Consider the following 121,896-nt stretch of genomic DNA (forward strand, 5'->3'; position numbering starts at 1 on the left):
ACTATCAGATAATTATTTTCTAGAGCTAGAAAAAATAATATCAAAATTCATCTGGAAGAACAAAAGGTCCAGAATACCAAAGGAATTAATGAAAAGAAATGCTAGGGAAGGTGACCTAGCCCTACCAGATCTCAAATTGTATTATAAAGCAACAATGCTCAAAACCACTTGGTATTGGCTAAGAAATAGAGGGCTAGACCAGTGGAATAGGTTAGGTAATCAAAACACAGTAGTCAATGAATATAGCAATCAACTGTTTGATAAACCCAAGGATCCCAGCTTCTGGAATAAAAACTGACTGTTTTGCTGGGAAAACTGAATAACAGTGTGACAGAAACTGGGCACAGACCAATGTCTGATACCATACACAAGAGGGAAGCAGAAAACTGGGAAAGAATTTTTGCAACTAGTGTCTGTGATAAAGGACTCATTTCTAAAATATAGAGAGAACTGAGTCAAATGTACAAGAATACAAGTCATTCCCCAATGGATAAATGGTCAAAAGATATGAACAGGCAGTTTTCAGAGGAAGAAATTAAAGCTATCTATAGTCATATGAAAAAATGTTCTAAATCACTTTTGGTTACAGAGATGTAAATCAAAACAACTCTGAGGTACCACATCACACTTATTAGATTGACTAAAATGACAAAACAGGATGATAATAGATGTTGGAGATGATGAGGGAGAGTTGAAACACTAGTTCATTGTTGGTGGAGCTGTGAGCTGATCCAATTATTCTGGAGAGCAATTTGGAACTGTGCTCAAAGGGCTACAAAAATGTGCATACCCTTTGACCCAGCAACATCACTTCTGGGACTGTATCCCAAAGAGATCATAGAAATGGGAAAGGGTCTCACATGTACAAAAATATTTAGAGCAGCTCTCCTTGTGGTGTCCAAAAACTGGAAATCAAGGGGATGCCCATCAATTGGGGAATGGCTGAATAAATTATGGTATATGAATGTAATGGAATACTATTGTGCTATAAGAAATGATGAACAGGAGAACTTCAGAGAGGCCTGGAAGGACTTATATGAACTGATGTTGAGTGAAAGGAGCAGAACCATGAGAACTTTGTACATAGCAAGAACCACAGTGTGCGAGGAATTTTTATGGTAGACTTTTAGTCTTTCACAGCAATTCAAGGACCTAAAAAATTTCCAGTGGACTCCTGAGGCAAAAAGCCTTCCACATCCAGAGAAAGAACTATGGAATTGGATCACAGAATGAAGCAGACCATTTTATCTTGTGTTATATTTTGTCTTATTCTATGGTTTCTTCCATTCATTTTAATTCTTCTATGCAACATGACTAAGGTAAAAATGTATATAATAAGAATGTATGTATAACATTACATGCCATCTCAGGGAGGGAGTGGGAGGGAGGAGGGAAGGAGGAAGAGGAAGGGAAAAAATCTAAGATATATGGAAATGATTGTAGAAAACTGAAAACAAATAATTTTTTAAAAAAAGAAAGTAGACAAAATTGTTTTATGCTGATAGCAAAAATCCAAAATGTTTTTATGATACCCTGAAGGCTATTTATGGACCAAAGACCTATGGTACATTTCACCTACACAGTACTGATGGAGCCACATTGATTAGTGATAAGGACATGATCCTAAAGAGATGGGCTGAACATTCCATAGCGTTCTTTACAGACTATCATCAATCAGTGCTGAAGCCAGTGACTATACACCTCAGGTTGAAGTCAATTCCTCTCTAGCCAAAACTTGAACTGAATTAGAGGTTTTAAATGCCATCAGGCCCCTCTCATGTGGCAAAGCACCTGGTGTTGATTCTATTCCAGCTGAAGTTTACAAGGCTCATACAAAAGCTGACGGAAATTTTCTGAATTATATGGGAAGAGAAAATTATCCCCTAGGAGTTCAAAGATGCCTTCACTGTCCATCTCTAAAAAAGGTAAAGGAGGGGGCGGAGCCAAGATGGCGGAGTAGAAAGACGCACATACACATAGCTCCGAACCCACAACCCACAGAACGGCTAGAGGGGACCAACTCACGGTGAATTCTGCACCCAGAGGCCACAGAACATTGGAGCGAGGGAGATTTCTGTTCTGGAGAGACCTGCAAACCTCTCGCGGGGGGTCCTTCGTGCTGCGGACTGGGCGCCGGGACTGGGAGCTGAGTACAGCCCTGCAGCGGCCGCGACACCGTGAGGAAAAGATCCGAGCGGGCTTCAGGGACAGGATCTCCAGCGGCCACGTGGGTCCCTCCACCCACAGAGGGACCTGCGAACCTCTCGCAGAAGGTCCGTCGCGCTGCGGACGCGGAGCCCAGCCCAGACCTGCGGCGGCCGCGGCTCCAAGAGGTACAGATCCGAGAGGCTTCAGGGACGGGATCTCCAGCGGCTGCGCGGTCCCCTCCACCCACAGGTGACGGGGGTCAGTGGGGGAGTCTCTTTGGCGGGTCGAGAGGGGAGTGGGGTGCCCCCATGGCTCGGGCCCCCCCGGGAGATAGAAGCTGAGAGGCGGCTGCAGACAGGGGCTCCCCAAGGGGGCAGGAGCCTGGATCCATTGTGGAAGGTCTGTACATAAACCCCCTGAGGGAACTGAGCCTGAGAGGTGGCCCTGCCCCAACCTGACCACCTGAACTTAATTCTCACACTGAATAGCAGCCCTGCCCCTGCCAAAAGCCCTGAGGCGGGAAGCAGCATTTGAATCTCAGTCCCCAAATGCTGGCTGGGAGGACCAGGAGGTGAGGTGGGTGTGAGGAGAATATTCAGAGGTCAAGTCACTGGCTGGGGAGAATGCCCAGAAAAGGGAAAAGAAATAAAACTATTGAAGGCTACTTTCTTGGAGAACAGACATTTCCTCCCTTCCTTTCTGATGAGGAAGAACAAAGCTTACCATTAGGCAAAGACACAGAAATCAAGGATTCTGTGTCCCAGCCCACCCAATGGGCTCAGGCCATGGAAGAGCTCAAAAAGAATTTTGAAAATCAAGTTAGAGAGGTGGAGGAAAAACTGGGAAGAGAAATGAGAGGGATGAAAGAGAAGCATGAAAAGCAGATCAGCTCCCTGCTAAAGGAGAACCAAAAAAATGTTGAAGAAATTAACACCTTGAAAACTAGCCTAACTCAATTGGCAAAAGAGGTTCAAAAAGCCAATGAGGAGAAGAATGCTTTCAAAAGCAGTATTAGCCAAATGGAAAAGGAGATTCAAAAGCTCACTGAAGAAAATAGTTCTTTCAAAATTAGAATGGCACAGATGGACGCTAAGGACTTTATGAGAAAGACAGATATCACAGAACATAGCGAGAAGATTGGAAAAATGGAAGATAATGTGAAATATCTTATTGGAAAAACAACTGACCTGGAAAATAGATCTGGGAGAGACAATTTAAAAATTATGGGACTACCTGAAAACCATGATCAAAAGAAGAGCCTAGACATCATCTTTCATGAAATTATCAAGGAAAACTGCCCTGAGATTCTAGAACCAGAGGGCAAAATAAATATTCAAGGAATCCACAGAACACCACATGAAAGAGATCCAAAAAGAGAAACTCCTAGGAACATTGTGGCCAAATTCCAGAATTCCCAGGTGAAAGAGAAAATATTGCAAGCAGCTAGAAAGAAACAATTCAAGTATTGTGGAAATACAATCAGGATAACACAAGATCTAGCACCCTCTACATTAAGGGATCGAAGGGAATGGAATAGGATATTCCAGAAGTCAAAAGAACTAGGACTAAAACCAAGAATCACCTACCCAGCAAAACTGAGTATAATACTTCAGGAGAAAAAATGGTCTTTCAATGAAATAGAGGATTTTCAAATTTTCCTGATGAAAAGACCAGAGCTGAAAAGAAAATTTGACTTTCAAACACAAGAATGAAGAGAACCATGAAAAGCTGAACAGCAAAGAGAAGTCATAAGGGACTTACTAAAGTTGAACTGTTTACATTCCTACATGGAAAGACAATATTTGTAATTCTTGAAACATTTCAGTATCTGGGTACTGGGTGGGAGTACACACACACACATGCACACATGCACACATACATAGAGACAGAGTGCACAGAGTGAATTGAAGAGGATGGGATCATATCTTAAAAAAAAAAATGAAATCAAGCAGTGAGAGAGAAATATTGGGAGGAGAAAGGGAGAAATGGAATGGGGCAAATTATCTCTCATAAAAGAGGCAAGCAAAAGACTTATTAGTGGAGGGATAAAGAGGGGAGGCAAGAGAAAAACATGAGGTCTACTCTCATCACATTCCACTAAAGGAAAGAATAAAATGCACACTCATTTTGATAGGAAAACCTATCTCACAATACAGGAGAGTGGGGGACAAGGGCACAAGCAGGGTGGGGGGGAGGATAGAGAGGAGGGCATGGGGAGGTGAATGCAATCCGAGGTCGACACTCATGGGGAGGGTAAGGATCATAAGAGAATAGAAGTAATGGGGGACAGGATAGGATGGAGGGAAATATAGCTAGTCCTGTACAACACAACTAGTATGGAAATCATTTGCAAAACTACACAGATTTGGCCTATATTGAATTGCTTGTCTTCCAAAGGGAAGGGGTGGAGAGGGAGGGAGCTAAAGAAGTTGGAACTCAAAGTGTTAGGATCAACTGTAATGTTCTTACCATTAGGAAATAAGAAATACAGGTTAAGGGGTAAAGAAAGCTATCTGGCCCTACAGGACAAAAGAGAAGACAGAGACAAGGGCAGAGAGGGAGGATAGAAGAGAGAGCAGATTGGTCACAAGGGTAATTAGAATGCTTGGGTTTGGGGGGGGGGGGATAAAAGGGGAGAAAATTTGTAACCCAAAATTTTGTGAAAATAAATGTTAAAAGTTAAATTAAAAAAAAAAAAGGTAAAGGAAATAGATTGTCCCATGGACAATCACAGGGGGCTCTTTCAGTCATTGCTAGCAAGATTCTTGCCAGAGTCTTCCTTAATAGAGTCATCCTTCACCTGGAAGATCATGATCTACCAGAGAGCCTGCGTGGCTTCAGAAAGGGCCAAGGAATGGTCAATATGGTATTTGCTGATAACATCTCCAGAAGAAATGCCAGGAGCAGGGATCTGTACGCAATATTTGAAGATCTGACCAAGGCCTTTGATACTGTCAGTCATGAAGGCTTGTGGAAAATTATGTCAAAATTTGCCCAGAGGAGTTCATGAGTATTGTACATCAATTTCATGACAGCATGCTTGCATAGGTTCCGCATAATGGATAATGCTCTTGCACTTTCCTAATTACCAATAGAATGAAGCAGCAATATGTGTTTGCTCCCACACTTCTTAGCATGACGTTCTCAGTGATGTCAGACACCTTCAGTAAGAATGAAAACAACATCAAGGTCAGTTATTGCTCTGTCGGTAAATTAACTTAAAAAGGCTACAAGCCAAGATTAAAGTGGATGGAGAGTTGGTGGATGATTTCTTTGTTCATAAATGATTATGCTGGGTTGCAACAAAATATAGCTCAATTCTCTGCTGCTTGTGCTGATTTTGGCCTAACAATCAACACCAAGAAAACACAAGTTCTTTATCAGACAGCACCACATCATCCATAAGTGAAGCCATCTGTTACAGCAAATGGAGAAATCTTGAATACTGTGGATAACTTCACATACCTTGGCAGTATATTTTCTAAGGATGTACACATAGGTAATTAGGTTGATGCATGCATTGCCAGAGCTAGCTCAATATTTGGGAGACTCCAAAGAAAAGTGTGGGAGAGAAGTAGTAAGCTACCTACTAAACTGAAGGTCTACAGAGCCTTTATGCTGACTTCATTATTTTATGCCTGTGAAACCTGGACAGTCTACCAGCACCATGCCAGGAAAATGAATCAATTCCTTTTGAATTGTCTTAGGAAGATTCTGAAGATCACCTAGCAAGATAAGGTACCAAATACTGGGATCCTGTCTTGAGTTGAACTGACAAGCGCTCAAAATCTACTGAAGAGAATGCAACTCTGATGGGCTAGCCATGTAGTTCAAATGCCAAACCTATGTTTACCTAAAAGACTATTTTGTGGAAAACTCACACAAGGCAGGTAATCATGGTGGTCAGAAGAAGTAATACAAAGATACTCTCCAGGTCTCTCTAAAGAAATTTGGAATCTATTGTGTGACATAGGATGCACTAGCAAAGGACCACCTAGCATGGGGTGCTCATATCAAAGAAGGCCCTGTGCTCCATGAGCAAAGCAGAATTACAGTAGCTTAAAAGAAATGTGAGATGAGCAAATTTAGAGCCATCTCCACTCCAAACATTCATATGGACTATTTGTACCCAACTTTGGTAGAACTTTCCAAGCTTATATTGACTGATCAGCCAACACTGTTCCTTGACTCCAACATAGTAATGTCATTTTAGTCCTCTTTCAGAATGAAAGGCAACACTCAACAATCAAGTCTTAAGCAAAATAAACTCAGAGGATGTTCAATTTCAAAAAGGATCTTAAAAGAAAAGACAGAAAAGATAAGAACCTATTATCAGGCACTAGTTAAGGGAAAGCTAAGAAGAGCAGAGGAACAGAAGCAGGTCACACCAAACCTAGAACATTAGTGAAAGCATATGCTGTATCTCTCCCCTTCCCATCCCCACCTTTCTTCTTCATAAATAGAGGGCAGGAAACAAAGAAAAGAAAAGGTATAAGAGAATAGGATGGAGAGAAACATAAAATTAATAATATGTTTGAATGTGAATAGGATTAACTCACTCATAAAATGGAAGATAGCAGACTGTGTTGAAGACCAGAATCCAACGATATGTTGCTTATAAAAAATACACTTGAAGCAGAAAGATGTACACAGAGTTAAAATAAGGATATGAAGCAAAATCCATCATTCTTCAAGTGAAGTACAAAAAGGTAGGGATAGCAACTAGAACTAATTAAAAGAGATAAACAGGAAAATTACATTTTGCTGAAAGATATCAAAGACAATATCAATACTTAACATATATGTACTAAATAGCATAGCATCTACTTAAAGAAAAAGTTAAATGAGTTACAGGGAGAAATACTAAAAACTATAAATAGCAGAGAATCTTAATTTGTCCCTTCTAAAAAATAAACAACAAAGAAATGAGGACCTAATAGACTTCAGAAAAAAGTTAGATATGCTAGACCTCATGGGAAAAGAAAAGGAATGTGTGCATGTGTATATGCGTGTATGTGTGTATACATATACATACGTACACATACACACACATATATAAATGCAAATAATTTTTCTCATCTCCACATGTCACCTTCACAAAAATTGACCATAAGCATAAAAATCTCATAAATAATTGCAGAAAGACAGAAACATTAAACACATCTTTTATGGGCCACAATGGAATAAAAATTATATTCAATAAAGGGTAATTGAAGGAACAATTAAATCTAATTGGATATTAAATAATTCAGTCCTAAAATTGCTTGTTGTTGTTTGTTTTTTGTTCTCAAAGAGGACCATGGCATCAGGAAGTTGATGCCATGACTTGCAAGTGAATTGGATTTGAGTCCAGTAGTAAGATACAGATCAGAACAACTAGCGATGGCCCCCAATCCTAAAAAATGGGTGGGTCAAAGAATAAGTCATAGAAACAATAAATAACTAGAGATTATTACAACAATGAAACAATAAAACAAAATTTTAGGATGCATCCAAAATAGTTCTCAGGGGAAATTTTATATCTCTAACCCCTTTCATCAATAAAAGAGATAAAGAAAAGGCAAGCAAATTGGACATGTAATTTAAAAACCTAGAAAACCAACAAAATAAAAAGCCCCAATTAAACATCAAAATAGAAATCCTGAAAGTCAAAGAAAAGATTAACAAAATCAAAATTACCATTGAATTAATAAATTAGTATCTAACTTCTGAAAATAAACTATTAGCCAACTTGATTTTTTAGGGAAAGAAGAAAATCAAAATACCAGTATGAAAATGAAAAAAAGATGACTTCATAGCCAATGAGGAAGAAATAAAAGAAATTATTAAGAACTCTTTTACCCACTTATCATGCAATAAAGCAATAAAAAATTATAATGCAATAACCTAAATGAAATAGATGAATATAAAATATAAGGTACCCAAATTAATAAAACAAAAAATAGATGACTTAAATAGCTTAACCTTAAAAAAAGAATTTGAATAAACTACAACCTCCCTCAGTCAAATTCCCAAAGAAAAGACTCCAGGACCAGATGGTTTTACGAATAAATTCTATCAATCATTTAAAGAACAATTAATTCCAATATTACATAAAATGAAAAAAATAGTAAAAGAAGTCCAAAGGAGTGCTGCTGAATGGGAAATTAAGAGATAGCTGTCCCAGGCACCCTCCTTCATTGAAAGTTTTGGGAGGAGCTTTCTTCTTCACCCTTCAATCAGAGAGGCCCCAGGGTCGGAGGGGACTGATGAGAAGCAACCAATCGATAGATAAGTAAACTGGAAGGGATGGGACCTGGAGGTACCAGATCTCAAGCTATAATGCAGACCAATCATTGAAACAATTTGGTACTGGTTGAAATATAGAGAAGTTGATCAGTGAAACATGAAATACACAATGCACAAAAGTAAATAAGCATGGTAGCCTAGTGTTTGATAAACCCAAAGATCCCAGCTTTTAGGGCAAGAACTCACTACTTGATAAAAACTGGTGGGAAAAAACTGGAAAGTAGTCTGACAGAAACTCAGTTGTGACCAAGATCTCCACCATACAACCAGCTACAAATGGGTACATATCTTAGACATAAAGGATAATATAAAATTAGAAGAGCAAAGAAGAAATGACCCTTCAGATGTATAGTGAGGGGAAATGTTCATGACCAAACAAGGGATAACCAAATAATTACCATGTGCCATGCACTATGCTAAGTTCTGGGGATACAAAGACTGAAGACAGTCTCTGCCCTCAAGGAGCTCAAGAACATGCAAATAATTATGTATCAGCTATATACAGGATAAATTTGAAATAACCAACAGAAGGAAAGTACTGGAACAGGAAAAGCTTCCTGTAGAGGGTAGGATTTTAGCTGGGAGTTAAGGGAAGCCAGAGGATTACAAAGATGGAGATGAAGGAGAGCTTTCTGCTAATGAAAAAGCTCCAAGTCAAGAGGAGTGTCTTGTGTGGGGAACAACTAGGATCACAAAGGATCACTGGATCACAGAGAACACATGAGGTTGGAGAGGGGAGGCAAAGTGTAAAAGAGTTATACTTTATGGTAATAACAGAACGAGGGTGGGCAGCTTATGAAGAGCTTTTAATTCAAACAGAGGATTTTTATATTTGATCCTCAAGGTAATAGGGATCCACTAGATTTTACTGAGTGGGGTGGGGGGAAGGAAGTGACAATCAAGATTTGTGCTTTAGGAAGATCACTTTGATAGCTGAGTAGATCAACTACAGGCTATTGCAATAATCTAGCCATGAGATGATGAGGGCCAGGGTGCACCAGGGCTGTGTCAAAAAGGAGAAGGGAGCATATGGAAAAGATGTTATGTAGGTAGAAATGGTAGGACTTGACAAAATATTGTGAAGGTAGATATGATAAGACAGTTTGGATATGGAAATAGAAGGGGAAATGAGTTCAGGTAAGGAGTTGAGAATGACACCAAAGTTAAACTGAGATTGCAAGCTGGGTAATGGGGAGGATTAAATCAATGGTAAAAATGATGTGAAGAGGGGAAGGTTTTAGAGGGAAAGGTTCGTTCTATTTTGTATATAATGAATTTGATATATGAAACATCCACTGTGAGATGTCCAAGAAGTTGATGTTGAGACCGTGCTGGAGAAAATAGGAATGAATATGAAGATTTGTAAAGATTATAATTGAATTCATGGAGGTTGAGAGTTTTTAACTTTTTTTATGTCATGGATTCCTTCTCAGAATATACAATACATAGGATCATCAAGAAAACCAATTATATTGAAATGATAACAAAAAAAAATTTTTAAATAAAGAACAAGTTAATAGACTCTAGGTTAAGGACTCCTGGTATAAATGGAAAAGAGGCCACAGGACAGTCAGAGATGATTCACAATTGGTGCAACAGCATCAGGCAGGAGAAACTGGAGAGATCAATATCCTGGAAACCTAGAGTATCCAAGAGATGCTCAACAATGTCCAGTACTGCCAAGATGTCAAGAAGGATGAGTGAAAAAAGGTCATTAGATCTGGCAATTGATTATTGACAGCTTTTGAGAGAGTTGGATGAAGCTAGAAAACACTGTTTAGAAGGAAGAGAAAGTGGAAGTACCAAGTATAGATGGCTTTTTCAAGTTTAGCCAAGAAGAGGAGAGGAACAGGATTTAGGATAGTAGGTTCAAATATGGGGATTTTTTAAGGATGGAGACAAGGATGTGAAGAATTTAGAGGTAAAATTTGAATCCTATTCTTACAAGTTGAATATATGGAGTTTGAAATGTCAGTTACACATAAGGTGCAAATGTGGGCTGGAGTTTAGGGGAAGAGATGAGGTTTGTATGTATACTTGAATCTGCATACAGATGAAACCCTGGGTGCTAATGAGGTTACTGAATGTAGAGATCCAAGGTAGGGCCCATGAGTACAGTACACTCACATGTTAAAGTCGACATATCTCATTCACCTAGGTTGGACAGGTGGGCAAACAACGGAGTGTCCTAATAATCAGGAGAGGTTGAGACATTTCAAAAGTTGCAGAAATCAGAAGGGGTTGAGGAAAGTTAACTGGATTTAACAGTGAAGAACACTAACGCAGGTAAATCAAGTGGTTGTGGGGGGATAACCTCATTACAAGGTGTTGAGAAATGAACAAGCAGAAGCAACGCAAAGAAAGCGTTTCCTGTTTGGCCATGAAAGGGTTGTGTGATTAAGATGCAGAGCAATAGCTTGTGAACAATTAACGGTTTCAGGATGGCAGAAGTCTGTTATATTTCTCAACACCTAGAAGTTCATTAGAAAAATTAACATCAGGGAGAGAGGAGGGTAATGCAGCAGCCAAGAGAATGGCCTACATGTTTATCAGGTGGGCACTGGTGGTGGTTAAGGAAACCTTAACCCACACAGGCTTAAACAGGAATAAATCTTGCAATTTGTGGGTGTTGGAGAATATCAGAAATGGTTTCCTTTCCCCCCAACAGCACTAACTAGCGATACTTTGAGGCTGAGCTATACTTGTTTTTAGAAGAGCACACTTCCTACACCTCTTACTCATTATGCAGCAAAAGATGGTTAAAATCATGCCCTCAAATTTCACAGAAATACCTTTCCCAACACCTTGGAATCCAATTTTACCCCCTGCCCTCACCCAAACTCCCTTAAAACAAACAAGAAAGATTCCAATTGAACAAATTCCTATCTTATTTCAAAGAATAGGCAGTACAACAAAAATCTGGGGAAAAAAAACAGCTTTAAACTGGCTGACAAACTGAGGGTTGATATTATCTCCATACTAGAGAAACCCTCAAAATAAAAAAAAAAAATTAGTACAAAATAATATTTGACACGAGGGGAAATGTTCAAACCACCAAGGCAAAGTTCTTCTAGTTGTAATCATTTTTATTCTGATTTGAGAGCAATAGAAGGGTAGATTAATATCTATCTTTCAAAGTTAAAAGAGACCTACCATTTTGTTTTCTAGGCCTAGGATACTACTTTATTTCAAATAAACTTCTTTTGAATGTGTAAGGATAGTCTTAATCATCTTAAACCAGCAATAAAAAAGTAAAATATAAATTTTTATTTAGAATTAAAGCAAATACTTCAGTATCACAAACACAATATTAAACTTCAAGAAATATACTGCTAATTTGGAGTGAGCATTTATTTGCACAATCACAACATGCGGACAAATCCAGAAAAGATGATAAAGTCTGAAATTTTCAACATCCCACCACTAGAGCAGTTGGTCACAATATTTCGTACAAAGCACAACATTAAATGCACTGTAATTGATGTTGACAAAATTTCCACAGACTCATCTTTACAGACAACAAGAAAGCTCTAAAGATGCAAAACAATGCAATCTAGTCTTCTTCCGAAGAGTCTCTCTCAAATGTGTAGGCCATGAAGCAAGCATCTGGTCTCTTGGGGACAAGGGGATGCCCTGGTCTCACAATCTCAAAGCCCAAAAAGCTGAAAGTACGGAGCAATGCAGCTGTGAACGTAGGAACAGAAACAAAGTTAATAATTTCAAGAATATGTTTCCTTAAAAACACAACAGTATTACATAGTAGCTCAGTAGTCAGGAAACTGGTTTCTAAGCCTGGCACAGTGACCTTCAAGTTCTCTTGTCTATGAAATACCCAAGGTATAATAGTTTACCCAACATTATTATCAATATCAGCACTTTTCAAAGGAAAAGAGCTGTGGCACAGTAGCCCAAGAAACGGAGAGGCGGCCACCAGATCTGCTTTCTAGTCTCAGTTCTATCACCAACTGGCTATACAGCAGCGGGCAAGTCACTTCTCTCTGGGTAGGGACTTCACACAAACTCATAACTGGAAGATATCTTAGGTCTTCTTGTCCAAACCATACCCGAAAAAGAATCCCTTCTACAAAATACTGACAAGTAGTTACCAAAGCTCAAAGTCTCTAACTGGTAAGGAAGGACTCACTACTTCTAGAGTCAAACCATTCCATTTTCTATCATTCTGATTGTCAGCACATTCTTCTTGACAGCAAGGCTAAAGGTCCCTCTTTGCAACATCTATCCCCTCCAGTAGTACCCTGAAGTTCAAAGACAAAGTCTAATCCCACTCACATGACAGCCCATTTTAAGACTTTAAGACAACCATCATGTCCTTCTTGAATTACCTATTATCCAGAAATATCTCCAGTGTAGTCACTGTAAAGTTAAAATGGGTTTTACTTGCACCTACCTCTATCATCTCTATTCTTGTGGAAGCAGATAAAGACGTGATCAACGTGAAGCTGTTCTTCCGCAAACTCAAGAAGAACTGCAAAACTAAAATAACAAGGTGTTAAAGCAAAATTTACTTCTTCTTGACACTAACCATCTATTTTTTACCAAAATATTGCTACTTATTTATTGCCTGCACGCACGCGCATGTGCGTGTGTATAGTCTACTCATTTCACTTGCGTGGACTCTTTGTGACCCCATGTGGGGTTTTCTTGGCAAGGATACCAGAGTTGTTTTCCATTTCCTTTTCCAGTTCTTTTTACAAATGAGGAAACTGAGGCAAATAAGGTGAAGTGACTTGCCCAGAGTCACACACTAGTGTCTTGAGGCCAGATTTGAACTCTGGAAGATAAGTCTTTCTGATTTCAAGCCCAGGACTCTATCCACTGCAACTCCCAGCTGCCCCATGTATGTATACACCTATATTTTTTATTTAGCAGCTACAGATGTTGGTACATGGGAAGATAAACAGAGAAACGTGTATACGGGAATAAAACTGTTGTACAAATATACAAGAGTTTACAGGAAACTTTATTGTCAAAAATCAGTAAGCTCATGAATAATTTGCTTTGTCCAGAACTTTAATTTCTTATTAAAGGGACCAGTCCTGATTTAATTATCAAAGAATGTTTAATTTTTAAAAAATTATGATATGGGAAAAGGAATGAATTTGGAAGTTAAAAGGCTTTCAACATACAAAAACAAACTAATGCTGAAGTGAACATTGGACATCCAACCTTCCCCCAAGTCCTCGAGTTCAAAGTAGAAAATAGCTTGGACAATAAGTACCTATCTTTGCTCCCTTCAGGTAGAGCACCACCTGGAATTTCGATGTAGAGGCTGTTGTTGTTCAGCACTGCTCTCCAATTAACGTGTTTGGCATCTGTAAGCCTGGACTGGACATTTAGAATTCTTGTCCTGTTATTAGACGTTAGTTCCTCTGTTACAGTCAGCCGATTATCCTGTTGACAGAGTAGTATTAGGAAGTTTCCCCTCCCCCTACCATGTCATCAGAAATATTATTTTTACTTTCTAGTAACTGATCAGCACAGAAAAACATTCCCTGACTACTAAACAGAGTGGGAAATCAAGATACACATTTTATACTAAATGGAAATGCCTCAGCAAAATTGTTGGTTCAGTCAATGTCCAACTCTTCATGATCTCATTTAGGTTTTTCTTGGCAAAGCTACTGGAGTGGTTTGCCATTACTTTCTCCAGCACATTTTACAGATGATGAAACCAAGGCTAACAGGATTAAAGCAACTTGCCCATGGTCACACAGCTAGTTAATGTCTGCAGCCAGACTTGAACTCAGGAAAATAAGTCTTTCTTACTCTGGCCCAACACTCTATCCACCAACTATTTACAGAAACAAAAGAGGCCTTTTCTCAAGGAATTTCCATCATCTGGGGCAATAAAAACAAATATATGCGTAATATGAGGAGGCAGAGAGCATTAATAAATGAGGGAAGGAAAGGTTCTAGAGGAAACACCTAAGCAGGGCCTTAAGGAAAAAAAGATTGTAAGTGGAACAGTAAGGCGAATTCCAGACATAAGAAGAGGTCATGAGAAAAGATAGAGCTGGGAGATGAAATATTGAGTGCAGGGAAAAAACTACTGGAGTACATGAAGGGGAATTATGAGAGTCAGGTTAAGGAGATTATATTTGATCTTATTAGAGAGGTAATAAAGAAACACATAAGGTTGGTTTGTTTAAATCAAGAACAGAGACATGATCAGAGCTGTGCCTTAGGTGTATTATTTTGGTGATTATTGGAGGATGCATTGGAAAGGAAAGATCACAGAAACCAATTAAGAAGTCACACAAATACTTCAAGAAATATGTGATAACAGCCTGAATTAGGAGTAGGACCCAAGAGTAGAGAGAAGAGAACAAGATCCAAGAGATGTTAGAGAGGCAGAAGTGACAAGACAGGATGACTCATTAAATATGGGGAAGTGAAAAGGTAAAAACAGATATTCATACTTACAGAATAAAATAAATTAGCTGAAAGATTGTGATCCCTCTGACTATTCCCTCGCCCACCTGGGATCTTCAGGGGTGGGTGAGGGACATCAGGAGCACCACTGAGGCCCTGGACCCAGGTTACTACAGCAATTGAAGGAGACCCTGGAACTGAGGAAAAACCCAACAGTTAATAAAGTTTTTACAGGTAAGTAAGCAAGACATAAAATGTATCTCATCTCTTACATCTCTAGAATTACTTCAAGATTTTAAAAAAAACAAAAAACTGTACCTGAAATTCACCTAGTAAGCAAAAGCTGTATGTACTCTTTGTTCAAGCAATCAATCATAGTTGCTTTGTTGTTAAGACACTCTATCAACCAAGGAATCTTCACCGATTGTTCCCCCATAGCTGGAATGCTCTTTTTCCTCCTGCCTTCCTTCAAAACCCAGCTAAAGTTCTACCTTCTCCAGGAAGTCTTTCCTAATTTCTCTCAATTCTCATACTTTCCTTCTGTTGATTATTTCCTATTTATCTTGCATAATTTGTTTATACATAGTCCTTTATTCGCTCTCCCATTAGACTGTAAGCTCCTTGAGGACAGGGTCATTTACCTTCTTTGTATCCCTTCACAGCATCTAATATAGTGAGTGCTTAATAAATATCTGAAGTCAAATGATGAGTTTGAATCCTGACTGCTACATGGGCAAGTCACAACTCTGGAACTGAGTTTCCTCTCATCTGGAAGGTCCAATACTACTCTAACTCCTATGAAAAGCCTAGCTTCTGCTCATAAAGCTCCTTCAGGACATGCTGATTTAAAAGCCTAGGTTATGAAATACATGAAATTTCACTGAAAGAACAGGACCTCTTCCTTCAAAGATCTGAGGGAGTATTTTCTTTTGGCTTTACGATTTCATCATAATATCAAAGCACCAGGGTTATCGAGGCCTTTTTCATGAATAAGATCCATGGTAAAGTTTCTCTCACCTTTGTGTGAATCACACTACACTCTGAGCTATGCCTGAGATTAGATGTGTTTAAATGGGATTGCAAAATCAACATCTACTTCCAAGCAAGAAAACAGCTCTGACCTGCCAAAATTATCTCCTGTAATTAAATTAAACAGTTATCTCATTTTATGACTTGACAGGCAATGCTTAGTCATAAGTCAAAACAGCTTCATCATAATTTTGACTCAGTTTGTGGCTGTATTTCCAGTGAATTCAGGCTTTTAAAATAAAGTTAACAAGCTCCCCACCAGGCTGTTCAATTCCCATTTCTAATTTCAGTCCCTTAATTTCCCCTTTTCAAGGGTTTTAAATTCAACATTAATATGCAGTACCATTTTTTTCCCATGTCCAATCCTGAGGTTTTTTCTAAGTAACTAGTCAGCAATGACTGAGAAGCTCTTGGATCCAACACCAAAGACACCATAATTCTAATTCTAATAATAAATATCCTGTAGACAAATTCCTAAATTATTTTTCCCTCCATCCCCCCACCCTCCAAGTATAAAATCTTATCAGAGATTTCAAATTAACATTTTGGATGTGGAGCATTTGGCATAAGCTTCTCCCCCAGGTTTCTCTAAGATAAACAGTTTCAGATCATACTGAGAAGCGAAGAACGGGCAACCTAGCCCCTCCCTATGCACCATCTTTCACCCTGCAAGGATCACTCTTTGGTTGCGTCATCTCGGCAGATGCAGCAATCGAGGCCCGTAGGGAAATTTTCACAATTGCGTCTATGAGTGCCAGCAGCCATTTGCAAATCAGTATAAATATGTACTAAATAACCCACCATTTTGCACTGCACACAATTGGGGGATGGGGGGAAAACAGGGGACAAAGTCCTCTCCTGAAAAAAACAAGGAATTTTAATCTAAATATTAAGTCAATGGCTTTTTCATAGCTCTAATACAGCTCCAAGCTTTTTTAGAATTACCAAAATGATCATTAAGTAGGACCACTTGAGAATTTAAATCTTTAACAAATTATTTTAAGCCTAGTCTATTTGTTACAGAGGAAATCCAAAATGAAAATCTCACATTATGTAAAAATTTCTTTTCCTGGAATTCAATTTTGGTGGCAGGATAAATCTTGTTCCATTAGTTCTCGGATTTGTTTTTTATTCTACTCAATCTCGATTTGGTTTCTTACTTTAATTGAGGAGTATCAGTATTAGGCTCCCAGGCTGCATTCCATGGGTTGAGCGCCTTCCTTTCATAACCCTAATTGGCTGTGTAACATCAAGAAAACTGCAGATTCATAGGACTGGACTGGCTCACAGGCCTTCCCAACAGACTCAAGTCAAGATTCTGGATTTCCAAGTGTAGAATTCGAAGGATGGCCTAGATGACCTCTAGGGTGTCCCTGGCAGCTCTAGTGTTTTCTGATCTAAGAACGTAACCGCAGCTTCAATTTAGCTGGGCCCCCTAAGGATATTAATGACCACTCTCTTTAAAGTCGATCGCCCCAAAGTATGGAGAAGTCAAAAGAATTCTCCAAAAGGCCTGGCTATTATTACATCAACAAAAGAGAAAAGGAGGAAGGGGAGGTCGGTGTTACTTCGGCCTTGAAGCGCTTTATTTTCCAAAGCCCTTCCGATAATTCATGTAAAAAATAGGACTTCATCGCCCCAAGTTAAAAACAACCAAACTCGCGGCGGTTCCGCTCGTCTCTGCATTTCCAGGAGGTTCCCAGGCCCGTATAGGGGCAGGGACTTGCCCAAGGTCACACGGCCGGCACACGGCCTCCCCGGCCTTTGCCCTGGTGTCCGTCCTCCCACACAACAGGACCCGGTTCCCCTGGTTCCCCTTTCCCACTGTCCTCCTCGGGGCCCCGGGTGCCTTCCCGGGAGAGGACGGGCCGCTATCAGTTCTCGGCTCAGTCCCACCAAGGGCAGCCAGGCTAGGAATGGGGGGTGGAGGGGAGGAGGCCTCCAGTGCGCACGCGCGGCGAAGCCTCCCTCGAGACTTTATTTACGCCGGGGCACCTCGGGCGTGAGATTGATTACTTTTAGGGGAAGGGCCGCCGCCCCCACGGGGGCGGGGGCTGGACGGAGGCGACCTAACCGCGGCCGGCCCCCTCGTCCGCCCCCGGGCCCGGGCCCCGCCCCCCGCGGGGGCCGTCAACAGCCGGGGCTCAGCCCGCTCCCCCCTCCCTCTCCTCCGCGGGCCCAGGGCCTCAGGCCTGGCTGGCCGAGGGCGGAGACAAAGCGCGGCCGGGCCCCGAGGCCCCGGCGCCGCTTCTGGAAGCTTCTCTCGGGGCGCAGGGCGGCTGTGCGGGGGCTCCCTCCCTGCCTTCTCCGCGCTTACCTCTCGCTGCTGCGGCTGCCGCTGCTGTGGAGGCTGAGGACTGGCATGGCGCGGCTGACGTGGACGGTGGTGCTGGGTTTATCCCCCTCTTTCTCTCGGGCGAAGCAGTGGCTGTTGAGGATCCGCTGCAGGGAGGATTTCACCATCCGGCCGCTGGGGGTCCGAAACCAGGAAACCTCCGCTGCACCTCTCCGGGCCGCCGCTGCTGCTCGCCGTTCGCAAAATGGCGCCGCCGCCGCCGCCCGCCTTTTATAGGCTCTCGGAGCGCCTGGGGGGCCACGCCCACGCCGCGGGGAACGGGGAGGGGAGGGGGAGGGGAAGGGAGGGGGCGGGGGCCGGGGCGCGCGCCTCCGACTGGATAGTGCGCCGAGACGGCGTGGGGGGGGGGGGGGAGGCAGGAGGGGGAGGGAAGGTAAACACGTAACTGTCCTCCGCACCCTATTGGCGGAAGGCGAAGCGAGAAGGGGGCGGGGAGAGCCGGGGTGGCGATTGGTTGGGCCCCGTCTCTTCTTTGCCCCTCCCAGCCCCGCCTTCTACTCCGCGCGAGCTGGCGCGCACCCTGCGGGGAGGAGAGTCTGAGAACCGGCAAGGAGGGCGGGCCAGGCCGTTGAGGACGCGTCGCGCGCTCTCGAGCTCGAGCCTCCTTTCGCCCCTCCTCCCGCTCCCTTGAGGGAGGCTGGTGAGTGCGCGCGCCGCCGCGGGCCCCGGCGGTTACGCGGGTGGGGGGAGGGGAAGAGACAGGCCCTCGGATGGCCTCCAGGCCTCCTGCGGCACTTTCGGGGATTCCCCGCAAGGCCTCTCTCCGAGCCTCAGTTTCCCCCTCTGCATCTGGCTGTCACCCAGGGCAATAGTGGGAAAAAGCGCTTTGAAAAGTTAAAGCGCCGCAGAAACGGGCGTTGGGGTTAATAGCCCAAGGGACCAGCACCCCTTTTATTGTACAGATGGGGAAACTGAGGCCTCGTGCAGGGAAAATTACTTGCCTTAGACCTCTCACCGCGGCTCGTGGTGGAATGAATGTAAGCTCCCCGAGGGCAGGGCCGGGCTTCCTGCTTTGTCTCCCCAATACCAACCCTTAGCGCCCCTTGGGCAGGCTGGGGGAGGGGCCCTTTTAGGTGCCCACATCGACCATCGCTCTCCCAGTGTGTTTCTGCCTTGCACCGTGGCGTGCGGGCCGCCCTTGCGCAGCTTGGGGGGCAGCGCTCGAACCCGGGGCTTTGCTGTCGGGGAGGCCGGGGCCTCTGGTGTAGCCGAGGACGGGGCGGGCGAGACTCCCCCTCCTCCCCCGCCACTTGTGGGAGCCCGTCAGCGCCTGGGGCCTGAACCCCGGCTTTGCTGACTTGGGGCGCTCCGGGGGACCGCCAGAGGTGCGGGGGTGTAATGCATATATATGTGTGTGTGTGTGTGTATGTGTGTGTATATGTGTATATAGGTGTGTGTATGTATATATGTGTATATATGTGTGTGTATATGTGTGTATATATGTATATGTGTGTATGGATGTGTATATGTGTGTATGTATATGTGTGTATGTATATATGTGTATATGTGTGTGTATACACATATACATATATACACACACTTATGCATATATATGTATGTATATGTGGCTTTATAATTGAGTTTGAACTTGAGTTTGAATCCTCCCCTCTGATATTTAGCCAAGAACTTTGCCACTCTGAAACTCAGTTTCCACAGCTGTAAAATGGTGCTACTGTGTCAGGGCTGAGGCTCCAAAGAAGGTATATCAAACCCTCCTCAAATGTAAAGCACGATTATTGCTGAAAAGGAGATCATTCTTCAGGTGGAATTCTTTCTGGAGAATTTCTGGAAAGGCCACCGGGTGAGCAAAGCCCCAGGGAGGAGGGGTTGGGATGATACATGCATAAGCCCCAAGGTATCCAAACAGCTCTGAGAACTGGAGGTCCCTGTTAGTGTTTTCCTAGTCATAAAGAGGCACTAAGGTCTAAAATCAAGAGCCCTAAAGTTGACCTTAAAGGGTTTGAAAGTTGGCATGAGAAAACTGATAGCTGGCATTTATAGCACTTTATATATATATGGTCTCATTTGATCCTCACAACAGCCCTGTGAGTGAAGGTGCTATTATCATTTCCATTTTACAGATGAATTAATTGAGGCAGACAGAGGGTCACACAAGCAAATGTCCAAGACTTGATTTGAACTCAGACCCTCCTGAACCCAGATCCAACACTATACTATGTCCACTGTGCCATCCAGTTGCCTAAGTATTTGTTTTTTATGTGACTTTGGGCAACCTACTTAATCCCTCCTGGACTTCAGGTCTGTCATGTGTAAAAGGAGGAAGGAAGGTGGTGCTGGGTATGGACCAGTGCTTTCTAAGGGTGTTTCTAGTTCAGAGTCCTATGAAAAATATGTCAAGTTGCTCACTGACTACTGAGTCTAGTTCTGAGTCTTCAGCTTGATACTAGTTTCCGCTATAGGTCCCAATCCATTTTTACACCCCAGCCAAACAGGCTCCTTGCTGGTCTCTAACCAAATTTTAGATTTTCCTTTGCTGGCAGTAATGACCACACCCTCAGAGGAAGAAGGCCCAGTGATGAGAAGGCACAGGCCATTACCTTAAGCAGCCTACAGACTGGAGCCTTCTGATCCTTCTCTAGGGTGCACTCAAACTGACCTTTCTCTTTGCCTCATCCATAACACTTATATTTCCTGCCTTTTCACAGAATAGGCCAAGGACCATATGCCTGGAATGTTGTCTTCCTCACCTTTATCTCTTAGCATCAATTGTTTCCTTCTGAGCTCACCCAGCTACTACTGCATGGAGCAGAGGCTTAATAAACAAAAGCAAAGACTGTTTTCTCATTCTTTGTATACTCTGGGATGAACATTTTGTTTACAGTAGGTGCTAATAAATGCTACTTCCAATAATGGCCCAGCCTGTCAACATGAAAGGGGAAAAGAGGCCTTTTCCTGAAAGGAACTGACCTCTCAAAGCAAGATCAGAATTCACTGCTATTGAGTAATGGTATTTATAGAGAATTTTATGACAATAGTCTTGGGAAAGTAGTTAGTACAAGTAGTTTGCAGATGAGGAAACTGAGCCTCAGGTTAATCGCCTTGCTGGGTGTGACAGAAATTAGAAGTCAAGCCCAGATTCTCAGTCTCCAAATCCCATGTGCATTCCCTCCACTACAGCTGTCTCCCTAAATATACCAAAGCTTTTGTTACAACAAACTCTTTCATCTCAAAAGCACTTACATAAGAATAAATCAAAATACTCTTTTGATGCAGCTCTCTTGCTTCCCAGGGGCAAGCATTGCTCTCTGATAGCTAGCTCTGCGATTATATGTTCAGGGCAACGGGGCTATACAGTGTAGATAGAAAACAGGCCTTCAATCAGGAAGACATGAGTTCAAATGCAGCCTCAGACGCTTACTAGCTGTGTGAGCCTGGGCAAGTCACTTCACCCTGTTTGTCTCAGTTTCCTCATCTGTAAATAAACCTCTCCAGTATCTTTGCTAAGAAAATTCCAAATGGGGTCAAGATGAGTCAGATACAACTGAAATGAAGAAGATATATTTAGAATTGAAAAGGGGTCCTGAGAAGTCATCTAGTCCAGTCCCTTCATTTTTACCTTCAAGGAAACTGAGGCCCAGAGAGGGGAGGTATCTTGCCTACAATCATAGAGAGAGCACCAGCAAAGCCAGGATTTGAACATACATAGGCCCTCTCTGCTGCCTGGGCCTCAGATTTTGTTGTCGTTCAGTCGTTTCTGTCTATAACTGTCTTGGGAAGTTTCTAACTTCCTAACTCCAGGCCCTGCTCAAAAATGAGGAGGCTGAATTGGGTGATCTAAAGGATCCTCCTAGTGCTAAACCTGTCATCGGAGCTGGGAAGGTGTCATTCTTTTTTGGGTGAGCTATGTCCAGAAGTTAGTAATATAGTCTTTGATTCTAAGTAATTGTAAGAGAAAAAAAATCAAGTAGCTACTTGGTGAAAAACAGTGATGCTAGGACAGCTTTCAGAGAGTCTGGGGCTGGCTCTATATGGAGAAACTCCAGGTGGTGTGCCATGAGGTAATCAGGAAAATTCTGTGCAGGGAGCCCAAGAGTGGTTCCTGGTCCTTTGAAGAGCACTCAACCCAAAAAATCAGACATTAAAGGAAAAGGTTCCTTGTACCTTGGTGGAAAGAAATTCCTAAAGAGACTTGAGTGGTGGCTCTGACCTCCCCTGTGCTGCTTTCTCTTTTCAAATGTACTCCCTCTCACAGTATTTCTGTTTTCCCCCGCTGAAGAAACAAAAAAAAAACAAAACCCAAGGATGGAAATACTTGTTTGCTGGGCTTGCTCTTTGAGATCACTGGATAAAAGATGCCTTGAGAATTTTGCTTTTCCTGTCTAGTATTCTCCTTGAAGCACAGTCCATGCTGTCGTCTCTTATTTTGAAACGGATGATCCTCCAAGCCCCCAGGACAACTCAAACTTAGATTGCAACCTGATTTCTAGTCTGGAGTGCTAGGAGTTTGCCTGCAGCCTTGGAATATCTTTTTAATGTGGGATCTAGATTTTTGAGGATGTCATAATTTGTTTTGGAGAAAAAAAATTAGAGCAAAACAATCTATTAAGTCTTAAATCTCCCAGATCTATAAATGGGATCTCTCTTGCTCTCTGATTCTCTGTCTCCATCAATCTATCTTTTACACACACACACACACACACACACACACACACACACACACACACACACACACACACACACACACACACACACCCTATACACACCACATTAGAGAATTGCCAAATCTCTAGTTATTTGTGCTGTGTAGGCATAGTTTCTATTGAAAGTAAATTGGTATGGTTTACATTAGAAACATCTTTTAAATATCAGTCCAGTTTAGATGAATGAGCATTGATTAAAAGACAGGAAAAAAGCTGAAAGATTCAGATTTCTGACTTTATTTTCATTAAACAGACGGGGAGTGGGGAGCGGGGTTCGGCCGCCCGCAATAGAAAAAATAAACAACAAGAAGTAACAGTGCTAGTCCCTTGTCCAAGAATTTTTGTGGAAGGTTTTTTTTTTAAGCTATTTCTACACCGTGATACATTTATATTTACAAAACACAAATCATTCTAATGCTGGAGACGTGAATGGAGGTTTTGTTGTAGAAGAGATGGGAAAATGGAGCCACCACGGTTAAGTGACTTACCCAAGGCCATAGAGTCGTCACAGAATAGACTAACAGGATTTCCTGTCCTGTGCTCAAGTTAATTAAGTTAAACTTTCTTGTCTCAACAACCAACCCACTTTCTCTGGCTTTCTTCTGCAGAAAATTGACAGTAATGCAGTGTTTCTCACAGAGGCTGCTACCATGGAAATGGTTGTGATGTTAGAGGCTCAGCATTATGGCTTCACTATAGGATCAACCAGAAAGAAAAGATTTCAAGGGAGTCCTGGGGGAAGGGAAGGTGGAGAAATGCTTGTTTAAACACAGATGTACTGTTTTATCTTACTGAAGAGTGTTAAAACAGCCACAGAAAAGCCAAATTAATTTTCCTTCAACTAGGATATATATCTGTAATATACTATTTGCATGTTAAATTTTGGAGACAATGAAGATTTTCAAGTACAAGAATCATCATCTGAACTTACCCAAAGGCTAAGGGGTCAGAAAATCATTGTAACTCGACCTCCGTAAATTACCAGTTCTGCTTTTTGCTTTGTGGCAGATCTCTGTCTCTCTGTCTCTGTCTCTGTCTCTATCTCTGTCTCTTTCTCTGTCTCTCTGTCTCTCTCTGTCTCTGTCTCTCTGTGTCTCTCTGTCTCTCTCTCTCTCTCTGTCTGTCTCTGTCTCTGTCTCTCTCTCTGTCTCTCTGTCTCTCTCTCTGTGTCTCTGTCTCTCTGTCTCTCTCTCTGTCTCTGTCTCTCTCTCTCTCTCTCTCTCTGTCTGTCTGTGTCTCTGTCTCTGTCTCTCTCTCTCTTAAATGGATAGGCTCTGGCCCCTTCCAGCTTATCCTAATCACCTGACTCACATTCGTTTCACCAAGGATATACTCCTTTTTCAAATTTAATCAGTTGAACATATATATCAGTGATGTGTACATTTCAACTGCTTGTTTTCTGATGATTTTGTTTGCATTTAATCCATGAAATAGCCAGTTCTCTGACTGCTGAATGTTACTGTGCAAATACAGTAGAATTGTATTGAGGAAACTGGGGTCAAGAGACTAGGATGACACCTTTATTTGTGGATGGGCCTTGTGTGTGAGGAAAAGGCATCTTTGTGTAGGACTTTGTATGTGTATGGGGAGCATGATTTGATCTTTAGTGGGTCTAAGCAGGTCTGTAGTATGTAGTCAGGCATGTTGCAGAGGTGTTATAATATATGCAAAAAGAAAAACAGTCTAGAAAGATTGCAACATGACTGTTGACGACCAGGAGGCATGCTCCAGGACCTGTAACAAAAGATAAGAAATAATTCTTCACCAGCTCTGCTGGTCCTGCTTACAAGAAAGACTCCTTTGTTCTGTGTTTCTCTACCTTAGAAATAGGGATGGAGACATTTACTTGTTTGTCAAGAACGAGAGCCATGAGACATTTGTCATACAGAGCGACTGCAAGAACTTGTTAGAAATTCTGGGATTAGGGAAGGCTCCAGCAAAATAAAGATGTGACTAGCTTTCACCTTGTCTCAGTCTGATTTTTAAACTAAGGCTGATATAGAATATTCACTCATCCTTTCTCCTGCCAGAAGAAAATTTAAGATTCACTCTGTGGAAGCCACATGCCAGTAGGAAGTCAGAGAAGAGAGAAAGGGCTTACATATTTTCTATAAGGAAGTAAAGGTCTTCTCTTTGAGAGGAGGAGTAATAGGGGGAGTCTTGAACTTGGAGTCCTAAGGCCATGTTTATATACCCCTCCCTCCTTCTAGTTGGTGCTTGGGTAACCCTAGGGGCAAATCATCTCAGCTCTTTGCATCTCAGTTTCTCCGTTCATCAAAAATAAAAATATAACACTCTGCCGTTTTCCCAAAGATTGTGTGTGTGTGTGTGTGTGTGTGTGTGTGTGTGTGTGTGTGTGTGTGTGTAAAGCACTTTATCAAAGCTCTGTAACAAGCAATCCAATTCACTAAACATTTATAAAACCTTCAGTCTGGCAGCACTTTCAGACTATAAGGTGCAGAGAAGGGTCAGACCTATGTTGGCAATAGGAGTTTCTGCACCTGGGAGTTCCCTCTATGTGCCAATGAAATTGTAGCTCTATCTGCCATCCCCATCCTACTCTGTTAAAGGCAGGAGGCAGCTCGATGACGTAGTGTGTAGAGTGCATAGGTTGTAGTCAGGAGAGACCTGAGTTCAAACGCAGCCTTAAACACTTACTGGCTATGTGATCCTAGGCAAGCCCCTTACCTTCTTTATACCTTAGTTTCCTCAAGTGTCAAATGAGGCCACAGAGGAAAGACTTGATCTCTACAGCTCTTGCGGGCAGGCAGAGGATGGCAATGGCAGATTTAAGATGTATTAAAAAGATTAGCAGTTAGAATTGTCCAAAATGAAACAAATTGCCTTGGGAAGGGATGGGTTCTCCCTCACCAGAGGCTGAATGACCACTGTAGGCTGCATATCAATTTGGAAAACCACAAATGAACATTACCTATGTTGGGTTATATTTTCATTTATTTTGTTAAAGGTTTCCCAATTACATTTTAATCTCATTTTGTTGTCTGGAGTTTTGCTGGCAGTGAGTATGACCTCTCTGACGGACAAGGAATTTTTCTTATTGAAAATTTAGTATTGAATATCAATATATCCAGCTCAACTTGCTTAGTAATGATTTACATATGATTCCTTTAAATGCATAGAATACAGAGCATCCCAAAAGTCTTAGTGCAGGTTGTTAACATTTAAAACTACACTATGCCTATGGGACATCCAGTTAGAAATATTCAAGAAGCAATTGGAGATGTGTGACTACAGCTCAGCAGAGAAACTAGGGAGGTGTGTGTGTGTGTGTGTGTGTGTGTGTGTGTGTGTGTGTGTGCAGATATATATATGCACACATTTATGGAATAATCTTATATATTAATTTTTTCTTTCACTCCCTAAATCCCAATTAAGAATCTTGGGTTTTTACTCTCATTCAGCTGCTTCTCTATAACTTATTAGCAATGTATTTTGTTGCTTTTCATTATTTTTACTTTACTATACTATTTTTACTTATTTTAATTATTTTTACTTTAATTATTTTTGAGATGATACCTCAAAGTTGGTTTCATATTGTGAGGGACTACCTCAAAGTTGGTTTAATTTGTATCTCTTGGTCAGGTTGAACATTTTTTCAGGTGAATACTAATAATTTCTGTTTCAATCATCTATTCACATTCTTTGACCACTTATCCACTGAGTACTTGGGAATTATCACTGACTTTTGATAGTTTAATAACTCCTTAATTTAACTAATTTAATAGTTCCTTATTTTTTTAATGTGTTAAGCTGTCATGTTGTAAATATTTTTCCCTAATAGGCTGTTTTCCTTTTAATTATATGGTTTTTGCTATACCAAAATGTTTTATTTTAATGTAAACATGTTTATTTTTGTCTATAATAATTTTATCTCTTTGGTAAATCAAGGAAAATCTATCCTTCCTGCACAACTGAGACAAATACTTCATTATATTTTCAACCTTTTCATAGTTCCTTTTTTTATATTTTAATTCTTTTGTCTAGCTGGAATTCATTCCTGTATGTAAGAAATGGGTCTAAATCCCTTTCCCACCAAATTGCCAACCAGTCTTCCCAAGTATATTTATTAAATAACAAATCATTTCTTTAATTTTTATTTTTATATGGTTATCCAGCACTCTCCACTGAGCTGTGAGGGTGATCTTCCTAAAGAACAGGTGTAACTATGTCACCCCCAATTTCCCAGTCAATAAACTCCATTGACTATGTCACCTCCAGAATCAGAAATAAAATCCTCTCTTTGACCTTCAGAGCCCTTCATAACAGGATTTGGCAATGGATTGTATATGTAGGGTAAGTAAAAGTGAGAATTCATTGATGACGCGAGGTTGTGGCCTGGGTGACTGGGAGGACAGTAGTACCCTCAGAAATTAAAGCTAAGTTGAGAAGAAGACAGGCTTAGGGAGAAAATAATGAAGTCTATTTTGGACATGATGAATTTAAGATGCCTATGGGACATCCAATTTGAAATGTTCAAGAAGCAATTGAAGATGTGTGACTATAGCTCAGCAGAGAAACTAGGGACGGGTGTGTGTATACATGTGTATGTGTGTGTAGACATATACATACTTATAATATATGGGATTTTCAGGAGGACTAGCACTTCCCATGTGAGGGCTGCGGAGCCCTTTCCAGGGCTGCTCATCCACCTTAAGGTTGTTTACACTTAAAGCTACCCTATGCCTATGGGACATCCAGTTTGAAATGTTCAAGAAGCAGTTGGAGATGTATGACTACAGCTCAGCAGAGAAACTAGGGAGGTGTGTGTGTGTGTGAGACCTGGTACCTATAGCTCCAAGTTGCTGCAGCATGTGTAGCAGCCATATTCTGGTCTTGGCAGGACTAAACCAGTTGAGGGAAACTAACAGGCCCCAAACTCGTCGGTGAGTTAGGGAGGTGTCTACCCCAATCACGTAAAGACGTCTTCCAGCAGAATGAGGGGGTAAAAGCAGTTTGTTCTAATGGGTGTGAAGGAGGCTGAAGCAGGTGCTATGGAGCACTTAGAGTTTGGTCGGACATTGAAGACACCAAGATCATCCACTGCATTCTAGCCATCTCCATCCACCTTGACTTTCATCCCTCTGTTGGACTTCTAATGCTCTGGAAGAGAGAGTGAGGCTGACAACTTTGTGCAAATCTACCTCACTTAAATCCAATTCACCCATAAGTCAAGACATCACCACACACACCTATATAGACACACACACATATATGTCTATATATATAATATGCATATATGTAATATAGGCGTATATATATGTAAATATGAACATATATGGGAATCATATGCATAGCGATGAACATTGACCCCATGAGAGCTAATGAGATCAAGTAAAATAGTGTGGAGTGGAAAGGGGACAACCTTGGTTAAAGGGCATGACATGGAGAAAGAACCAACAAAGGAGACTAAGAAGGAGCCATTGAACACATAGAAGAAAAACCAGTGTCCCATAACCTAGAGAGGAGAAAGCATTGGGGAGAGAGGACGAGACTGATACAGCGAGATGCAGAAGAGAGGTCGAGGAAGAACAGGACTAAGGAAGGAACTTAAGAGAAGAGATCATTGGTAGCTGCAAAAAGGGAGTTTTATCTGAGTTGCAAAGTTGAAAGACAGAATTGCAAAGAGTTTAGGACAGGGTAGGAGGAGAGGAAATGGAAGTAACAATGGTAAACATCTTTCTCTAGGAGTTTAGGCAGGGAGTGGAGAAGAGATAAAAGATGATAGTAGGGATGGAGAGAACAAGTGAGAAGGGGGTGGGGGGGACATGGCTGCAAGGAAGGAGCCAGGAGATAAGGAGGGGGTGAAGATAAGTGAGAGCGAGGATGATAATGGTAGCAATTTTCAAAAAAAGCCAACAAGGGATGGAATTGATGGTACAAGTAGAGAAGAGTGGTTTGCTTTGGCAAAGAGAAGGGTTACTTCTTTGTCTGAAACTGGAGTAAAAGAGAAGGTAGTGGAAGATTTCTGAGTGAGATGAGATTTGGAGGATGGAGAAGCTCTGAGCAAATGGTCTCAGTGGTTTTAGCGGCCTGGGAAAGCCTGAAGGGTGAAGGACATGGAGGTCACAATGGTGAAGAACAGGATTAGGAGTCATAAGGCATAGGGAAAGACAGAATGATAAAAGCTTATGATGAGTTAAAGGAATTTTAAAGTTCATGACTATTCACTTGTGCCAAGATCGAGCGTGGGACCATTTCTGAGTGTAGCTGAGATGGATTGGAGAAATAGGTCATGGGAATTGAGTAGTTTGAGGAACTAGAATGCTGGGGTATTTGAGGAAAAATCAGTGTGTATGTTCAAGTACCCTATAATGAAGGCAGAAGATGAGGAGAGAAAGATTGGGAACAAAGCACTCAACTCACTGAACAAAGGAGAATGTTTGTGTGGGAGGTTATCTAGAGGTAACAGCCACTAGGATTTGGATTGGGTGATAAATTTGTATAACATGAACCTCAGAGGAGGAGAGTTTGTTTAGTCAAGGTGGGCAGAGGAAGGTCTTGAAGTGGCAGTAGTCCCCCACCATGACTATTGAGCTAGGGGCAAGGATAGCAGGGAGAAGAATGTGAGAGAAGTTGTAACCAGTACTAGAAAGGGTGGTAAGGGAAGCAGTGTTGCTGGGAGGTAGCTATGTCTCACTTAGGGCCAGAACATGAAAGTGAAGAAGAAAGAAGTTTAAGAGGAAATGAAATTTGTTAGTTATGGAGCAGGCATTCCAGGGGGCACAGTGAGAAGGGTGGGGCAGATCTACAATGGGTCATTGAATGGGTAGAGTTGATGTAGATAGACCTGAGGGAGTTTGGGGTTGAAGATGGAAAATAAACGTTATACATTAGCTGCTGGGGGTTCAGGATCACTAGAATGGAATGAGTATAAAGGAGATAGGAATTTGCCAACTATTGAGCAGTGAATCCAGACAAAATATTAGTGGTTAGAGAAAAGTCCATTGAGGGAGGCACAAGATTAGACAATTTTAAGTCTTTCCTTAAGGTTTAGCTTCCTAGAAGATAGAGAAATTGTATCCTATGACACCCAAGAAAGCCCTCCTCAAAAAAGGCAGAAATAGAAGGCAGTATGGGAGCCTAGTCAGGAGGCTAGGGTGCTTTTCTTGATGTTAAAAAAGCCAAAGGCAGCTCCTTCCCCTCTGGCCCTGGCAACCTCCCAGACCTACTTTTGCATCTTAAGTGAGGGTGGGGTATGGGATCACTGCCCACTTCTCACTCTAGTGGGGCCCTGCCCCAGTGCACTCTCCATTGCCAGGCTGTTTTGCAGACAAGATCAATCTCATCTCTTGTTTAGTTGTGTGTGTGTGTGTGTGTGTGTGTGTGTGTGTGTATGTAATATTTTATATACATATGTGTGTATAAAAATATATATTATCTAATCCAATTTTTTACCCAATACAAAAGTCCCCTCTCAAACATCTCTCATAAGTGATCCATTCAATATTGCTTGGCCACTCCAGTTAGAGGAAGATTTCTACTTTGCAAGCATACCTGTTCTGATGTCTACTTAACCCTTTTTTGAACTTTGAGGTTAAGAAGCCTTAAATACTTTGATTTTTAGCCTTTATGATGGCCTTTTGTGATATTCTGGAAGAATATATTAGATTTTTATATGTTAAATAGCATTAAATATAATAATGAAGTACCCTGAAAATAAATAATTTAAAAGAAAATAGTCCAGTTCAAGAGTCTGGCTTTGGTTTGTCTTGAAAATATGATGATGTTTTTAAATCTTTGAAAAATTTTATGATTTGCTATGTAAATAATGATAGTACCAAGGCTTGAAACCTTGGTGTCATCATTGACTCTTCCCATGCTTCGACTCTGACTCCAGTTTCTCCTGCTTTAATTCATTCGGTACACATTCCCAGATAAAGCTTCCTAAAACACTATTTTGTTCACATCCCTCCCCTGTTCAAAAGTTTTCAATGACTCATTGTTGCCAGAATGAGAGATGCAACCTGCATAGCCTGGAGTTCAAGGTCCTTCATTATGTGGCCCCTTGGTTCCTAATCATTTGTCATTGGAGCCAAAATGATCTCCTGGCTTTTTCACCTCTGCACTTTTATTTTGTCCCGTCTCCCTGGAGTGCCTCTTCTACCTCATGCTTCAGTGATTAGCTCCTGAACTTTACCCTGAGCTTTGCAGTTTCCAATCTCTAACTCTGAGGAAATCCTGGTGGCCATGACCATTCCAGCATCCTCTATGAACAACATCTTCTCATTATGGCAAACTGAGAGATAAACTCTTCAGTACTACCAAAAAAAGCTGGTCCAGTAGGAGAAGATCAGTGAGCACCTCAAAGAGTTAAGGGAATAATTTAAAGAGCTTGCCAAGCAATAGGCAAAGTCTAAAAATGATCTGGAGGCTTTACAAAGTGCTGAGCAGATTTCAAGTGAAGTGCTTAAACAATTAGTTTTCACTAATTGTTTTCTTCCAAAATTTTTCTTCCAAAAATTTATTATTAAAGTATCGAATGGATCAAAATATGTTATGTTGTAGATTGTCAACGTCAGCTCAACAAAAATAAGCTGAGGCCAGGAACAAGAGTTGCTCTGGCTGTGACTACGTTATCATGAGATATTTTATCAGGAGAGCTTGATCTTCTGGCTTGCAGCATCTTGTGAGGCCCCTGGGACTGTTTCTTACTCTGAAACTGGAGGTCTGTCTGAACAAATCAGAGAACTGAGAGATAATAGAATTATCCCTTTATAAGCCCTGAGTTACTTCAGTATGTAGAAACAATACCTCCAAAAGATTATTTGCTATATGAACTACTAGGAACATAAAAAATAGTAAGAGGTATCCAGCTAGATTGGAGTTTTTTTTAAAGGTTGTATTTAGTTCTATTGTAAATAAGTGGATTGGTTAAAAGTTTGATCAGAAAAATGTTCCGTTATGTCAGGGATCATCAGTAGTGTATCATTTTCATGAGTGAAATAGATGTTATTGCTGACTTGTTTTTCTGAGGGTACTTCAGTTGTTAAAGACATTCATACAACTTTAGTGGGGTTCCTGAATCAGATAGATGTTTTTAATATTCTACACAGAGTAAAAATGATAATGACTACATACAGACTAGGTGGCCTGGGTCCTGCTTTGTTGATCTAGGAAAATTAAATAGAAAAGTACACGTTGATTTTCCAGACAAATGAACAAGATTATACATACTAAAGATTTTTGCAGGTCTTGTCACAAAACCTGGTGAAACAGATCATAAAGCAGTTGTGAAGCTTTCAGATGGCTCAAATGGAGCAAAACTGAGAAATATCTGCCCTGAAGCAGGTACATTTGCAATTTGTTCTGATCACAGTTTTGTAGCACAAGAAGATTTCATGAAAGCCATCAGAAAAGTAACATTCTAGGAAGCGGTAGTCTAGCGAGACTACAAACCTGTCTAGGGCATGCTACATAAAAGATAATGGCATAATATAAAAATAACGTTGAGGAAAATTTTTAAAAAACCCTCTAACACTGAAATCAGTTCAGCAAGCCTACTGGGTAACTGTGGCTCCAAGAAACTGTAGCACGTCCAGTGGTTTTGTTGTTGTTCAGTCATGTCTGACTCTTCATGACCCCATTTGGGGTTTTCTTGGCAAAAATACTGGAGTGGTTTGCCATTTCCTTCTCCAGCTTGCTTTACAGATGAGGAAACTGAGGTAAAAAGAGTTGTGTCACACATCTAGTAAGTGACTGAGGTCAGATTTGAACTCAGGTCTTCCTGACTCCAGACCCTCTTCTGTCCACTGTACCGCCTAGCTGCCACAGTAGCCACACCCTGGTAAACTGTCTTATCAGATTGACTAAACCAAGTTGACGATAACTGACAGGCTTCAAACCCATCAATGAATTAGGGGTAAGTCTACCCCAAGCATGTGAAGACTTCCTCTAGTACAATAGGCAGATCACAAAATATTTTTCCACTAGACCAGGAAGGAGGCTAAAACAGACATTGTGTTGCACTTAGAGCTTGATCAGATATCTAAGATGCCAAGGTCATCCATTGCATCCTGAACCAACACCATTTGTCTCGACTTTTGTCCTGCCACTGGACTTCAGAAACGCTGGAAGAGAGAGTGAGTCTGGCAACTTTGTGCAACTCAGCTTAAATCCAATTCATGTACAAAGCATCACCCTGTGATGTCATTGGTCCTCTTTGAAAACAAAGGATGAACAACAGATGTACTTGGCACTGAGGATACAAAGACAAAAATAACAAGAGAACCTCCCTTTTACTAGGGGAAACAGTATGTCCATAGATAGCCTCCTACTCAGGCCTCAGTACTTTAATCTGTGATTTTCCCTCGTGTAGAGCCTTTCCTCTACCAGTGCAAATAGCAATCCATACAGGCGTTCTTTGTGATTCTGATCAATGTCTTCCTGTAAACCTCCATGGATGATTCACTCATCATGTGGGAGATCTGCCTTTGATTGATTGGTCATCTCTCTAACCATGTGACTAGCCCATCTCCTTTTCCATTTTTCCTTTGAAGATATTTTCTTGTTTAAAAGTTACCATTAACAATATGTTTCAGCCTGCTTACCCCCACCAGATGCCTTTCCTTTATTACTGGATCACCGATAACTTTGATTCTTCTGAGATTATTGGGTTCCATGTTCCACAGCCATTTAGCATTCCTGGAGGATTATTGGTGTTAGATGGGATTTTGTAAACAGTAAGAAGCTTGGGATCCTTAGAAGAGCTAAGTATTTTCCCAAATATGATCCTGCCTGATTATCTATTCTAGTATGGTCCAAGTTCATTTTCTTCTATCTGCAGTATTTTTCCAAGGGTCTTGTGTGTGTGTGTTTACACATGTACACTAAAGCATTATCTCTATGGGCTGCCTGTGCAGTTATAGGCCATAATCCGAGAAATGTACATTTTAAAATTTCATATTTCGTGTATAACTAACAAGAATGAACCTGGATTTAACTGAGAGCTTGATGCAATTAATTCATTTTCTTCTGTGAATGGGAACACTATAAGAACTTCACCACTAATAGAAAATCTTTCAAAAAATTAATATTACAGGTAGAGTGGAAGTGGGGTGGGGAGAAGGAGGAAGAAGAAGAAGATGACAAGACCACAGTTTCAATGAAAAGGATATGAGGGGGTTAGAGGACTCTTAATTCAATATGAATTAACTGTGTGATCCAGCAACCCAGAAAGTTCATGAGGTCTTGGGCTGTGTTGACAGCCATAAAACTCAAAAGAATGGAGGTGCTAATCATGCTGTATTCTGCTCTCCTTTTACCATGTCTGAAGTATCATGCGCAATCCCAGGTACCACAGTGTTCAAAGAACATTGACACCCAAGATCAATGAAAGAAGATTGAGCAGACTAGTGAGAGAGGATTGACTAAAGTTGTAGACACTCTCATTTATAGTTCCCCAAACCATTTTTCCAGCCCTGTGCCCTTCCTTTACAGTGAGGTTTGCTGAGGATTAAGATGGAAGATGACTGAGGATCTGGTCAGAATTTCTCCATTTGATCTTTAGCACAGATTTTGGCACATAAACTGGAATTATCATTGCAGTAACCTGTTTGTTTATGCAGTGTGTGTGTGTGTGTGTGTGTGTGTGTGTGTGTGTGTGTGTGTATGTGTGTAGGTGTATGTGTAAAACAGAGTATCTTGAATACTATAAATTGAGAAGACAAAGAGTTATGTCAAATAATTTCTTGCCTTTGTTTAGTCTTTGTGATGAAACAAACTTCATCAGCTCCTTTACGTCTGTCTGAGAGAACCTGTGAACCACATTTCCAAATTGCAGAAATGTCTTCAAGTGTTCAAAGGTACTAGTGTAACCTTTGAACTGCCTTTCTTATCCCTCACTCTTACTGATCCTCTCCACATCCAGATATCTTTTATAGCAAGAGCGTCAGTGGCTATAGTGTTTCAGGTCTGTAGGCTTATTAGAAAAAGATGTTTTCATTCATTCATAAAGCACCTACTCTGTCCCGGGCACTGTGCTAGCTGCTGGGAAGATTAAGACAAAAACAAAGTCCTTGCCCTCAGGGATCTTGCATTCTGGCCAAGGGAACAATGCCTGCACAGATAAGTAAATACAAGATATATATTAAGTAAATATAAAGTGATTTCTGGAGGACAAAACCCTAAAAACTGGAGGAAATAGGATAGGATTCTGGTAGGAGGAAGGGATTGAGCTGAGCCTTGAAGGAAGGTAGGGGATTCTATAAGGCAGAGGAATAGGTACATTCAGGATATGGTAGATACTGTGGACAAAGGCACAGAAACAAGATGGGATGTCTTGTACAAGTAAGTAAACCAGTAAACCAGTTTGACTAGAACATGGGGTGAGTGAAGAGGAATCATGTGAAGTCGTCCTGGAAAAGCAGATTGGAGCCAGATCATGGAGGTTTCTAGATGCCCAACAGAAGAGCTTGTATTTTATCCTAGAAGCAAGAGGAGCTGCTGTAGCTTCATGAGCAAAGGGGTGACAGGTCAAATCTGACCTTTAGGAATGTCAGTTTGGTAGCCATATGAAGGATGGATTAGGGAGAAAAGAGACTCGAGGCAGGGAGATCAAATTAGGCTTTTGGGGATACTCCAGGTGATTTTTGAAAAACATTGTTTTGCTTTTCTACCACAATCATTTTTTGATAGACCATGCAGTGCCTCTCTGATCCTTCAGTGAGCAAAAGAAGCCCTATAACAAAAAAAGTTAAGCAAAACCAATGGACCCAGCACATTAGGCACAGTCTACAATATTCCACATCCATAGACCTCTTCCTCTCCAATGGAAGGAGAAAAATAACATATCTTCCTGTCTTCTCTGGGACATTCAGCTTCCTTTTTCTCTTTTTTCAGTATCATAGTTATTACATACACTGTCCACTTTGTATCAGTTCATATGACTCTTCCCATGCTTCTCTGAACTCCTCATGTTTTCTGTTTCTTATAGCATAAAAATATTCCATTACATTCATATACCACTATTTAGCCATATCACAGTTGATGGTTAAATCTCTCCTTTCTTTTTCTTTCTTCTCCTTTCTTTGTGGTACATGTAACTTTTTTTTTTAAATTTTAAAAAGAGAAAATGTTTTTATATGTAGTGGAAATGTTTTTTTATTTTTTTTATTTTTTTTTATTTTTTAATGTTTAACAATCACTGCCATACAATTGTGATTTTATCCCCCCCACACCTACTCCCCACTACCCCCCTCCCTCCCCACGACTGCATACAATTCTGTATAGGTTCTACATATACTTTCCTATTGAGTATATTTTCACTATAGTCATGCTATGTAGTCAGACTAAAATAAATGAAAGAAATCGTATAACAAATCAAAACATGATACACAAACACATACACATACACAAACATGATCTGCTACATTCCGCGAATGACTTCCATATTTCTTTCTCTGAGTGTGGAAGGCATTTTGCCTTGAGAACCACCTTTGGGATTTTTTTTTTTTATAAGAAGTTCTTGCATTATTACGAAATTCCAAGTCTACCAGAAAAAACTCTCACACACTGTGTTCGTTGCTGTGCACAAAGTTCTCCTGGTTCTGCTCCTTTCACTCAGCATCAGGTCATATAAGTCCTTCCAGGCCTCTCTGAAGTCTTCTTGTTCATCATTTCTTGTGGCACAATAGGTATGTGTAACTTTTAAAAAAATACATTTTAATGCCATGCTTTGTTTTTACATCACCATTTACGTTGTTGTAATCATCGTACATGTTACTTTCCTGGTTCTCTTACTTTACATCAGTTCATCCTATGCTTCTCTGTATTCTTCTGTTCTAGTAAAGTCATATACCACAATTTATGAACCTTTCCTAATTGATGGTCATCTGTGTACCATATTTCCAGCACTTTGTGCTGTGTAGCACTTTTTGTAACAGCAAAGACTTGGAAGCAAACCATATGCCCATCAATTGGGGACTGACTGAGCAAATTGTATGTGAGTGTAATGGAATCTTACTGTGTCACAAGAAACAACAAATGGGAACATAGAGAAGCATGAGAAGACTGATACAGAACAAACTCCACTGAACTAGGAAAACAATATACATAATGACTGCAACAATGTAATGAGAACAAAAAACCGTAACAGAAGACTATCACCTTATAATGACCAAGAGAGGGGTGGAGAAACAGCACCTCGTTCCTTTCATTCCAGAGGTGGGAGACATCTGGAGGGGAAATAGCGCATCGGCTGTCTGAAACGGCTGACATATTGGCTTAGTTTTGCTGCACTTCTTTTCTCTTTCTTTTTTATTTGTTATAAGGGATACCTTATTGGGTGGAGGAGGAGTATATGTTCAGAAGTGAAGGTGATATAAAGAACAAAAGATATTAAGACATTTTCAAATAGAAGAAAAGTGCTACTTCAAATATTGTAGGATTTTTCTTTTTGACTTTAATCTCCCTGAGGCATATATGCACCACTCCATAGTTTTATTTCTGGGTTAAAGAGCATGAAAAGTTGAGTCACTTTTCCCCCCACAGTTCTCAATTGTTTTCCAGAATGGTTGGACAAATTCAAGTTCTGTATGAAATATACTCGTGTTTCCTGAGCTCCTTGAGCACTGACTGTTTCCCTCATCTGTCATCTTTGTTCATTTGCTGTGAAGGCAGTGTTTTCATTTACGTTTCTTTTATTGGTGATTTGGAGCCATCTTTCCTGTGATTGTTCATGGTTTGCAATTCTTCCCTTGAAAACGGTTTATATCCTTTGACCATTTATCTCTTGGAGACTGTCAGCTAATGTTCTTAAATGAGAGAGGCTTTGTGTCACCATTGCTGCTGTGGACTTGAGACCACCCTTTATAGTGTAGCCTGAATGCGCAGCGGTCCATAGAAGCCAGTGGGAGGGAGAGGAGGAGTCAGGAGGGCCTTCATGTTTGGGAAACATTTCTCAGTCCAGGATCACCATATGGATGGGTTGTTCTTATGTTTTCCTGGACTTCTACCCCTCCAGGAAGAAAGGAGGAACAGAGCCTACTTTGGGGTCCAATGACTTCTGCTCTTTCCACTTAAACTTTCTGACCTTAGAGGCTTCATCTGTAAAATGGAGATAACAATACAAGAGAAACAACACAGTGCACATAGTGTTAATCATGCTAAGATGCTAGTCAGAAGAAACTTGTGTTCGATACACTTAGAAGGTATCGGAGGCAGCTAAGTGGTACAATGGCTAGAGCCCTGCGCCTAAAGTCAGGAAGGCCTGAGTTCAAATCCAACCTCAGACACTAGCTGTGTGCTGTTGAGGCAAATTATGTAATCTCTTTTTGCCTCAGTTTCCTCAAGTATAAAATGAGGGTAATAGTAGCACCTACTTCCACAGCCGATAGGATAATGTTTGTAAAGTGTCTGACACGTAGTAAGTGATATGTAAATGCTCGCTATTATTATTGAGTCGCTTAAACTCTTGAACCTCAGTTTCCCCATCTGCCAAATGGGGATAGTGCCACTTGGAGAACTCACCTTACATGTTTGTTTTAGGATTCAAATGAGATAGTTTATGTAAAGTGCTTCACAAATCTGCAAGTTTTATCAACATGTAGCTACTACTATCATTATTATTTATAATTCTCTAACTAAAACCGTAAAATGGAGATGATGATACTTCATCACATTGCTGAGAAAGCATTTGGCAAGACTTAACAGCACTGCGTGAAGGTGAATTACAATAGCAGTTACTACATGAGGTCAGAATCAAATATAGGAAATAGGGAGTTAATCCCTTTACTTAACTCCTGCTGGTGGTATAGAGGTGACTCTGCTTCTTGAAAACTGACTCTTCCAGCAGAACACAAGCCCCGACAAGTCCTGTCCAGCTGAGAATGGACCCTGCCATATATAGCCTTGCAAAGTTGGGAAAGACCCATCGTTGGTTTGGCACCAACCACTGTGGTCGTTGTGATCTGCACTGTAGGAGGGGCACCTGCACTTGGTGGAACCCCAAATCCTTTTGTTATTAACATATGGAATCCATCGTAGCAGAGCCAAGAGGCAGGCTTCAGAATGTAGGCATCAAGCAAGACCACCCCCAGAATGACGGTGTTGACCTCTCTAGGCCCTTTGCCTCCTTATAAAGGATGGCCCTGAGCAAGCACAAGACTCTGGAACATGGCCAACGCAGGAACAAGGCACCAGATTGAGTCCAGAGAGTGACTCAGGAACTGAATGGTTCTTACTCCAGAAAAAGAGTCAGTCCTGTAAGAATCAGAGCTGTGTGCCTGCCTCAGGCGGCTGTGGCTATGACTAGTTGTATATTGAATGTTAGAGGAGCATTAGGTTAACTGCTGTTGCCCTCTGAAGAATCAATGGCTCTCAGACTTGGAGGAAATCTCAGTGGCCTTCTAGTCTCTCCCACACCTGAGTCCTGGTACTCTCAGGAGTTTCCCAGTTTCTCAGTTTACTTATTTCCCATGACCTGTGCCTCCACCCAGCTCAACTTAACAGCCATGTGGGGTCTCCTTGAGTGTGCCATCACCCACAAGTGTTCCTCTTCCATGTCTATGAATATTTTATGTGATGGTAAGAGCCTGTCATTCCATTTTCCCTCTCCTTTATAATCCCTAACCCTGCTCTTCCTCCTCACTGTGACCTCCACTCTCTCCTTTCCTAGTTCCCTCCTGCTAGACTCTCTTCCCTTCCTTGTCTTGGACCTTTGGTGAACCAGTTCAACAATATTACTGTCTTCTGCTACCATGTCCCTTGCCTCTTCAGTCCATTGCCCGTCATGCCCTGCCTTGGTTTACCCCTGTTATTTACTACCTTTCTTCCTATTCCCATGCTGCTGAATGACGCTGGAGGAAATCATGAAATGCTACTGACTGGGTGCACCACAGATTTATGTTACATTATTGAATCGCACTGTCATTGAGACAAGGCAGTCCTTTTATACCTCCATGACTGATTCCCCTCACAGCACCTGTTCCAAACCTTTTTATCTCTCAAACCTCCTGTAACTCCCCTTCCCACCACCCTTTCAACTGAGAACCTTGCCTCATATTTCACTGAAAAAAAATTGAGGTCATTTTCTGAGAATGCCCTCTTCTTCCTTCTTTATCCCACGTCCCTTGGATGCCTTTTTCCCCTGTCTCCTCCTCCACCCCTGTCTTACATAAGACATGGATCTAATTTCTGCCAGGGAAAACCCTTCAACGTGCACACATGATCCCTCTCCATCTCACCTTCTCTAGCAGATTTCCCCTGTTAGTAACTGCTGTCACTAATTTCCATTCTTTCCCTCTCTACTTACTGCTTTCCTGCTGCCTACAAATACACCTCTGTTTCCCCCACCCTTTAAAAACCTGTCACTTGGTTCTCCCATTCCTGTTAACTGTGGTCTTGCATCTCTTCCCTTGAGGGAGCGCCTTTCTTCTCATGCCCTTCCTAACTGTTTTCAGTCTGGTTTCCAACCTCATCATTCAGTTGAAACTGTTCTCTCCAAAATTACCAGTGATCTCTTAATTGTCTTGCTGTCAACCGATATTTCATTGAGTAACGTCCTCTGCTTTCAAGCCATTATACTGAGCATTTCAAGTCAAGGGATGATCTAAAGTTCTGTTCAGCCTGATCATTCTCTTTAGTATATGTCAGATAACTTTCAGGCCTAACATTCTGTGTTCTCTTTTCTAAGGTCTCTTCTAACATTGACATTCTTTGAATTATATTCTAAGGTTTCTAGCCCTAAAATTCTGTGACTACATAACTACGTGTCCATTTAAAGGGATGACAAGGATAGCAGAAAATTCACTATTTCTCTATTTCTTGGATTAAGGAAAGGACAAGAATAACTTTAGAGGAAGAGGATCCTATGCAGCCAGCATTTTTGTATTGTGCAATTTGAAATCTTCCTAACAGGGAGTTTCCATTATAATTTCTAGGTTCCTATTTAGTTATTTTTTAGTGATATAATTCCATGTATTTTGTGGGCTAGGGAAGCACCAAGTTGCTCAAAGTAGGGTTTAATGCTGTGATTTAATAAACAGATATTTGTTTGAATGTGTGTCAGGAGAACTCATACCTAGCATAATATTGCTCCAACCAGTGTTATTTTATAATAATTAGCATTTACATAATGCTTTAAGGTCACAAGGTACATTAGGGATATTATCTCATTTGCCAAAACCATGAGGACAACATTACACTTTTGTGGTAGGACACTTCTTGCTGTTGCCATTTGGGCTCTTACCAAGATGTAAATGAGAGTGCCAGTGACAGGGCTAGTACTAGAGGTTGTGGTGCTCATTCCCCATTGGCACTCTTCTTAGAGTTGCCATATTGTTTGCTTTGTGTGCACTGCACTTAGTATCATGTGAAACTAAGTGGTTAATGTTAGGTGGGCCATGTCTACAATTGATGTTTTGTAAATTAGGATAGGGACTGTGCTTTACCTAAACTATGTATCTCCCCTAGTGTCTAGCACAGGGCTCTGTATATAGTAGGTGCTCAATATAACCTTTGTGGGAGATGCAGCTTGGGAGCTGCTCCAGCAGGGACTCCTGCCATTGCTACGGCCTTGTCAGATGGCTCAACATCAGAGATTAGCATGGTTTTATCCATAGACATGGCATTAGAGACGAGGCATCACCGTCTGCTTTGTGAGTGCCCCCAACGACCAGAAGACTTCTCCATCTGGTTTGCAGTGGGGATCTTCCCTGTGTGTTATTGAGCATCTGGAGGTCCGGGATTGTTTGACTTTCTCATCTATATCCCTAGAATGTTGCACCTAATTAACACTTAATCAATGCCTTATTTATTCATTCATTATATTTTTGTTGAATTTTTGATATTCATTGACTTGTAGTGTGATAGAAAACACAATGGATGAGGATTTGGGAGATTAGTCAATCAGTTAACAAGCATTTATTAACCACTTACTGTGTACCAGGACAGTACTAGGCACTAGGGATGCAAGTACAAAGAATGAAACACTCCTTACTCACAAAGAACTTACTTCCTATAAGGGAGACAGCAAGGACACATATAAGTATATAAAAAAAATAAAGAGAATAAATTTAAAGTAGTTAAACACAAGCTGGTGTGTTAACACAGTGAGGTGGCCCAGTGACTAGGGTGCTGGACCTGAAGGCAAGACAACCCGAGTTCAAATTCTGCCTCAGATATTTGCTAGTTATGTGGCTCTGGGCAAGTCACTTACCCTTTGACTACCTTAGTTTCTGGAGATTATAATAATACTTACCTCCCAGGGTTGTTATGAGGATCAAATGAGATAAAATCTGGAAAACACTTTGCAAAACCCTGAAGTTCTCTATAAATGCTAGCTATTATTAGTATATCTTGGGAGGGAAGGTGCTACCTGCCAAGATGAAGAAGAGCTTTGTGATTCTTGGGCTACATCTTGGAGAAAGAAAGGGATTCTAGGAGATGATGTCAGAGGGTGTTCTAGGCCTAGTGGACAGACAAAGGCATGGAGATGGGAGATGACAGCATGTCATGTGTGCAGGACAAGAAAGACCACTTTGGCTGAATTCAGAGTGTGGGAGGAGGATCCATGAGGATGTTGGTGCCAAATTGTGAAGGGTTTAACATTTAAACAGAGGGATATCTATGTTATCTTAGAAGAAATAGGAAGCCAGTGTAGCTGACAGAAGAGAAGAGGGACGTGGTCAGATTTGTGTTTAAGGAAGATCATTTGGGCATCAACGTGGAAGGGGGCCTAGTGGAGGTGGAGACTTGAAGCCAGGAGCCAGGTAGGAAGCTGTTGGAAGAATTCTGGTGAAAAGTGATGAGGTCTAGACTCAGGAAATGGCTAGGGGGGATGGGGGAAGGATATCAAGGTAGAAATGGCAAGATTTAGCACTGGCTGGGTACGTGGGGGACAGTGAGAAGACAAGGACAATGCTGAGATTATGGACCTGGGCAACTAGGAGGATGGCAGTGCCTTGGACAAAAATGCTGTTCAGTTGTGTCTGACTCTGTGACCCCATTTGGGGTTTTCTTGGCAGAGGTACTGGAGGGATTTGCCATTTCCTTCTCCAGGCTCATTTTACAGATGAGGAAATTGAGGCAAGCAGGATTAAGTGACTTGCCCAGGATCACACAGCTAGTAAATGTCTGAGGCCAGATTTGAACTCGCAAAGATGAGTCTTCCTGACTCCAGGCTAGACACTCTAGCCACTGCACCATCTCACTACCTTTTGACAAAAATAGGTACTTCTTAAAGGGGAGAGGGGGAAGAGTTAATAATTATAATCAAATAATGAGTTTTGTGACCATATTTAGTTTGAGGTGCCTGTGGGACATTCAGTTTTTAATATTCAATAAATAATTAATCATGTGGTCCTAATCTCAGAGGAGAGACTGAGGCTGTACATACATAAATCTGGGAGTCACTGGATACGTAGGGATGCCAGTTAAACTCATGGGAGCTGATGAGGTAAATGAGAGAGGGACGAAAGAAGAGGAGAGCCCAAGATAGAATGTTCAGAAATATTCAGAATTAGGGGCTGGGATGGAGATGAGGAGGTAGCAATAGAGACTGAGAAGAAGCAGTTAGACAGGTAGAGAAAGAGCCAGGAGAGGACAAGGTGGTCACCACTGCCCCCCACATAAAGCAAAGAGATCAGGAAGGAAGAGGACTGAGATAAGAGCAGCAGTCTGGAAACTAAGAAGTCATTGGTAACTTCAGAGAGGGCAATTTCAGCCAAGGGATGGCATCAGGAGTCAGATTGCAAAGGGCTGAGGAGCAAGTTATAGGAGAGTAAGTTGAGTAAGCAGTGAGTGTAGTTGAGATATGGAAACAGTAACTTGAAGGGATGGCAGAGTCTAGGGAAAGGTTTTTAAGGACGGGAGAGACTTGAGTGAGCTCGAGAGCAGTGGAAAAGGAACCCTGGACAAGGAAAACAAAGCTGAGAGAGGGGGAAGGGATGACTAAGGTTGCAGTCTGCTGGAGAAGATGGGAGCCAAGGGTCCTATGCATTTGTGCAGGGCTGGCCTCCTCAGAGAGAAGGGAGACAGAGTGGGTGGTGATGGAAAGAGATCTTGACATGAAGAAAATGATAGAGAAGAAGCCTCCAGAAGTGTTGGAATTCCAACTCTGACACTTTAGCTGTGGGACATGGTGTTGCTTCTTGTTCTTTCTGGACCTTATTTTCTGTCTCTACGAAGTAGGACAGTGCCTGCGCACAATAGGTGCTTAGTAAATGTTTATTGATTGATTGATCAGGTTATGTCTGAGGCTTCTTTCAGTTCTCCCAGTACAGGAATCTGTGCATTCCTTTGTGAATATTGGAGATTTTTGTTGCCGTCAAAGATTCTCAAACTACATTATGGATTCTTTGTAGATAAATCTCTCCTGACTTTTCTCATATGAGCCTCTCATTGAAAAATAACTCACTTCTACCCAGAGTAAACATTTTAATTTAACATAGTATTTTAGTGACCTTACTTGAGATGTTTTGTTATCAGTTCCTTTCATAGGTCATATATTTGTACTAGTGAGGTTTTTAGGCTTTTAAAAGCCCTGAGGGTTCAATATTGAGGCCAGAATCACAGCATTTTAAGAGTTGGGAGGGACCCCAGAGACCATCTAGTCTAACCCATCTCCCTAAAAAGAAGCCCTGTTACATTCTTCTGAATTAAACTGTTTCTTTTTCTTTCCTTCGTTTTCCTTCTTTAAGGAGACTTGAGGAAAAATCAACAAAAAAAGGAAGAAAAAGTCTCACCAGACTTGCATCAGCCTTAAATTGTCTCCCAGAGATCTTTGTAAGTTGTCCCCAGGTAAGGAGTTGATTATTGGGGCCCCTGAAACAAGAGAGGCCTGACCACAGCCTCTCTTGAACGATAGAGAACGATAAGTTCTTCTTGAACGAATATAGAGAATGATAAGTGTTCAGTGCTTCGAAGGTCAGTGTCTTAGAACTATAAGGAACCTTGAAACCCAGGCCATAGACTGTTGGAGTGGAGAAGGACCTGAGACCAGAGGAAAATACATTGTTATAGTTGAAGGGGTCCTTTGAGATCAATGGACCATGAGGGGACTGCACTATACAGGGGAAATCTTTCTTCCTTCTCCCTTCCACAGGGAGATTTGTTTTTAACTTGGCACCAAACGGAGGTGCCCTTGATCTCTGAGCTGCTTTTCTCAAGGCCTTAGTGTAAGGTAATGAGTCAGGTACCTGAGGGTGAGATTATTGAGTGATGAGCAGGCTCACAGCTCACACTTACTTTTGCAGTTCTTTAATTTCACTTTAAATGTTATCAAAACCGGATGCCAACAGTCTGTGCCAGGTGGCTTGGGCAAAATCATCTGCAAAGAACATGTTTAGAGTCATTTCTATCTGTTCATTTCTCAGAACAGCTTATTAAAATGTATAGTTATCTTCCCCCAACAGATCAAGCCTGTGATAATGTCATTAATGAGCACCTTTTCCCGTAAACAAAATGAACAAACCTCCCAGGTAGAGGAGACTGTTTAACTTAGGATGCATTGTTCAGGATGAGGGAGAAGTATTCCAAATAGTGTTTATTGATGGACTGCCTATGGCACTGCTTGCCAGCATCTATATAATGCATTAAGATTTGCAAAGCATTTTACATGTGATAACTCTTTTTTATCCTCACAACAGCCCTGGGAGGTAGGGGCTATTATTATCGCCATTTTACAGAGGAGGAAATTGAGGCACATAGCATTGCCATGACTTGCCCATGGTCATACAGCAGATAAATGTCTGAGGCAAAATTCAAACCCTGGTCTTCCTGCCACTAATCCCACCCTCTATCTACTATCATACCTTGCTGGTAGAAGTGATACATTCAGAATTTTTAAGATTGTGTGGCAATGAAGAAGTCACTGGTCATACATTATTGGACCTGGAAGGGAACTTAGCCCAGAGGACATAAAAGATCAGAGTGGAAATGAGCTGAAGCCGTCACCCAGGTTCCATAGCTCCATTTTGCAGATGAGGAAGTGGAGGTCCAGATGCAGGAAAGGAGGGCCCTATAAGCATCCACTGGATTGGTGGCAGAGTCTAAGCTAGAACCAAGGCTGAGTCTGCCAAGATGTCAAGCGTTCAGAGACCCCCAGTCACAGGACCTTTTTCCGCCAAGGTAAGTCAGTGCCCCTCTGTCCCTTCTCATGCTGTGCCCTTCTGGTCCAGGACTTCCCACGAGCTCTCTAGAGGATCTGTCCAAGGCATCAGAGGCCTTCCTTCTAGCTTATTGAATCTCCCATAAATAGTAGTGCAGGTCATCCTACCCTCTGCCTCTAGGATCGGCCCTTTCTCTTTTTCTGATCCTAAGCATCCTTGACAAAGGCATTGATATCTCTGCATCATTGGTAACATGCTACATGCCATTGACCTTTGGGTCACTTGCATTTATGGCTCTTTGAGATGTGACATCCCATGGTTCACACCATATGGCAAATGGAGGGATATTAGTGAGGAGCTTTGGTTCCAGACAGCAGGCTGGGCTCCTTCACAGGCCACGTGTGCACCTTCTTATTTCTACAGCCACACACCCCTCTTTACCCCTCATTGTCCATCTGCAGTGACTATCCTAGGAATATCTGCTGACAAACTCAGTGGGTCATGAGTCCAGGTGCCTGTCATTCTGGGCGAGGCGGAAAGAGCCTGGCAGCCCCAAATCTAGCCTTGGCCTGTCCAGGGCAGGGAGAGGAGTACCAGGCTTGGAGCCAGGCAAGATCAGTTTTGAATCCCATCTTTGACACATTCTACCTAGGTGACCATGAGCAAGTCACCCAGCCTCACTGAGCCTCGGTTTTCTCCTCTGTAAAATGGAGATAATAAAACATAGAATAATTATACTTCACACAGTTGTAAAGATTATATGTGATACTATCTCTAATTTCCTTTTTTGAATTTTAAAGAATTATATAAATGTTCCATGCGTGTGTTTATGTGTGTATGTCTTAGTGTTTCAGCTTTGTAACTTTTGACTTTTTGTGGCAAAATAATTTGTAGATTTCAGTTCAGCTCCCAATAGGCTGATGCTCCTCTCACTAAGTGGCAGCTGCCCTAGGCTAGCTGAGATGCCCATAATTCCACAAGAATTCCAGACTCTGCCAGGACTCAAAGCACTGAAGTATTTGGACTTTATGTTGATAAACTAGAGCACAACATACAGAAATGTGTTGTACTTACAGTGTTTTATTTTCTTGTGAAGAGAGCACATGCTGTTATTTGGTAAATTAGTACTTTCTGGGGAAAATATATTCAACTGTAGCTACCAGCAACTCTAGAAAAAAAGCAATGTTGTTAATCTATCCATTTCCTAAATGATTGCAGATACACGTGAACTTTGATGTCTTCCTCTAGGGAAATATCCATAGATTCAGAGAGCCTCAGCCCTTTAAAGTCATCTAATGCAACCTGCCCATTTCATAAATAGGAAAACTGAGGCCCAGAGAGTCAAAGCATTAAAGAAGCCTCGAAGGGCACTTAGAAATCTTCTAGTCCAGCCTCCTCCCTTTACAGACTGAGATCCTGAGGCTCAGGGGTGTTTAATGATTTGCCCAAGGTCACATCAGGAATTAGTCATTAGTGGAAGGTATTTTTAAGATGCTTTGAAATGAGAACTCTGTGCCCTTTGACACATGGATGGGCAGGTTTGTCTAGTTCCTCTGTGGCTTCTGAAAGAGTCATGGTGTGCTCCCGGGTTCTCTTCTTTTTTTAAACAGTGAAAGCTTTAGTGAACCATCTCTTCCATACATGGCCCTTCTCTCTTCAACAGCTAGCCTTATAGTCAACCAGATCATCAGAAAATGCTGTGACATGTCAGTGGTCTCTCTAAACACTGTCTTCATGTGGGACAGAGAGCACAGTCACCAGAGGGCCAACACTTCCATTGTCTGTGGCTCATCAGACTCCCAAATGCTTCTCCTATTGTTGATGCCTGAAATCCCACCATTAGAACAGCTTTCCTGCGCCAGTGGGCCACAAATAGTTCATCGCTAAACACTATTAAACTGTTCTGAGTCTGATCATGATTGTGGGAATGGAGCTGAGGTCACAAGCTCAAAGGGGTCTCCACCAGCCAGGGACAAAGGTAGGAAGAAGAGGCTGAAGAATAGGGAAACTGAGGTTCTCAAAGATAGAGCAGTTGTTTGGAGGTCCCTCTGGTAAAGTCTGGGCTTCTGTAACTGTGGGGAGGAGGAGGGTGTTTCTTTGAGACAGGAGCATCACTCCCCCCATCTCGCTTGAAAGGAGTGGCATCCGAGTTAGAGTCACAACGGGGTTAGCCTAGAAGGGACTTTCAAAGGGATCCTTTAAGTTATTGTCTGCTCCGGAGACTCCCCATACTCTAAGGGTTCTCCCTGATCCCCAGGCTCAGAATGAACATTCATTCAGTCATGTATTAGATGCTCCCTGTATATAAATCACCATCAGGGAGAGAGCAATGAGTCTGTGAAGACAGTTCCTGTTCTCAAGGAGTTTGCCACCTAGAAATGAGGGGAAACATGCTCAGAGGTAAATTCAATACAGATAAGACTCTGGTAATCTTGTTGGGGGACTATAAAGTACTTTGAAACCACAGGAGGGAGAGATCCCTTCCATCTAAGGACCTGGGGAGGAATCTGGGAAGGCATCATGGAGGTGGTGGGTCTCACACAGACCTTTGCAGGATGCATGGGCTCCGTACCATTGCACAGGGCAGGTTGTTCCAGGGCATAGGCATAGCCTTAGCAAAGATGTGGGGCAGGGAAGAGCTCAGCATGGGAATCCATCTGTCCATCTGCCATATGTTGGCAAAGGTAGCCAGAAGACCGCCTGGTATGCTTCCTAGCCCAGCTCTGTGTCTCCCTTTGCATATGGAGGAGTAAGGCAGGAATCCTGGACTGCTCTGCTTGCAGGGTGCATTCTAGCCAGTCCCCTGCATCTCAGAATTGCCCTTATCCTGCCAGCAGTTTGACTTTATTGTGATGATAGAATTTGTCTCCAGCGTCCAATGTGGCCTAGGAATTTTGATTACTTGTATCTGTCTTCAAACATCATCAGCCAGTGGCCTCCACTGTGGGATCATACGCTTTGAGGATGTCAATACAAGTTGTCAGTTTCAGCCCAATGGGGCTTCTTTTCCCTGTTTTATCTCCCTTGAAGTAAGTTGTAAGCAAACAGTTGTTATGGAGACAGCAGTCTATTTGGAAGGAAAGCTTTAAATCCAAGAGTGAAGGCATGAGATTGTTAGACTTAATTTTGGAATCAATCGGCAAGCAGATATTAACCCAGTGCCATCATCCCCTGTATTCTCTGCCAAGAGGTATGTGATAGTAAACAAAATGTGGCCTCTACCCATAGGGAGCTTGCAGCCTAGTTGAAGAGGTGACATGTGCCCATTAACAGATGAATGGTACCAAGGGTAAGTGCCCAGAAAGCTCAGAGGACAAAAAGATTTCTTCTGCGCAGGCCATAGATCCAGTGGAAGAGCCCTGCCTTAGCAGTCCAAGGAGTTGGTGTGAATGCCAGCTCTAGGACCTACTACTGCATAGCTTTAGGGAAGATCCTGCTCCTCTCGGGGCCTCAGTTTCCTCATTTGTAAACGAGGGGGTTGAATAAGAGGATCTCTAAGGATCCTTCTGGCTATGAGGCCTTTTACAGAGGAGAAAACACCCAGAGAAGGGGGCCTGTGAGGGGCAGGACAGATGACCCTCCGCTCATTTTTAGTAGTAGTTGCCGCCAGCTCTGAACCTCTGGAATGCAATGCTTTGAATGACTTCCATTTAATTCATCGTACATGTATGAACCCCTTCTTGTGTATAGGTCTTCTCCTGAGCCCCCTGCAGTCCTTTGGTGGTCACTGTATCCCAGGCTCTGAGAATTATCAAAGAGCAAGCCCTCTCAAGGAGCCATGAGTCCTAGTCCTGAGATCAAACCCAGGCAAGGTGAGATTCAAGCTGGTTTGGCAAACCCGGAGGGGGAGCACTTTTTTAAGATGCTGTCTTTTTAGCAGGGAAAGCTTGTGCCTTAGAGGAGGAAAGTCACAGCATTCAACTTAATTCAACAAATATTTCCTTAGCATCTGCCTTTGAGGCACTCTGCCAGCTGTTGGGAATAGAAAGACTTATAATGAATGAGTCATCTGCCCTCAGGGGGCTTCCATTCCACTGGGGGATACAAAGAGTACTGAAAGAAGTAAATACAAAGTAATACCAGGTTTCTAGAGGGAGAAAGCTTTGTTAACTGGGGAAATGAGAAAGACCTTGCACCTGAGCTGGGCTTTGAAGGAAGTTAAGGATTGTGCAAGGTAGAGTGAGGAGGGAGTGCCCCAGTAATTAAGATATCTTGGAGCAGTGACTTGCTGGTTAAGACGTGTGACCTTCCAGTTTACCTCGCATTCCTCAAATTCAAAACTTAGAATATCAGAGTTAGTCCCTACCTTAGAAATCAATATTCTCTGGAAGTTGAGGGGATACTCATCAATAGGAGAATGACTGAACAAGTTGTGGTATAAGATTGTGATGGAATCCTATTATACTATAAGAAATGATAAGCAAGCAGATTTCAAAAAAAGCCAGAAAGACTTAAATGAGCTGTTGCTGAGTGAAGTGAGCAGAACTAGGAGAACATTGTACACAGTAGTAACAGCCACATTGTGTGAGGATCAGCTATGAATGACTTAGCTTTTCTCAGTAATACAATGATCCAAGACAATTCCAAAAGATTCATGATGGAAAGTAGTATCCACATCCAGAGAAAGAACTGATAGAGTCTGAGTACAGATCGTAGCATACTATTTTCACTTAAAAAATTTTTTTGTGGCTTTTCCCTTTTGTTCTGTTTCTACTTTAAAAACATGACTAATGTGGAAATATGTTTACATGATTGTACATGTATAACTTATATCAGATTGCTTGGGGGAGGGGAGGGAGTGAGGGAAAAAATGTGACACTTAAAATCTTGTAAAAAATGAATGTTAAAATTATCATTACATGTAATTAGAAAAAAATAAAATACTATTTACAAAAAAAAAGTCAAGAAAAAAGAAATCAATATTCTCATTTTACAGAGAAAGAAACTGAGGCTCAGAGGGATCATGTGATGACTTGCTTACTACAGTCACACAGGACATTGGTGGCAAATCACCAGAATGTGCTCTAACATCCGCTTGGACTCTCTAAACATTGTCTTCTGGTAGGACAGAGAGAGCTGTCACCAAAGGGCCTAGACTGTCATTGTCTCTGAGTCACTACACTCCCAACTACTTCCTCCATTAACTGATTAGTTGATGCCTGAAATTAGAGCAGCTTTTCTACACCAACAGGTCATTAGTAAAATGCAAATCATTCCTCCCTAAGCACTATTAAACTGTTTTGAATCAGATCCATTCTTAAAAGAAAGGCTTGTTAGTGGTAAGGGGGTTGAGATCCTGAGCCCAAAGGGGTCTCTGAGTGAGGGAGGAGGTTAGGAAGAAGACACCAAAGGATAGGGAGGCTGGTCCCCAAAGATCGAACAGTTGTTTGAGGCTCACTCTGGCACTGTCAGTTCCATGTGGTGAGTTCCCAGCTATAACCCTGGCCTCCTGATTTTCAAGCATGTCATGAATGAATACTTGAATTATATGTCAATTATGTGCAATTATAAAAAGTCATGTTGAAAAGTATTCCTTGGTTCCTCCTTCCTCTTGTTTTTTGCCATAGACAATGTTTTCTGTGTGCAGGAAGTTTGTTTCCCTTCCAGGCAAAGGACACCAAAATACATTGCTGGCAGTCTTGCAACTTGTAAGAACTGATCATCTCACCAAGATGGCACAGAGAGCCAGGGGTCAGAGGGTAGGGAGCAAAATTCCCTCCAATGGCCAAGCCTTCCAGAATCAAAGTAAAAGAGAGATCAGGCTGTGATATCCCTCAGTGAAACACATCCTGGGCTGAGGTCCTCTTGCTTCAGGTCTGAGTTCAGGAGAATAACAGGATAAAAATAATACCTCACATTTGGATGGAAGCATTTTCAAACTGCTCTATGTATGCCATCCCTTCTGCTTCTCACAGCTTCAGGCACCTAGGATTTCCTAGACTGCTTACATAGAGCGTTAAGATCTAGAACACATTTTACAAATTATCTCATTTTATCCTCACAACCACCTTAGGAGGTAGATGCTGTTATTATCCCCATTTTTCAGATAAGGAAACTGAGGCAGACAGAGATTTCATGATGTACCAAGCACAGCTAGGAAGTGTCTGAGGGCAGATTTGAACCCAGGTTTTCCTGACCCCAGGCCCCATGCTCTATCTGCTATGACTGACTGCCACCTAGATGTGGGTCCTTCCTCTGTAGATGCCTATGTAACTAGAAAAAGCAGCAAACTTAAAGTCACAGGACATGGATTCAAATTCTGGCTCTTCCACTGACAACCCTCAAGTCACTTTATCTCTTTGAGTTTGTTTCCTCTGATTCCATAACTGCTTCTGAGGATGACAAATCACGCCCCAGCTTATGGACTACTGGAGGCCCTGGAGAGTCATGGAGTCATCATCTCCATAGCAGGATAAAGTATTAAGAAGTAGAGGAAGCTTATAATACCTTAGAATTGGAGGGGACACTGTTGGAGGAGGTCTTGTCCAAGTGCCTTCTTCTACTGATGAGGAAACTGAGGCCAGAGAGACCAGGTGACTTGCCTTGTGGTTACTTACACAAGTACCCCAATCCAACATATTTTGCCCTATATCATCATCCCCTCTCTCTATCCTCAGATAATAGAGTAGCATCTCCTCCTCTTTATCGAGCTCCCCTCGGCTCGGTATTGCAGTAACATCTTAACTGATCTCCTTTCCTCAGGAGTCCTTCCTCTCTGTTCTCTATATAACTGCGAAGCTGGTCCTCCTAAAGCACAGGGCTGACCACATCACTCCCCTGTTCAGTAAACACCAGGGGCTCCCTCTTGCCTCTGGGGTAAAATACAAACTCCCCAGTTGTTCAGTAATTGATCAGTTTGACACTAATGTATTCCAGGCTGATTGTACATCACTCTCCATCTACAGTACAACCCAACTAGACTTCTGTTGTTCTCCATATATGACATTACTGCTCCCATCCCTGTGCCTTGGCACAGGCTAAAATGCACTCTTCTCCCTAATCCCCCAAAATTACTTTGCACATTTTGTATTTACTTGTTTCCTTCCAGTAGAATATAAGCTCTTTGAAGGCAGGGCCTGTTTCCTTTTTGTCTTTGCCCTCCAGAACGTAGCTCACTGCCTGGCACTTATTCTGAATTCTTATTAAAATGAGAAGTAGCTTGTGCAAGATCACACAGCTGGCCAGCAAGTATTGAAACTGGAATTCAAACTCAAGTCTTCTGTCCTAAATATGGTATAATTTTTCATCCGCCTTTGGAAAACAAAGGGAATGTAGATGGTTAGAAACCCCATCCCGTCACTGGATTGTTTTTGTCATTACAGCTCCATTAAGAAAATAGCTTCTTTTTCTTCCTGAAGCAAAGAAAAATATACTCCTGGGCATTTTTGACTCTTTGCCAGAATTGTGTTTTGACTGCAGGAGGGTGTGTGAGTCAGACGTCAGTTTCAGACATACCCTACGTGCAGGACCAGAGGAACTCAGGCCAGGCCCATGTGATGCAATACGGGTGCACTCAATTACCCCACCTCCACCCTAGCCCTGCCCCCCCTTCCTTCCCAACCTGAGCAAAATTAATCCTTAACAAGATTAAACTGGTTTTGGCATGGAGTCTGCTTATGTACATTCTAAATTAACATGAAGCGCTCAAGGGGAATGTTTTAATGATGGGAATCAGGGGCTCAATTACATTTCCATGGAAAATTAGCCATACTGGTACAGTTAGGGGGAAACACTGAATCGTCCCTTGCCTTCTCATGAGTCTTAGCTGCTCTGAAATGTTCTTATGGGGTGGGAATGGGAGGGCTGATAGTCTGAAAATAGGATAGAGGCTCATTTCACTTGGAGAATTAGTTGGTAATAGAAGTGATTCCAGGCCTCCACAAAGCATGCGAGAAAGCTGGGGCTGAGAGAGCCAGGATTCTGGGGAAAGGAACGATGGCAACATGGAGTCATAGCATGTCAAAACTGGAAGGGTCCTTAAGGCATAGAATGTAGAATTTCAGAGTTGGGACGGATTTTAAGATGTCAGACCTGGAAGGGACTTTAGAACATGTCAGAGGGACACAGAGTAGGAGAGTCGGAAGGGATCTTAGAATAAAGAATGTCAGAGCTGGGAAGGCCCTTAAAAATCATCTAGTCCAAGTCCTTAATTTTATAGCATGAGAAGCTGGATCCCAGAGAGCGGACATAATGTGTCCAGGATCCTGTAGTGAGCTAGACTAGAACTCCTGTCTCCTAGCTTCTCATCTTTCTACTACATAACATTGTCTATAGATATTAGATAAACAACATAGGAAAGTAGGGGATGGGAGTGGGCAATCTGATAAAGCTTCATTAACTTGGGATCCACCCATTCCAAATTTGTGGGGATTCATGTAGGGCCTGGGCTGCAGTTTCTCTCTGAACTCCCTGGAGGAATGCCTTCATAGGTGTGGCTTCAGGATTTCAGGAGGAATGTTTAAATTCCTTGAAGGCCAAAGGTGTTTTCTGGAGCTCCTCAATATTTCACATGTACCCATCAGTTGGTTATCAAGTGATCTTCTCGTTACAAGTTTCTCTCACTTAAATCATCAACTTGCTGTCCTTGATGGGGTAACTGCCAGCCCATCTATGACTACTCATGCTGCTTCACACTTGTCTGTGTCCTCCAGACAGAGGCCACACAACAGGCTGGTGGCTTTACTCTTGATCTTTTCAGATTTATTATGTAGGAATTCCTGTAGCATTCAGGCTCTTCATCTATCATCACTTATCCTACCTGTGTGACCAGCGCTCCATTACTGGTTATCTACCATGATATCGCTTTGTGTACACAATTTAAAATTTGTGAGATGCTACTGCTTGTTGACACAGTGGGACTCTTCATTGTCCTTTGGTTCTTTTAATTTCCCAGAGATTATAAAATCTTTTAATATGCAAGTGTATAGTATCACCAAAGGCATATAGACATGAGAGAAAGATGAGATTTTACAAAAGAAAAATTGCAAACTACCAACAGTTTAAGTCAGAAAGTATTTATTATACACCTGCTATGTGCCAGGCACTGTGCTAATTGCTGGGAATATAAAGAAAGGTGAAAAACAGTCCCTGTCCACAGGGAGCTCCCAATCTAACAGGAGATAACATGCCAACAACCTTACACAAACAAGAAAAATACAGGATAACTTGGGGGCAGTCTCAGAGGGAGGGCATTAATATTAAGGCCGATTGGAAAGACTTCTTCTAGAAGCTGAGATTTTAATAGAGCCTAAAAACTAGGAGACAGAGATAAGGAGGGAGAAGATTCTAGGCAGGGGGGCACACTGTGCATAAAAATACACAGTCTCAATAGATAAAAGCTGGTGGTGGTGGTGGTGGTGGTGGCGGTGGTGGTAGTGGTAGTGGTGGTCCTTCGTTCTAGAAAAGGACTATGACATCAAGAAGGTGATACCATGTCTTACAAATGATTTAAGTGAGGGAGGGCTGTGCAAAGTCACCAGCCTCACTTTCTTCTTCTGAGCCATTTAGGTTCAATGACCAGATGATATACGTCAGGATGACTGGAGATGCAGTGGGGGACCTTAACCTTTCTAAGTTCTCACTTTGACCAAAGCAATGCCTATTCAGTGATTAAGACTAGGTAAGAAATGAGCCAAAGAATGGCATCTTTTACCTAATCCAAAAAAAAATCAGTCTAGGAAAGTAAGATCCTTAGGGTTTTTGGCCAAACAGAAACAATTTCTATGTACATTCACTTTAAGCTATCAGGACCCAAACAATGACCACCAAGTGGGACTTGGGATGTGACCTATTATTGGCCAATCAGTGAGAGCCAGTGTGAATTGAGTTTAAGGCATGATCCTTAAGAAATAAACCTAACCCAGAAACCCCAAGATATCTTGGGGTTTCAGCAATCTAAATTTGCATTTATTTGGGCAGAACACCCACAGGTAAGAGTTTAATACCCTATGTGGACAGAAGGAGAGGGAGGAAAGGAAGGGAAGAGGAAGGGAAAAGAAAGGAAAGAAAAGGAAAAAGAAAGAAGCTGCATTGTCCAACTGGAACTGTCCACGTGAGTCCCCAGTGGGGTGGCTTACTACTCACAGGTGGTTGTTTGTTCTTTAAGACAACTGTGACATCAGGAAGGTGATGCCATGACTTGCAAGTGAACTGGATTTAAGTGAGGCAGCGCTGTACAAAGTCTCCAGCCTCCCTTTCTTCTGAGCAGTCTGGGTCCAGTGGTGAGATATGACTGGACTGGAGACTGGAGATGGCCCCGCAAATAATAACTTCCAGCATCTTGATTGGGTGGAAAATATGGATTGAACGAACCTCAAAGGAGGAGAGGTTATTGAGTGATGATCGTAGAGGGAAAGCCTAGAAGTAGGTAATAGAGATGAAAGAGTTTTCCATTTCCTCCAACCAGACCAGTAAGTTGAGTGGTAAGAGTGAAAATGCTACCTATGCTGGAAGGTTGGCCAGGGAAACTGTCATTAGAAGGGAGCCACACCAAGGTGACTGCGTCAAGAGGGACAGGGTGAGAAAGGGAAAGCACAAGCTGAAAGCAAGTCTGTTACCTATGGAGCAGGCATTCCAAAGAGCAGAGTGGAAAGGGTGAATAGCTTTTGGACTGGACTTTGGGAGAGTTCAGATGAAGGGGTGGGAATAAAGACACAGTCAGTGGGGATAAAGAACAAGGTTTGGGAATCACTGCAAAGGGAAGGGTAGAATGAGATCAGGTAGATTATCATGATTCCTATGGGTTTGGCCTGAGATGGAAAGCTGGAAGGGAAAGGGTGTACCCAGAAGGGTTCAGACTCAGGCAAGGCAACTGATAAGACGTGGTGAAGTTATAGGAAGCTAACAGAGGCATTAGGTGAAGGTAAGATGGGATGGCTGTCCCAGGAAAGCCAGGGTCAAACTTGAAAACAACGTAGGAAAAATTGCTTCCAATATTTAATGAGATGTGTAAATCAAAACCACTCTGAAGTTTTCACTTCATACTAGCAAATTGGCAGTGACAAAAATTGGGAATAATCAGTGCTAGAGGGGTTGGGGAAAGACAGCTCATTAGCATGGTGGAGCCAGGGATTGTGGCAGCCATTCTGCACAGGCAAGCTCAATGATTGGTGAACCCATCTGTACTAGCGTCTTCCCAATTCCCCTGGGGTGCTGAGGCACACCTGGGGTCCCAGTATTGGTGGTTGCAGGCTCCACCCCCCTGGGGCTCAGGATCTCTTCCTGGTTTGCTGAAGTGGGGCTGTCTAGGACAGCTCTGGTCCTGCACTGGTTCCCTTTAGCCACAGCAAATGGGACCCTCCTTAGCGATTTTCCTAGCCTCACATGGGAAATATTTTATGGGTCTTTTAAGATCAACAAGGGGAGGGGGAGAGAGCATTTACCGATCACTCTGCCATCTTGATTCCCAGAAGTTCATGTAGGTGACTTAACAGACATTTAATCTACTGGCTGTTAGTCTCAGGAGCAGCTGCTGCAGATACCTGGGGCTCTGAGCTCTCACTTGCTCGGTTCCACTGGACTCCTGTTCTGGGCTGATATGCCCTAGATTCTGTAGTGCGGCCTGCTGCCTCAGACCACCCGGGACTTCCTGCTTGGCCCTGCCATGGCAGGGACCACTCTGGTACAGCCTGTGTGCTATGCACTGTGTATTCCTCCAACCTGGTGCAACAGATCCTTCCCATTGACCTTCCAGTCTGTCCTGGGCTGAAAATCTGCCAGAGTCTGTCTCCTATTGGATTCTGCCTCTGCAAAATCCGTTCAGATTCTGTTTTTAGAGGTATCTGAAGGAGTTTGTCTTAGAGCTTAGATGAATAGTTGCTCTCACTCCACCATCTTGGTTCCACCCCCCTCCATTGCAAGCCATTCTGGAAAGTGAGTGGCAATCATGCCAAGAAAGTGACCAATATGTCTTTGCCAATTGACCTAGAAATGCCACTCTGAGGAATATATCGCAATGAGATCAAAGAAAGGTCCCACATCTACCAAAATATTTATAGTGATGCTTTTTGTAGTAGAGAACTGGAAACAAATTTTGATACCCATTGATTCTGGAATGCTTAAATAAATGAATGGAGTGGGATGTTATTATGCTATAAGAAATGATGACTATGAAGAATACAGGGAGGCATGAGGAGATGTATGAGTTGGTTATGAAAGCATGTGAATAGAAAGAACAAGGAATAAAAACTGAATACTTGTCATGTGGTCCAGAAGAAGAGATGTGAGAAGGCACTTCCCTTTGCAGAGATGATCTATGCCTATGCAGTACTGCCCACAGTAGCAGTTGGCCTATGTGTTGGTTAGTTTTGATGAGGTATTTTTTGTTAGTTTTTTTTCCTACTTTATTATTTTTCTTTGTTACAAAAGATAACTGTATGGGGGAGAGAAGATGGATCAATATTAGAAATGAATGTGATATAAAAATGTTACAAAATATTTTTAAAAAACAGAAAAATTGAAAATCATCAACATTAGCAAGTGCACAATTGGTTTGTAGATGTAGCATATTCAGTTTTCAGTTTCAGTTTGTTTTCAGTCATGGACAACTCTTTGTGACCCCTTTTGGGGTTTTCTTGCCAAAGATACTAGAATGGTTGCCCAGGTTCACACAGCTAGGAAGGGTCTGAGGTTGGATTTGAACTCAGGAAGATGAATCATTCTGACTCCAGACCCAGCGCTCTATGCACTATGGTGCCACTTTGCTGCCTTGTACCCATTAAATTCTTGCAATATCTCAAAACTTTAAAAAAGGGGCGGGAGGCCCTATTGTTTCAAGGAGAAGTGTAGGGTTGAAAGTGCAGCATAGTTTCCCAAATGCCATCTAGCCTGCTGGCTGTTGAATCCTGGACCCAGATCCTTGTCCTTCTGCAATGTCTGTCCAAATTAGGTGTGCTGCTGGACTAGCTACCCATCCGACTGTCCCTGTCAGCACAATGCGTATTGTTCTTCTGCTTAGTTTGATCTCTGTGGATGATTGGACTGAACTCTTCAGTGATCCTGGAATCTTATTAAGGAGGCTCTGCAGTCATGCCTCATTGTTCGTTAAATTGATGAGAGGATGGCTACTAAGCACCACTTCTAGGTTTGGTGTAATTACTGCTTGAAAGGACTAACTGCATTTCTTAAAGGAATATTTTATAATTTATCTTCCCACTAACTTAGATTAGCCTTCTTTTCAATTGCTTTACTAAGTTAATTCAATTAAATAAAATTTGGCTGGAATAAGATTATATTAAGGAAATAAAAGATTTAGGAAATGTAATTCCTTTATAATGTAGACTGAGTCCAAACTTCACATAACAAATCCCTTAATGAAAGGATTTGTTCTGCAAAACTTGAACTCAGTCAAAAGGCCACACCCAAGGACCTAGAAGGCCACATGTGACCTCAAGGTTGCAGGTTCTTCAGTCCCTTAGAACAAAATAATATGCCCAAGTAAAAGGGTGCCTGTGTGTACAAGCAGAGGTAATTTAGAGGTGAACAGGCCAGAGTGTTTGTTTAACTTGGCTGAGAAGAGAGATCAGAGCTTTGGACTGAGAAGGGCTTGTGTTCCAGTGACTGTCCCCATGTAATAGAAGTCACAGCTAGAAAGTACCTATGAGAGGGCTGAAACTAGGCCAACTAGGGTTTTGTCTCAGGCCTGTCTGAATTTAAAGGGAATTGGTCCCTAAGTATGGAGAGGGCAGCATGGAGGGGTGATGCAGGAAGGGTAGGACCATTCCAGGCGCCTACATCCACCAGTATTTCATGGCATATGAGAAGTGCTTAATAAATGCTCTATCTGTCTGTCTGTCTATCTATCTATCTATCTCTCCATGAAGAACATTCATCAGCACTCCCTCTACCAGGGTCTAGAGAAGTTGAGTTAGTCCTCCCTTCTTAAACTGAGTACTCCACTTGAACCAAGGCCAGTGGCTCAATCTTTGGTTTCTTCCACCAAGCAGTGGATTTATGAGCAAGCCCTTAGCTATCAGTCACTTGCCCAGCGGGTTCTCAGTTTGGGGCACTGCCCCCCCCCAAGAAGAACCATGGAGGTTCCAGGTACCCTGGGGCTGACTTCTGTGGGGCAGAGTGGTCATCAGGACTCCATTGCCATGGAGTCCCCTTCTGGCAAGACATTCCCAAGAGCTGGGGGAGATGAATAGGGGGTGTTCAAACCCTAGGGGGACTTCAGATGGTTCACAGTGATGCCCTCCCTTCTACCTCACCCTCCCCAACACACAGTAGGGGTGATGGGGACAAGTGACTACTTGGACCTGGGGTTGGGTGGATGAGCTGCTACTCTCACATCCTTCATGACTTGGCAAAGGGTTCTAGTCTTTCCTCCCCATCCTGAGCACTTTGCCCACGATCATTGTGAAGAGGGAAAGGTAGGTACTGAGGGGACTCCCCCCCACGTTTCTAGTCTTCTTACACCTTTTTCCCCTCCACACACTCCCCAGCCCAGTGACACTGGCTTCCTGGCACTTTCTCAAACCCCACTCTGTCTCTCACCTCAGGGCATTTTCTCTGGCTGTCCTCCAGGCCTGGAATTCTCTCCCTCATCTCTGCTTCCTGCTTCCCCACCTAAAATCTCATATTTCTTGAACCTCTTCTCACCCCCTCTTAACTCCGGTGTGCTCCCTTTATCTTCCTCATTTATCCTGTACATAGCTTGTTTGTACATATTTATTTGCTTGTCTCCCCCATTAGATTGAACTCTTTGGGAGCAGGCACTATCTTTTGTCTCCTTTTGTTTCCCACGGTGCCTGGCACTTAATAAATGCTTATTGATCAATGGGCAGCCACGTGCCCCAGCCATTCATGATTCTCTGACCCCAACTCATGTGTTCTTTTCCCTGCACCATGCTGATTTCGTGCTAGTGTGTGTGATCTTTTTTTGTTATGTTTTCTACCAATAAGAAAGAGTGGGAATGGGGTAAAGAGGCCATAGGACCATTCACACTAGTGAAGTGCTCCACAGATAAGAAGGAAAGTGAGGGGAAAAGTAAGGCTTTGACTTACAAGAATCAAGGAATAGGAAAAGTGCCTTGTCATTAATAACAAGAAAAATAGAAATTAAGCTAACTCCGAAGCTTCACCTCACACCCATCAGCCTGGCAAAGACAAAAATGGCAGCTATTGTAGAGGCTAAAGACTGGTACATTCATGTCCTGTTGGTGCATCTGTGAATGCTAAACCAGGCTGAGGGTAACAGTGTACAGCCCTCAAACCTGTCACTGAGTCAGGGGGAGGTGTGCCCCAAGCATGCAAAGACTTTCCCCTGCAGAATTGGTGGATGAGAACAGTTTATTTCAATGGGCAGCTCTGTGGTTCACTTAGAGCTTGGTCAGGCATTAAATAGGGCAGGGTTATCCACTGCATCCCAGGTCATCACCAGCCATCTTGACTTCTGTCCTGTCACTGGACTGCAATGGCTCTGGAAGAGAGAGTGAGTGCTTCACTCAAAATCCAGTTTACAAGCAAGTCAAGACATCCCCCATCAAGTCACTGGTCCTCTTCAAAAACAACAGAACAACAATTTATACCCAACAAAAGTAATTCTTTTTAAGTGGGCATAGGACTGTCACTGTAAGGGTCCTTAGAAAAGAGAATGTTGAAGCCAGAAGGTGCCTTAAAACATAGATTCTCAGAGCTGGGGGCTCCTAGAATATTCTATAGGACATCAGAGCAAGAAGGGACTTTGGTAATTATCTGGTCCTCTTCCTCCTTTTTATAGATAGGAAATGAAACAGGCTGGAGGGTGGGAGTGGTTAGGGTAACTTGCTGAGTCACACTAGTCAGTGCCAGGGCAGGATTCAAACTCAAGTCTCTTTACTACTGCCCTGTTTTTCTTTCTCTTGCTTTATGATTCCACTACAAATAATCTCTCTGCCTTCATGTTTCTCTTTATTCACAATGACCTCAGGAGCCCCGCCTTCCCTTCCTTTATGTATTTCCTTATTTAGTCTTGATTAGAAACTAATCATTTCAGATACAGAGTAAGGAATGGGTGGTTTGTTTTTTCTCAAGGAAAAGATAGGCTATCTTATGCTTGCCAAGGGCCAGAAATTCATTCCCAAGGGTGATTCTAAATCTCACAATAACAAAGTGCAGGCCTATTTGCAGCATGTCATCTGGAACAGTTTTCCCTCTCTTCCCTCCTGCTCTTCTCTTCATGACTAGCTAGAGAAAGGAAGTGCTGATCTCTATCCTCTTTACCTGCTTAATTCCCCACCACTTCCTGAGTCAAGACCTGGAGGATCCCAGCTATTCACACTTGAGGCATCTAACTACTGCATGGGCTTGAGGGAAAAAGGGAAGAGATTCTTTCTCCCCTCTGCAGTTGAGGAAACGGGTGGAGCAGACTTCTGATGTTTTCTTGTAGGTTTTCTTGTAGATAGAGCACATTAGAGCTAGAAGTGACCTTAGAAAATAGAATATTAGTGCTAGAAGGAGTCTTAGAATATAAAGTGTTGGTATTGGAAGGGACCATGGCACATTGGTTGAATTAAGATTCAACCAATTAAGATTTGGGGTCCCTGAACATGTTTTTATTAATGTGTGTGTGTATGTGCATATAAGTGATCATCAGCCTGGCAAAGACTGGCACATTCTATTGGTACATTTGTGAATTGGCTCAACCATTCTGGAAAGCAAATTAAAATTATATTGGAAAAGTTAAAAGACTACTTATCCAGCAATTCAAGGTATACATACACACACACACACACACACACACACAAACCCCACTACTATATGTGTGTGTGTGTCTGTGTGTGTATGTTTCAAACACTAATATGTATATATGTGTATGTGTGTTTCTGTATGTATATATATGTATATATACACACAAATACTATATATGTATATATACATGCAGAAATAGAAGGCTGGATGCATATGTTATAATTGGTTTCCTCTGTAATTTATGTATTTATTAATTTTCTCCATTTAAAAACCTCATTCTGATGGTCTGTAGGCTTCACCAAAGGGGTCTGTGACACGCGCACTAGTTCAGCCCTGCATTAGTCCAAGGTTCTCAAATTTACAGATAGGGAAATTGAAGCTTAGAGAAAAGTAAGCTGCCCTAGGTCACTTTATCTCCTCTGATTCAAGGAGCTTAAATCAGAATAAGCAACCAGACCTAGCAAGAGAATTAGAGGCTAACTCTCTTTAGCTTTATGGGTCTAATAATACCTCGCTTTAGGATGAATCCTCAGAGGCCAGTGATGTCAAACTCCAAGAGAAAGGGGGAGGGGGGGGCGGCATTAAATTGTAGATAAGGATCCCTGTGAGCCACATATTGACAATGTGAAAATATAATATGATCTACATCTTATTGTATTTATATTCATTTTATTAGATATTCCTAATTACATTTTAATCTGGTTAGGCCCTCAGTCTACATGTTTGACACCTTTGTTCTAGAGGATTAAAGATAAAATACTTCTCCCTCTTCTTTGAGAAAGGTGGTAGACTACAAGTACAGAATGTCACATACACTACGAGATGAATTCACTATGATAGTTTAATTCTTTCTTTGTTATAAAGGAAGACTGGGCAGTGGGGAGAAGAATCAGTAATTAGAAAGTGACTATGGTTTAAAAACAAAAGGTATCCATAATTTAAAAAATGTATGTACAGCATTTCATAGAATCTGAGTTGAAAGGAACCACAGAGGCCCACTAGTTCAACCTAAACCTAATTTATGTCAACCTATGGTCTCTGAAGACCTCCATTGAGACTAGGTAAGACCCACTATGTTCTAGGGAGGCCCATTTTATTTTTAAGTAGCTCTAAGTATTAGGAAGAGTGACTAGGTGGTACTATAGTGGATGGAGTGCTAAGCCTGGAGTCAGGAAGACTCATCTTCCTCAATTCAAATTGGGCCTTAGTACTAGCTGTGTGACCCTGGGCAAGTCACTTAACCCTGTTTCTCTAGGTTTCCTCATCTACAAAATGGACTGGAGAAGGAAATGTCAAACCACTCCAGTATCCTTGTCAAGAAAACCCCAAACAGTCATGGAGAGTCGTACACAACTAATTGACTTAAACAACCAACAACAATAACCAAGCAAGTATAGCTGTTAGTTATTACAGGACTCTCCCCCCACTCCCATGAAGGTACAGTCCTTGCATACCTAAGGTCCCTGAGGAGATTAGGATCAGATTTAGAGGGCACAGTCTCTAGTTCCTAAATGGCCTCATGAATGGAGTCCTTATGAAGTTCCCTTAGGTGTAAGTCTCCAGTTGGCTCTGAAAGGCAGTGTCCTTCTAGGGTCCCCAACTGCCTTTTCATGGTGTGATTCTGAGCTACTCTCAGCCACTGCTGCTCCAAGGACACTGGCACCAGTTCAGTGGACCATTGGACACTCTAGTGGACGTTACTAATCTTGAACTTTTGAAATTCACGTGGTCATTAGAGGGAGAAGAGAGAAACATACTCCTTCCTCCATCCCCATCCCCTACAAAGCCAGCTCTCTGTTAAAAGTCCTTCATCTCTGTACCTATCACTATCTCACAATTCACTCTCAGGTACCCTTCACTTCTGCATTTGACTGGCATGTAGCTAGAATTTGTGATTTTAAACTGGCCTCATGTTTTATACATAGACCTGGAGTTTTGTCAGATTGAACCAGTCCTAGACATTGCCTGTCTTCTGTCCTATGATCAGATGATAGTGAATCCCCCTCTGATTAGAAGCTTTTGGATGGATCAGTACTTTTATTTACTTAATTTTTTTTTCAAGGCAGTCAGAGTCAAGTGGCTTGCCCAGGGTCACACAGTTAGTAAGTGTCAAATGTCTGAGGCTGGATTTGAACTCAGGTCCTCTTGACTCCAGGGCTGGCATTCTATCTACTGTACCACCTATATTGTACTGTAACAGTGTGAGCTGTGCTTGGAATGGTATGGAAATGAAATCAATAGGACCTGGTGATTCAGTGAATGTGGGGCTGGTGGTAAGGCAGAACTTGCTCTGAGGTTGTGAGCCTCAGTCTCTTGGAGACTCAGAGTCAGCCGTGCTATGGAAGGAACTTGGTTTTCTGCTTCTATTTTCTCCTCCCATTGGAAGACCGTATATGTTCCTTTAAGAACTCCTGTGTGGGACTCATGTCCACCTTTCAGCTCCAGGATCACTCTCAGGGCTTAGAGCAGAACCTCTTGACCTGGGGTTCCAGACCTCCCAAGGGCACCATGGCTGGATTTCAAGAGTCCATGAATTTGGATTTTCATTTAAAATTTAACATTTTCTCCAATTATAAACTTAAAACAAATTATTCTGAGAAAGCAACTTTACCAGATTTCCAAAGAAACTCAACAAAGAAGGTTAAGAACTCCTGGTTTAAAGGGAACACTTGTCCCTGGCAACCACAAAGCCCAGGATGCCAATCACTTCTCAAATTCCTGTTAAAATAAGTTCATAAATTTTGAGCTGTAAGGGACCTCAGAGGCCACTGAGGCCAGCACCCTCATTTTATAGATGAGGCAATCTACCTTGCTCAAGGTCATACAGGTATAAATATCAGAGGTGAGACCTGTATCTCCAGAGCTATTGAACTTTCCATGGTACCATACTGGATAGTTGGAGGAGGGACAGATACAAAGAATAGTATACATTCATTGTGGGACTTGCTGAGATGGAGGCACTAAGAGGACATCTATATGGTACTGTCTAGCAGGTGCTGTCTAGCAGGCAGTTAGAAATAAAGAATCATTAGTTAAGGTAAAGATTAGGTCTAGATGTATGTTGAGATCTGAATCATTTGCATAGGGATAATAATTGAACCCATGGGAGTAAATGAGATCACCAATGGAAAAGTGTAGACAGAGAGAGATAAGAAAAGTGCCTAGACAGGGTTGGAGGGAGACATTCACTGGAAAAGAGTGTTCAGCAAGGAGAATCTGGAGAGAGTGGGGACCATCCAAAGTAAACTGGGTCCTTCCAGGCTTTCTCTTACACAGTCTATTGGCTAGGAGATACACACTCATTTTTAATATTAGCTTTAATACAAGCATAATTTTAGGAAAGTAAATATGTTGCCAGGAGACCATCATCTGATACATTCAAGGCTCAAATAGAAGTGAATGGTGTTTGGAATAGCTTCTGTTCTATATCTATAGGATTATGTGATTTTGAGCCAGAAAGAACTGAGGAGAACATCTAATACAAATCCCTAATTATCTGGATGAATTAATTAGTCCTAGAGAGGGGAAGCAAGTTGCCAGTGTCATACCAATGGTAAGTAGCAAAGGCAGAAATGAAAACCAGGTCCCCTGACTTCACTCTAATGCCTTTGCTGCCATACAGCTAGAATCTAGTCATCCATTCAGTACTTAGGAAATCCTTGTGCTCAGCATATAGGCTGCAGAGGCTTAGAATACGACGAAGTCCCTGCCCTCACTAAGCTTCCCATGCTTGTCTTTACTCCTCACTTCTGATGTGAATGGCATTTAAAATGACTGAATTTGAAAATGACTCATCCCACAGTTGGGTGGACTTCATTTTTTCCAACCCAATAAACAACAGACAAATTCTTCCTACAATATCTGCAATAAATGATCACCCAGCTTCCACTTGAATAGCCTTATAGATGGAAAACTCACTATTTCCTGAAACATCACACATTATCTTCAGAAATCTGTCATTGTTAAGAAGTTCTTCCTTATATTGAACTGAAATGTTAAGATTTCAGATCCCTGGAACTTCCACACATCGGCCATAGTTCTAGAAGACAAGTCCAAAGGGATTTTGAAGAATAACAACCCTTTGAATGTATAAGTTCTGATCTATTTAAGTCTTTTTTCTTTTTAATCTTCTTACTTCATATTTCATAGAATCATAGAGTTGGGAGTATCTTAGAGGCCAAAATCTAATTAAATCCTCAAACTCAGGCCTATATAACCTGTAGCCAGGTGGCTTACAGCCCCTGCTTTCAGCATACCACAGGATTTCTGGTGGCCATTGAAAAAATGTGGAGGACAGCATCCTTTGCATATAGAGGAAATCTTTCCACCCTTAGGCTGAAAGTGCCCTAGGACCACAGGTTGTACAGGCCTGCTCTAATTTATACATTGGTCTCCTCTAAATCATCCTAGAAAAATGGCTGCATTAGCCCCTCAATGAGGCAGTTAAGGGGAGAGAGTTTGGCCTCAGACACTTAGTAGCTGTTTGACTTTGGGCAAGTCACAACCCTTTTTGCCTCAGTTTCCTCATCTATAAAATAAACCATTCCAGTATCTCTGCCAAGAAAACCTCCCCTCAAAAAAAGGGTCACAAAGAGTTGGATATGACAGAAAATGACCAGAAAAACAACAAAAGTTACTAGTGATAAGAAACCCAATACCATAGGAGGCAACCAACTCCAGTGTCAGGTAGTTCCAGTCGTTAGGAAGTATATCCTTAAATGCAATAGAAATTTGTTTCCCTGTAAATTTATTTCCCATTTGTACTAATTCTGTCCCCTGAGATCAAATAGAACACGTTTGTACCCCAATACCTCATTTAGAATAGAAATAAAGAAATGTCCATCCAATATCCATTCTCTAGCCCTCCAAGTATTTAAAGACAATTATTCCTTTCCCTACATATCACCACCCCTGCTTTGGGTCTTCCATTCCCTGAGCAACATGGTGTAGTAGAAGGAAAAACCCTGGATTCGCAGTAAGCAAAGACCTGAATTTGAGTTTTATCTCACGCCTTTATTAGTCCTGTGATGCCAAGTCACTTAATCTTTTTGAGCCTGCCATTTCTTATGTGTAAGATGAACAAAGGATCATCTATCTCACAGGCCAAATGAGATACCATATGGAGAGCTGTTTGTAAGCCTTAAAGCACCGTGTAAACCTTAGTTCTTATAGCCTGGGTGTGCTGCTGACTCCCAGCTCTCCTAGGGCCAGGACTGGCTTGTTCACTTCACCTGTACTCAACCTTGACAAGGCCAGTGGTTTCCCTAGAAGAGTGGCTATGAGCCTCCTGCTCCAGCTCCCAGGGTTCTAAAGGCCATCCTTGTGTGGGTGACTTTCTACTAGCACTATAGATCATTGTCTCCTCCACTGTATTTCTGATGAACAAATCAGCCACTAATACTCAGTTACTCTTCACCAAAACATTTACTGAAAATGCAAAACAAATACATCATTTGTCCATAAAGGCTCCCACCAATGTATGCAGAGTGGTTGGGAAGATGGGCTCCTATCTAAAATACCATACTTGTGTGTGTGTGTGTGTGTGTGTGTGTGTGTGTGTGTGTGTTCGTTTTGAGTGAGGGAGGGCTGTGCAGGTCACCAGCCTCACTTCTCCTCCAGATCCATCTGAATCCAGTGACCAGATATTCATCTGGATGACTGGAGATGACCCAGGATGAGGCAATTGGGGTTAAGTGACTTGCTGAAGATCACACAACTAGTGAGTGTCAAGTGTCTGAAGTGAGATTTGAACTCAGGTCCTCCTGACTCCTGCACTGGTGCTCTATCCACTGCATCATCTAGCTGCCTCCCTCCCTCCGCCATATTTGTAGAGCATCCATGGAGGAAACACATGTAGCCAAGGTAGCTCAAAGCTCTAAAACTGTCCAGGCGTGGGGAATCTGTGACCTCTATGCCCTATGTGGCCCTCTTCACAAAAGTAAAGTTTGGATGCAGTCAAAGGGCTGCGCTTGTGGACCTAAAGGGCAGAATTTGTTCTGTGAAGTTTGGATTCAGTCAAAGGGTCACACTTGAGGACCTAGAGGGGCACATGCGGCCTCGAGGCTGCAGGTTCGCCATCCCTGCCAGATTTTCATATCCTTTTTCTAACTCAAGAATTGTCCATAAAGAAGTAAAAGTAAATAATAAATTGGGGGGGGGGGAGAATTGTCCATAAACATTCTCAGATGACTGATTTTGTGTCTAAAGGATTCTTTCACTGCTAATCTGAGTTAGTCTGGTCCAGTCTGGTCCACGATGTTCTTACCTAACACCCTATTGAGCACAACATCTCAACCAGGCTAGCTGATTGGCCAGGTGGCTTCTCTGCTCTCTGAATCTGACCTATTCTCCAGCTCAGCTGGATTTACTCCTCGGTCACAACTTTAATATTTCTCACTGTCAGCTTCAGACTTAGCTGCTTGCTACCTTCCTTCTTTTAGGAAAAGGTAATGAGATCTAGCTGATCACTGTCCTTCCTAAAGGGGGGACCTAGAACTGGATACAATATTCAGTTCATTTCACCAAACACTTATCAAATATCCACAATTTATAAGGCAAGGCCCCGGATTAGTTGCTGGGAACATAAAAGTAGCGAAGAGCTGGTTGGGACCTGGTCTTAAGATGCTTCCAGGAAAGGAGCAAACACATAGATAATTATGGTATGATATAAGGGAGAGGGAGATAAGTGGAAAAGAGATATGCAGGCAAAGTACTTTGAAAAGTTTAAGAAGGGAGAGATCATTTTCACCTGGGAGGTGAAGGAAGGTTTCAACAAATAGAGATGGAGAGTAAGGAGAGTAGAATCCATTTCAGGCATAAGGGCTGTCATGAGTGAATCATGGAAGTGAGAAGGAAATGGAAACTAGCCAAGCTTGGTGAGAACAAAGAGCAAATAAAAGGGAGTAAAATGAGATGAGGCCATGCAGATGGAGAGGTGCCAGATTGTGGGAGGCCTTGACAACCAGTAAGCAGTCAGTTGAGTCAGTAAACATTTGTGAGGTACCTACTATGTGTCAGGCACTGTGCTAAAGAATGGGGATACAAAGAAAGGCAAAAGAGAGTCTGCTGTTGGGGAGCTCACCGTCTTAAGGGGGCAACAACCTGCAAACAACTATGTGCAAACAAGGTATAGGCTGGATGAATTGGAGATAATCAGGCATTAGTATGTTTGGGAAAGGTTTCCTATCCAAGGTGGGATTTAAACCAATAGGCAACCACAGATGAGTATGAAGAGAGACTTCTTGTGATGATAGTGATGTGTTAGGAAGGTTACTTGGGCAGCCAACGGAGGATGGACTGGGCACAGGATAGCTCGGAGTATGAGGACCAGGGAAGATGCTGTTCTAATGGGTCAGACATGAAAGAAGAGCCTGAAGAAAAATAACTCCAGTGGGAATGGAGAGGAGGGGCTTAGGAGGTCTCAGCAAGCCAGTAAGAAGACACTCTCTGTATAGTTTTTCCTCAAAATAATAATGATGATGTAATAAGAAATGACATTTGTGGAAACTAAGGTTTACCAGGCACTTTATATGCTCGCTTTATATGCTTTACAACAGCTCTGTGAAGTCAGCGCTCCCAGTATGATCATCCTCATTTTATGGAAGAGAAAATAAGACCCAGAGAGATTTGGATCCAGTCTCTTGACTCCAGGTTCAGGGCTCCTCGCCCTAGGAAGTATTGCTTCACAAACACTGTTATCTCTTCAGTAGAAAAGGTGAGGGCTTTTCCAAGTCTAGAGTCTGGGACTGAGGGCTACCTGGTCCATACCTTGCTCAGGCCACTGATCCATACTTCCATTTTGGGTACCTCAGCTTCCCCTCCTGTAAAATGGAGAAAGTAAAAATACCCCTTTGATGAGAGCGTCATCGTTTATAAAGCACCCGGAGGTGAAAAGGAACCTGGAAATACAAATCATTGCTCTTCCTCACAAGGAGTAAAGAAGCAACTGAAAACACCCTTCGAACCATGTAATGCTGTGGGCAGAATGCTGCCTTTGAACTAACTCATAAAACAAGCTGGCTTCCTTTTATTTATTGCTTGCCGGTTTCAGTCTCTGTCTTAACCCAATAAAGACAAAAACGTCAAAAGTGATTACTCGTTACTTTTATATGGCAGTTTTCATCCAAAGATCTTAAACCTCTTAATAAACTATAATTGTTTTGTGCAACACCCAATGACATAGTTAAGTGTAATCATCCCCATTTGAGATCATAGAATCTCAGAACTGTAAGGGACCCTAGAAGACAGAAGAAAGAACCTTAGGGAATAATGGTCAAATTTTAGTTAGGAAAACGGAGTCCCAGAAAAGCAAAGGGATTTGCCCAGCATTAGTTAGAAGGTGACAGAATCAGAATTTGAACACAGGTCCTTTAACTTGAAAGCTCAGGCTCTTCTCCCTACACTGCTTTCCTCTTAACATTTTTTCTTATCCTTTAAAAAACTTGAGGAACTATAGACCAAGAGAACCAAATGACTGTTCTCTTGTTTACTGTGGGGAACCATTAGACCCAGACTTCTGACTTTTATTCTTTTCAGCTGAGAGCATGGGGGGAGCTCTGCTATGTGTGAATATCATGACTGTCAACCCAGCCCAGGAGTAGATTGTTTGAGAGGAATTGTACAAACTCCTTCAGGCAATAAGGGTCAAGTCACAGGATCTTAGAGTTGGAAGGGACCTTGGAAATCATGGTAGTGATAGCTTCCATTGCTACAGTTCCTAACAGTTCTTGTGGGCAGTTTAGTAGGATGGTGCACGGGATGGGGATCAGGAGACTTTGATTTGAATACTAACTCCATTTTTCTTATTACATGTGGGGCCATAGGCAAGTCATTTCTTCTCTTGAAGGCTCAGTTTCTTCAACTGAATTATGAGCAGGTTGAGGTGGAGGATCTCTAAGGTCTCTTCTAGTTTTAAGTTTTATCATCCTCTGAGCTCAGTGAGCAAATATCATTGCCTCCATTTTACCATTGGGGAACCTAAGGCCTAGAGAACAGAAGCAACGTACATAGCCAATAAATGAGTTAAGACTAGAACCAGTGTTTGGTCTCCAAGATCATTTGTTTTTTCATTACTATAAAATGATCGTATGGACTTGAGGGCAGGTACAAATATAGACTAGTCAGGACTAGGGAGCCTTTGAATCTTTTTTTTAAATTGAGAACTACTGACTTGAAGTTAAAATATTAATGAATATTTTGGTATGAATACATTATGTAAGGTTGTTTTTTTCTATGTAGCCTTCACTTCATATTTTTTGTGGGTCAGGGGTCCCCAAAAAACTCCTCCAATACCAAACTAGGTCATTTGGTCTAGTTCATACCTGAAGCAGGAATTCCACTTACAACCTTTCAGTAAGTGGTCATTTATTGTCTATCAATACATCTCAGGTGATAAGATAATTCTCAATCTTTTAAGGCAGTCCATTCCATTTTTTAGACCACTCTTAGACTGACTATAGCTAGAGGAACAACATTTAGTGGATTTGTATTCAGTTTTTATTTTTATTTCATGCCACCCCATGGGAATATGAAGGTGACCTTGGGTTCTCCAAGATTCTGCCAATGAATCACCCGTCTAGCAGATTCCACTTACAGCCTGTTGTCCAAGGTTAGCCTACCTACGTGTAGAGAGCAAGCCTTTTTTTTAGCATAATAACTACAGCATAGTTTTGGTTTTAGATGTGTTAAGGATGAAAGAGCTGTGATTAGTGATCCCACAAATGAAATTACAGGTCCCTGAAGGAAGAATAATAACAGTCCGTGGTATTGTTCCTAACACTACAGCCACAGATGAGTCACTTCTCTTCGAGCCTCAGTTTCCTAATCTATAAAATGAAGATAATAATACTTGCCTTTCTTACATCATAGAGTTGTTGTAAAGAAAGCCATTTCAAACCTTAACATGCTGCTGTTGTTGTTACTATTACTTAGTAGTTATAAATCACTTTACACACACTCTCTCTGTTCTCACAATATCCCTGCCTACCTGGGCAGTTGTGTGCCATTTTAGAGCACTTAAAAGAGTTGGTGGAATTGGTTTCATGATGTGCCCAAAGGCAGTGAGAAACATTTTACCTTATAGTGACCATGATGAACATGAGACAAAAGAGTGCCATGAAAAAAACTCTAACTTCTACACCAGCACCTCTTGTATAGGATGGGGGGACAGAGAAATCCCCCAAAGAATTTGGTAAGATGCTCCAAACAAGCCAGTGTATACATTAATAATTGCTGATTACAGTGTAGAGATAGAGAGTCATGATTCCATTTCCAAGGCTGGCCTCTCTTGCAGGGAGTCCTTCTTGCCTACAGGATACAGAGAAAGATGCCATTCTACCACCCAGAGATCTTGTTTGGCCTTTTTCTCATGGCAGTGAATGGAGAAATTCCATTCTGTTCCCTCCTCCTTTTCCCTGACCTGATGTGTTTCTTCCTGCAGGGAAAAGAAAGAAATGCCCTTCCATTGGCTCCCTTTCACTGGTCCTGTGCTTGACCTACTTAACACTGAGAGGATTCCACTCAGAAACCAAACCCCTAGGGATGTTGATAACCCACCTGAACTCATTCATGAATGATTAACAAATTCCCACCTGGTCATACTCTCCCTATCCCAGTGACTTTCAAACCCTGGCAGTCATTATTCAGATACTATTCTCCATAACCTACTAACCACAATCCTTTATTCACATCTTCCTTCACCCAATAGCTCCAATGTCTCACTCTAAAGTTACCTTCTGCATTGTACTCTCTGGAATGCTTGTTCCATTGATAACAAACTTGCTTTCATCTTAAACCTCTTCCTTTCCCTCTTCTCCCATCTTCTTTGTCTCCCAGAGATACAGACTCCTTGACTACCCTTTTCAACTCTGGTTACCATTTCATTCATTCCCCCTCTTCCCCTACACACACTGATTGAGATGAGGGAGTTGGAATACTGCTTACTCTTCATTGCCACTTCCAAGCTCACCCCCTACCACCATCATTCAGAAACCTCTCTTTCTTTGAGATTCAGTCAGGATTCTGGTAGCTGTTATTTACTGACCTCTGTGACACTCTTCTCTTCAGTCCTCAGTTTACAGTCTTTCTTCCCCACCTTCTGCTCTCATACTAGGGGACTTCAGAATGCATATCGATAATTCCTTAAACAGTTTCTCACCTTACTGATTTCCCATTACTTGCCCTCCATTCTATTTCAGCTACAGACAGAAGTGTTGGTTCTCTTGATCATTACCAACAAACGCACCACTTCCACATTCCCTTGTCCAATCATAATCTGTTATCATTCCACCTCTCCCTCAACCTGGTAACTCCTAATGCTCTTCTTTATCCTCACCATAACCTCCATGCCTCAACTCCTCAGTTTTTTGGCCAGGCCCTCTACTGGCTACACTTTCCTCCCTTCCCCATCTTGATGCTTTGGTAAATCAGTTCAACTGTCTTCTTCTTTTCCTTCTTATTCTATTGCCAGTCTTGGCATGCTCAGCCTCAGCATTGGACTACCTTCCACCATCTACCGTTTTTATTACCACTCATGTGCTGCTGAATGAGGCTGGAAAAAATCACAAGACTGCATTACAAATTTACGTAACATAATCTCAATTGAGACCTCACTGTGCAAAGGCAATCCTTTTGTGCTTCTCTAATTGACTCACTCTCCCACTTTTCACAGCAGCTCTTCCAAACCTTTTTATCCCTCCTCAAGCATCCCATGGCTCCCCTTCTCTCCCCACCCCCACCTATCCAAGCTGAGAACCTTATCTCATATTTTACAGGGAAAAAATGAAGCCATTCTTCAAGAGCTCCTTCTCCTCCCCTCCTGCCCATTTCACATCATTCAGATGCCATCTGCCACTGTTTCATTCACCCTTGTCTCACATGAAAAGCTGGTCCTTCTTATCAAGGCAAATCTCTGTGTACATGAGTGATCCCCTTCCATTCCAGCTTCTACCAGATTGCCCTCTTTCTCATCTCTACCCTCTCATTTATCTTCAGTCTCTTCTTGTCTATTGGCTGCTTCCCTGTTGCCTACAAACAGCCCCATATGTTTGCCATTCTCAAAAAGCTCTCACTTGATCTGATCATCCCTACTATCCATAATTCCATATCTCTTCTTTTTATGGCTAAACTTATTGAGAAGGACATCTACAATAGGTGCCTATATTTCTTTTGTTTTCACTTTCTTCTCAACTATCTACAATCTGACTGCCAGTCTCATCATTCAACTGAAACTGGTCTCTCCTTGACCTTTCTGTACCCTTTGACACTGTCCATCACCCTCTTTTTCTTGATAGTCTTTTCTCTCCAGGTTCCCATGACACTCTAGGAGAAGGTCTTCTTCCTTCCTATCTGACAATTGCTCAATTTCTTTTCCTGGATATTTGTCTCGGTCACACCTGCTAATGGTGTCCTCCAAGGTTCTTGTCCTGGGTTCTCTTCTCTTTCCTCCTCTATACTATTTCACTTGGTGATCTCATTAACTCTCATGGATTCAATTCATCTCTATGCTGATGATTCTCAAATTTACTTATCTTGACCTAGCCTCTCTCTGGACCTCCAGTCTTGAATTTCCAAGTGCTTTTCAGACAACTAGAATTGGATGTCCAGTAGACATCTTAAACTCAATATGTTCAAAACCAAACTTATTATTTTTTCCCCAAAACCCTCTATTCTACTTAATATCCCTAATACTGATGAGGGTATCACCATCCTCCCAGTCATCTCCCAGGCTTCTCAAAACCTATATGTTACCCTCAACTTCTCACTCTCACCCCCTATATCCAGTCTGCTGCCAAGACCTGTTGATTGCACCTTTGTAACATCCCTCATACACATCCTCTTCTTTTCTTTGATATTACCAACACCCTGATCTAGGCCCTTGTCACATTATGCCTGGACCATTAGACTAGCCTCGACTTGGTCTTCCTGCCACAAGTCTCTCCCTACTCCAACCCATCATCCACTTAACTGTCTCCCTAAAACATAGATCTGACCACATCACCCCCCTATTCCATAAACTCCAGTGGCTCCCTGCTACCCCAGGATTAAATATAAAATCCTTTATTTAGTGTTCAGAACTCTTTATAACATGGCTGCTTTCTACCTTTCCAGTTTTTGTACATCTTGCTCCTTCTCCCTGTGATCCTGATGCTAGCTTCCTTGATAATCCTCATATATGACAATCTATCTCCTGATTCTGGACAACTTCACTGGCATTTTCCCATGCCTGAAATTCTCTCCCTCCTCATCTCCATTTCCAGGCTTCCCTGGCTTCCTTCAAGTCCCAGCTAAAACTCTACTTTCCACAACAATCAAGTCCTCATTGTGTGATGACCAACTTTGATAGACTTGGCTCTTCTCAGCAATACAATGATTCAAGACACTTCCAAACAACTCATGAGGGAAAATGCTATCCACATCCAGAGAAAGAACTATACATGGTGTCTGAATGCAGATCGAAGCATATTATTTTCTACTTTTTTTCTTTCTTGTGGTTTTCCCCTTTTGTTCTGATTCTTCTTTCACAACATGACTAATGTGGAAAAGTGTTTAATATGATTGTACATGAATAGCCTGTAGCAGATTACATACCATCTCAGGGAGAGGAAAGGGAGGGAGTGAGAAAAAAATTGGAATTCAAAATCTTATAAAAGTGAATATTGAAAATTATCTTTACATGTAATTGAGAAAAATAAAATACTGTTAAGTAGGAAGAAAAAAAAAGAAACATGTCCTCATCCGCCTTAAGGCTATAGCTTTCCTTCTGTTGATTATCTCTGGTTGAGTCTGTGCTGTTATTTGTAGTTTGTCTCCCTGATTAGGCTGTGAGCTTCTTGAGGACAGGGAATGGCTTCAGCCTGCCTTTGTTTCCCCAACTCTTAGCCCAGTGACTGGTACAGAATAAGTGTTTAGTAAATGCTAATTCACTGATTGACTGATGTAGGGAAGCATAGTGTAGTATCGATTGGAAACTGTGGTTCATTAATAAAGAGAACAAAAGCGATAGATTTCACAGAATCTCCATGTCTCTCTATCATGACCGTGTTCTTCACAAAGAGTTGGAAGGCTTCTGGTATGATGAGCACTAAACAACACTACAAAAACTGCAGGTTATCATAGCGATCCCAACATACATGAATTGATAGGTAACTGATGGAATCATTTTAAATCAACTGTCTGTGTACAGTTAGGCTGTCAGCTTGTTAGAACAAAGATAAGAATCAATACCAAATTAAAAGAAAGGATAACGATGAGAAGATATAGTAAATAAAACAGATCCAGCCACGAATTTGCCCAGCCCTTCTGGAAAACAATTTTGGATTATGCTTAAAAAGTAACTGAAATATTCATGCCCTTTGCTCCAGACATCCCCCTGCTAGAATATGCCCCAAAGAGATCAAAGGCAGAAAGATCCTATGTATATAAAAATATTCATAAGAGCACTTTTCATGGTACCAAAGAAATAATAGAAATAATACTGTCTAGCATTTGAATAGCATTTTAAAGTTTACAAAGCACTTTGACAAATATTATCTCCTTTGATCCTCATAATAACCCTGGGGGTTATTATTACTCCCATTTTTCAGAAGAGGAAACTGAGGTAGACAGGTTAGATGACTTGCTCAGGTTCAAACAGCTAGTAACTATCTCAGGTAGGATTCGATCTCACAACTTACAATGCCTGAACATATAGTAAGCACTATAGAAATGTTAGCTATCAGTAGTAGTAGTAGTAGAGCATTCCTGACTCTGGGTCCAGCACTCTATACGTTGTACAACCTAGAATGGTTAATCAAATTGTGGTCCATGAATGTCATAGAATATTATTGTACTGTATGAAATGATACATTGGAAGAGTTGACCCAGAGTGAAGTGAGCAGAATCATGAAAATAATATATATATAATGATATGTAATAATTACAAATGGAAAGAGTTAAAAAGTTGGTGTTATTATAACATACTTCCCTCCCTTTGCAGAGATGGAAGACTATCGGTAGGAGACACTTTATGTGCTGTCAAATGCATTTGATGTGTTGGTTGGTTTGGATGAACTGTTTCTTTTCTCTTTTTATTCTTTGTCACAGAGGATGACTCTGGAGAGGAGGGCACAGGAAAGGATTGTATTTGGAAATGGGGGCGATTTTTAAAGAATAAGAGATATAAATAAAAAAGATAAAATAGGGTAAAACATCTCCAACCTGACCTATTCAAATAAGCTATTGATGACAAATATGGGAAATGGTTAAAGAGAAGACATTGACCCAGATTGTCTTCATTTCCCATGCAAGGTTAACAGATGGAAAGTAATTAGTACAGTGAAGTAAAAAAAAAAAATCTCAGAAACTGCCTCCCCCAGAAATTAGTATTCTTTGTCAAGCAGAGACATGACAGCCAAGGGCAACACTAGTTAGGATATAATCTGCAAACATTTGCAAAACCTCATGGAGGAGAATGGTGAAAGATTACAATATTATCTAAAAATAGTGAAGATGGGTAGTTTGCAGAAAGCATGGTGTGAAGTCCAGCTAAACTAGATAACCCCAAGAGTTTTTGTAAATGACATTGGAAGGACACCAACTAAATACAAAGTGAAAGATCTCTGTTAGCATTTCCATAATAAGCTCTCTTCTTCATCAGTAACAGTGGAAGCACCATCTTTGGACTCTAAAATTTCAGTTCCTGAAATGAAATCAATGTTCGCAGTAGACAGATTGGTGAGGAGACAATAGAAACAGGGAGAACCATTATTTAGTTAGTAAGATAGACTAGGCAAGAAGTGATAAGAACAGGAACTAATGCCTATTTTTAATTTTTGTTTTGCATCCCCAATACCTAGCATTCTTCCTTGTACACAGTAGTTACAGTAATTGAGTGTTGGATTAGAGATTAGATATGGACGGGGGGAAGGGGAGGGGGAAGGAAAGAATAACTCAGTGCTGCCTTCAACCAACACAGAGAAGTTAGGAAGAAGGATGGGACTATTGAGAAAAGATTATGACTTCCATTTGGGATGTGTTGAATTTGAGATATGACAAGAAATCACAGTGGGGGTGTCCAACAGGAAGTTGGAGATATCTGACTAGAATTTGGGAGAAAGATTACGGCTAGATTTGCAGATTTGGGACATGTGAGCATAGTAGTGATCCTTATACGCCTGGGAATGGTCAAATTTACCAAGGGAGAGGATGTAGAGAGTGGAGAGGAGGGCCCAAGGCTTGTCCAGTGCCACTCAGTCATCAAGTGGCCGAGCTGTGGCTGAATCTCATATCCAGTGCTCTTGCCAAGTTGCCCCTCCAGCTCTCCTGACCTGAGATCTTTCCTTTTTGCTCCCGATCTTCCTTCAAGCACTTGGTCAGGCCTCAGAGCCTGAGAAGAGCTAAGAAAGCTTCTCTAATTTACCACAAGGCAGTAGCTGCTGCAGAGCTCAGTGAAAGCCACATAAAGTCCAGCCACCATCAAGCTTTGGATAAGTAGACTATTAAAAGACTTCCCTGAAAAAGGTCTGGCTTAGAGAAGGAGCTCCATTAATAAGTGGCATGTTTTTAGAAACAGTAGCTCAGTGGTAAAGCATTCTATCCTTGGTGAAGGGATCAGTACTCCCTGAACTTGGTCAGTTGTTTTCTCTGCATCAGTAGTCTGAGGATCTTCCTAGCCAGCTGTGGCAGAATTGAAACCATTTCACTAGAATTATTGCAGACGAGAGGGCTGGGTTTCCTTTCCTTCCCTTCCTCCCCCACCCCAATAAAGCAAAGCTTTGGAGCTCACCCTCCAGCCCCCATCCCATGTGCACTGTGGGCTCAGGCTGTCTCTCACAATTAGGAGTGTCTTGAGAGGGCAATGGTATTCTTCTAATGCTGTCAGCTTAAGCTCCCATTTTGGTGTGTTCCCTCGATATAAATCACTAGTGCCTGTTACTCCAATATCAGTTAAACAATTGATGCCACTGCAATAGCATCGATACACAGTTAACACCAATTAGCTTTTACAAAGGGATACTTACTGAGAAGATATAACAAGGACAGTCAGACCTCCTCTCTCTTCTCCCCACCAATCAATCAATAATCAATAGGTATTTATTAAGTGCCTACTATGTGTCAGGCTCTTTGGATAGAAAAAGAGACAAAAGACAGTCGCTTCCCTCAAGGAGCTTATAGTCCAGTGAGGGAGACTGCGAATAAATGTATACAAAGCAAGTTATATACAAGATAAATAGCAAACAAAAGAGGGAAGGCATTGGAGTTTAGAGGAGCTGGGGAAGGCTTCCTGGAGAAGGGATTTAAGTTGGAACTTAAGCCAGGGAGGTCAGTAGCAGAAGCAGAGGGGAGCGTTCCAGACATTAGGGACAGTCAGAGAAAATGGCCAAGCTGAGGGATGGAGGGTCTTGTTCATGGCACAGCCTGGAGGCCATTGAGTGCCAGTTGAGGAGTCAGGTGTAAAGAGACTGGGCAGGCAGGAAGGGACCCGACTATGAAGGGCTTTGAATGCCAAGCAGAGCATTTCGTTTGTGTGCCTGGAGGTAGTAGGGATCACTGAAGTTTATTGAGTGACATGGTCAGAACCGAGTTTTGGGAAAATCACTCTAGTGGCTGAATAGAGTACTCCAGTGGGGAGAGACTGAAGGCAGGCAGACTCCCCACTCCCCCTCCTCCTAGCGGGTTCTTGTAATACAGCTCCCAGTGTGAGGTGGTGAGTGCCACTTAGGTCAGGATAGGCTTAGATGGGAGCTGATGAGATCGCCAAGGGGAGTAATGCAGAGGGCAAAAGGAAGAGGACACAGTCTCCCCTCTCCCACCTTGGGCCCTGGGGAGAGTGGGCTCACACTGAAAGCAGCTGCTGCAAACACCTGTCCCATCCCTGAGCTCCCTGCCAAGAGCAGCACCCCCCCCCACCTCCCCATGCTGGCAGGATGGGGGGGCCCAGCCGCCAAGCCGCCCCACTGCCAGGCTGACCCAAGCAGGCTCCTTCTCAGGGCTGTGGCAGCTAGGCCAGCTGGCAGACTCTTCAGCCTCTCCTGACCCTCCAGAGCTCACAAGGTCGCAGCCTGGCCCTTCCATCTCAAGTCTTCTTCACCCAAGATCAGGAGAGAATGTACAAAATAGGCACGAAGCAGCAGAAATGCTGTTACAGGCCCACCCCCTTAAAGAGACCGGAGTTTGGCCAGTCAGCACCTTTGGTGGGCAGATTGGATTCCAGTTCAACAGTCACATATAGAGAATCTTGCATGCTTACAAATATGTCAGGGGAATATATGCACACATATACATATACACATGCATACAGATAAGTATATTCATAAGTATATGTAAAAATATATGTGCATAAATATATATAATATGTACGTGCACATATACAAATGAAGCATGTATGTACATATGAGTATACCTATGTGAAATACGTATGTGTGTGTGTGTGTACACATACAGTCAAATGCCCAGGGGAACAGAAGAAAGTTTAGAAGGAATCACAGTCAGGACAGCCTTGAAAATAGCATGTTGAATTTATCACGTATACATATGTACATTTCTTAAAAAGCAAACTCCATATAATAGTGATTTCATATAATCCCATTTTTGTGTTGTATTTTGCATATGGAATTGTTCTCTTTTTTGATGTCCTTTAAGTTCATGATCCTTTTGTTTTTTTAAATAAAAAGTAGGGGGAATTGGACTAGATGCTTTTTTTAGGTCCTTTCTAGCTTAGCTCTAGGACCCTATGCACTTTCCCCTCACTGAACCTCAGTTTCCTTTTCTATTAAATGGGCAGGAAACAAAGAAAGGTGGGTTGGCCACAGTCCCTTCGGCGTCCTTTATCGAAAGGCGGTCCAACCCGGCTTCTCCAACCTGCCAGTAGGGGCAGTACCGAGTCAGCTGTATCGAACCAATAGAGAGAAACATGATTCCCACGGCCTGGCAAGGTGGCTCCCCAACCCCACCCCCACCCCCACCCCCACCTCCACAGCAGCTGCCTCCACAAACCTGGTGGCCCAACCCGGCAGCTGCCACCCGCAGGGGATCTGGGGCGTAGCCCGCCCACCTCTCAGGTAAGCGGAGAAAATCCTGTTTGGGGAGTTCCGCCCTCTGTGACCCTTGGGGAGCCTAGTGAGATATTAACCAACTCGGGTGCAGTCAGGAGGGACAGGGGGCAAGCTGCAATCAAACAGAAGAAAGCTCTATCCCTGTGCCTCTGGAAGTGCGTTTGGAACTTTGCAAATCCTTCTGGGGGGTTATAGGCAGACACAGGGGTGCCCCAAGGTCAGGAGATGACCCAGTGCCCTGAGAGGTAACCCACACTTGCCAAAGAACAGGGAAGCCCCCTTGGAAACTGGCCTGGCACCCCATAGACTGGCCTGACCTACTTTCCAGGGTAATGTGGTCCCACTTGCAGCTCAACACCCAGAGTGTGGGGCAGGGGAGACAGCAGTCACTGGGGCAGAGATGAAGTTTCAGGCCTGGCTACCTGCCTTGGGGCAGGTTTCTGGGTTTCAGGGAGGCTTAGACTAAGGGATCTCTAACAGCCCTTTGAGCTGTGATGTTCTGGAATCCCAGGTGGGGTCACTGATTCCTTGTGGATAATACTATAAAGAGATGTCACCTAGACAATGGAATATTTTAGAGGATTGGGAATTGTCTGCCTGGCTGCAAAGAATAATCATTAATGGGTTGAGAGTGCTTGTGGGATCTATACCTGCCTCTGGGACAGTCAAGATCTTTGTCAATGATAGGAGGCCAAATCAAATGAAAAATATATTTAATTGAGACAAATGGAAAATTCCACACCGGGTTAAAAAAAAATTACCAGAGTTGAGCAGGTAAGTAGGAGCTAGCAGAGGCCATCTAGGGCTGATACAGGGCCTCTGTACCTTCTTAAAAGTATTTGCAGATCTTTGGAACAAGCTATTTCCAAACTCTTGTAAGCCAGAAATCTGTGGCTGCAATTTCACAGGGATGTAAATGTCCCAGGAAGTCTATCTAAAAAAGATGGACAATGCCAGGGGAGAAGGCAAACTTTAAATTTTCCCTACATTCACCATGAAAGAAGCAAAATGGTCTTTGAGGTCCCTACCAGCTCTTAAAATTCTATGTTCCAAGATCCCCTCCTGGCTGACATTCAGTGTTCTGTTCCAGCTCAGTCTGTGTCTATGTTCTAAGGGCTCTTCTAGCCCTAACTTTCTGTGTTCTGAAGTCCCTTCTAGGTCTGACTTTTTATAAGTAGGATCTGTAAAGATGTAGATGGTAATAATAGCTTTCTGTGCCATGTGCCACACTGGGCTCTTGAAATTGTTCAAGCATGGTTCAGTCATAAACTCATGGAAAGGGGGAAGAGAAGGGATATCAAAGCCCCCTCCCCATCCATTTCATGGATCTCACTATTTTGCCACAGAACGTCTTGTCCATTGTCTGCTCTGGGCCTGTCCTAATGGCATGGGCATGCCAGCACTTTGGCTGGACCTAAGCTCCCCCTGTTCTCTGCTCCCTCCATGATGGAACCTTTTATTCCCTCCTCTCTAACTATCAGAATCCCATCCATACTTTTGACTGGTCTCCTCCATGAAATCTCTTGGGACCATCCCCAGTAGGTTTTTTTTCTCTTGCTGATGCATTGGGACAACACAGGCTGTCTAGACCACTACCATATTGCCTTGTATGATTGCTTAAATATTTCATCTATGTCTTATTCCCTTGGTATGAGTCTAAGGACTTTGTGGGTAGGAGCTACAGCGTAGCATTCTCTTTATCCTGTGAGCCCGACCTCCATCTCCATCCATTCTTCAATAGTGCTGCCAGATTAATTTTTTAAAAACAGATTTGGTCATGTCACTCCTTTTCCCCCAAATCTTCAGTAGCCCGGGTATCGCCTGCTAAGTCAAGTTCAAACTCCTTTGACCAGAATTCAAGTCTCTTCACTATCTAGGGCCACCCACCTTACCAGCCTTGTTCCTTATTCCCACAGAATCCGCTAGGTGGTGCAGTGGAGTCAGGAAGACCTGACTTCAATTTGGTCTCATCCATTTACTAGCTCTGTGACCTGGGGCAAGTCACTTAGCATTTCTCAGTCTCAGTTTCCTCATTTGTAATGTGGGGATACTAATAGTACCAGCCTTCCAGGGTTGTTGTGAGGATCAATGAGAATTCTCTCATCAGCACAGTGCCAGGCACAGAGGAAGAACTTATATGTGTTTGATCTTTTCCCTTCCATGCACTCTGCACTCCAACCAAACTGCAAGGCACCCACCCTTGCGCTCTGGCCTGGAATGGGGATCCCCTCTCTGCCCCTCCTTTGAGTCCAGCTCCTCTGTCACCTTCATAACCTCCTCTCTGACCTCTCTCTGTCCCAACTATTGGGGCCCATGGCAGCACTTGACTGGAGCTCTACAAGGCAGGGACTCTGTCCTCCATACAGTTTGTTTACAGACCATGGGTGCTTAATTAATGTTTATTGTCTGGTGTATGAAAGGCTATTCAGGTGAACTGTATGGAGTCCTAAAGAGCCCTGCCAACCTTGCCATTTCTGCACTAATGAGCAGGGGGATGGGGGAGGGGAGGAGGGAGGATCAGCCTGGAATAAAGATGAACAGAAAATAAGAGGGAGCAGACAGAGGTGTTTTCCCCACCTCCCTTTGCTTTCGTTTTCCTTTGATGGCCTGGGCATTCCCAGGCACAGCCCGGTTCCTACCAGCTCCCAGACCCGACCTCTAGTGGTGAGAAGGCACGTTTGTTTGTGAGGTCAGAGCTAACTATGGCCTACCAGCGGTGGGGAACCTTCAGTCTCGAGGCCATGTGTGGCCCTCTAGGTCCTCAAGAGTGGCCCTTTGACCAAATCCAAACTTCACAGAACAAATTCCCTTAATAAAAGGATTTGTTCTGTAAAATTTGAACTCAGTCAAAAGGCTGCACCCGAGGACCTAGAAGGCCACATGTGACCTCAAGGCTGCAGGTTCCCTAACCCTGACCTAAGCAGTCCCTAACCTCGTTGGGTCCCAGATGCCACTGCAGCCACAGGGGATGCCTACGAGACTTCTCTGACCAGTTTGTAGAGTATTTGAAGCCCTATCATGGGAAAGAGGGATGGGCTTTGTTCTGCCTGGACCTAAAGGCACCAAGAGATTTAGGTGGAATGGAGGGAGAGTGGAGTGGGCTGCTTCCTGGGGAGTGAGAACCTCGACCTGGAGGTCTTCCCAGCCTGGGGGACTTCAATTTAATGCATTTCAAGAAGCATTTTTAAGTGCCTGCGACTTGTGTGATACTAGGGAACACAGAGGCAGAAACAAAAGTCTACCCCAAAGGGGCGTCCACATTGAACGGAATACTGCCAGTTTTTGGTGAGCGCCCTCAACTGTGGGAAACACAGACCGGAGGCTCCTTTCTGATGCCAGAAGACTCCCATTTCACCTGGACTCTGCCTTATACGCTGACTAGCTGTGTGACCCTGCACATGTGCTTAGACCTCTCAGCCTGGTTCCTTCATTACAATGAAGATAATAGAGGCATCTCCCTCACAGGGTTGTTACTGTGAGGCTCAAACGAGATCGTGGATGTCAAGCGTTGCTGGTGGGCAGTGGTGAAGATAGCTGCCAGCTCCCTGGAACAACCACCTCTGTGGAGCCCCATCTGTGGGGAGCGGGGGTGGGGGGGCCTATTATTTAGGCCCATGGGGTATAACTGGTTCTCTCTGTCACTCACTGAATGTCTCCTGCCTGGTGTCAGTTGCCTTTATCCAGTGGCCAGAAGCCGATAATCCCCTCAGATTGATTAAGGAATTTCTCACCTTGTGGGAAAACTGGGTACCTCCTCTCACTTATTAAAGAAACACCAAGTGGTGAAGCTGAGGCATTGACAGCTTGGGGATGCAGGAAAGGCCTGCTGAAGGGCGTGACCTTGAGCAGGGCCATGAAGGAGCTAGGAATGCCATGAGGTGGAGGGCAGGAGAAGAAATGCCACATCATGGTAATAACAGCTAGGCTACAGGCTACCTGGACCACCGGCTGTAGGAGAGAGAATACTATGGATCAGTCTGGAAACAAAGATGGCAGCCAGGTTGTGCAGAGATTAGACAGGAGTTTGTGTATTGTCTAAGGGGCAGGAGGAAGGGAGGCATTAAAGCTGTTTCCTTGTTTGTTTGTTCACATTTAATTTTTTCTCAATTACCCATAAAAAAAAAATGTTGATTCATTTTTTAAAATTTTGAGTTCCATATTCTCTCCCTCCTTCCTCCACCCTCATCCCTCCTTGAAAAGGCAAGCAATTTGATTTAGATTATACATGTGCAGTTATGTAAATCATTTCCATTATTAGCCATACTATAAAAGAAAATAGAGATGGAAAAACGCAAGAATAATAAGGAAAGTAAAAATAGTGTGCTGCCTTCTGCATTCAGGCTCTATCTGTTCTTTCCCTGGAGGGAGATAGCATTTTTTCATCATAAGTCCTTTGGAATTGCCACAGATCATTGCATTGCTGAGAACAGCTGAGTCTTTCACAGTTGATCATTGTACACTATTGCTGTTACTGTGTAGTGTTCTCTTGGTTTTGCTCATTTACTTTGCATCAGTTCATGTAAACTTTCCCAGGTTTTTCTGAAACCATGCTGTTCGTCATTTCTTACAGCGCAGTAGTATTCCTTCAGAATCGTATACCACAACTTGTTCCGCCATTCTCCAATTAATGAGCACTTTGAAACTCCTTGAGCAGGGAAGTGGCGTGGTCAAACCTTGGATTTTACCAAAGTCAATTTGGCAGCTTCCTGGGGTGGGGTGGGGTGGGGGTGGGGAGCTGGATACAGAGGGATCACTTAGGAGTTACTGAACTAGCACAGGAGAGAGGTGAAGGAACTAAGTGTATGACCATGTGAGTGGAAAAAAACATAGATATGCAAGATATGGAAGCAGAATGAATGGAAGGAGAGAAGGAGGGGAGGCTAGGAAGGATGAAGGGAAGGAAGGAAAAAGGAAAGAAGGAGAAAAGGAAGGAGACAAAAAAAGGAAGAAAGCATTTATTAAGTGCTTACTATGTGTAAAGTTCTGTGCTAAACTTTGGGGATACAAGAAAGACAGTTCCTGCTCTCAAGGAGTTTATATGCTAATGGGAGAGATAATACCTATGGAAGGTTTTGGTTCAAATAAAGTAGAAAGGTCCCATAAGCCTAAGGTGAAGGAGCAAAGCAGATGTTAACGATTCTTCTTTAATGTCATTTCTGCCGACAAAATCATATCCATTTGTGATGGTGAACCATTTGACAGTACCAAGACTTTGGTGGTGAGGACTTTCTTTTCTAGGTCTTTAGGAACTGTGGCTGCTTCCCAACCAGTGTGTATTTCCATAGGGGTTGCTTCCTAAAATGATGATTAAGGGAGCTAAATTGGAATCAGGACCAGTGGCTTGGGCAGTGCTGCCCATAACTCCTGGGCTTCGATGCCTCTCAGTGGCATTTGGTCAGTAGTTGGTGGTGGTAAGGAAAGTGGGTCCCTTCTCCACAGTCTGAGAGGAGATGGGTGTCAAGGAAATGGTAGTGGTTTGACTTACCTGGCACCAGCCTCCCTTCTCTCCTTTAGGGTTTGGATTGGATATTTGAGGTGAGGGACAGTAAGGAGTTCAGGATGACTCCTAGTTACAAACCTTGACATAGGGAGATTAGGAGGAAAATAGGTTTTGGGGAAAGAGATGATAAAAATTCTACTTTGAACCTGTTGGTTTTAAGATGCCTCTGACTTTGAGATGGGACAGGGTGGTAGGAGAAATATTTGCTCCACACAGGATAGGATGGTTTTCCCCCAAAAGGCAATAAAGACATCCTTGAGATTTAATTGGTCCAGAGGATTATGGCTCAAGCCATCAACCTAGCTTCCTGGTTCCCTTAATATAAAAGCCACACACACTAGGGGTCAAAGGCTCCTCAGGCTTGACACTTCCTGCTCCCTGGGTGTACTGACATGACAAATGTGGAGGGAAGGAGGCCACACCAACTGCATCCATGCTGAATTCTTGCTGCATATCCTTTCTACCCTACTGTTAAATAAGCAATTTGTTAAATGTTACATTGGGGGACGGAGGAGAGGGAGCAAGCATTTATTAAGCTCCTACTATGTGCTCCCATTACTATGCCAAGCTCTTTTCAAATATGATCTCATTTGACCCTCATGACAACCCTGGGAGGCACATGTTGTAATTATCCTCATTTTATAGTTAAGGAAACTGAGCCTGCATGAACTTACATGATTCATCCAGGATCCCATAACTAGTAAGTGTCTGAGGCCATATTTTTAACTCAGGTCTTCCTGATTCCAAGCCCAGCCCTCTATCCATTGTGCTACCTAGTTGCCATGATCTATCAGTGTCTCACTTGATTCCAGTCCCAAGCTTGAACCACCAGCCTGGCCTGTGTCAGGCCTGTCCTGGAACAGATATCCAGGTGAAGCTGTCTAACAAACAGTTGGAAATGCAGGACTGGGCTCAGGAGAGAGATGAGAGTTGGATTTTTGTTGGGTGGAGAGTTGAAGATTTGGGCATCATTGGCACGTATGTTAGCTGATGAGATCATTAAGGCAGAGTGCAGAGAAAAAGAGAAAAGGTCCCAAGATACAGCCCTAGAGGTCACCCAAGTGTACAATGGATGACGATTCTGGAAAGGACACTGAGAAGAATCGATCAGCTTCCTAATAAGAGGACCATGACAGATCACTGTGAATCAAACCCTTGGAGGAGAGTGCTTCCAAGAGGAGAGGGTGATCAGCAGGGTCAAAGCCTGTGAGGACTAAGAGAAGGCCTTTGTAATGGCAGTAAAAAAAGCATTGGTGGCCTGAGAGAAAGCCATTTTAGGCAAGCGATGGGTAGTGGACACACATGGCTTTATGTCCCTGGGCAAATCCCTCAGTCTCTCAGTGCCCAGTCAGCCAGTGGGGCATGTATATTAGTGGGAGAAGGTTCCTCAGTGAGAATGCCCTAAATCACTGAAATCACAGGTATGTACCCCCAAAAAAGCAATGAGTAGGAAGTGAAGATTTAGAGACAGGAAATGTAGGTAGCTTTTTATAGAAATTTGACTCTGAAGGAAAGATAATTAGAAGATAATAACATGAATTTAGTTGGTCAAGGGAAAGTTTTTTAAGGATGGGGGAAGTGTGGAATGTTGATAGGAATCATAGAGGGAACCAGTGACTAGGGAGTGGTTGAAAATTAAGGTGGGGGGAGGGTGGATGTCAAAATGGCAGGTGGCTAGAAGCCCATGCTGGGTAGATACTGGTCTTCTCTTCAGGAATTGGAGGCTGAAGGGCTAGATGAGATAATTCTGCAGTCTAAAGCTGACTGATTATAGAGTTTTGTGGTATCACATGATTCAGTTTCCATTAATGGTCAGGATAGATCTGTTCCAGGGCTATTTCCAAAACTCAATTGAATTAACTCCCTCACCCAGGGTTTGGGTTGAACAGAGTCTCCTAAAAGTCCCCAAAGTAACCCTGGGCAGATCACTTTCAGGGCCTCAAGCAACTCTAAAGATTATAGGTTACAGGACAAATACCAGTAAGAGTTGGTGACAGGAGTTTCATCACTGGGAATTCCTTACATCAGTGCAATTATAGGGCTGTACCGAATATATATATTTATATAGGAGTGGGAGCTGAGGAAGTAGGGACATAGAAAGTAGATAAAATATAATCACCTAGTAGGGAGGGGTAGATGATAGCAGGGCAGCAGTCAAGATGCTCACCCTGGTAGATCCTGGTGTCCTGGTTAGGAGCCCAGGCTTGATACCTGAATGGTCTGAGGCTGCAGTCTGAGGTCAGTCTGGTTGTAGATGGTTGATTAACTCAGTGTCCATTAACAGTCAGTGCAGCTCTGTCCCAGGGTCATCTCTAAAGCTGTGTTGATTCATTCTCTGGGGGTTGGGGAACAGGATCTCTGGAAGGTCTGTGCAAGAGGTGATGAAAACTTGAACCAGGGTGGCGGCTATGTAAGAGGAGAAAAGGGGCTGGATGTGAAAGGTGTTGGGGAGGTAGAATAACAGGATTGGCATTTGATTGGATATGAAGAGTGAGAAAGAATGAAAAGTTGAGGATGGCTTGGAGACTAGAAGGTCATCATTGGAAATAGGGAAATTAGGAAGAAGGGTGGCTTGTGGGTAAAAGATAGTGAATTCTGTTCTGGGTTTGAGGTGTCTATAAAACATTCATCCAACAGGCAGTTAGTAATGTAAGGCTCTAAATCCTGAGACAAATGAGGGCTGGGTGTGCCCTTTTGGGAGTCCTAGCAAGTCTCTAAGATTGCCAAGAGAGAGTTCAGAGAGAAAAGAGGGACTGAGACTGTCTTGTGAGGACTATGTGGATGATGATCCAATCAAGACGGTTGAGCAGGAGTGGTCAGACACATAGGAGAGAAAGGTGTCATGGAAACTCAGGGAGGAGATGCTGTCCAGGAGGGAGGGAGTAGGTCCACAGCATAAAGCACTTCAGAGAGGTCAAGAAGGATGATAACTGAGAAAAGGCCTTTGGATTTAGAGGTTAAGAGATTGTCATTAATCTTTAAAAGATTCGTTAAAATGAGCGAACGGTATAAAGGACTAAACAAGGATAACTGCTTTCACTCTGATATGGGGAAGATGATGCTCATCCCATCTGAACCCTATCATCATCAGGGGTCAGAGAGAGAGTTCAGTCACACAAGGCCTGGAAATGGTTCTATATCTTGATGATCTTAAGAGAAGAATGGAAAGAAGTAGGAAGTGGAGTATACCAGGTAGGGGTGGAAGGAAGGGAAAGGAAGGTTATTGGGAAAATTATCTTCCATGATCAGAGTGCACAAGTAGGCAATACACAAATGATGAGAAGGACCCTAGCAGAGCAGAATTGTGTATGTATAAAAATATTTATAGCTCTTTTTAAGGTAGCAAAAAATGGGAATCTTGAGGGGTGCTCATCACGGAGGAACAAGTTACTGTATACAAATGTGATAGGATACTTTTTTGCTGTAAGAAATGAAGGAGCTGGTTTCAGAGAAACCTAAGAAGAACTATATGAACTGATGCAGAGGGAAGTGAACAGAACCAGAACAATTTCTACAATGGCAAGAATATGGTAAAGGCAAACAACTTTGAAAGAATTAAGGACTCTGGTCAGTCTAAGAGGACCAGTGATGGAACATAATAACTCACGCCTGATGGAGAGGTGAAGGACTAAGTCTGCAGATTAAGGCAAATTGTTTTTGGACATGGCCAGTGTAGAAATTTGTTTTGACTGTGCACATTTGTAATGGGTTTTGTTCTTCTTTTGTTCTTCGTTGGAATGGGCAAGAGGATAAGAAGGTCAGAAGGCTTATTTTTGCTGATTGGAACAAATAAAACATTTATTTAAAAAAAAGATTTATAAGATACTAGTCAAAAACTTGTAAAACATGTTATCATGGAGCATGGACTGAATCTGGCAAATTGCTGTGTCATTAAAACCCTAAATTCCCACCCCCACACACACCCCCCAGTCAAAAAAATGAGCCAATTCAGCAGGTAGTGAGTGAATGAGGTATAGACGATAAGGGAGGAGAAGTAATTGGGAGGTCAGAAAGTGAAGGCAAGAAATCTAGACAGCTTTTTCCAGTTTAGCTGTGAGCAGAAAGAATGATCTAGGATAGCTAGGAGAGGCAGCTGAGGCAAGTTGAGGACTTTTTAAGGTTGGGAGCTTTGGAACTGTATGCAGAGATCATGGAAGGAATGTGTGGGTGGCACTGAGCCTTTAATGAGGACTTCTGGGAGAGGGAGACCATCTCCTCCTAATGTGGCCCCTCCATGCCTGCTTGTCTCTGATGTTGCTGTCTCCCTCTATCCTCCACACTCCTACTCCTAGATGTGCCCTCTGGAACCCAGCAGAACAAATCTAATCACTCTTTCAGGAGACAGCTCTCATGTCCCCCTGAGGCTTCCCCTAGCCAGGCTAAACTTCTCTAGTTCCTTCAGCTGATGGCTCAGAATGGAACCCCATTGGAACTCAATGGAACCTCCCCAGCCCTCTAGCTCTCAACCCTGAGAATGCCTGCATCCTAAAGCAGCATTCACTTCTTTGATGGTCTTATCCAATTGATTGAGGTCCCATTTGCACCCAAACCTCCAGAACTCTAGTTTTAAGATGAACTGCTTTCTAGCCCTGCCTCCCTTCTCAGATTGTAACACAAGTATAGCCTGTTTCCCATTCCACACTGGAGTTCACACATATTACTAGACTCATGTAAGTTATTTTGGAAATTGTTGTTTTTCAGTTGTGTCTAACTTTATGACCTCATCTGAGGTTTTCTTGGCAAAGATGGTTTTCCATTTTCTTCTCCAGTTCATTTTACAGATGAGGAAACTGAGGTATACAGGGTTAAATGACTTGCCCAGGGTCACACAGTTAGTAAGTGTCTGAGGCCAGTTGAACTTAAGTCTTCCTGATTCTAGGCTCAGTGCTTTATCTACTATCTAACTACCCATTGTGGAAATCAGTGTGCCTAACTTGTGACTTCAGCCCACCTCCCATTGTGAAACCCTCCAATGTCAACTTGGGCCTACATACTCATGGAGGGTGGGGTATCTCCAATCATCCTGATCTATATCTTGCTGTGGCAAGATGGCTCCAGAGGAGAAAGTGAGGCTGGTGACCTTGCACAACCCTTCTTACTTAAATCCAGTTCACTCACAAGTCATGACATTACCTTCCTGATGTCATGGTCCTCTTGGAGAACAAAGGACAAAGAGCAGCCGATAATCTATACTGTGCAAAAGAAAAACCTTGGCAAAATACCTCATACGAACAGTAAAAACATTTCATTGGATCAGAAAAGGAATTCAAGAAATACTTTGTCCATCTAAAACTTTTTATTTGGTTTCTTAGACATCACTACCCCAGTTTGAATGGAAAAATAAACAGAGCCATTTATAAGAAGGGCAAGCTTCCCGTTCTCATGAGGCCTGTCTCCAGACAGCAGGGCCTCACAGTGACTTGGGTTGCAGTGACAAGGACTGAAGCCACAGATAGAGAACTGTTTGGAACAGGGCAGAATGACCCTGGCTCTCCCTCCCTTAGAGGAGTTCTGGCTCAGGCTGAGCCTGGTAACCCCCTTCACAAAGACCCATGATCCGAGCTGGATTACAATGACTTTCTCAACAACCACCGGCCAGGAGTGCATTCCTATACCTCTTCACCAGCACAGTCTGAAGGGGAGAGGCTTGTGCAGGTTCCTTTCTGCCAGCCAAAAATGCAGTACGATGGCTTGTCTCTTCTTCCAGCTCCCCAACCTTGAAGTTTCCCTGGCAAGTATTCTTTAGCCCTGAGTCTTATTAGCTTCATGAATCAGGACCTATCATATCCCCTGCTATTATTCCTTCTTCTCCTGTCTTGTCCCTATGGCTGCATCCACTTGATACCATCGTTAGTGTCCCAAGGAATTCAGAATCTCAGCCCCCTGCCACAGGCCCAGCTCTTGAGATATGGTACCCCCTGGGAATGGACTTCTTTGTTGGGTAGGTTGTTTGTTGCTTGGCACATTGGAAAATTTTGATGCCCCTCCAAAAAAAACCCAAGCAGACAAAAACCTGTAAGCTAACAGGGTGCCCTGTATGGAAGGAAGGAAAAAAGGAAGGGAGGGAGGAAGGAAGGAAGGAAGGAAGGAAGGAAGGAAGGAAGGAAGGAAGGAAGGAAGGAAGGAAGGATGGAAGGAAGGAAGGAAGGAAGGAAGGAAGGAAGGAAGGAAGGAAAGAAGGAAGGAAGGAAAAAGGAAGAGAGGTAGGAAGGAAGGGAGGAAGGCAGGGAGGATGAAAGAAAAAGATAGAAAGATAGATGGATAGATGGATGGATGGATGGATGGCTGGATGGATGGATGGATGGATGTTGGTGTGGCCCATATAGTACTTTGTGGTTTATAAAATTGTACCTATCATTATATTGAACTGTTATATGTGGGAGACAAGTGCTATGTATGAGGTTTTGAGCCATAGAATATACAATATTAGAGGTTGGAGGGCTCTTAGAACATAGAATGTCAGAACTGGGACGGCCTTTAGAACACAGAGTGTCAGATCCAGAAGGACCCTTAGAACACAAAATGTCAGATCAGGAAGGGTCCTTAGAAGATAGAATGTCAGAACTGGGAGAACCCTTAGAACACAGAATGTTGGATCTGAGAAGGTCCTCAGAGACCATCTTGGCCAAACCCTTATTGAACAGATAGGGAAGCTGAGGCCCACAAAGGAGCAGTGACTTGCTCAAGGTCTGCTTTGTTGCTTCCTAGCTTAGGGGGTTCTTTTTCTTTCCATTGCTTTTCTAATGATACGTATGGGAATGATGAAGATCTAAGAAGGAATAACAGTAAAAACCTCCTGTCATGGCCTCTCCCTCCTCTCACTTTGAAAACCTCTCTCCCACACAGTACTTACTCAGAAAGCTGTGCGTGTATTGCTTTTCCTCCATGTCTAACTGTAAGTGCTTGTTTTGTTTCTTTGCATATTTTCTGTTCGTCTTGGGCATTTTATTTTAAAGCTTCTCACTAGGTATTTGATTAAGCTCCCTCCCCTTACTTCCCTTCTGTGTCTGAATTTTTGTGCTAGTGTTGATGAGGAAATGTATTCATTCAGCAAGTATTTTTGAGCATACAGATTAGATGAAAAGCACTATTCTTGGGTCCCTGCCCTTCCAGTGACTATAGGGTGAGTGGCATTTTGTGGACCTCAAAGAACAGGCAGGATCTTGGTAAGCAGAGATGAGATGGTAAGGAAAAGACATGAGGTTGTGAGCATCAGAAGACCAGCCAGCCACTTATGGACTGTGTGACTGTGGGCAAGTCATCTCTGCTCTCTTGGCTGAGTCATATTCACAGATGTAAATGAAGGGGATTGGACTCAAAGGGACACCCCAGCTCAAAAATTCTATGTTCTAAAGTGATATACTATAACCATTGTGACATTTTGTGTCCAAAGGATCTTCCCAGATCTGATATTCTATAGTTCTGAGAAGTTGGCAGGAGATTCAGGGATTATACATTACTAGGTTTATAGTCTTTGCAGTCAAGGAGATTGCTTTGTAGACAACCATACCTTTTTTGCAGGGTCTGGAACAGTTCCTTTTATAGGAAAGGTGTCAGTAAAGTTTGTTGAGAAAATGAAAGAGGTATGCAGTAGGCCAGTGTTTGATAAACCCAAAGACCCCTGCTAACTGGAGTTGTAACTCTTACTATTCAACAAAAATCGCTCAGAAATTGTGAAAGCAGTCTGACAGAAACTAGGTATAGATCAACATCTTACACCATGTACCAGGATAAGTTTCAAATCATTATGTGACTCAGACGCGAAAGGTAACATCATAAACAAATTAAAGGAGTAAGGAAAACATTACCTTTCAGATCTGTGTAAAGGGGGTGAGTCCTCAACCAAACAATACCTAGAGAGAGTCCCAAAAGATACAACAAACAATTTTGATTATATAAAATTCAAGAGTTTTTTCACAGACTATGTCCAACGTATATATGGAACTAGAACTGATTCAAAATTATAAGAATATAAGCATTCCCCAATAGAAAAATAGTAAAAGGAAATGAAAGGTTCTTAGAGGATGAAAGCCGAATTATCAATAGCCATGTGAAAAACATCCCAAATCACCAATAATTGGAGAAATCCAAATAAAAGAAAATCTAGGGTTTTACCTGATAATTGTGCTATAAGACATGATGAAGAGGATGGTTTCAGAGAAACCTGGGAAGACCTGTATGAATTGATGCAGAATGAAGTGAGCAGATGCAGAACAGCCTATACAGTAACAACATTGTAAAGAAAAACTATTTGAGTGCTCTGATCAATGTGACCAGCCGTGATTGTTTTTATTTACCTCACAATGTTAAAGTGCTTTTTTCCACAACCTCCTCTCCCACCTTTTTTCCCTAAAAAAACCTACTGTCAGCTTGAATGAAGAAGGAAACAATCCTGTTTTGCTCTCTGCCACCATTAAGTAATGGATTACTGAAATACTCACCCCTTACTTTGCTGTAAATATGATCTACATCCCCTTACAGAAGAAAGAGAAAAGCTTCTAAGCTCAGTGGTAAGAAATCCCTTGAGAGAAAAGGGAAGAGTAAAATGAGAAGACTTCTGCCTTTTTTCAGACCTCAGGAGGGCATGTTTCTTAAATTGTCACTCCTTGGCCTGTTTTCCAGGTCAGTTGTTTTGGATAATTAATCAATCATCTGAATTTCATTCTAACATTTGAATTTTGTCCTAATATTTCTTATTGTCTCATGGAGTTATTGAGTTTTATTTGGGCCCTTCTAATTTTCTAATCTGGTACATTCTGATTCAAGAATAATTCTAATTTTTGTCTGTCCTCATTCTTTGGGGAGTCTGCTACTTGGATCAGATTTTCTGCTTTCTGGTTCCAAGTGATTTGTTCCCCTTTCAGATTTTTCCTCCACAGCACTTATTTCACTTATCATTTCATTTTTTAAAATCTCTTGCTTTATTTCTTCCAGATACTCTCATAGACCTTGCGGCCAGAACATTGTTTTTCTTTGAGGCCATACTTATAGTTGGAATTACTTGAAATTACTCTGTTTATGAGCTAACCTCATGGGTGTCTCTTGACTCATAAAATTCCTTGATAGCATTTGGTGTCTTTTTCTGTTTACCCCTGTCTCTAGCCTTCATGTAGGGCCAGGCTCTGTGCCCTTCTAAACTCTTGAATGGGATGATGAGGCTTTATTTGTTCCTGACCTCAGTTTCCTGGTCTCCTCCCACTGACTTGGACTTCCCCAAGTGTGTTGTATTGGTCATCAGCTCCCCAGCAGGTTTCCAAGCTCCCAGTTACAGCTCTATAGCCTTCTGGCCCAGGCTTCTTCAGGCTTCTGGCCCCTCAAGGCATGTTCATGCTGGTTTCTGCTCTGGGCTCCCATCATCCTGGAGGCTTCCCCAGTCGGGGGATGCTGAGGTTTTTCACAGCCCCCGGAGGGTCCTGGTCAGACTTCTTGCCTGTTTATCAGAGCTCATTCTGGCTTCCACAGTGGAACTGTTTTCTAACCTGCATGACTTTCTGACTCCCTTATGGTATAGACCTGAGCTGGGTAGAGGAACTTAACTGCTTTGGATTTTGTGATGGTTATTTGATCTGGTGCCCTTTTTAGATCATTGCTGGAGTCCATGTGGGAGGGCCAGGAGCCTCTGTCACCTTCCATGCTGCCATGTTCACGGAAAGGCCTCTTGTGCCCTTTCTGATGGAGGGTCAGCACTGGTAATTGGTAAAGGCCAACTCACTGGGCTGTCATGATTCTTTTGGTATTTAGGTTTTCCAAAATTAGTAGTTCTGTCGCATCAGAGGGAGAATGTTTATCCTAAAAAGATGAGCTCTTATGGTATTGGACAGCTGGGGACTGTTCAAAGTGCTGGGTTATGTCCCAACTGCCACCCAACCTCCTCTCTATTTATATAAACTCCAGGAAATACAAAGAGAAAAATCAAAATGCTATCAGCCTTCAAAGGGTTATATTCTACTGGGGGGTACAACATGTCAACAAATAAATATGAACAAGGTTGTTTTAGGAGGGGAGAGCACTAACAACCAGAGAACTTAAAAAAGACTTCTGGCGGCAGGGGATCCCTAAGTGGAACCTTGAAGAAAGCTAAAGTTCTGGGGAGGGCCTTCTAATCATGGAGGATTACCTGTACAAAGGCATGGAGGTGGGAAAATGGCATGTCAAATTTGAGAAACAGTAAAATAAGCCAGTTTAACAGCAATATAAAACGTGCAAAGCTGGGTAATGTGAAATAAATCTGGAAAGGCAGACTGGAGCCACATTATATGTCAGGGGCTTTAAATGCTAAGCTGAAACATTGCTATTTTATCCTAGAGAAGAAAATGGCTTGACCAGGGAAATGACATCGCCAGACCTATATTTTAAAGATGGACAGCAGTGTGGAAGATGAAACTGCTCCAACCAGACTAACCCCTTCCGTCCCTTTACTGTCCTCCTCTCCCACAATGCCTAGTTCACTCTTATTCCTAAATATTGTGAGATAGACCAAGACAGAAACAGACAAAGAGAAAGTAAAACAAAAAGAAAGGAGAGAAAGGAAAGTGGGAGAAGAGAGAAAAGAGAGACACAGAGGAGAGAAACAAAATGAAAGTGAGAAAGACGAAGACAGAGGAGCGAACAGAAAGAACGAAGGGAGGTGGCAACGGGCAGGTTGCGTTGCTGAAGGTGAATGATTCATCTGCAAAGGCCCTGAGTCATCCTTACTGACTCTTTCCTTCCTCCATCCCGTGGGACCAAGGGCTGGCAAAGCTAACCCACGGTGTCTGCTGGTGTGCCATCAATGGAGGGATCTTAGTGGAAAGGGACCTGGCCTGGCTCAGTTATAATCATCATTCCAATTTCTGAAGCATTTTAAAGCTTACAAAGCATTTTCTTCTCAGTACCCCTGTGAATTAGATGTAAGGATGATTGGCATCTTCAAGAAACATGAAGTGCTTACTGTGGGCGAGTCCTTGGACAAAGGCCAGATGAGACTTCTAAAACTCAAAGAAGTCTTTGGACCCCAAGTCCAGGGTCCTTTCTTTTCTACCACACTGCTTTTCCCAGATCCTCGCTGTGACTTGAGATCTGGGCCTCAGCTTTCCCATCTGGAGCATGAAAGGACTGAATCAGATCTCTGCCTACTGTAATAGTCTGTGACTTCTGTTCTACTGTACTTTTTCATGGAAATATGAGTTATTGTAATTATTATCTAGGGGTAACCTCCAATAAACTCCTCCTGTAGTACCTCTCCAAGGCACAGAGGAAACCTTCAAAAGTGTCCTGGTGGAGGCCTGCTGCCAAGTCTTTGAGATGGACTCTAGGTCTGACAGGCTGCATCTCGGTGAATGCAGAAAAGCTCATCACTGTGTTGGTCGCTGGGCCTCAGCATTCACAAGAACCAACAACAAATAAGGCTCAGTGGCAGCTTTGGGCCCTGCAGGAATTACCCACACCAACCAAATCACTGTGCTGGCATGCACTAGGTAGGATAGGAAGTTATTAGCCTGACTGGGGCCACGCAGGCCTCCCTCTGCCTGTTGCCTGGCTGACAGCCCCCTCATTCCTCTCCACTGACACTCCCTCCGCCAGTTGGACCGAGAAGGAGATAAGCTGCTGTCTTTCCTCCAGCCTACAACAGCTGCCTCCTCCTCCTCCTCCTCCTCCTCCTCCTCCTCCTCCTCCTCCTCCTCCTCCTCAGAGGGCCTGGTAGACCCTGATGTCAGTCTCTCCACTCCCCCTCCCAGGGTGAATACCATGCTTGCCGTGTCCTTCGGGGATTGGTCAGGATTTGGTCCCAGCTGGGGTGACCACCTGTCATTGTCCTTCAGCAGTCCTGCCCCAGAAGCAGAGTAAGAAGAAACACTCAGCCCCCAAGGCTAACACACAGGACCGGAACCCACTACCCCCAGGTAAGGGTGGGCCTTTCCTGTTTTCTGACCTCCCCCAGATTATCCTGGTAGAAAAGCATGTGGGCATATGCCTTCTCTTCACCCCCACGGAGACCCTGATTCTGCGTGGCTTGGCCATGCTGCAATTGTCCAGGGCCGACAACTGCAATTGGGCAGACTTGGGGTTATTTGGGGAGGTGCTTTCTTACTAGCCAGCAGCACTGAGGGGCGGTGTTTCCGGTCCTCCTCACCGTCTTGTGGAAAGTTTCAGGTTAAAGGTTCCTATCTCTGCATGTGGCTAGAGGAAGTCCTTTAAGATGGCCCCTCTTTAAGAAGAGACTGATTCACCTGGTGGGGGCAGCTCTGTGAGTGCCTTCCCTTCCTGGGGTATCTCCTTAAAGGTGATAGCAGGACTAGGGGGCTTATCTCCAGGGTGTTTGCAGTAATGGGAAGATCCCTGGGCTGAGTCAGGTTCTGGTCCCAGCTGGACAGTTGACTCACTGTTTGGCCTCCAATAAGTCACTCACCTTCTCTGGGCCTCAATTCCCTCAGCAGCAAAACCAAGGAGTTGGATTATTTTGTCTCTAAAGTCCCTTTTGGTTCTCACATTCTGTGAGCTCCTGGTATCCTAGGAGGCAGGGGCCTGGCTTCTTCCCTTGGCTCTGCTACTGATTCACTGTTTGGCTTCTGGTAAGTCTCCTCTCTGAAACTCAGTTTCCTTACTTGTAAAAAGGTGGCTCCTGAGGTGACTTTGATATATCCTAAGATCCCTCTGAACTAATAGGATTAAATCGCCAAGTTAGACTAATCCAGTTTGCTGGACAGCACTTCTGGCCAGAGGTCATAAGGTGGACTTAGGCCTTGATGCTGAGAAGACAAGTGATGGAAATAACTCCCACACTGCCTACTGGCCTTGACTCGGGAGACACAACATTCTGGCTGCAGATAGGGACCTGAGTCCCAGCCCTAACTCTTCTCAGAATTAAGGCCTAGCTGGTTTTCCAGATTCCCAAATCTGCCCAATCCCTGCCCCTTCCCCATCTACCAGCACCCACCATGCCCCAGGTAGGCAGGCTCTACCTGCTCTAAAAAGCAGGGCTCTCAAGCAATGCATATAGTGAGTTCCTCACCACTAGAGGTGTTTAAACAGTCCAGATGAGTTCTTGTCAGGAAGCTTGTAGAGGGGATTCATTCTTCAGTTAGGAGACAACCCCAACAGCCCCTTCCAGCTCTATAAATTCTTGCCCCTCTTCCCTCTAACCAAAATTAAGAGAATTAAGCTCATTTCCCCACTCCAAGTCACCTTCCAGGGGCTCTCTGCCCTTCCTTCTCCATGGTAAAGGGGACCAAAGGCAACTTTGCCCCTTATCCTGAACCCAAGGACTGTTACAAGGCAGGCTAAGAAAGGTGTCAGGCATCCAAGGAAACTGAATGATTGAAAAGGGTTGGAGGTGACAGAGGGCTCATGAAGGCTTCTTCTTCCCTGTGGCATAGAGGGGTGAGGGACAGCAAAAGCAGCTGTCAGCACAGAGAGGCAAGGGCCACCAGAGGAGCAGGAACTTCACAGTACCAGGCCCAGAACATTGGCACTGAGAAGCCCTCAAAGGTCATCTGGTTCAGCGCCTCGTTTAACAGAGGCACCAGCAGAAGCAAGAGAGAGAGAGATGTGCCGATGTCACACAGGAATTGGGGGGAGGGGCTCAAAGCTGGGCTGCAACCCTAGGTCCAAGGCTCTTCCCACGGCTGTGAGAACTCTTTTTAGATCTCTTATCCCATAGGTAATCTCTCTGCTTTTGGCCTGGTTCACCTCTGACAACACAAGAAAGACTAAAAAATAATAATAACATTGATGAAGCATCTTAAGGTTGACAAAGCACTTTTCATATATTCTTGTGTTCGACAATAAGTAGAAGTGCCATTATTATAATACCCATTTTACAGATAAGGAAACTGAGGTTGAGTGACTTCCCCAAGATCCCACAGTTAAAAGAACAGGATTCCTACTTGGGATGTCCTGACTCCTAAGTCTGGCCCTCTGTCCACCATGGTTTAGGTGCTTTTTTTCTCACATTTATTGATTTTTTAGAAATTTATGGCATAAAAAAAGCATTTCCATCATATAGTATAGTAAAAAAAGATTGCATGTGAAACTACAGATGTGTTACATACAACTTGTTTTTCCTTTTAAACATATAATAAAATTACCATGTACATTTTTTTCTTCACCCCCACCCCACCCTATAGATGGCTACCATTAGACACAAATACGAACATATATTTAAAATTATTCTACATATACTTCTAATTATCAATTATTTTTCTGATTTTTTATTGTTTTTTCCTAATTCAGTAAAATAATTTTTGGTCATTTAATTGGGATGGCATTGCATATGAAAATTAGTTTAAGTAAAATTGTCATTTTTATCATATTGGCCCTGCCTAGCCATGAACAATTTATATATATATCTATTTAAATCTGATTTACTTGTATAAAAAGTTTTTTATAATTTTGTTTATATATTTTGGTGCTTCTTAAACACTGTCCTTAGTAGCTTCCGTCTTCAGGCAGTGAATGGGAGACTTCAGATAGTCTCCAACTGTCTGCTGCTTCTGTGGACCTGTGGGGTCATAGAGATGGGAGAATCACTTGCTCCATATTTCCTTTGATTCTTTATTAAGAAACTGGGAGGGGAGTGCCCAAAGGTCCTTGGCCTCAGGAGGCCCTAGGAGTAAGGCCACAATGCTGAGGAGGAGCTGAGAGTCTCAGGCACCCCAGAAATTTGAAGGAGTATCATAGACCCTGGCCTCTGAAGTCAGGGCATTGTTGGACACCTGAGCTTGGCATCAGCCAAGGTAGTAGCTCTGAGCTGGCCCCTGGTGACCCTGCAATTTGATCTTTGCCTAAAACTCCTTGTTGGGAGAAGTGGTCTGGAAGAATGGGAAGAGCCTGGTCTGGCAATCACTGACCTGCTGTGGGATGGCTAGCAGGCTCTTTTCCCTCTCCTGGCCTCACAGATCCTCATCTGTAAAATGGGAATACCTAGCCTACTTGCTTCCCCTTTTTGTCACATTTGACCTTCAAGGCTCAGGGAAGTCAGGAGAATGAGGATTATTAGCAGCTTCTCATTCTAGATCGCAACTTAAGAGCTAAGGATTTAGAGCAGGAAGAACCTGAGAGAACCTCTAATCCCGTCCTCTCATTTTACAGGTAAGAAAACTATGGCTCAGAACAGGGAAGGGACTTGGGCAAGGTCTCACGGATTGTAAGAGGCTGAGCCAGGGCTCCTGATCCTGAGTCCAGTATTCTGGGGCCTGGAGGGAGAGAACAGGGAGGGCAATTCTGCTGTTTTTTGGAATCCCTGTCTCTACCTCCTGTAATGAAATGAGATGTAGGCTAGGAAAGCCCTCCTCAAAAGGAGAGAAGGGCGGGCCTAGCACAAGGCATCATTATCACTGCCTGAGAACACTCTGGTGATGTGCTGACTTTTTGGCCCAGAGAAATAGGAGCCTTAATGCTCCTCTTATCTCTCCTTTCACTGGCAACTCAGTTTCTGATCCTTTCTACCCTGGGAGTCCTTTTCCCTCAGGATTGACATCTTTCTAAGCCCCCATGGGAGCAGGTTGAAGGGAAAATTCTTGGTGAACGACCCTCCAGGGCTGAGGAGTGGTGTGGGTTACTGCCCCCTCCAGGGCAGTGGTGCGAGGCACTCTGTATTTGGCACATGACGTGTTATCTACCCACAAGTCAGAAACCCCACTACTTCCCTTCTCCTTTGGAGGGAGGTAGATGACAAGGTTCATGTGGTCAGTTTCAGGGCTGAACTGTCCATAGTCATAGGATACTGGCCCTGGGAGGGACCTCTTTAGAGATCACCCAATATGGCCCTCAGGTTTTAAAAATATGTTGTTTTTAATGACCTTTTGTTGTTTTATCACGTTTGTTTCGAAATACATCTCTCTACTACTCAGCAAGCCATCCTTTGTAAAAAAGAAAAAAGACATTAAAGGAAAGATTAAAAAAATCAGGTTAGCAGAATCAATAGGCTTTGTCTAACTGTATATATAACATTTCACCTGAGTTCAAATCTGGTCTCATGCACTTAATAACCGTGTGACCTTGGGAAAGTCCCTTGACCTTTCCTCACCTGTAGAATGGGGATAATAATTGACCTAGCTCTCAGGGTTGTTGGTGAGAGTAAAATGAAACAATATACGTAAAGTCCTTTGCAGACCTTAGAGTATAATATAAATGCAATCTATTCAAGTTATTCTGTGTCCTAAGGGCCCTCCCAGCCCTGACATCTTGTGTTCTAAAGCCCCACCTCCCCTCTTTGATATCCTGTTCTGATATAGCCTTGAGATTATTCTTTACTCAGAAAAAAGGTTCCTAAAAAATTTGTATATAAATTTCACTTTTTAAAAATAAAATCCCATTTTGTTACTGAACTAGTATTCTCTGTCTACAGCCAACTTTCCTTACAAGAAAGAGTCTGTGTGAGAAGCGTGTGATGCCCCTCTGAGCCACCAATTCCTGCTTTTGGAGGAATCTGGCCTCAACATGGCAACAGGAAACCTTGAGATGCTGGACAGGGGTCTGGGCTGCCCTGAGACCATTGAGGAGCTGACCATGTCAATGGAGAGATCCAGGAATGAATCTCAGGAGGAAGACGCAAAAGGTACCTGGATCCTTGGGGTGTTCATATTGGTGTAGGGCTGTTATTTGATATCAAAGACTCGTTCCTAAAAAGTGTTTGTTAGTGAAGCCATATTCTGAGCTCCCTGCTATGTTGAATCATGCCACAATTCCTTTCTTAAATCAGAGAAACATGCTGGAATCTTCTCTCCATCATAGTTTTTTGGCACCTGCTTTTTGGATGGGACCTTAGAGTTGTCAAGTTAATCAATCAGGCACTCTTTCATTTTATTGGATCATTTAGTCCATTCAAAAGTGCTAAGTGATAAGAGTGTTAATTTAAAGTGACAAGAGGTTAATATTTTCTTCCATTTGTCTCTAATATTGCAATTTTTCTGTATTAGGATTTTCCCCACTCTCTCTCTGTAAACATCCTACGTTGTCTCTTTGGTTACTTTAGTTTAATCTGTTTCAAAGCAATTCCATTTCTACCAGCTCTCTCCTATTCACTCTCAAGTCCCATCCTCTCCTCCTCCATTTCTCACGCCTCTTTAGTTTTAGTTTTACTTATTAGTCCTTTTTCCTAATTATTTAATTCTTCCCGTTTCCCCTCTCTCAGTTAAGTAATAATTCTCAGTTAAGAAAAACCTCCCTTCGCCCCACTTCAACTTTTTTTGTTCATTAGTTTTTAAAATTTCATTTTCTGTGCCTTTTTCTGAAAAAGCTATTTTCCCCTCATCCTCAGCATTATGCATCTTGCCCACAAAGACTAATATTCTTTGATTAATATCAAAGCCCTTCCACTTGTTTAGTCCTTCTTTAGTTTCGGTATTCTTCATGAACTTAAAGTTTCTAAATATACCTATTTGCTGTCTTCTAAACGGTTTCTATAGGGCATCTAGGTGGCAAAGTGGATAGAGCCTGAAGTCAGGAAGATCCAAGTTCACTGGTTTCAGACACTTATTAAGTGTGTGACCCTGGGCAAATCACTTCAGCCTGTTTACCTTTGTTCCTCATCTATAAAATGAGCTGGAGAAGGAATTGGCAAAGCTGCCCAGTGTCTTTGCCTGGAAAACCCTAAATGGAATCACGAAGAGTCAGACATGGCTGGACAACAGCCAAGTTTCTCTGTTATCGCCTTGTGCATCTTGCCCCCAGTCTGGTCCCCTTTTCAAATTGTGCCTCATTCTTAGAAATACCAGTTCCTGCAGGTGTTAGTAACCATATTACCCCACAGTAGAGATTTTCCTATGTCTCTGATGGTGCAGTTCATTATGAACCTTTATCACATTTTTGGTTTCCAATAACTCTGACTCTCCACTCTTCCCGGAGTTTGTGAGTGGTCCCCAGGGGCTCTGATCCCCTTAGACTGAGGTAGGATAAGTGGTCTCTAAGGACTAGATATCTGCAAATTCAACCCAGATCAAACCCACTCTAAGATCCCCCTCTTTTCTCCTCCTCCAGCATAGTGTTCATCCATGGTACCCTATCCCACTACTGAAACAAGATTTCCCCCTTTCTTTCTCTGTTTTGATCCTTTCCTTTGCCTCCTCACCATTGCCCTGGAGGATCTCTGACTTCATTGTTCCCTCTATCTTATTTCTCCCCTCTCCCCTTTTTGCATCCTCCCATTCTAATTTAGCCCCACAAAACCACTGATTCGCTTGAAGGCTGAGCGTTAGGAAATATAGTTCATAATGTTTCAGACCTATTTCTCCACCTTTTGGACATCTGTTTTCCCCCTTGTCTCCTCTTGTACTTTTAGAAAGAAACCTCTTAGTGGTCTTTCTATGGTTCACTTTTAGTCCTTGGTTGCTATATTTGTTTACCTTTCTTGTATTTCTGTTGTCTGGGGTGTTTGAAGAGCAGGTAATTCTGGTTTAGATCTGCTTCAAATGCTTCTTTTTTATTGAACATCCTTTTTTTTCATTAATGGTGAGTTAGGCTCAGGTTGCTGTGAGCTGCTCTTCAGAACGCATCATTCCGTTCCCTCCTGAGGTTTCTGGTGGGTGCCAAGTAGTCTTGTGGAATCACTTTTCCTTTCCTTTCTGTTTGAAGGCCTGGTTGTTTGTCAGTCATTACTAAATTTAACCTCCCTGTGTCTTGGAGTTTGTAGTATGGTTTCAAACCCCTTACATAGATTCTGTGCATCCTGTCTTTGAGATCAATCTGTTTTGCTTGTGTGGAGATCGTTTCCTTTGAAAGTTATTGTTCTCTGCCTCTCATCATGAAGATCCTCCTTCACTTCTGTGTATTTGTATCTCCAATCAGTTATTCTCTCTCTTCTTTCTTTGGTATGACCACAATTTCAAGTTTTTCTATTCTGCCAGTTATTCTTCTGTGCAGGTCATAAGTTTTGCTTTCAGATTCCTTGATTCTCTTTCAAAACCATTTGGAAACATCCTGCTGTGGTTCTGTGCTTTCTTGGGACTCCACTGCCTCACCAGGTATCTCTTCATTTTCCTTTGTCTTACAACATTTATTCATAGATGCCTGAACTCTTTTACCTGATCTGGAGGCCATATTACTTTTTGTTATCAATATCTTCCCTATTGGTTTATCTGCTTATGCTCAAGGTCTTCAACATCATTTTCTCCCTTCTGAGAGTTTTGGTAATTTTAGGTTTTTTTGTCTGAATATTCCCCTACTACTCACTTTCTGATTCTTCCTTCTGTGATTGTGGTTTCACTCAGGGCTGGACCTCCAAACAATCTCAGTTCCCTCTAATTCTTGGTGATTCATGTTTCACCAGGCTCAGTCTCTGCCTGATTTAAGTGGGGGGGATGGGACTGACCCCAGCTAGATGCTGGAGCCTTTGCTTCAGACCTGGGGGATCCATGCCTACTCTGGCAACCTGCCCCCTCCCTGTTCATCTCTTCTCTAGCTAAGTATCATTGCAATATGGAGCACTGTAGTCCCAGCCAGAGCAAGCTTCTGCCTTTTGGTTTTCTGAGAGATTGGGGGGTTTGGGGGAAGGGACTGTGGCTAAGGGGATAGAGTTGAGTTGCACTGTGGGTCTGTGAGTGCAGTCCTACCAGAGTGTGGTGCCCATTAGGAGGTCAGGGATTAGTCTTCTCTGCTGTTAGTTCATCAGGTTTTTACCTTGTTGGGGTCCATGGTGTCCTAACCCATGGAAGTAGCTGGACTTGCTTTATCTCCTTTGAATACTTCCTGTTTTGGAGAGATTTGAGAAGTAGTGAGGATTAGAGTCCCCCATCTAGTAGGGCGCATTCCCCTGAGGCCATGTCGTTAAATCTCCACTTGAACCATCTGCTGTTTAGGACTTGGCATTCAAGGCCCTCTACAATCTAGCCTCCAGACTCTTTCCAGCCTTTGACCTCACTTCTCTTTGTCACCAGCCTCAGGCCATGAGGTGGGCAGACAGCTGCCCTTTTTTATGTCAAGAATGGGGTTTTGTTGGTCCTTGGACTAGGGCAATTCTTGAATGTGGAATGAAGAAAGGGGAGATGGGGCACAGAGAGGAGGGTGCAGGGGGCCAGCCCGGGCCTGGGTGGTAGGCAGTCTTGCTGTGCAGTGTCCTTATCTCAGTTTAACCCAGATCTTTATCCTCCCTAGGTGGTGAGAAGGCAGAAAGTAGAGAAGAGTTGAGCAGCCAGGAGCAGGTATGTAGCTCAGGGAAGGGTCTTCTGGATGAGGAGGAGACAAAAGCCAGACTGTGTGGGTTTATTGCAGTGCCCTCAGATCCGAGAGGGCACTAGCCTGGCTGGAGCAGCCAAAGTAGAGGTCCAATCCATGCCCCTCCCCTGCCCTCGCAGCATCAGGGACTAGAAGGGACCCTTAGCTTGGCCCTGAAAGCTTTGTGCCTCCTGGCTCCAGATTCCTTTTCCAGATTTACTCCATGTGACTCTCCTTTAGCTAGACTCTATACCAGTCAAACTGGCCCTACTTGCTTGGCATTCCACTTCCTGCCTGTGTGCCTTTGCCCAGGCTGTGCCCCACTCTTGGAATGCCCTTCTCTCCTCCCTCCACCTCTTAGAATCTCTGTCAGCTCCTCCTCCAAGCCCTTCCCCTAGGATTCAGCTCTCCGTCCCCTCAAATTACTAATGTTTACTTGGTGTGTCCTAGAAAGGAGCTCAGCTTCCTTGAAGGTAGGGGCCCTAAGCCTTCCATGCAGCAGCTGCTTCATAAATGCTTGCAGAATTGAATGGAACAAAGAACTGGGTGTTCCAGGCAGAAATCCCAAGTGTCCCATGAGAACCCAGGGACTCAGATGGGGCATGATGGACTGTCTGTGCATAGGACGCTGTACTGAATGTGGAGTCACAGGACCAGTTCCCAACATCGCTATATTATCTTGTGCAAGTCCTTTCCTCACTTTGGGCCTCAGTTTCCCTTTTCTAGAACAACAACAACCAAAAAGCACTGAGTCAGTGCAGACTGTTATCCTCACGAGGAGAGGCAGGGTGGAGGACAGAAAACTGGCTTTGGAGTCAAGGAGATCTGGGCCTTGGACACATTGTCTCAGGGCTCCAGGACAACGTGGTTTCCTCACTTATCCCCAGTGAAATCGCAGGCCTGGTTAAAAAAAAAAAAAAAAAGGGAAGAAACCATTTTTAGCCGTTGTAATGGGCAACATGTGGGCAGCTGGCAGCTCAGTGACTGGAACACTGGGCCTTGAGTCAGAAAGACCTGAGTTCAAATCCAGCCTCAAACGTACTAGCTGCGGTACACTGGGCAAGTCACTTCACCTCTGCCTGCCTCAGTTTCTCCATTGTACAACTAGGGACAAGAAGAGCAGCTGCCTCCCAGGGCTGTTGTGAGAGTCCAAAGAGATAAAATCTATAAAGCCGTTAGTGCAATGCCTGGTGCGCAGTAACGGTCACTAATACATGGGTCTTCTCCCAAGTCCCTGAGTAATGCAGTGAGGAAGGGCAACTTCAGAGTGCAGAAAAGGCCTGTTACCAGGAATTAGGAGTCTGCTTTTCTCCTTGGGCCTCAGTTTCCCCATCTATCAGGTCGGGAGGAGCTGTCCCAAAATGCAGTAAACTAGCTGGACAATGGGCTTCCCCTGGATGGACATCCTCAAGCAGAGGATGGCTGAAGCCTTGTAGGTTATGGTGATAAAGGTTATTCCTTTGCTGGGTGTGAGACAGAGGGTCCCCGTGACCCCTGCCAACTCTAAAAACCCTTTCTTCTGTGATTCTGTGAAAGGGCTGCTTAACCCAGCCTCACAGAAGGACTCCTAATTCCCTGTGACCCTTACCTACAGGAGCTCGATGATGCTGGAAAAAATTGAGTATCCCACCTGAAGGCTGTGGCCATTTACCCCCAGGGCTGGGCTAATCCCAAGGGCCTTGGGTAAGAAGCAAATGGGGTCTAGGCCAGTAGGTTTGGAACACCAGGTTTCCTTAATGAGGTTCCTCAGGGCCAGGATCAGCTGTCAGGGAAGAATGTCACTGTTCTTGAAGCAAGAGAAGCCCCCAGAAATAGGAGGCTGGGAAACTGTTCAAAAGGCCCTGGGGTGGGGAGTCAGGCCGGGACCTGGGAGCCAGTCTCAGAACCAGAACCTTCCCAGGGCAGCAGATGGGCCTTGGCAGGAATCCAGAGGGAGATGGGGCCTGAGGCACCCTGTTCTGTGGTGAATTCAGTCCCCAGGACTCTGCTGCTCTGGGTCTGGGTCCTGAGGCTGTCTCCCTAACCTGGGTTCTGGGAGCTCACTATGGGCGCAGGTCTCAGGACCAGAGAGAATGCAGACTTGGGTTCAGATGCTGCCCCAGATATTTAGGATCATGGCCAAATCATTTAACCTGTCTGGGCCTCAGTTTTTCTCACCTCTAAAATGGAGAAGACATAGTGCCTCTGGGAGATCCAGTGAGATTGTTCTCGCCTCACCCATTCCCTCTCTCCTGGGGTTGGAGCACAGCTTCGGCCTCCTGAGCCACCTCCTCCATTCCCATGGGGCTGCCCTCACTCACTGCCTTCTCCCCCATTCTCCCTGTTCCTCCCCAGCTTTCCAGCCTTCTGTGTGTTGTCTCCCTGAGGGACAGGGACTGCCTGTGTTTTTCATATTTGTGCCTGGCACATAGTAAGCACTTTATGAATGTTTATTGACTAGGACTGAAATATAACCTCTGTAAAGGGTCGAAGGTCATCTTGCAAACCTTCAAACTGGGAAAATGCCAGTTATCAGCTTGTGATTCCTCTTATTGCCTTTTTTGCCACCTTTTTCTTTCTGGGCTAGGAGCTGGCTGAGGAGGAGCAGGCCGAGATTCAGATTGGGAAAAGTGTCCTGAGGTCCTCGAGGCTGATGGAGCACTCAGCAGACCAGGTCGGCTCAGGAAAGGATAGAGGGAAGACAGCGGCAGGTGAGGCCCCAGGCAGCAGGCCAAGCCCAAGGCGGCGGGCAGAGCCCAAGGCGGCAGGTGAGGCCCAAGGCGGCAGGCTGGGCAGAGCCAGAGACCCTGCCCCTCTGAAAAGCAAAGTTGGGGGCCTGGTCAAGTCTCAGGTCTGGTCTTGGCTTTAATTGCCTCACTGGGTGGGAGTTGGGAAGACCTGGGTTCAACTCTTGCCTTAGATACTTAGCTGTGTGACCCTGAACAAGTCATAACTGCACTCAGCTTCAGTTTCTGCATCTATAAAGTGAGGGAGCTGGACAGTTCGTCCCTAAGATCTTTGCCAGCTGCTCCCGACTGTCTAACTCCTGCTTGTTGGTTTCCCAGCTCCTAAGAGTGCCCCAGCTAGGAAGAAAACCAAGGCCCAGTCCCAACCCCAGGTAAAGGCACAGCCACGGACCCTGGGGCCTGTGAGTGATGAGCTGCCCTGGGGAGAGATCACCCTCAACAAGTGCCTGGCACTGGCCTCAGTTGTGGCTGTCCTCAGTATGGCCTTCCAGGTGTTCCAGGGTAAGCGGGGCCCTATGACGGCCCACAGGCCTCACATAGAGGGCATCCTGGGCAAGATGGGACGCTTTCCAGCATGTGCTCCCACCTCCTGACACTAAATGGTGTCCAGGTGGATTGGGTTTGGCCCACCTTGGCCCCTCCAAGGTGGTTCCTGAAGGTGGGGGAGGCGGCTTCTCACCCTGAGCTCCCTAACCCAACCCCATTCCCAAGATAAAGCCTGGCAGGAACTGACTGGAGGGGGAAGGGGGAACTCTGGAGGTCACAAGGGGGTCTAAGAGACAGACTCAGTACAAAGGGTGGGCCTTATATGGGAAGCCTTGGAGGGGCTGTGTGTGGGGAGGGTTGGAACCTACCCCAGATCATCAGCCTCCCCTCCTTGGATTGGTAAAGAGCAAAAGTCGTTAAAGGGATAGCCCAGGAGTTGGGGGGGATCCCACTTCTCATGGCATTGCCAGCGCTGGGGTGGCTGCCATGAGTGGGGGCCCCTGAGTAGCAAGAGTAAGTTAGGGGCTGGGAGTCTGAGGGTCAGTCCAAAGCTGGAATAAACAGACCTTCGCTGGATTTGGGTGACAAGTTGAGGTCTCATGGCCTTAGGACACCTGACCCTTCTGGAGTTCTCTCCTCTGGCTCTGCTTTGAACTGGTTGGATAAACCCTGAGAGACCTCTGTCCCTTGGGAGTGGCATGGGATGGCTGATGTAGGAAGGCCAGGACCCAGGCCCAGGCTCCGACTGACCTGTCTGCTTCTCCTTCCTCAGATGTCATTGATGGTGAGGAGGATGGCACTGAGGCTACCCCTGGCCTGTGGGCTTGGCCAGGCAGTGGCACCCCGAGGGACAGTGGACCCAAGCTGGTGAGGAGTGGGGGAAAGAGACTTCAGTTCAGAACTGGAAGTTCTGGGTTCAGAGGTCAGCTTCACCATTTTCTAACTAAGTGGTTCTAGGCGAATCACCCAACCCTTGAGTGCTAGTTTTCTCATGTCAAAACTAGAGGTCACTGAGGGGCCTTCAGGCTCTAAAGTTTATGCCCCTCCAAGTCTGAACCTTCAGGGGGCTGCTTTGTTCCCTCCACTGGCCCCCAGAGCAAGAGACCAGGAGGGTTGGAGCTGAGGAGCCCCTCTGTAGCAGCCCCTCCTCTTGGGCCAGAGGGCTTTGCCAGTGGGGAGGTGATGCCCCCATCTTGGCTCCGGTGGCTTCAGCTCCTGGGTGCGGAGGCAAGCTGCCTGACCCAGCCACACTTCCAAGATGAAGTTGGCTTCTCTCCTTCAAGCCCAATAAAGCCCTGGGCCCCTGGGCCACCTTGACCTTTCACCTGCTCCACACAAGGGTGACCCTCCCATGGCCTTCTAAGGTATGAGGTGGCCAGGACATTTCCTGACCCCTGTCTCCAGCCCAACCCCATGAGGCTGCCCCCTGCCCGCTGCTCTTGCCATTAGCTCAGCCAAAGTCTGTGTTCTTTAAACAGCCCAAGCCCAGGGACTGGGCTAAAGTGTCAGCACCAGCCACAGCTCCAGGGCCCACACCCTCAGTGAAAGAGAGAAGGGAGACTACAGTAATCTCGGAGGCCCCATCCAAAGAGCGGGCTGCAGAGGGCCAGGAAGCCCAGGAGAAGCTGAGCTCCGCCCCGGCCCCAGAAGCCTCTGTCCTGCCTCAGGACCCCCCACCCAGTTCCAAGGCAGCCAGGCCAGAGAAGCCGTCCTGGGCAGCGCTGCCCAAAAAGGAGGAAAAGGCCCGAAACAAAAAGGGTTTCCGAGAGGAGAGGGAAAGGAAGGAGGGTGGCCATGGGCTGCGGCCACGTCGGGAACAGGCTGAGGAGGCTCCACGCAGGCCCTGGGAGCGGGAGCACAGGCACCCTGGCAAGCGGGAGGACTCCAGGAAGTCCCGGGAACCCAGGGGCAAGAGAGAAGAGCATGGGAGCCGTGGAGGGCACGAGGACAGGCACAGGTTCTTTCCCAAACAGAAGCACCGCGAAGGGAAGCGGAGGGATTGAGGAGGCCCGTCTCTGGCTCCCACAGGGCACCAGCCTGCTGGCACTGTACTGCAGTCTGGCCCCCCCTGTGCGGCCTGGCCATCCCATCCTGGCTCCCTGTGATGTGTGCAGCCGCCCAAGTTCAAATCCTGGCTCTGCCAGTTACTCTCTGTGTGACTTGAGCAAGACCCTTCTGTGAACCTCATCTTCCCCTTCTAGAAAATGAGGTCTGACTCCCCCTCAGTCATGGCTATGCCCAGGGGCAGGGCCCAGCCAGATGTACAGGTGGCTGTGTACTTTCCTCTCTGGGGGGTGGACAGGGATGGACCCGGATCCCGCTCCCCCATCCCCCTCATCCAACCTCCCAGGGTAGGGAGACTTCCAGGTACACCTGATTTGAGTTTATTAAAGCGAATATTCAAAAATAAACACCATCATTCAATGCTTCTTCTGTTGCAGGATTATGTCTGAGCATACAAGTGCCATCTTAACCCCTTCCACCACCCCAGATCTGGGCCTGATTGGGAGCACTGAGACACCTCACTGCTTCTGCCCCTGCCTGGGGTCCTGGGAGAGAGCCCCAGAGGTCACAACCATCTGGACAGTCAGGGCTCGGACTACACAGGTTGTCTGTTTCTCCACCTTAAAGAAAACACTTGGGAGAGAAGGAGGGAAGGAGGGATGGGAACCAAACCTCTAAGATCAGCTCTAAGGCCCCATGGCCAGGCCCCTGGGACTAGGAGATGGCTCTCAAGATCTGGGAACCTCCTTCTTTGCCTTTGAGAGTGGGACTACAGGGTCCTCCAGGCGCTCCGGTGATGGGGGACAATGAAGGACTCTATTTCCCTGTTGGGGGAGTTTCTCAAGGGAGGGACAGGGACATGCTGGGAGTGGGAGAAGGGAGGGAGCAACAAGGGAAGAGTGATAGGTTCGAGTTCCATCCCCACAGTTGGCCAGACCACCCAGCCTAGGAGGGAGAAGCAGAAAGAGTGACCACAGACCACAAAACTGTCAGCTGTGCCCCCCCAGAGCTTGGCGCCTCCTCCTCTCCTACCCCTTGAGTGTACACGGCCATCAGCCAAATTCTGTACTTTACTGGACAATGTTGCCATTGGTCAGGATAAATATGGGGCAGGGCTTGGGCTCCTCAGTCACCAAGCCTCTCTGTGCCAGGGCTGGGCTGGATGCTTCCTCAGCACAAAGATCAGCACACCTCCGACCAGCTCTGTGCCCAATCCCACCTCTCTCCACTGACACTAGTGCCCTGGGCTGCCCTCATGCCCACCCCAGTGCCCATGGAAAAGACTGGGATAGCTGCAACTCCACCCCTTCCCATCTCCCTTCCCAGGGCTCTCATTCCCTGCCTATATAGGTTCAGTAGTTGGGTCGGGGGGGTATGGAAGGGGTTTGAGAGAATGGAAAGAGGTGGGGGAGGGGAGAAGCCCTGGCCTGACTATCACCAAGGGGGCTGTAGAGAGGGCTGTCAGGGAACCAGTGCCTGCAGAGATGATGCTGGGAACCTCCCTACCTCTGGGGCTACTGTGAGGATCCGGCTGGACCAATGGCGGGGAGGGGCAACCTGTCCAGAATCTAGAGAGAGGTTCCAGTCAGGCTGATGGGTCAGGTGTGGACAGTGGGGGCAGGGAGGCCCCTTGCCAGAGCTAGGTTGGGATGGGCCGGATGTTGTAGAGGCATCAGTGTCAGGTTGCCAGGGCTTGACTGGTGCTGGGGAGGACACAAGGGAGGGTAAAGAGGCAAGCCGAGCCTACCGGCAGCCACACTCTGTAGCTACCATGTTGGGCATGAGGCGGGCACTCAGGCCCTCTTCAGAGAGACTGATGAGAGTCTTGCCAGCATAGGTGGTGGGCACGCAGCAGGGAGAGCGTCCCAGAGGCTCCCCCCTCTCCTGCATCTTCAGCAGCAGCACCACATGGTTGTTGTAGTTGGGACTTCGGTCAGACTGGGGCCAGTGGCAGGGGCCCTGGCAGTTGTTGGCCATGTAAGTCTCAGGGATGAGGACAGATTGCTCAGCCCGTAGGTCCACACTCAGCTCCTGAAGCCGGCACGAACTGTCCCCTCCGAGCCTGGCACTCCGGAGGGCCCGGGAAGCCTTCCTCCGCTCTCGCCACTCAGCCTTAAGGCTCTGCAGGGCCTTCAGCAGCAGCAGGGCCCGGAGCTGGCTGGCAGGGGTTGGGGCCTCTGCCTGGCCGCTGCCATTGCTGTTGGTCAGGACTGGGCAGAGGGCCAGGAGTTGGTGCAGGAGCTCAGCGTGGGGCTGCAGGGCAGGCATATCTAGCAGCTCCTTTGCCACAGACTGTAGCTTGCCAGCCAAGTGCTGGGCTGGACCCTCCCAGGCCTGCCACTGTTCTGCCAGGCCTTCTAGAAGGGCTGGGCTTCCTGCAGGAAACAGGAGCAACAGCGGATCCTCTGACTCTACCAACTGCTCCAGGGTGGCAGGGTCCGAGAGGTTGAAAACTCGGTGTGGGAGGGCCTCCAGGGCCTCGGGTTCCAAGGCCAGGCGCAGTGGCGGGGGGCTAGAAGGAGGACCCAGGACTCCTCGGACCAGGCGGGTCAGGGTCTCCAGGAATGGGTCTGTGGAACTTGGAGAGGGTGCTGTGGCAGGTGGCTGGGGGGATGGCCTGTGGGCAGGGAAAAATGCAAGGCTGGGTGGGAGGGGGGCAGTTCTCTAGCTTCCAGGAGAGGGTGGGACCCCTTAGGCCAAATGTAGCCCTCTAGGTCACAGGTTCCCCACCTCTGGACTCATACCTTGCCCTTCTGTGACCCCATTATGGCTCAGGGAAACAAGCCACCCCTCCCCTGGTGTCTCAACTCTCCTTCCCCAGTCCAGGGAGAAGGGAAAGGGCCCCAGGCTTGCCCACTCCCCTGCACACCTGGGCAGCGGGTATGGTGCTGTATCGAGCCGGCCCTCTGCCGGGAGAGGTCTGGGCTTGGGCTTAGCCCCCACACTGTGCCCCTGCAGCAAGAGTAGGACTGGAGTCATCTTGGTGAAGCACTTGTGGTCCAGACCAAAGAGCAGAACCTGGAGTTCTGGGATGGCCAGAGAGGGGCCTACAGCAGCACATGGGGATGCAGTCTGGGGTCAGGTATCCTGTTTCCCCCAGCTCTCCCCCCTCCTCCCTGGGGCCCACCTGGCTCCACCCCAGCCCCATCCCGGACTGAAAGCCTCCCAGACCCTTGGTCAGTTGCTCCCCCAGATTCTGAACCTCCATACCAGCTCTACCCTGGGGCAGCAAAGCAAGGGAGAGCCCATCACCAGCCATCCCATCCACGGCCAGGACGAGGTACTGGGTGTCCAAGGAGAGGCAGAGGCTCTGCAGAAACAGGGGAAATTGAGGTGCAGGGGCAGGGAGAAAATGGACTGCCTGCTCAGTCAGCCAACCCCTAGCCCCACCACCTTAGGCCCAAAGAAAACTTAGCATCTCAGATGTGGAAGGGACCTCAGAGGACCCCTACCTAGTCCAATCCACACTTGAACAGTCGTCTACAGCAAAGGAAGACCTCCAGTGACCCTCAGAACCAGCACGTTTCACCTCTGGACAGTGCTGCATCACAGATCCAGCTTTCCCTCTGGGCAGAGCTGTCATATCCCTCTCCCCAGCCTCCCCGCTCATCCCTCTAACATGATGGATGCTGCCTGGGGGCGATAAAGGGGGCAGGCCTATCCAATCCCCTCAGAGCTGCAGCCTCAGCCTGGCTGGAAGGTGAGATTCTGGGAACCACCCTGGCCTAGGGCTCTCTTCCCTTGGATAGATGGACTGGGACTCAAGGGGGCGAGTCTAAGACTCAGGCGCTTCGGGACTTGGCTAAGCTGCCTTCCAGGCAGAGTTGGGGTGCTGGACCCACCCCCCATCCCTCGAATGGCATGAAAGTGCTTGAGTGCACTTGTCCATCAAGGCAGGATAGCTCTTCAAAATCTCTGCCCCAAGTCTGGCTCCCAAGAAAGGCAGTCATCTATTCAAATGTACATTAAGGGGTGAGGAAGTTCATCTCTGACAGCTAGGGTGCCCCCAGTGGGTTCCAAAGACAAAATGGCCAGCCCTTTGTCTATCATTCTCACTCCAGGCTCGCATCCCTTCCCAACCCCTCAGTCTGTACCTGGTGAGGTTGCAGTCCGGCTCCAGTGACCTGGAACCCCTGCCTAGGCCAGACTCCGCCTCTCCCACGCCCGGGGTACAACACCAGCAGGACCAGCTCAGGGGGCACTGCTCCCTGCAGTGCTGGAGGGGGCTCCTGGAACCTCAGGCTCAGCTCCGGCTCCCACCTTACTGCAGGACACGGGCAGGAGTGAGGGAAGGGTGCGGGGAGGGGGAGCACCCTGGGGTTGGGGGGAGGGAGAAAGAAGCACCCCCCCTGGGACTCTCTCCTGCTGGAACTATAAGGGCCCATCTCACCCTTTCTGGACCCCACAGGCTTCCCAGCAAAAGGCCAGTCATTAGGATGACTCAAGCCCTATCAGGAAGAGGGAGGGGGAACCTCTAAGATGATCCCAGGATGTGGTGGATTTGGAATCGGGGGAGTTAGAGACCCTTGGTTCAAATTCCAGATATGCCCCTTTACTATCTCCTGTGAGCTTCAGCACATAGGTCTCAGTTTCCCCATCTGTAAAATGAGGGGGGTTAGCCTAGATGATCTCTAAGGTCTCTTCTAGCTCTGTCTGTGACTTGAGCCTCTGTCCCTTGAAGAATTGTGATTCCTTTTAGTTTCATCTTTTCCCCTTGATGGTCCATACATATTTTAGGCTGATAGGGTTTTAGGATTGGAAGGGGTCCAATTTAACTTTCCCGTTTTACAGATGAAGCCCAGTCAGGCTAACTAAACAGCTTGTCCCAGGTCACATAGGTGGTAACCGGAGGAGAGCTGGGCTTCAGGAACTAAAAATTCAATGCTCTTTCCCCACTACACCCCACAGCTCCTGACCCTGGGAAGTGTAGCTTCTCCTACACCTTGTCAGCAGCTCCCAGTGGTGAAGAGCAAGGGGCACGCACACCCTTCCTCTTTTATAGATAGGGAAATAGGGAACAGGATCAGAGAACAAGACTGTACTGACGCTGCCTCAGGAAAGATGCACATGGTTGTTTCTCCAAGGAGGGTCCCGTCCCTTTGAGCTCTCGGCTGCCTCTAGCTTTCCCCTGGGTTGGACGCTCAGAGCCCAGTCTCCCGGCCAACCCTACCAGTGGTCAGAGAGGCCAGGAATGTGTCCCAGCACATAGAACTGATGACATTGGCTGGAGGGTGGGGGGAAGAAAGGTCTCTTCCCTTCTCCTCCCTCCCCAGTGCATGCCCTAGAGCAGACCTCGGGGATCACTAGACAGAAGATGAAGGGTCTCCTGGCCTTTGAAGACCAGGCAGCCCCATCCCTCACCTCACTTCCCACCTCCCAGCTCCAGAGAGGCTCAGGGGGTAAAGTCTTGGACTTGGGTTTGTCTCATATTTACTAGTGACCTTGGACAAATCAGTAGACCTGAGTTTTAAAGTCTGTATTTAAACCATGGGGATAAAAATTTTGTCCCGCAGATTGGGGGGAAGGGGTGGATGGGGTGCATGTTGTCTTGGTGTAGGGGGTGGGGAGAGATGGGGACAATATTTGGAGTTCAAAATCTTGTGGAAGTGAATGTTGTAAAGTGAAAATAAATTATATATTTAATTTTTTAAAAAATTCTGTCCTGTCACAGATCTGTTGCCCCTAAAACAACAAACAAATCCCAAACCACAATTGTAAGGACCAGATAAAAGACCCAGCCTTCAATTACCTGCTTTGTGGATTTACCCAAAGCCCCCTCTCTACCATTCATCCAGGCCACCCACGTGGTACTGGGGAAGGGGTTAGGGCTGGGCACAAATGCTAACGCCCAGTCCAGGGGGTTAAAAAAACACCACATTCTGCTGTACTGAGCATGGTCTTGTGGACAGCAAGCATGCCTCAGAACCAGGAAGACCCAGGTTTAAGTCCCACCCAGTGACTGTGACACCCTGAGCAAGTCACTCACAGACAAGTTGCAGAGATGGTGCCAATGTGTTTTGGCAAAGGATGAGAATATCACCTGTCAATGAAATTGCAGGTGTCATTCCCTTCTCCATTTTGTATTTATTATCTGGGTCTTTTCTAAGAGCACAGGTCTCTTTCCTCTGGGGGCTTCAGCTTCCTCGAGAAAGGAGTGAACTAAGGGGCCTCTGAGCTCCTTTCCAGTTCTGGAAAGGCTAGAACTGAGAGCAGAGAAGACACAAAAGTTCCCTGGGACCTCACCATTCAGAATGGTGACTTTGTATAGGGCTGGGAGAGCCTGCTCCCAGTTTCAGAATGTGGAGCCTGACTTGAACCTCATAACTCAGCTAGTGTTTCCACGATCTTAGACAAACCAGTCTCCTTCCTCTGCTAAACTAGCCCAGGGTTACTGTCCAGAGCCCAGGCTGTATGGGGGCTTGCCTCCCCTTGCAGCATCCTTAAAATTGGCCTGCTTACTCAGGCAGCATGGTAAAGCCTATGAACCCCTCCTGAGAATGTTTTCTTTATATTAAATTTCATTTAGAGGTGAGCAAAAATAAAGATGTCATTTTCCCCCCTCCATCTAAGTTCACAGTTCACTGAAATCTATCCACAGACTTCAGGTTAAGAATCTAGCCCTTGCACTTAAAAAAAATTCCCAATGGTCTTTTAAGGCAAAATGTCTTCCATCCCCAGAGAAAGAACTTTGGGATTCAATTGCAGTTTGTAGCAGATCATTTTCTTTTGTATTACATTTTGGTTTGTTATATAATTTTTCCCACTCACTTCAATTCTACTACACAACATGACTATAGTGAAAATGTATTTAATAGGAATGTATGTATAGAACCTATATAAAATTGTATGCTGTCTTGGGGAGGGAGGAGAAAAATAATCTAAGTTATATGGTAGTGATTGTAAAACACTGAAAAGAAATAAAATATAAAAACAAAACCAAAAAGAATCTAGCCCTTGCCCTCAAAGACAATATCTGGGGTTTACTGAGGAAGAGAGATCAGCCCTAGACCAGCCCTGGACAAAGTCTAGCTGGTCAACTCCCTGGGCAGGCTGCCCTGGCATGCTACATGTTGGGCTTGGAGCCCAGAACTTAACTCTAGCTATCCTCCCTGCCCCACCCACCCAAGGCCTGTTAAATCCATTCTAAAGCCCGGAGTCTTAGAAACTTGGAGATCCCTTGGCTCTCGTAGACAATGAACAAAGTCAACCATGAATCGCTAGTTCATAGGATGTGGGGCTAGTCTCATCCCCTACTGTTTTTGTTTTTTTTTAAATACAAAGGATGAAGATGAAACAGGCCCAGAAAGGGGCAGCAGACATACTAGAACCAGAATCAAACCCGAGTCCTCTGATTCCAAATCCCAAGCATTCTCTAGACCAGAGAACCAAGAGAACACCACTGCCACTAGCTAGAAGAACCCTCTAAGCTGTAAGAGACTGCTATTCCTCTTTCTGGGATCCAAGTATCCTGGATCACCCCCTTCACTAGGACCTAAGAATACAAAATGCTTTTTAGAAGGAGCCTCCGAGGCTGGTTGCAGACTAGGGATCACTCCCCACCACGCCTAAAATGTCCTCCAGCCTTGCCCCTAAGGACATGCTTGCACATGGCACACCTACCTTCTTCTAGATGTAGAACCACGAGACTCTGCCCGCCTGGCTCCACCAGTCGTTCCCCCAAATGCTGCAGAGAGAGGTGAGCAACTCCTGTGCCCCCTGGGGGGCAGATCCCAAAGGTGGCCAGGTCCTGCTTGTCCCAGCGGGCCTGTCTCAGTGCTTCCACAAAGCCCCTCTCATAACCACGCAGAGCCCCCACCACCTGGAGGGGATCTGAGGCCCCATCCCCACCCCTGCCTACTTTCACCCAGCACACTGGGTTTTTTAGGCCTCCCAGGGGCCAAGGATGGGACTTGGGCCCAGTCCATAGATCTGAAGTGCCACTGTCCGAGGCAAATGAGGGCCAAGGGAGGTGGACTTCACTCCCAGGGGTCTTTTGGCTCCTTAAGGATGAAGATCCATCTGAATCAGGAAGCCCCGGCAGCTTGTCTGACCTCTCCCTCCTCTGGTCCTGGGCCGCCAGGCTCTTGGACAGAGTTGGTAGTAGTTTGGTGTTGGCATCTGATTGCTCCTTCATGGGGGTCTCTCCCCTCAGCACAGCAAACATCACTGACAGGAGCAGGAGCAAACCCACAAGTGAGCCCTTCATCTTGGGCTGACTGTGACCGAGCCTTTGGCTAACTGGGGCTTTTATGAGACTAAGGTGGCAGAAATGCCTTCTCCAGACTGTTTATGAGGGAGGGAAGGATGATTATCTCTTCCCAACGGAGGTGACCTTGAATTGACAATGCAGAGCACATCCTTTGGGACCCTGGAGACCAACAGTGTAAAAGTGAGGGGAGGCCCTTTCAAAGGGTTCTTTCTGTTCTATTTTTGGCTGGGTATCTTGCTTCTTACAAGTGATATGAATTTCAAGCTGTTGACCAGATTTGTCAAAATACTGTCCTTGACTGATTTTTTAAGAAATGTGAGTGAGAATCTGAGCTGGGAGTGTACAGTTTAGAAAGACTGGGGGACAGACAGTGTGGGGAGGAGGCAGCTGCACCCATGGCAGAGGGACTGGAGGAAGGAAAGGTGTGTAGGGGGCAAATCCTGGTGACCTGGTCTCTGTGGAACTCCACTGGGGACTAGGAAGCTAGAGCCTTATCCCTGGGCTGTGTGCATTGGTCAGTTCTCACCAAAGGCCAACTATGGGTGTACAAGGGACACAAAATAGCTAGAAGCCTTGCTTTGGACAAGCTGGGCAATCGGCTTTTTTCAACCTCTCCTAGGGACAGTTAATGGAGAAACAAGAGAGCTGGAAGAGGCCTTAAAGACAAACCAACAGCTTTGTGGCAGGGAGAGAAGTACTGGCTCTTGGGTCAGAGACAGGGGTGTCCAGTCGCCTCAGACGCTCACAACCGAGATGACCAAGGGTGAGTCACTCACTCTCCCTGGGCCTGTGTCCTCATCCATAAAAAGTGGGCTACTTCAAGCTCTAGATTTGTGAACCCGGTCAGCCATTGTACATTAATTGGGTATGCTCTATGGTAGGCACCATGCAAGGCCCTAGGGGTACCCAAGAATAAGTTGCCTCACTGTAATGAGAGTGCCCCATACCAGGTGCACATAGTACAAATGGGAGGAGGAAAGAATGGGTCATAGAAAGGCCTTCTGTAGAAGGCAGGATCAAAGCCGGGGATTCTGGTCCAACCTCTCATTTCATGGGGCCTGAAGCCACGCAGGGAGTGGGCATCCAAGATGGGATTTGAACCTGCTCCCTCTAATAACCAAACCACTGCATCCTTTTAGATTGCTTTGGGAAACCAGAAATCCCAAGAGCCCACGCTGCTTTTGTGAGTCACTGACTATCC

At 44.1% G+C, this 121,896-nt stretch overlaps 3 protein-coding genes, 1 long non-coding RNA gene and 1 pseudogene across 10 annotated transcripts; 3 read left to right on the plus strand and 2 right to left on the minus strand.

Moving 5' to 3' along the window:
- Positions 1 to 11,688: 11,688 nt before the first annotated feature.
- Positions 11,689 to 18,414, minus strand: OAZ1 (ornithine decarboxylase antizyme 1). The gene is given in 6 exon segments (XM_072601467.1): positions 11,689 to 12,120; positions 12,845 to 12,930; positions 13,676 to 13,848; positions 14,881 to 14,967; positions 14,969 to 15,026; positions 18,176 to 18,414. Coding segments are annotated over 6 exon segments (681 nt in total). The 5' UTR covers positions 18,322 to 18,414; the 3' UTR covers positions 11,689 to 11,989.
- A 274-nt stretch (positions 18,415 to 18,688) lies between these two features.
- JSRP1 (junctional sarcoplasmic reticulum protein 1) lies at positions 18,689 to 114,113 on the plus strand. Of its 7 annotated transcripts, none has more exons than XM_072601481.1 (9): positions 18,689 to 18,854; positions 44,532 to 44,631; positions 98,858 to 99,022; positions 103,468 to 103,677; positions 107,211 to 107,257; positions 109,837 to 110,017; positions 110,315 to 110,497; positions 111,255 to 111,349; positions 111,961 to 114,113. In XM_072601481.1, the coding sequence occupies exons 4-9, from the start codon at positions 103,560 to 103,562 to the stop codon at positions 112,483 to 112,485; spliced, it is 1,149 nt and encodes a 382-aa protein (XP_072457582.1). In that variant the 5' UTR covers positions 18,689 to 18,854; positions 44,532 to 44,631; positions 98,858 to 99,022; positions 103,468 to 103,559; the 3' UTR covers positions 112,486 to 114,113. The 7 variants fall into 7 exon arrangements, with proteins under 7 accessions (XP_072457582.1, XP_072457588.1, XP_072457585.1 ...); XM_072601487.1 differs by having other exon boundaries at positions 109,837 to 109,960; XM_072601484.1 differs by lacking the exon at positions 44,532 to 44,631.
- LOC140502228 (26S proteasome regulatory subunit 10B pseudogene) lies at positions 31,465 to 35,861 on the plus strand (annotated as a pseudogene).
- Positions 112,851 to 120,981, minus strand: AMH (anti-Mullerian hormone). The gene is made up of 5 exons (XM_072601476.1): positions 120,107 to 120,981; positions 116,581 to 116,750; positions 115,697 to 115,796; positions 115,356 to 115,533; positions 112,851 to 115,103 (listed from the first exon to the last, which is right to left on the minus strand). The coding sequence occupies exons 1-5, from the start codon at positions 120,690 to 120,692 to the stop codon at positions 114,230 to 114,232; spliced, it is 1,908 nt and encodes a 635-aa protein (XP_072457577.1). The 5' UTR covers positions 120,693 to 120,981; the 3' UTR covers positions 112,851 to 114,229.
- Positions 115,796 to 118,141, plus strand: LOC140499708 (uncharacterized). Its single transcript, XR_011965516.1, has 2 exons — positions 115,796 to 116,186; positions 116,548 to 118,141. It is a non-coding gene; the product is annotated as an uncharacterized lncRNA (long non-coding RNA).
- Positions 120,982 to 121,896: the final 915 nt, after the last annotated feature.

Source organism: Notamacropus eugenii, chromosome 4 (genome assembly GCF_028372415.1).
Source record: "Notamacropus eugenii isolate mMacEug1 chromosome 4, mMacEug1.pri_v2, whole genome shotgun sequence".
NCBI classification, from domain to species: domain Eukaryota; kingdom Metazoa; phylum Chordata; class Mammalia; order Diprotodontia; family Macropodidae; genus Notamacropus; species Notamacropus eugenii.

Bases quoted from the DNA above. Each gene is read 5' to 3' on its own strand.
- JSRP1 (XM_072601481.1), top strand. From the start codon at position 103,560: ATGGCAACAGGAAACCTTGAGATGCTGGACAGGGGTCTGGGCTGCCCT. The intron at 103,678-107,210 runs GTACCTGGATCC...TATCCTCCCTAG, and splicing joins TCAGGAGGAAGACGCAAAAG to GTGGTGAGAAGGCAGAAAGT. The intron at 111,350-111,960 runs GTGAGGAGTGGG...TTCTTTAAACAG, and splicing joins GGGACAGTGGACCCAAGCTG to CCCAAGCCCAGGGACTGGGC.
- AMH (XM_072601476.1), bottom strand. From the start codon at position 120,692: ATGAAGGGCTCACTTGTGGGTTTGCTCCTGCTCCTGTCAGTGATGTTT. The intron at 116,751-120,106 runs GTAGGTGTGCCA...CGTGTCCTGCAG, and splicing joins GGTTCTACATCTAGAAGAAG to TAAGGTGGGAGCCGGAGCTG. The intron at 115,104-115,355 runs GTGTGCAGGGGA...CCCTGCCCACAG, and splicing joins GCACCATACCCGCTGCCCAG to GCCATCCCCCCAGCCACCTG.